The sequence below is a fragment of the Phacochoerus africanus genome, chromosome 1 (assembly GCF_016906955.1).
Source record: "Phacochoerus africanus isolate WHEZ1 chromosome 1, ROS_Pafr_v1, whole genome shotgun sequence".
In the NCBI taxonomy this organism is placed as follows: Eukaryota; Metazoa; Chordata; class Mammalia; order Artiodactyla; family Suidae; genus Phacochoerus; species Phacochoerus africanus.
The window spans coordinates 151036228-151176291 of record NC_062544.1 but is presented as its reverse complement, the minus strand read 5'-3'; the positions used below and the strand labels follow the sequence as shown (position 1 = coordinate 151176291).

The window sequence follows — 140064 nt, the reverse complement described above, 5'->3', positions numbered from 1 at the left end:
TGTTGTTGTTGTTGTTGTTGCTATTGCTATTTCTTGGGCCACTCCCGCAGCATATGGAGGTTCCCAGGCTAGGGGTCCAATCGGAGCTGTAGCCACCGGCCTACGCCAGAGCCACAGCAACAGCAACGCGGGATCCGAGCCGCGTCTGCAACCTACACCGCAGCTCACGGCAACGCCGGATCGTTAACCCACTGAGCCAGGGCAGGGACCAAACCCGCAACCTCATGGTTCCTAGTCGGATTCGTTAACCACTGCGCCACGACGGGAACTCCGCCTCTCTCTTTTTTTATTGTGGTAAAGTTCACATAACATAAAAGTAGCCATAAGAGTGTAAAATTCAGTGGCATTTAGTGCATTTAGTGATGAAGTGCGCCCATCACCTCTGTCCAGCTCCAAAACATCTCCGACTCTCCAAGGGGAAGCCCCAAGCCCACTGAGCTGTCATCCCCATTCCTCCCTCCCCGCCATGGTGACCAGTCTGTGCACTGTCTTTATAGATGTGTCTTTTCTGGGTGTTTCTGATCTGAGGCATCCTATGACATGTGACCTTTTGTGTCTGGCTTCTTGCACTGAGGACAGTGTTTCCAGGAATCACCCACCTTGTAGCAGGGGTCTGGGCCTCATTCCTTATTCTGACTGAGTAATGGTCTATCCTATGAAGGGACCACATGTGTTTGTCCCTTTATCAGTTGATGGACATTTGTGGTGTTTGTAGTTTGGGGCCTTTGTGCCTACTGTTGTTGTGAATATTTAAGTTCAAGTGTCTGTTTCCCTGTTTTCAATTATTTTGAATATATGTGTGTATACATAAATAAATATATATATATATATATATATATATATATATATTCCTATGGTAATTTTCTACAACTTTCTGAGAAACTGCAAATTGATTCCCATGGCAACTGCACATTTTACATTCCTGACAACTGAGCACGAGGGTTCCAGTGCCCCTATATCCTCACAATGCTTGTCGTGTTCTGTTTTGTCAACTGCTGCCAACTTAGTGCATGTGAAGTGGTATCTCCGAGCTAGTAATTTGCATTTCCCTGATGATTAATAACATTGAGCACCTTTTCCTGTGCTTCTTGGCCATTTCTGTATCTGCTTTGAAGATATATCTATTCAATTCGTTGGTCCATGTAAAGCATTGGGTTGTTTGTCATGTTGTTGAGTTGTAGTTCTTTATTCCGGATTTGTAGTATTTTATCCCATTCTGTGGGTTATGTTTTCACTCTCTTGATAGTGTGTCTGTGAGTGCACGAGATTTTTAAATTTTAGTTCAGTTCGATTCATGTATTCTTTTTTTCTTTTGTTGCTTATGTGCTTGTTATCATATCGGAGAATCCATTGCCAAATCCAAGGTCAAAAAGATTTGCCCTATGTTTTCTTCTGAGAGTTTTTATAGTTTTATAGTATATACTTAGGTCTTTGATCCATCTTAAGTTAGTTTTTGTCTATGGTGTGAGGTAAGGGTCCACGTTCATTTTCTTGCATGTGGAAATCCAGTTCCCTCAGCACCATTTGTTAAAGAGACTGTTCTCTGCACATTGACTAGTCTTTGGTGCCCTAGTAGAACATCATCTGGCCATAGATGTATGGATTAATTCTGGACTGTCAATTCTATTCAGTTGATCTTTATGTCTATCCTACAGCAATACCACTCTGTTTAGGTTACTGAAGCTTTGTGATATATTTTGAAATTGGGAATTGTGAGTCCTCCAACTTTGATCTTTTTTAAGATTGTTCTGGTTATTCAGGGTCCTTTAAGATTCCATATGGAATATAGGATCAGCTCCTCCATTCTGCAAAAATAGGCCAGTGACCCCTTGCTAGGGATTGTGTTGAATTTGTAGCTGAATTAGGAGAGTTTTGCCATCTTTACCATGTTAGGTCTTCCAACCCATGAATATGGGATGTCTTTCTACTTATTTAGATCTTTTTTATGTTCTTTCAGCAGTTTTGTATTTTTCAGCATACAAGTCTTACACCTGCTTGGTTAAATGTGTTCTTTTGATGTTGTAAATGAAATTGCTTTCTTAGTTTCCTTGTTGGGTATGGCTTCATTTTCTTTCATTTCCTGTCCCCTGCTGGCTTGCTCTCGGGGCTGGGGTAGGGTGGCGACTTAACGTTTTCCCTCAGGGGCTTGCTTGCTCACTTCTTCACAGAGAACACTGGTTCCAGGCCTCCTGTGCCAAGGTTTGTGCTGGATGGTGGGATTGCTATAAGGTGGAGCTGGCTGCCTTCCCTCTTTGGGTCTGCCGCCCCCAACACATGCACATGTGTACACACACGCATACACATGCCCCACACATACACGTGAATGATGTGGTCTCTGCATGTGGCTGGAAAAAGAACCTTCCATATTTAAACCAAGGTGTAGAAAAGACAAGTTTATTGAGGCGAGACACACTTAACAAAGTGGACCGACATCCTGATAATCAGGGAGAGCCGACTCTGGGGGCATGGTTGTATCTATTTTTATAGCCCAAAGACAAAGGAGTGTGAGGAGTGGTCTTGCCATACACCTTTTGACCTGCTGATTGGTTGGGGAAGAATGGGGTCTTCTGATACACTTACTGGTTGGTTGGGGAAGGATGGGGTCTTTGGATATACTTGCTGGTTGGTTGGGGGTCTATGTTGCCCCTATAAGGGCAGGGTAAGGAGTAGGCTACATACTTTTTCTAGTGGGGGGCAGGAAGGAGTAGGCCAGGTTGCTGGGGTGAGGAGGTCCTTAGGAACTTTGTAACAATTACACTGAGACAGGTGGCTGATAAGTGTCTGGCAATTCTTATCTCAGCCAAAGGATTTTTGAGTTTTATTTCCTTGGAGAAGCCTTGAAGTCCCCCAGTGAATGCAGGTGCAGATGCACACACTTGCACACATACATATGGGTCTTACAGCTGCCCGGCCTTGCTTTCCCAGCTCTAGTACCCCTGTGCTCTCCCCGGTCCCAGTGCCTCCATGTTATAGCCAGGAGGCCTACAGGCTCCTCTCCTTTCAAACTACTGAGCAGTCAGAGTCCCATGGGTTGCACTCACTGGCTGGTCCCCTGAGTGAGGGAGCAGGGCAGGCTCCCCCAGCCTTCAGCCTTGCCAGGCTGGGAGGGGTGCCACTCAGGTTGTTCAGTGGTGGTACGGGCAGCCTGGGTGCCCAGCACACATGGATCCTGACAAAATGTCTCCCCTGGTGGCCCCTCTGGGGACTGACATGGGTCCTGCCCTGCTCCAACCCCAAGTGCATGACACCGCCCCCACCTGAGGTACCTGCCTGCTGGGCCCCTCCCAGACAGTGCTCTTCCACTCCATCCTTCCCCCTCCCCCCCCATGGACCCCCTCCCTCAGTTGAATGTGCCCAGATCCCTCCAGTCATAAATCTCTGCCATTTCGTGTGCACAGGGCCACCTTCCCAGTTGTTGCACATGGGTGCCGGGCAGCCCCAGCGCCTCTCCTTCCGGAAACCTCTCTGCCTGGTCTTCTGTGCACCCCTGGACCCCCCCACCCCGCCACCCCTCCTGTCCCAGCCCTCAACCCCCACTCCGGTTCTGATTCTAGCCCTCAGCCTTGGATTCCCACTGGGCATCCCCCACTCCTCTGCCCACCAGTCTTCTGTGCATCCCCGTGCCTGCTGTGATCCTTCTCATCTCACCTCCCCTAGATTTCCTCTCTTCTTGCTGCCTCCAGGGGGCGCTGCTTTCATTGTTCCCCTAATTGGTTCTCCTGCTGCAGCACCAGCAGCTTGGGAAGCACCTCTGGTGGCCCCGCACTGCTCCAAGCGACCGGACCCTTGTGACAAACACAGCCCTGTCCCTACTGTGACAATTTTCCATGAAGGTGGACACACTTCCCTCCTAGCCATTACCTTCTTACCTTAACCCTTAGGTCTGCATAACTGCTGTGCACCTTCAGCCTCAGCTGGATGATACCACCTCTCAGAGCCTCTCCGCCCCTCCCCCACCGAAGCCATTCCCTTTCCCCCAAGGCTGTCACTTTACCACCACCACACTAGGCTGATAAGTGTCCCTGAAGACCAGACTGGCCCCCTCGCTGGCCTGGTGTGTTAGCAGGCTCTTAGTAAATATCCACCAAGTCTCCGGGCCCCTCCAGGGCTCTGCCCAGGGTCAGACGAGGGCAGGGGCCTGGACCTTGCATGCTGCCAGCCAGGCAGGAGAGGGTCCACACAGGGGTGCAGGGACGCTTGCCCAGGGCCCTGGAGGTAGTAGGGAAGGTTGTGTTCTGATCTTGGTGCAGATACCTTTTAGGTACCCCAGAACCTTTTACCTCAGCAGCCAGAGATGAGGGTGTCCAGCCCCCTTGAAGGGACATCTGGTTCCCAATGGATGAAGAGGCCATGCTGTGCTGGGGCAGCAGGAGCCCTGAGTGTCCAGTCCTGGGTTTGTCAGTGACTCACTGTGACCTTGGCCTCTCCCAAGGTCCCCAGGGCCCCTTCTGTACAGTGGGTGGGCTGGGCAGGTTCTGGGTGGGTTCTGCGGTGACCCGCAGTCCTCTATAGCTCTTGTTCTGGCCACAAGAGGGCAGCCGAGGGCCTTGGAGCTGCAGGACCTTGATGTGGGGGTTAGCTTCGGGGAAAGTGCGGGGTCAGCATGAGCACCTCTGTACTAAGCCCAGAGCTCAGCCACTTCTAGCTTGCTTGGAGCACCTCAGGCACCCTGAAGCTGGCCCAGAGAGAATCTGCTTCCCACCTGCTGACTATGGGCTCGCAGGGCAGAGGGAGGCCGACAGCCTGCATCTCTTTCCACAGTGGTCCTTTGCTGTGGCAACCATCACGGAAATCCCCCCTGTCATCTTCCTGCCCAACTTCCTGGTGCAAAGGAAGGTGCTGAAGCCCCTCAGGACCCAGACAGGAGGAACCATAATGGTAGGTGGGGAGCTGGCGGAGGGGGCAGTGGCTGGGATGGGACCCCCAACCCGGACTCCTTCCCACCCCGGGCCTTTGCCCACCCCGGCTCTCCATGGAATGCCCTCATCCCACTGAGTGACGGAGGAGAATCCTAAACAGGCCCCAAAGCGGCAACAAGAACTCTTTCTTCCAGAGCTGCTCCCATCTGGAATGCTAGAATTCACTCTTCCTCCCCCAAGACCACCCATTATCACTGTATTTGCTGGTGCGAAGATGTATCCTCACCCCCCAGAGAGCATGTCCTGAAACTGTGGCTCCGCAGATGGAGGAAAACCCCTGTGACCTCAGTGGTGGATGGCATCCCTCACCTTCACCCCCCGTCGTGGGTGTGACAGCCACGAACACTGGTGGCAAAATTGGGTTTCATCTCCTGTGTGTAATTTTCTCTAAAATGGTTGCCTACAGAATATCAGTATCAAATCTACAGTATTTCCATGAGCAAAGAATTTGTCTATTTTCCCTTTGAAAAACCACAGCAGAATCCTTGTCAGTTCACGTGCAGTCCTGAGGACTGAACTTTTCTTTCCTCTGGTTCCCTCACAGAATTGCAGAGGGGCTCAGGCAACCTGGAGTTTGCTGGGAGTGGGTGCTTCCTATACCCACCTCTCAGCTCCCCCCACCTTGGAGCGGGCTGCAAACCGTGTTTGTGGGGTGAGTGAGTCAGTGAATGAGTGAGTGAAGGAGTCAGCTGCCCACACCTCTCACTCTGTGCTTGTTTCCGAAGGCAGGGAAGCTGGCAGTGGAGCGAGGCTGGGCCATCAATGTAGGTGAGTGCAGGGACCTGGCCTGGGTCCGGGGTCATCAGCCGTGGTGCCTCCAGAGCCACCCTGAGGCTTCTTATTGATGGACTGGCAGCAGGGTTGAGATGCCTGGTGCCCAGGAGGGACCCCTAGTACCTTCATCTGATGTGGGAGCCCAGCCCTAGCTTTGCTCACTTCCAGTGACAGGGAGCTCACTCCTTTCCAGAGAGCCTGTGCCAGCCCCTGGGCAGCCCTGTGTGGGGCTCTTTCTGCTGAGGTTCAGATGCTCCCCTAAAAGACTCCATCAGGCTCCCGGGGTCAAGCCTGAATAGGGCTTAACCACCTCACAGTGGGAGGAGAGACCCAGGGCCAATGCCACCTTGTCTTGGGTCCTGAGAGCCTACACTCCCTGGTCCCCTGGACTCTGCAAGACTGGCTTGTGGGAGGGCTGCACACCTGGCCTTCCTTGTCCCTGCCGTTGTCTGGCATGGAGGCTCAACCCTTTGCAGTTGGCAAAGCCCTTTTCCATCCAGCCTCCTGTTTGAGCTGGGCACTGTTGTCATCAGTCACATTATATCGATGAGGAAATGGACCTAGAGAGAGGCCTGGGGGCTGGCTCAGTGCCCCAGAGCAGGGACCCCACCTTTGGCTGTGGGCTCTGAGAGGCTAGGTTCCCATGTGAGGTCAGGCTAACCCTGAGGTTCTAATATTCTGCTGAACAAGTAGATAGGTGACACCTGACTGTGTGTGACAGCAGGGCTCCCTGGAGGCTTGGGAAGCCGTCCCCATGGGAGATGTTATGGCCTCTGAATGGTTAAGAGCCCAGGACCTGACCCAGCCTGGGTCTTGTTTCTGCCGTTAGCTAGCTGTGTGACCCTGGGTGAGTTGCTGACCCTCTCTGTGCCTCAGTTTCCTCATCTCTAAAATGGAAATGATGATAATAGTGCCCCCTCCTGGGAGGCTTCAGCGAGGAGCTTGTTGCCCTGATGGAAGTTGATTGTTGGCTGCTATGTCTCATTGTGCTCTAGCAGTGGCCTCCTGGGTTGTGGAAGAGCCAGGCCCCTTGTACCTGTGGCCTGGTTCACACTGCTGGGAGGGGCAGTAGTTGCGTTCAGTTTCAGAGGCTCCTGCAGCTCAGGAGGATGGGGCTCTGAGGACACTCAGGCTGTGCTCTCGGGGTTGGGGAAAGAAGAGGCTGAACCCTGGACTCCAGGGCCTTCCCCATTGCCATGGGTGGCCATGACCAGCAGAGGAGTTCCTTCCTGACCATCTCCTTCGACAGCCCACAGAATGGCTGGTCCCAAGGGCACCAGGTCCTCCATGGCCCCCCTCCCCTTTCCTGGTATGGGGAGTCGCGTGGGGCAGACTCCAGCTTTCTGCCTCAGGAAGGATGCACTCCTATCCTGAGGGCTGTGACAGGCACTGGGAGTGATGTGTCAGGACATCTTGAGAGGTTTCTGGCTGTGGGGAGAGGCGACTGTGATGGTAAATCCGCCTCCTGACCCTGGGATGGGGACATGCCCAGGTGGTCAAGTGCACTTCGCCAACCTGGAGTCAGGGCCTTTGGGAACCAGGTGGGGAGGGGACGCTAGAGGAGAGAGGGAGGGAGTGCCTGGTCCCAGCCCTTGAGCCTGGCACTGCCCACATGTGTCTTTCCTGGCAGGTGGCGGCTTCCACCATTGCTCCAGTGACCGGGGTGGGGGCTTCTGCGCCTACGCGGACATCACGCTTGCCATCAAGGTGTGCCCCGGAACCTCCCTGGAACCCCCAGTTTGGTGGTCTCACCCCATGTGATAGAGAAGGTTGCTGAGGCTCAGGAGGGGAGGGAGCCTCTCCCAGTCCCTCAGTGGGGCTGGGACCCAAGCCCAAGTCGGACACTCTTTGCTGTGTCGCCTGTGACGAGTGGCAGGGGGGTGAGGGGAGCAGCTGATGTGCCAGCAAGAAATTATGAGACGGCAGGGCTCCAGAAGAGTGAGAAGGAGGTAACAATTGTGAGCGTGGTGAGCGCAGCCTGCATTCCCTATGGCCCTGCCAGCCTCCAGTCCCCATGAATTACAGAAGGATGGGAGCTCAGAGTGGTGAGGTCCTAGCCGGAAGGACAGACCCTCCATGTCTTTCCTAACCCAGCACCTGTGCCTGGCCTGGAGCTGGCAGTCAGAGTAGGCACATGTGATTCCTGTCTTCACGGGGCATAGAGACCTGGGAGGGGGTGGTGCAGGTTAGCAGACTGGCCATTAGGAGAGGAGATGGGAAGGGACCTTCCAGAGGGGTGGGGTAGGGGAAGGAGGGCTTCCTGGAGGAGGGGGCTCTGGGCTGGGCCTTGTAGGAAGCAGAGCTTACAAAATGAAGTCCCAGGCACTGTCTTGAAGGGAGGCTCCCTGTTCTGTGTCCCACGTTTCCCTGGTTATCCTGGGCTGTCCCTGTGGGCCAGCTGAAGGCTCCCACGTACTTCCTGAGCTCTGGCCCCTGGGGGCACAGCACGCACCCCCTCCTCCAGGGAGCCTTACCTGAACACGCACACAGGCTTCTCTGGAGCCACATGGCTCTCCTGGGCATGTGCTGGCTCTGCCTGGGGACCTCCCACAAGCCTCCAGTGTAGGTGTCCCCCCACCTCCACTCCCTGGGAGCCCCCGAGGGGCTGCATCCTCTGGCCTGTGTGGTCCTCACCTCTGCCCTTTCCTCCCGGGCAGTTTCTGTTTGAGCGAGTGGAAGGTATCTCCAGAGCCACCATCATCGATCTCGATGCCCACCAGGTGAGTGCCCTGTGGTGGCTGGGGTGCCGTGCCCCACCCCATTGCTCCCCCCTGCTCCACAGTTGATACAACCCCAGGAGCATCCCTGAGCCCCAAACCGGGCCTCTGTTGCCCCCACTTGGGCATGTGGGAGCGTTTCCTGGGGTGTGGTTGGGGGTCTTGGCCTTGCCCCAGGCACCTGCCTGTGAGTGGCTTCCGTGTGCTCCCCTCAGGGCAATGGACACGAGCGGGACTTCATGGGTGACAAGCGCGTGTACATCATGGATGTCTACAACCGCCACATCTACCCTGGGGACCGCTTTGCCAAGCGTAAGCTACCCCCGTCCTCGGCCTCAGGTGTACCCTTGCTTGCGTGGGGCTGTCTCCTGGGTATTTCCTACATGCTGGGCCCTGCAGAAGCCTCTTCATTTATTTTTATCCTCAGCATCTCTGTGAGGTGGAGACTGTCCCCATTTTACAGATGAGGAAACTGAGACCTAAAGAGGTCACTTGACCCCCCCCCCCCACCAAGACCACATAAACCTACCCAAAACACACACGCTTTAGACCTTATATTGGGGTAACAACTGGGGAAATAAAATAGACTCTCCTAGGAATGCAGCTCTCTGGTGGAAAACAGGGAAGGACAAAAAAGAAACAAGAAGGGAAAATATATAAATAGAAAATACAAAATAAGATGGCAGAGAACAGTTCAAATATAATAATTATAAAAAAATAAATGCAGGTGGCTTAAACTCATTTATGAAAAGGCAGAGACTCTCAGATGAGCCTCGAAAACACAGGGACCTGCCTACCTTGTGGGGAGGGGATATTTGTGCGGGAAGTGCCAGTGGGTCTGCCGGGGGTAACTCAGCCACTCTATGGCCCCAGGGAGCCATTTCTGAGCTGAATCTGTAATGTGCTGGATTGGACCTGAGGGCAGACAGATGTGTCCAGGTGTCCACGTGAAGGCTCATGGAGGCAGCAATCAGACACCAGCTGTGGGTCCCTGAATCCCCAGGGGGGTGTTTTATCTGTGAGCCCCTTCCTTCCTTCGGGTCCCCTCTGCAGCTCTTGTGCTCTCTGTAGCTCAGGTTGGGGTGAATGAGAGGTGGAGCAGTGCTGGAGTCGGGGGTGGGGAGGGGTTCCAGTCCTTGGGCCCCTATGGGAGCCAGGCAGCCCTTGCCTCCCGAGCCTCAGTTTCCCTTCTCTGCCTGTGGGGGCTGCCCCCGTGTCCTCGCAGAGGCCATCAGGCGCAAGGTGGAGCTGGAGTGGGCCACAGAAGATGATGAGTACCTGACGAAGGTGGAGAGGAACCTGGAGAAGGCGCTTCAGGAGCATCGGCCCGACGTGGTGGTGTACAACGCAGGCACCGATGTCTTGGAGGGAGACCGCCTCGGGGGGCTATCCATCAGCCCTCAGGTGCGTCCTGACCCTGGGGCTGCCAAGGGTCCAGGGACTCAGCAGAGCAGTGAAGGCAGCAGCACTGGTGCTCCTCCTGGTGCCAGGAGGGGGTGAGCAGGAACAGCAGCAGTCTGGAGCGGGGTTAGACCTGCAGCAGGACTTCCCAATACAGGGCGGACCCGGGCGTGCCTGAGCCAGCTTCCCCCACCCCCCACAGGGCATCGTGAAGCGGGATGAGCTGGTGTTCCGGATGGTCCGAAGCCTCCAGGTGCCCATCCTCATGGTGACCTCGGGTGGGTACCAGAAGCGTACGGCCCGCATCATTGCTGACTCCATCCTTAACTTATATGGCCTGGGCCTCATCGGGCCCGAGTCGGCCAGCGTCTCAGCACAGAACTCAGACTCGCCTCTGCTGCCCCCCGAGGTGCCCTGACCACACTGCCCTCTGAGCGGCTCCCTGCCTGCCGCCCACCTGCCCACTGTCCCCATCAGTGCTTCTTCTTTCCAACCGAGGGGTGGGGGCCTCACACAGCTCCACTCTCCCCACTGGGTGTTGGGGGTCTCCAGACCCCTCTGGGAGGGGGCAGACGGCAGGGCCCACGTCCCAGCAGGACCCCCACGGTCACGGCCAGGGCCAGATCAGGCCCCATGGAGGTACAGTTCTCTCAGGAGAACAGAGGGCAGGAGAGGCTCCCGGGCACAGGGAGGCCCCCAGGGTGGGGGGTTCTGGTTTCCAAAACCAGACCAAAGAGGCTTCAGTCTCTAGCATGGCAGGGGCTTCCTCCCCTCTCCTCACCCCAGGTGTGGGGGGCCCAGGGCGGGGCTGGGGCCAGGCCTCCAGGGGTCCTGGGTTGCCAGCCAGCAGGCAGGAGCCCTGGTCTTGGCTGCGAGGGGGTAGGAAAGGAGTGCTGGTGGGTTTTCCCATCTGACCATCTCTTTCAGTAAAGCACAGGCTGGACCTGCTTCCCCAGAGCCTGTCCTGGTGATGAGGGGAGGGGAGGCCTGAGGAGCCCAAGGCCCTCGCTGCCTTGCTGGGCCCAACCAGGGAGAGCGGGTTTTGGGGGAGGAATGCTTGGCTCAGGGACAGGCCTCAGCTCTGAGGCTTGAGGGGGCGGATGGGAGATGGGGAAGGGGCAGGTGGCAGCACCTGAGGCCCAGGTGGGGACAGAGACGCTGGTGAGGCCTGCTGGCATTGCTGGAGGGAGCAGAGGGTCTCCATCTTGGCCTGAGTCTGTGAGGAAGGGCCTGGGGCGGGGCCCTGGGTGGGGCTGCAGCCTCGACCCGCCTCACCCAAAATGCCAGGCCCTGGTTGTGCCTCCAGGACCCCAGGTGGGCCCTGACCTATTCTCAGTTTTACTCTGAAGCAGATGCTCAGCGCCCCCTCCCCTGGAAGCTGGGTTAGGGGGAGTGTCCACCGCTCCATTGTCTGGGGTGTTCTTAGTGCTCAGAGACGGTGGGGAGGGAAGGCTGCCTCTGTACAAGCCCCCCATGGGACTCACGCTCTTGCCCCTGGGGGTTTCCTGAATTCTTCTGCTTTCTCCCCACACCCCCTCGCTGCCCCCTCTGACTGGGGGGGGGGGATTGGGAAGGGTTCCAAGATCACCTGTGAAAAGCGCTGACCACCTGGACTAGACCTGGGGCACTAATCCTGGTACAGATACCTCCCCGCTGCCGCGCCACCCGTCCTGTCCTCGGTCTCTGCATCTGACTCCAGGCACCTCACACCCCTTGATCTCCAACCCGGGCCTGAGACCTCAGGGGCAGGTGGTGGATGGGCTTGTCCCCATGGGGCCTCTTCCAGAGAACCATAAAGGCTCATCCTGACCTGGCCTGGCTGCTGTGTGTTTTTGAAACCAGGAATCCGGACATCCTAAGAGTCAGAGCAGATAGAGATGGAACATTCGTGTGGCATGAGGCCTGGCATGGGGTGGCCGAGTCCTGTGAGGAAGGTCGTTATTCCCATTTTACAGATGAGGCAACTGGGGCTCTGAGGAATTTGCCCTAGGCCACACCTCTAGTGACCTTGGTAAAGCCAGGGTTGACCCCAGCTCTGCCAGACTCCAAAGTATGTGTTCCTGGCTGACTCGGATATGGGTGAAGGGGGGATCTCGGTCAGGTGGGAATGGGAGGACAGGCAGGGCTGGGCTATGACTGTGGCTCCACACAGAGTAGGATGCAGCTGGGGGTCCTGGCAGGGCAGCAGGTATAGAGGGGGATGCCTTCCAGTCCTGGGCTGGGGGCACATGTGGGGATGGGCTGGCTGGGGCCAGAAGGGTCCAGGCCGGTTGAGGGCAGGACCTGGCCCTCAGCCTGGCAGAGTGACCAGGGTACCGCCATGTTCATGGCACAGCCTGGGTGGGGAGTGGGCAGCCCCTCGAAGGTCAGTGCCAGGGAGAAGGGTATCAGGTGAAGATGTCAGGGTGGTGGGCAGGGTCCAGGTGGACCCTGTGCTGGGTGTGTGGAAGACAAAGGCCAACAAGGCCGTGTAACCTCTGTTCTCCATATGGGGACATGGGGTACAAGGTGAGTGGTTACTCCATCGGCTTGCAGGTGGAGGAGCAGGATTCCAAACCAGGTCTTGGCTCTGGAATCCACGACTTTCCTCCTCTGTGAGATGGGCCTTTAAGGAGACTGTCCTCACCTGCAGGGCAGGCCCGGGAATAAACCCCTAGGATGCCGTGTGGCCTTGGGTGAGTGCCCAGGGGATGCTAGTGACAGCAGTGATGCTCCTGTAGGGCAGGAAGAAGGGTCGGTTCCAGTGAAGTGTTGAAGTGTACAGGATGTGGTCGCCTGGAGGTGAGGCTTAGCTCAGGGCCTCCTTCCTTAGCCATCCTAGTGGATCACAGTCTCGAGCCTGGGAGGTGGAGAAGCTGTGTCAGGGGTGACACTTGTGGCAGGTCAGAGCCTGGCCCCAAGCGTGTGCTGCGTGAAGGCAGCTGTGACTCCTTCCCCAAGACTTGAGCATGGCGCTTGCTGGAGGGCCCGCCAAGGCCAGGATAAGGGGTCCTCTCCCCAAGTCCCAGCTCTGTTCTCTGCCAGGGGCCAGGGAAGGCTCTCAGCAGCACTGGTGCCGGTGCCCAGCTGTAACTCAGCCCCCCTGCAGGGACCACACCTGAGGCCTTTGGGGGGCAGAGGCAGGAAGGAAAGTACCAGCCTGCTGCCTGGGGCATAAACAAAGATGGGGGCACTGGCAGCCCCACCCCACCCCCAGCTAGCAGAACTCCTGGGGGCAGATCTGAAGACTTGTGACGCCTACTCTCCTCCTTAGCCAAATGCTTGGGGTTTAGGGCCAGAAACTCCTCCAGGCCTCCCTGCCCTGGACTTGGTCTCATTGAGTTCAGCCAGCCCTGGCTGGGGACGCTTCGCTCTGCCCAGGGCTGGTGCCACCCTGGGAGTGACGTCCCGTGATTGTTAACCAGGCTGCAGGGGACAGGGGTTAACCTGTGAGCTCCGGCTCTTGCTGGCCTGGCCTTGAGTCCCCTTCTCCCCCTGCCAGATGGGTGACTGCCTCTCTGCACTCTAGTGCACTCCTCTGTGAAGTGGGGATGATGCCTCAAGTGGGGGTGATTGTCATGATAATTAAATGAGTTAATATCTGCAAAGCGCTCATAGCCATGTCCAGCATGGAACAGACACTCAATACAAGTTACCATCATCATCACCATGTCACAGATGAGATCGAGACCCAGAGAGGTACAGGGACTTGCCTAAGGTCACATAGTCAAACAATGGAAAAGCCAAGGAATGGACACAAGGCCACCTGAGTCTGGGATGAGTGTCCTTTGCCCACAACCAGGCCCTCTGTCAGAGGTTTGGAATGAGAGAATATTGGGGGGCATAGCTTGCTGCAGCCCCCGAGGACCTCTTCTCTGCTCCCTGCCTCACACCCTGACCAACAATCCTGCGAGAGGCAGGCGTCCAGGTGAGACGGGACCCCCAAGGGGAAGGCAGTCCTCTGCCGGCCCTCAGTGTGACGTCAGGCTGCAGGACATGTGGCCGGGGTCGGTGGCTGTCTGCTCAGGCTAGGCCTGCGGAGGTGAGCCGCTTCCCTGTCCTGCCCCAGGGCCGCCTGCTCACCTCTCCTCATGCAGGTGTGACCAGAGGCTGCCTTGCACCATGGCAGCTGGATGCCCGATGAGCCGAGCTGTGGCACAGGAGGGGATGTTGCCCTCATGGGGCCCTGCTGGGGTCCCAGCTCGGTGCTGACGTCAGGGCCATCAGTTGTCGTTGGAGACAGTGTCGCCCGGAAAGGGCTAAGGAGCCCCCTGCAGGCCAACTGGGACTAGAGCCCGGCTTCTGCCACCACCCCATGCATTTCCCCTCCTTGCTACCAGGGTTGAGACACGGTTGACAGGGCAAGTGGGAGCCCTAAGCTTGCTTGGGGGGGGGTGTATCTGGAGAAAGGACATGGGCTTTGGGGTTGGACAGCCTTGGTTTGAATCTGCTCTGCCAATGGCCTGCCAGTGACCCTGGACAGCTGCATTCCCCTCCCCCGTCCCTTGGCTTTCCCTCTGCAGAGGCCTGTGAGTGGTGACTAAAGTGGGCTAGCCTGTACTCTCTGGGTCATTCGAGGGCAGAATTAGGGTCCAGAGGGTGGGGCGGGACACACCCTCCTGTCTGACTTCCCAACCTTGTACAGACAGGAGACCTGGAGAGGTGTGGGCCTTGCTGCTTGGGGGCACGGATCACCAGGAGACTGTGTGCACTGTGCTTAGAGCCTGGCTTTTCTGTAGGCTGTGCAGCCTTGAGTGAGCAGTCACTGCCCTCGCCCCCATCCCCCCATAAGGTGCCCTGGTGTAGGCAGGTGCTGTTAATATCAGGTGATGACGTCATTTAGGTGGGAGTGAGGCAGGATATTCTTGGAGCCAGAGCATCCAAGATCAGCACATGCAGACAGTGAAGCTTCTGGGTTCATGGTGTGGTTCACGTGTGGGCGTGTTAAATGGCCGAATTCATTCCCACACAACTGTGTCTACAGAGGAGGAAAGGGGCGCCCCATGTGACTGCCTCTCCCAGGAGGGGCGCTGGCGAGCAGGGTCAGGCATCCAGCTAGACGGCTTCTGGAACTCTCCACCCTTGGCAGGTACCCTGGCCTTGGCAGTCTGGGGAAGGGTCACAAGTAGGGCCAGGAGTGAGCATGACCTGGCCAGAGACCACTCCCTGCTGAGACCCTTGAGCCAATGCATCCAGCCCGCCAGTCGTCACAGTAACTGATACCCAGGCGGCCAGACGGAGTTATGGTGTGTGGCTGGGAGGCTATTTTGTCTAATACACTAAGAGGCCTTTGGAAATTCCTGGAGCCCATCTGGTCCTAGTTACACCACAATATTGCTGTCTCTTAAGATCGCAGACAAGGGAACTCTTTTATTTCTCCTTTCGGAGCTTAGGAATGTGCCGAAAATACAGGCCGGCAGACGCCCATCTGGTTCCCGAGGTCCCGGATCACGTGCGGGACCCATCATCTTTTTAAAGGCTACAGCTCCTTCCCCAGGAATTCTGAGGTGCCGTGCAGGGCTGAGGCCCTGGAGGGGGTGCCTGGCTTTGTGATGTGCCCCAGTCTCCATACAGCAGGAGCTCTTGCAACGGGCCCACTAGCCTGGATTGGAGTGGCACCTGGTTAGTGCGGGTTTCCCAATCAGACCAGGAACCTGAGAAAGTTCCTTGACCAATCCAAGTGCCCTCAGCCTCTGTCAGTGGGGTCGGCCGGTCTGAGAGGTGTCAGTTATCAGTCCTGACCCACTTGGCAGCTCTGCCTGCACACAGTCACCCCCAGAACCAGAGGTGAGAGAGATATGGAGGACCCACCTCTCCGCAGCCCCCTGGGGCCCAGGCTGGCCATTCCCCCTCTTCCCTGGGCTGGAGCCCATGTGTGTTTCTTCCTGGAGTTCCAGTCCCCATGGGTCCCTCCACGGCTCCTGCTGCCTCAGGGTTCATAGGCTGGTGTGACCACTCTGTGCACTTGCTCTCACACGCCCGGCTGGCTCACTCTTGGCTGCTGCCCCAGACAACTGTTTGGAGCCGCTGGTACCTTCCTGCCTTCCTGGAGGAGCTCCTGGCCTCAATCCTAGGCCATCACAGTCTCGGGCCCCTGTGCATCCCTGGCCCAGTCTCCCTGCCCCAGGGGTAGTGTGTGATTCAAGTTCAGATCATCCTAGTCCAGCCTGGCAAGGCTGTACCCCTGTGCCCTCGGAACTTGGATGTGTCCATGGACTTGCTTCATGGACTGTGTCTCCCGAGTGGAAGCTTTCTGAGCCTGTAGGCTATTCTCTGAGTGCCCTCTCCTTCGCTGCAGTGATGGCAGGAGCACATTCTGAGTCGTGGCATCTGTTAGTCTGGGTCCCTGAAAGATTGAGGTGAGCAGAGCCGCCAGGCAGACTGGGATGGATGTTCAGAGTGAGTGAGAAATTAACCATCACTGAGGTTTTACATGGCGTGATGCACAGTGTGACCTTGCCCATCCTGACCTACCCATCCCCTGTCCCTGACCATGGAGATGGTTTAGTGATGCAGTGTAACTCAAACTGCACCAGAGTCCTTACCTAGACTTTTATTTGGGATTGCAGGAGAAGGACCCTTGTCTCACATGTTACACAGCAGCTCTATTTTGATCACAAAGATAAAGCCTGTCTAAGGTACAAAAGAGTGAAATGGAGGGAGAACAACATAAAACATAATGGAGAAAGAGAGAATCCTAGTGACGTCAAGAGAGGCCATGGACAGCTGTACAAGTTGTGCATTACACAATTCTGAAGTGGTTGGTCACTGAGGAATCACTGGAGATTTGCGTATTTCTCAGGACAGTTTCCCAGCAGGTGGCAGTAAAGTGTCTTGAGGAAGTGGAGTCTTGCTCTGCTTGGCATAGAACTGCTGTCCAGGCTGGTGGCCTTGCTGTGTCAGGTCCCCAAGTGACCTCCCAAGCATCCAGAGCTCCAGCCGTACTTGGTGGCATTTATTCTCGTGGGGTGAATTCCCTTTGTTGCGCAGCTCTGCTCTCAGCAGAATCATCCAGTCCAACCATCCAGTCACCGACAAGATGCATTAGGCTCGTTTGCCGATTTCCAGAGCAGACCCTAGGTGCATCTCGAAAGAACAGTCCAACAATAAGAGACAGGACAACTGTTAAAAGCAGCAACAACAAAATATCAGTTTGGGGCCATTTGTGTAGACGTGCGTAACCCTTCCTCTCCCCATTATAAGCACCTGGATCCTTACTCGACCGTGCTGTGGCCTGAGCGTGCTTGGCAAGCTAGCTTTTCTTGAGGAAAACAGAGAAGACATTGTGTGGTTCACTTCCTCTCAACGGTTAAGTATAACTGGTGTTGCTGAAAAGGATAGACCAAAATTATCTAGCAAGGGCACATGTGTGGCTTAAGCTAGAGAAATAATGTATCATTGTAAAAGGATGATGTCGGCCGAGGTCCAGCCCCCAGCTGTCCCCAATCCAGGAGGGGCTGCCTGCCGGCTGGGGCTGTCACCCTCTTCTGCCTGGCTCAGGACTCTGGATGCCTAGGGCGTTTCTAGATGTCTAGGATATTTCCAGGAAGGTTGGGGGGAGGCCCTGTTCTCAGGCATTGCACGATCTGGGGTGGGGTCCTGGTGCAGCCTTTTCCAGCTAGATGACTCCAGACAGAAGCTCCCCCATTCTGGGCAAAACTGGGAAAGCTGACACCCACCTGCAGGGTCGTTGGGAGGGTCAGGTGTATGTTGCGGGTGCTTGATGCACAGAGGCTGGCACAGAGCAGGATGGTGGATGCAGGGCTGTGGTCATGAGGACTGGGCCCCCAGGTGCAGATCACTTCACCTCCTGGAGCCTCAGTTTCCTTGTGCATCACATGAAGGTTCCCAAGGTGCTGGGAACAGCCAGGCCCTTCTAGCTTCCATTGTCTGCTCCCCTGTCAGACAGTAGGGGGGCAGGGACTGGGTCTGCCCCCAGCACTACCCTCAGAGCAGGTCCTGCTGGCACACAGTAGGTGTTCCTTAAACACTGCATCTTTGTTCTGTTGGTGAGGAGACTGGCTGGTGCTGGTCAGAGTGGTCTGCAGCCTGCAGGCTGGGGGTGGGGGACAGGCCAGGAGTAGCCTTCACCTAGCCTAGAGATCACCTACCCATCCATGCCTGGAAGGGGCCCCCAAGTCCCCTCTGATCCTGAGCAAGTGCCCCACCTCCACCCTGGCCCGGCCCTTCAGGTCTCTCAGTCAGAGCTGCTTGGCCTCTGTAGGACAATGGGGGGCAGCCCTGCCCCTCCTATCCCCAGCAGCCCCGCGCCAACACCACAATTGTTTTTCCACCTGGAGCTTTCAAGGAGCTGCTGGCAGCCAAGCTGGGGGCTCGGGGTGAGATGCCCAGTGGGTGTGGGAAGAACCAAGCTTCACCCTCATCATCCAGGGCGGACGGCACCTGTCAGGGTCCATTTCACTTTGACCTTGGGTGAGTGGCTTCAGTTTCGCCTGTAAAATGGCGATAGTATCTGTACTCCTCCCTCTCAGGCTTGCCGTGAGGAGTAGGTAAGTCAGCCCATGCAGAGCACTCAGAACTCAGCACGTGCCTGGCGCGTCATGAATGCTCCACACGTGTTGCCACAGTTACCTTGATTATAAGTCATTCCTGCTGGGGTTCTAGTCGTAAAGCTGACGCTCGAGGCTGCAGTGAAGCGGATCTGTCACATTGTCTCCAAGCCCCGGTGGACTGATATGTACAAGAGGCCATGGGCCCATAGACACGGGGTAGGCGGAAGCCCTCTCTCCTGCCCTTCCCCCCCTTCTTTCTTCTTGCAGCCTGGGAGCTGCCCCAGAGGCAGGGGACAGGTCCCTCTCAGCTCCACTGGCCTCAGAAACGGTGGACCTACGGCCCCCGGATGTTGCCACATCCCAGCCCCCTTTGCACAGAATTAAAAGTTGAGACTGGGGTGGGGATAGGGTGGCTGCCAAGCAGATGTAGGTCGAGCAGAGCCGAGGTGTGGTCAGTCCGGTCCCTGGGGCCCGGTGGGGAGAATAAGCTGTCCCCACCCGGCTGGCTGCTGTCCCTCGTTGTTGTTCGGAAGAGAAAGCTGTCATCAGTCCCAGCGCCCGGGACCCCGCCCAGCCCTCCGCTCCCCTGGCTCCTTGGCCTGGGCCAGCCCTTGGCTGACCAAGTTGTGCCCTGGGTGATCCTCCACCCCAAACCAGGGGATGGAGCAGTGGGTCTCTGTGTACCCTTCCCACTCAAGGCACGGAGACGGAGGACATACACGGCAGTGAGGGGTGGGCAGGGCACCCAGTAGGCACCCGGGGCCACTCAGGACTATAGTCCTGCTGGCATCTGAGAGGCAGAAATGGACATTGCCTTTTTAGGGAAGAAGGCGTCCAGGTGAGTGCACACATCCAGCTGTGGGGTGCGGCCCCCCCGTCCCTGCCTCCCTGCCCCTCCACCTCTCTCGTCCCACCCTGACCCATTGCAGGTCTGGGCTGTGGATGGACCATGTTCCCCAGGATGGGATGGGGCCTCCGGAAGGGGAGGAGAGATTTACAACATTGGCCAGGAGAGCTGGTCCTGGGCCGGGTGGGTCCTGGAGGAGGATGGGTCCTGGTGGGACCTTGGTCCTATCTGCTGGAACCAGGAGGGGCAGCAAGGGAAATGGAGGCAGAGGCCCATGATGAGCTTGACGCAGCAGGGAGAGAGCTGCCTCATGGCACTTGAGCTCCAGGATCATTGTTAGTGCAAGACTCACAGCCTGTGACCTCTAGCCCTACCTGCTAATGGGAGGGAGGCTGCTGCCCCCTCCCCCCTCCACAATCCCTCTTCCCTGGTCAAGCAGGCCCAGGCCCCAGGCGGGAGAGGCCAGCTTGGGGAGCGTTGAGGAGACCAGGTCCTGGTTCAGATCCCGCTTGGCCTATGCCGCTTCCTGGCTCTGTGACCTGGGGCAGTGCCCTTCTCCTCTCTGAGTCCCCACCCCCCTGTTACAAAGCAGGGAAGCAATGCCCCCAGCATCTGAGACTCAGCCATCATGTGCCACAAGGCCCATGAGCAGTCAGGCTTGGTGCCTCTGGCCTCCGCCCTCCCCTCTCTGTCCAGGGGCCTGAGGATGAAGGTGTGGGCTGTGTTTACCCTGGCTTTGGTTTCCAAGTCCCTGGAAACCTCTCCCAGGCAATGCCAGCTAAAGGACAGATCCTCTGCCTGTGGGAACTTGGGTCTCTCTCAGGAATGGGAGGTCCGGGCTTTGCCAAGCTCTCTCGGGCCTGAGGCAGAGTGGGCACTGCCCGCTGAGTCCAGCGCCAGGGGCTGATGGCCAGGGTGTACAGCGAACAGTGTGCTCCCTACTGAGGGCTAGAAACAGGAGCCAGGGAAGCCTGCAGTCAGAGAACAAATACCTCCCCAAGGATGCCTGGACCTGAGCTGACTCGGGAGCTCCATGTGGTGACCGGATACGCAGAGTGCGGCAGGGGAGGGGCACCTGTTGGGTGTGAGGACAGGGTGTCCAGCTGGGCTGGCCAGGTGTCAGACCTGGGGCCAAGGCTCCAGTTGCCAGAGCTCCACCCCTGGGAGGCCCAGAAGGCTCCACAGGCCCAGACCTCAGTGTGCCTTTGAGGCACATGGGGGTGGCCCCTGGGCAGACAGCTGGCATACTTGGGCTTGGGGAGGGGGACACAGCTCCCTGAGCCCCAGCGTCCTGGTACCACTAGGCACAGTGGCCCTGGTTGGTCCTAAGAATTGGTGCAGGGGGGCTGCCTCCTGGGGCGGGGGGAGCTGGGTCATAGTACCCCCATTGATCTTGATACCAAGTCCCTTCCTCTCACTGCGGCTTCAAGTCTTGGGGTGGGATGGGGTGACGTCACTCTCTCTGATACCCTGGTCCCAGGGAGCTAGGGTCCTACCCGGTGTCCTGTAGCACCAGGGCTGCTCTGTTCAGGAAAACTCACTAGAGGTAAGTGAGCATGGAGCCACTGCAGTGAGACCATGGGGCCCACCTGGGTGACGAAAGCCATGCCTGGCTGCCCCCATGATGCATGTGGGCTCAGGCGGAGGCTGCCTCCTCACCTCCCCTCCCTCACTGGGCAGCTCCAGGCCAAGATGGGTGTTTTTTCCTCCTCGTTACATCAGGGATGTAGGTATGAATTCCTGGAACTCCTTACTGGGTGGAGGGGATTCCAAGGTCAGTAGCAGGGAAGGCTGAGCCCAGGAAGGGTGGCCAGCTGCCTAAGTGGGGACAGTGCTATGTCCTCTCAGAGTGGCCCCTGCCTTCCCAGCATTCCTTCCCACCCAGACGGCTCCAAAAGCAAGGTATCAGCCTAGAGACAGCGCAGTCTGGGCCCAGGCCAAAATCTTGAATGGGGTAGCTGAGGGCAGTGTGACCAGAAATACCTGGGCAGCCACCCAGGTGGACAGATACCCCAGCAGGCCCAGTGCCAACGCCCCTTCCTGACCCTGGGCTTTGGAGTCTTCAGGGTAAGGCAGACTCTTCCGGGGTCAGGAACTTAGGGGCCTGTGGTGGGCAGTTGGGGTCAGTGGTTATACCATGCTCTCTACTTCTGCTGGAAATTTGGGGTAGTAAAATGTGCTTTATTTGCTCATAAAGCAAATCCTAAATGAAAACAAAATGGAGTTATGGCTCAGGGGTTAAGGACCCGGTGTTGTTACTGCTGTGGCATGGGTTCAATCCCTGGCCTGGAAACTTCTACATGCTGCTAAGGAGGCCGAAAAAAAAAACCTTTTGTGGAGTTCATATTGTGGCTCAGTTGTAATGAACCTAACTAGTATCCATGAGGATGTGAGTTCGATCCCTGGCTCTGCTTAGTGGGGTAAGGATCTGGCGTTGCTGTGAGCTGTGGTGTAGGTCGCAGACTCTGCTTGGATCCTGCATTGCTGGGGCTGTGATGTAGGCCAGCAGCTGCAGCTCTGATTCAACCCCTAGCCTGGAAACTTCCATATCTATACCTCGCAGGTGTATAGGGCCTTAAAAAGCCTTTTGCGTTGTAAATTGTGAAGAAAACTCCTGGTTTTCAGTCAGTGGGCCTCTAGCACCAACTATGAGACATCTTCTCTGAGCCTCAGTTTCCTTGCCTATAAAATGGGGGTAATACGAGCACTTTGTCTCAGGTGCTCGAGGGCATTCAGAATGAGTGATCGGAAGCACAGGAGCTGTTGCTGAGCACTGCCTAGCCCTCCTGCAACCCCACCCTGAGCTCTGGGCCCTGCTGGCCTGAGGCAGCAAGAAGGGGCTTGGCTCTGAGTCCCTGCGGTCCCCTCCTGCCTCCATCCTGAACAGGTTGTGCCTCTGGAAGCTCAGTCTCCCCATCTGTGAAATGAAGTGAATGAAGTCAGCAAGGCTCCCCTCTTCTTCCTCTGTCACCTCCTCCGGGATGTCTTCCCTGGCCACTGTTTTAAAACCCTATCTGTCCTTTCCTTCTTCCCTGATAGGTTTTTCTCACCTACCACTTCCAGACGAGTCACCTTGTTTATTCCTATTTACCTCCTCTCTCCTCTCTGTATGTCTGGCACCATGAGGGTCTAGAACAGTGGCTGGAAGTCTGCTGAGTAAATATCTCAGGCGTGTTGAATGAATGCCATTGGCCAATACCGGAAGCCAGCACATTCCCACCTCAGAGTCTTTGCACGTGCTGTTCTTTCCCTAAACATGCATGTGGCTAATCCGTCATTTTATTCAGTTATTTGCTTAAATGTCACCTCCTCAGAGAAGCCTGGCTCCCTATTAAATACTTACCCTCCACCAAGTGCCAGTGCTTCCTGCTTTTCTCCTGCCCCCATCACTATCGGACACACTGTGTACTTGTCTGCAGGGGTCTCACCCATTGAGCCATCAGCCCTGTGATCGCAGAGAATCTGACTTGTCATCTGCTGGGTCCCTGGTGCTGGGCACAGAGTTGGTGCTCAGGATGTGTTGATTTAATATTATTCCCTAGGAGTTCCTGTCATGGCACAGTGGAAACGAATCCGACTAGGAACCATGAGGTTGTAGGTTCCATCCCTAACCCCACTCAGTGGCTTAGGGATCCGGTGTTGCCATGAACTGTGGTGTAGGCTACCAATGTGGCTTGGATCCTGTGTGGCTGTGGCTGTGGCTGTGGCCAGCCGCTCTAGCTCTGATTCCACCCCTAGTCTGGGAACCTCTATGTACTGTAGGTGAGGCCCTAAAAAGCAAAAAAAAAAAAAAAAAAAAAAAATCCTAGTTGTGTGTGAATATACACAGAAACCCACAGAAAAATGTCTGGAAGTACATACCCCAAAGTTGTGGCTGTGGGTCTCTCTGGGCAGTGAGGAGAAGCCTTAATGGTCAGCCCTGCGTCTTAAGAAGACACCAGCTTCCTCTGAGGTGTGTGAGTGAGGCTGCCTGTGTGCAGGGCCCTGGGGAGGGGCTAGCAGTTCATGCTGAGGTAGAGGTTTTCAAAGTGTGGCTCGCATACCCTGGCAATCCACAGGACTCTCTTAGAAGATCCACAAGATCAAAACTATCCTCCAAGTACACCTAAGATGTTATTTGTCCTTTTCTCTTGCTGACAGTTGCACTGATGATGCAAGAGATGGCAGGTGGAGCAGGGATCAGGGCCATAGCACAGCTGTAGCAGCAGTCATTGGATTCTTTGCCACCACACCCTTGTGTTCTGTCCTTGCTGAAGCAAGGACGGGACTAACTGTATTGCCCTGGAGTACACATCTTTTTTCCTCTTCCACTGATGACATGAGAAGTGCGTAGAGAGTGTCCCCAAGTACGATGGGCGTCTCAGAGAAAAGCACGTCTCACTCTTGGAGTTGCCAACTCAACTAGCCACATTTTCAAGGAAACAACGGACACTCAGGTTATTCAGACTTGGGCATTTGGATGACATTTCCTCCAAAACAAAGAAGTGAGCTGTCACTTCAAGAGAAGCAACTGGCAGTAGTTGTTGTCAGTGATTGGGCAATTGGAGCTAGAAAATTAGAATATTGGAAAACTTCCATGGGCATCAGGAGCCAAAACTTTTACCACTTTTCTGATGAGATAGGCAGTACTATCAACAAACACGAAATTTAGTAGCTTAATATTGAAATGTGTAAACATTAGGAAGGACAGTAAACCCATATTTCTCAAATGACCAATGCACATTATAAAATCTTGCATAGATGAAAGAGCAATTCAAATCTCAAGATTGACCAATGGATTTTCATGTAACCAAGTACGAAAAGTTCATTCATATGTTTTCAGATTCCATGTAGCAACTGAAATTTAAGAAATTACCATTTAAGATTTCCCTGGGGGCTCAGCATGTTAAGAATCTGGCATTGTCACTGTCGCAGCTTGGGTTGCTGTTGTGGCATGGGGTTCAGTCCTTGGCCTGGGAATTTTTGATGCTGCAGGCACAGCCAAAAGTTTGTTGAGTTTTGGCAGGATAGCAAAGACACTTATTCAAAATAATCTGAAAAGGCTATTAGAATGCTCCTCCCTTTATTGACTGCATTATCTGTGTGAGGTCAGATTTTCTTCATGGAGTCCAATTAGAATCACATGTCATAGTAAACTGAAGGCAGAAGCAGACAGGAGAACCCTGCTATTTTTACTTAAGCTGCACATTAAAGAGATTTGCAAAAGTGCAAAACAATGCCACTTTCCATCTCTTTTTTTTTTTGTTTTGAAAAATGGAGCTCTTTTTTTTAATAAAGATATTATTATTTTTCAAAATAAACAAATCTTTTTGACAGTTTTTCCATGTTAGTTTCTAATATGGTAAATATCAATATTTATAATCCCATAAACTAAAGCTCTCTCTTTTTTTTTGGCCTGCCCTGAAGCATATGGAGTTCCTGGGCCAGGAGTCAGATCCCAGCTGCAGTTGTGACCTGCGCCGCATCTGTGGCAATGCTGGATCCTTTACCCCACTGTACCAGGCCAGGGATGGAACCTGCATCCTGGCGCTGCAGAGATACCGCCGATCCTCTTGCGCCACAGTGGGAACTCAGAAAGCTCTCTGAGGTTCTCAGTAATTTTTAAGATGGTGAAGTGTAGGTAGGGTTGCCAGATAAAAGGCAAGTATGCATATGCAATATTTGAGACATACACTAAAAAAATTACTTGTCAGTTATCTGCAATTCAAACTGAACTGTACATTCTGTATTTTTATTTATGTACTAAATTTGGCAACCCTAGTAAGGGATCCTGAGAGAAAAATACTTGAGGCCTGCTGGGCAATACACCTGAATTGGGAAAGAATTCAGAGAGCAAGGGAGATGGATGCTTGTTCCACGTGATCAGGGACACAGTGACCGTGGGGCTCCAACAGCAAGCACCAGGGCCCAGGGTCCAGAAAAGGTGGGGCATTGGAGAGCCAGCCAGGAGCAGGGGACATGCAGTCTTCCTATTACCCCGGGATCTGTTCCAAAAGTTGGAACATCTCTTTATCCAAGAAGTGGGGCTCCGAGAGGTTCAGGAACAAACCCAGATTTGTGCAACTAGTGCATGGCCGTCAAGAGCAGACAGCCTTGGGTGTGACACCAAAGCCCACATTTGACCTTTCTAGCATTTTCTAGCACTTTCCCAGCTGCAGTACAAGGGCCGACCGTCTCAGGGCCTGGCGCTGGTACATGCTGGTCAGGAAGCCTCCTCCCTCCCTGGTTTCAGGGAAGGCCGAGATGGGGGGCTGGTTGTAAGGGCAGCAGAACAAAGGCCTTTTGTGCACGGGTACGTTTCTGGCTGGCCCTGTCTGCACAGGGGATTAGGGTCATCAGTCTGGCAGCACAGGCACGGGTTGATCCCGGTTGCCTGCCGGGCATGGCCTCCCCACTGGCCTAGGGGCTCGGCTCATGTCTCTGCAGCGGTGGGCTCACGGCTGTCTGGGCTGGGAAAATGAGAGAGAGCCTAACATCTTTCTGGGGTGACAGGGTGGAGCCAGAAGTGTCTCCATCCTTACAGACTTCCCTGTGGGCCACCCCTGCCGCTGCTCAGAGCAAAGTCCTGGTGGTCACCCCTAGTGGGTCATAGTCAGGACAAGGACGTGGTAGATTGATGCCCACCCAGTGGGCCTGGCAAACAAGACAAAGGCTCCAGCCACAGGGCCTGTGTGGTCCAAGTGTGGGAAGAGCACCCCCCAGGACCGCCAGCATGGGACGCCTCGCCTGGACATGATTTGACTCAATAATAAAGCCAGTTTCATATTTATCATCACCATGCTCCAGAAATTCTAAAAAAGATCGAACATAAAATATATCCCTGTGCTGAACCTCCGCTGTATATCCAATCTCCTAGAGTAGACCATAGTGGAAAATCATATAAAAAAAGAATGTATTTTTTTAAAAGTTTGCTGTGCATGCTGTTAAGTTTTAATAATATAGATGTGTGCTTCAGATGAGTGTTTTTTTTTTTTTTGGCTTTTTGGGGCCACACCCATGGCACATGGAGATTCCCAGGCTAGGAATCGAATCAAAGCTGTAGCCGCCAGCCTACACCACAGCCACAGCAACACCAGATCCGAGCTGCGTCTGTGAACTACACCACAGCTCACTGCAACACCAGATCCTTACTTAACCCACTGAGCAAAGCCATGGATCGAACCAGCAACCTCATGGTTCCTAATCAGATTTGTTTCCACTGTGCCATGACGGGAACTCCAGGATGAGTGTATTTTGACAGCATATCTTTGATGACATAGCTTTTTAAAATTTTATTTATTTATTTATTATTATTATTATTTATTATTTATTTATTTATTCATTTATTTATTATGGCCACACTTATGGAGGTTCCCAGGCTATGGGTCAAATTGGAGCTACAGCTGCAGGCCTACACCACAGCCATAGCAACGCCAGATCCGAACCACATCTGCGACCTTCCCTGTGGCTCAGGGGCAATGCCAGATCATTTACCCACTGAGTGAGGCCAGGGATCAAACACTCATCCTCATGGATACTAGTCATGTTCATAACCGGTTGAGCTACAAGGGTGCTCCCCCAATGTATCTTTTAATAAGCATTATCGTAGTTCCCCTTGTGGTTTTGTGGTTAACAAACCTGACTAGCATTCATGAAGACGTGGGTTTGATCCCTGGCCTCGCTCAGTGGGTTAAGGATCCGGTGTTGCCGTGAGCTGTGGCGTAGTTCGCAGACGTGGCTTGGATCCGGCGTTGCTGTGGCTGTGGTGTAGGCTGGTGGCTACAGCTCCGATTGGACCCCTAGCCTGGGAACCTCCACATGCCGAGGGTGTGGCCCTAAAAAGTAAAAAAACAAAAAACAAAAAACAAAAAAAACACATTATCTCGTCCGTAGAATCTAACTGAATTCCCCACAATACAACTGTCCTGGCGCATGTGAATTCCACTATAAGCGTGTTTGGAGAGCAAGTTGGGGACAGCTCAGAGCATGCAGTCAGTTTAAGCAGCATTTGGCATCTCTATTGCCCAAGGTGCCGCCTGCTGGTGTTTAGGTGGTGGATTCAAAATAATCACTGATTGCACAGCGATTCTAAAGAAAACTTGAGTAACTTCTGTTCTTTCTGCAGAGCCACATGGAGTTTTTATTTGGGTTTAAAAACAGAAAACGTGGGAAGGGAGTTCCCGTCGTGGCGCAGTGGTTAACGAATCCGACTAGGAGCCATGAGCTTGCGGGTTCGGTCCCTGCCCGACTAGGAGCCATGAGCTTGCGGGTTCGGTCCCTCGCTCAGTGGGTTAAGGATCCGGTGTTGCCCTTGTTCAGTGGGTTAACGATCCGGCGTTGCCGTGAGCTGTGGTGTAGGTTGCAGACGCGGCTCGGATCCCGAGTTGCTGTGGCTCTGGCGTAGGCCGGTGGCTACAGCTCCGATGAGACCCCTAGCCTGGGAACCTCCATATGCCGCGGGAGTGGCCCAAGAAATAGCAACAACAACAACAACAACAACAACAACAACAACAAAAAAGACAAAAGACAAAAAAAAAAGAAAAAGAAAAAGAAAATGTGGGAAGAAAAATACAAACTCCAAGAGAAATACATTCACTTGGTAGGTGCACATTTTTGTTCAAATATAAAATATTTCTATTCGGTGATTAAAAATCAAGTCTTAAACAGATATCTGAACAGTGTCCACACTAGTGTTCTTCACAATAACCAAAGGTGAATTGGCTTGGATGGCCCAGGCTGTATCCATTTGTATGGATAAATGGAAGAACAAAATGCAGTTTGTACATACAATGGAATATCATTTGGGCTTAAAAAGGAAGAAATTCTGACTTAGGCTGCAACATGGATGAACCTTGAGGACATGGTGCTCAGTGAAAGAAGCCAGTTACAAAAGGACAAACAGGTATGATTCCACTTACATGAAGTCCCTAGAGGAGTCCAATCCATAGAGACAGAAAGTAGGTGGTGGGGCCGGGGTTGGGGGAGGCGCTGGGGAGTTAATGAATAATGGAGACAGTTTCAGTTTGGAAGATGAGAAAGTTCTGGAGAAGGACGGTGGTGTCAGTTGCACAACAATGCGAATGTCCTTAATGCCACTGAACTGGACACTTAACAGTAGTTAAGATGGTAAATTCTATGTTATGTGTATTTTACCACAATTATGTGTTATGTGTAAATGACTACAATTTAAAGACAGTGGCTATGATGTTCCCGTGGGGAGGGGAAAGGCAGACTGGGGAGGCTGGCGTGGTGGCGCCAGGGCCAGTCCTGCCTGTTCCAGCACCCCCCAGGCGGCTACCTCTGCACCAAGATGAGGGCACTGCAGGGCCCACGGAGTGTTCAGGGATGTTCAGCCTGGCAGGGACCCCGAGCTGTCGTGTGATGTCGGCACAGCCATGGCCCGGCATGGGAGGTGCTGAGGGAGGCCCGCTGTCTGGAAAACCGATCGGGGTGGAGGTGAGCCTGGACACACATGGGCTGGTCCAGCTCTTCCTTTCACAGCAGTGGCACCAATGCACTTGCACGCTTTATCAGGTGACCAGAGCTCCTCTCTACCCCAGGCTGTGTGAAGCTGCTGACTTTACCAAGCACACACTTTTTCTGTGCCCCTGAAGACGACGGAGTGGCTTTTCCCATCTCCTTTGCTGCTGTGGTGACCCAGCCCACCTGCTGTCCAGGCTGAGCTGGGCATGCACATGAGGCCTCCTCTCTGTAGAGATGGCCAGACTTGATTTGTTCACCTTTGGTCGGGGTTTTTGTGTCCGTGTCCCTGGATGAGACTGGCCTGTGCTTGTCCCTCCTCTGACTTGGGGACTTTGGGAAAATCTTGTTTCTCAGCACCCACCCTCCACCCCCCCGCCCCGCCATCTAAGTTGGATGGGACCCCAAGACCTAGGGCCAGACCATCACTGGGGGTGCAGTTTCCTGGGTCTGGGTGGGCCTGAGCCCATCTCTGTAACCTGGGGGGGGTTCAGGAGGGGGTCTTGATGTGTGAGGTCGGTGGCTGCTGGCAAAGTCACCAAGGGGCCTGATGTGGTGGATGGAGGCCTTCTCAGCTGGGCCACATATACCCCTGTGCCCCCAGGAAGCCCCGTCCTTCCTTCATGAGGCCCAGCCTCTAATTCAAGGCCACTGGATTACTGAGCACCTGCACTGGCTGGGGGCACAAAACGGAAGGTTCTTTTCCTTCTGTCTGTGCTGTCCCAGGCTCTGCTGGCCTGCTGTCCCTGATCACCACCTCTGGCAGATCCCAGAGGGCTCTGCTAGGAAGAGTCGGGGTCAGCCCACTGCGAATCTCTCCCCCTTGTCCCCTCCTGGGTTGGATGTGGCCAGTGGCCTGGGACACGGGGAGCGTGTGTGGCCCACCCTTCCCTGCTTCCAGCGTGCGGGGGCAGGACATTGCCAGGAAGAGGCCACATCTGACTGCTGTGCTCTCTCTGCAGGTCTCTGTAGCCTCCTGGGCTGCACTGAGCGGCTATCGGAGTCCTCAATATGGCCTCCGTCCCCACCGCCACATTCATGAGCACATGTGATTTTTCTAAAAGTGCTATTAGGGAGAGACACCCCCACCCCCACCCCAACAGAGAGCCCTGACCTGGGGCGCTTGGGCACAGATGAACCCTTTCCCATCTGCTCAGTTCCTGTCCCTGGCAGGACCCCTGCTGTTGGGTCCCTCCATCGCCAGGTGACTCTCTAGGGCCGGGAACTGGCAGGACAGCCCACGACCCCTGGCCCCCTATTGTGGTGACCATCCGTGAACACCAGCAGACGGTCCCTGTGGCCACTCTCTCCCCTGTCCTCCTCTCCCCCGCATACCTGGGCCAGCACGCAGGCCATCCACCATAGCTGCAGACGGCATCTAAGTGAGAGTGAGGGGCCTGTGTCCTTGCAGACCCCCCAGTCTCCTGGAGGTTTGGCTGTGGGGGGCGGGGAGAGTGTCCCAGGCCCTGTAAAGAGCAGTGCACAGCCCTGATGACTGTTAAGGTTGCCCCCACCCCTCATCCCTCCTGGTGGTCTGCAGATTCAGCTGGGGGTCGGGGGGTGTGAGGGGTTCCTGGGGGTCTGGCTGACCTCTGGCACTCTTTAGGATGTGGGCTTTGGGGGCTTCTTTATCCTTAGCTTTGGTCCTGGCCACTAGTTCCTGCAAAAGCAGAAGTCTCTTTCAACACCCTGGGCTACTGACCGGCTCGGATGAGGTGATGACTCACCCCAGGCCACACAATGTGGCCAGATTAGGACTGAGGCTGCCTTCCCTCCTCCTGATTCCCAGAGAGGGGTAATTCCTCCGTCTCTTCTGCTGTTCTGTCATCTGAGGACATAAAAGATGACCTGGAGCAAGGATTTGGGTATGAGCAGTGATCCCAGAAAGGGTGCGAGGCAAAGGAGGGAGGAAAGTCTCCAATAGAGGGTGTGTTCACGAGTGAGTCACCACGGGGGCCTTGGGGCCAGAGCCAGCTGTGGGGATGGGGAAGAGCGCTCCTCAGAGCTGCCCGGCAGGGGCCCAGAGTTTTGGGCAGTTGTCCTGTCCCTCAGTGGCTGAGGTTAACTCCATAGCACTTGGTTGGCCCCACACACATGGGGCCAGGTGCACTCCTGCACCCAGGGGCCACGGTCAGGGCTGACCACGGAGGCTGTGGTGATCTCCCCCCTTTGCACGGGGTGAAGGCAGAGCCTCTCTCTGCTGTTCCTTGGAGACCTAATAAAAACACACATAAACAGACCTGGGGGCATATCCCAGGTCACCACAGTCCTGTCAGGGTACCTTCTTATGCCTCCAGCATAAGTGTGTGCCTGCTGAATTTTCATGAACCAAACAACTTATGAAACTGGCCCCCGGATCAAGAAGCAGAAAGCAGCAGCCCTAGAAAGTCCCCTTGGTGCCCCCTTCTAGTCACAACCATCCTGGGGCACCATCTGCCAACTTTTAATAGCATGGGTAAGTTTTGCCCGTTTCAGAGGTTCGTAAAAAGCAGGCTCTTCTGGGCTCGGTCTTTGGCGCCTGACCTCTCTGTCCACGTTGCTGTGTGTGGCTGTGAATGGTTTGTTTCTGCCGTGATGCCATCTCCAGCTGTGTGGACGAATCATATCTGCCCCCTCTGCCGGCTGGCGTTTGGGTGGCTTCTAGTTTGGGTCAATACGGGTAATGTTGCTGGGGGTCGCCTAGTCCATCCGCGGGCGGGCCTGCTTTCCTCCTCTGGAATAGAATTTCTGGGTCATCCAAGTTCATGTGTCAGCTTTAGCCAGTTCTACCAAATAGTTTTCTATGAGGATTGTAGTGTGGGAAGCACCCACCCGTGGTGGGTTAGAATTCCAGCTGCTGCTCTTCCCTCCCCACACCGATCCCTTCCATCTTCTTCCCTCCACAGATTCAGCGGGTGTGGGGCTCCTACGCACACACCCTGTCTTTCCATTCCCCCATGGGCCTCATGCATGCTTCTTAGAACAGAGGCCCAGAGAGGGAGTCAGGGGCCCCGCATCACACAGCTTGTGGGCTGCAGGATGGGGACTTGGGATTTGAGCCAGGATCTCCAGGGAGGCTTCTGCTGGCTGGCAGCCAGGCCAGGGAGGGAGCAGGGGTATGGGGGCACTTGGCAGATTTCCGGGTGTGAAGTGACGAGTTGGACTAGGCCTGCTCTTCCCTGTGAAGCTGTCCACTCTCTGATCTGCTGAGGGGGAGGAGGCCTCCCTGACTGGAGACGGCTGTGGAGGGCACTGTACTATGACCCCAGGCAGGGGCCTGCGGGCAGTGCAGCAGCCCATGGTCCAGCCTTTGCCTCTCCTGGCTGAGTCTGAGTGCCCATGATCATGACCCCCAAGCCCTTCGAGATCTTCATCTGTTACACGGGCCCGGTGGCAATGCTTGCCAAGGTAGGGACATGCTTGGACTGTCCCTCAGGCCCACGGGAGATCAGGTGGTGTGGCCTGGATGCTGAGAGGGTGCTGGGGTGCTGCCTGCTGCCTCCCCTCCTCCCACGTGTTGGCATGCAGTTTTGTTCGGCTGGAGCCAAGCTGTTGAAGGAGCCCAGAACACGGCCCCTTTGTTCGGTTCCAGGTCAACCAGCCCCCTGGGCTGAGATTGTGGGTCAGACCTAGGGCTGGCTATCCAGGGCAGGACCTGTGAAGGGAGAAAGGCCAGGGCCCCCCTCTGATGGACAGGGAAACAGAGAGGCCAAGAGACATGTCTGAAGAACTAAGTCTGGCAGGACCTGGACCCAGCTCCCTGAGTTCCAATTCAGCGTTCTCCCCTCTTCCACCCTAACGTTGGCTCCTCAAGGAGGAGGACACGTCCCCTCCCAGGGTCTGTGTCGCAGCAGCCACTTTTCTTAAACAGCCCCATGCTGTCCCTGTGCATCCCCATCCTCCACAGAGAGCTTTGGAGAGCTGGCTCTGCGCAGCCACATTTCCACTTGTGAGGAAAATGTGAGCAACACGTCATGCTCTTGACCTTCGGGGAGTTTGCTGTTCAGTAGCAAAGGCTGATGAGCTTGCTGACCATTATGGCCCAGAAGCAGTGCCCAGAGACAGAACTCATAGGCATGGTGGCTCCATAGTCTGGAGTTGGGGAGAAGCCAGGGGGGTTCTCTGGAGGAAGTGATGTTTTATTTTAGTTGAGACCTGAAGGCTGAGAAAGGAGCAGGCAGGCAAAGATGTGGAGCCAGTGGGGAGAGTGAGAGTGTTTCTGGCAGAGATGCCACAGCACAAACAGGAGCTGAAGGTTGCAGAGAGCAGGGTGTGGACAAGCAAGTGGAAGAAGCCCCATAGGTGCTGAGGGGAGGGGAGAGTGGTGAGATGAGAGTCAGAAATGGTCCTATCTTGGGTGGAGGGTGGACGCAGACCAGAGCCCAACAAATGTGAGGCCTTGCCGGCCTGACTGCGGGCGTGGGCTTTGCTCCAAGGGCCCTGGGGAGCCATGTCAGGGAATCATGGGGTCAGACTTGGCCACGTGCTTTAGTAACAAGTGATTGCCAAGAAGAAAATAGTCTTTTCAGGGGCAAAAGACACGAGCAGAAATTTCACAGAAAAGGAAATGCAGATAGCCGGCAAACACATGTCAAGATGCTCACCCTCATTAGTGACGAGGGACATGTAAATTAAAACCCTGCCGAGATACCGTTTCACACCTACTACATGGGCCAACATTCACAAGGGTTGCCCGGGAGGTGCAGTGCTTGGCAGCAGCTGGCAGGCGCACACTTGGTACCAAGGCTTGGAGACAGCAATTTGGCTTGATCTGGTGGAACTGAACACATGACCCTGCTGCCTCTCTTGAATGCTGGCCCTAGAGGACTAATACCAATGTCCTGGGAAGACTGGCCCAAGGACAGTCATAACAGCATCACTTGTGATGAGGAAAAACAGGCAACAGCCTAAATATCCATAGACAAGACATTCACCCAGGGTGTCAGAGGCAGGGGACTATTACACAGCACTGAAAGGAAATGCAAACCAGCCGAAGCCTGACCCAGGGGCTCTCATCAATGCAAATAGGGACATTTACCTGATGTCTGTTTAGATCAAGTTCAAAAACAGCCCAAACTCCATAACAGTTTAGGGATTCATTCAAAAGTGGTCATACTTTTAAAGAAACCTGGGGGAACCCTGCGATGGATTGGGGTCGGGGAGGAGTGCCCAGAGAGGATTTCTAGATCCTGAAGGCTCTGTCTTTCACAATCTCCCCTTCTGCTATTTTCACAAAACTGGACTCAACCATCGGCTCGTGTCACATTCTCTCCTGCTGGCTTAACATTTTTGCAATGGGTGTAACCCGCTTGCTTTATTATTAGTCACCAGCCACAGGCAACAGTGTTCCCATCAGGCTCACATTGCTCTCGTGGTGCTGCTGGGTCCTCTGGTACCCAGCTCAGCAGGAGTCAGTGACTGTGTGAGATCTGGGAATCTCCAGGATCTCATTGGCTGGACTGGCTCAGGGCTTTGTCGGCCAAGAGCCAATCACTGATGATCTGGACTGAGTCCCTTTGTATCTATTGGGACTTCTACACAGAACATGCCTTTTTTTTTTGTCTTTTTGCCTTTTCTAGGGCCGCTCCCTTGGCACATGGAGGTTCCCAGGCCAGGGGTCGAATCAGAGCTGTAGCTGCCGGCCTATACCAGAGCTACAGCAACGTGGGATCTGAGCCACGTCTGCAACCTACACCTCAGCTCACGGCAACACCGGATCCTTAACCCACTGAGCAAGGGCAGGGACCGAACCCACAACCTCATGGCTCCTAGTTGGATTCGTTGGCCACTGAGCCACGACAGGAACTCCCAGAGAACATGCTTTAAAAGTGTGCTGTTATCTGACAGTGTCTGAACCGAATGTAGAAGAAATCAACTTTAAACCCAAGAATGCAAATTCATCTGACCAGTTGGGGTTATTTACGGATTCTTCTCCATCATCTAGTAACAACACCCAGTTTTCATGTAGAGGTTCACCCCCAACTCAGGCTTTAGGGAGAGCATATGACCTGGGCTGTGCCAATCAACACAGCCTATTCCTCTGGCTGCAGTGATAAGTCCAGGCCTGGGCATCTGACTTAAGCCACTCCCACTGAAGAGAAACCTAAAGACCAGTGGAGTCATGCTTCATTTTGTCTGGACTTGGATCAGGAGGCTCTGGGCTCCTTCACTCTGGGTGGTCTTTTGGATCCTGTCTCCTGGCATTGCTTTGGTCGAGGGAACGAAGGGTCTCAGAGCTGGTTGAGGAAACACAGAGCCTGCCAGACCGGAGGCCTTGGGACTCTGGGGTCAGGGTGGGGATGGGAGGTAGGGCACGGGTCTCACAGGGGCTGCCTGATGGGACAGAGAGCCTGGATTTGGAGGCAAGCTCTGCTCTGAGTCTCAGCAGGGTGGTGGAGAGGGATGCAGGAGAGAAAGTGGTATCAGAGCTTCATAAACGGTATGACACCTTGACTGTTTTAGCTACGAATGTGTCTTTATTTCACAAAGCTTCAGCCAGGCAGAGGGAGCCTCAGCTGCTTTTCTACTGGGGAACCCTGGGTCTGGCTGCAATGATCCAGCCTCAGTAGCCACCGTGCTCTATGGTTGTGGGGCAGCTCCAAGGAGATGGTGCGCAGTCATCCAGGCCGCTTGGAGCAGGAGATTCTGAGTGACATCTTCATGGCCAGCATGAACATGACTACCCTAAATTTCTCCATCCTCCAGGCCCACACGAGTGGCGCCCTGACAGGTAACTGGAGGTTATTTGGAGACTCGGAGGCCAAAGTTCATTATTTAAATAGAGAATTGTTTTCCCTCCCCACATTCCTAGAAGGGGGAAGCTTCCAGGAATGACTGGAAATTCCTGTCTCTCGACAAGGCATTGTGCTAAGGACTCAGCCTCCAGCTGTGTGGACCAGGGGCAGAGGAGGCCTCGGGGTTGGACTCAAGGGTAACAGTGAATGAAGGATGGATGAATGAAGGAGAAAAGAGCTGGAAGGATATAGGTAACTTATTATGTCTATCTTAGATCAGGGAGAGACTTTTTAAGCACAGGGGAAAATACTGGAAAGTTTTTACATCAAATTTTACAAGTTCTACATTTAAAGAAAAAAATTATAGAAACAATGTTACAATAGAGGTGCCTGCAGCATGTACTTGGCAGACAAAGGCTATACAGAGAATTTTAAAAAATCAATATGGGAGTTCCCATCCTGGCTCAGCAGTAACAACCTGACAGGGATCTGTGAGGATGTGGGTTTGATCCCTGGCCTCGCTCAGTGGGTTAAGGATCTGGCGCTGTTATGGCTGTGGTGTAGGCCGGCAGCAGTAGCTCCAATTTGACCCCTAGCCTGGGAACTTCCATATGCCAAAAAAAAAAAATTATTAAGACAAACACTGCAGCAATGAAAATGGATGAGGAACACATATGCGAAGTTCTCAGAAGACTCAAAAAGGGCTGGTCAACAATGACAAAGACAATTAACCGCAAAGAATGGGATTCCACGTTCACCTGGCAAATTGACCAAAACATTGAATGACTGATGCCCAGTGATGGAGGCTCGGTGAGGAGCAAGCATCCTCACGGCATTGTTGGGAGGAAGTCTGTACAATTTCCAAGAACCCTTTGGCAGGATTTATCACAGGCATTTACAAATGTACATGCCCTTCACCCTTCAACTTCTAGGAGGTTGACAAGCACCCAAAATATAGATTCAAGGATATTCTTCAAGTCATTTCTCATGATAAAGAGAATTGGAAATGGGGTTCCTTGGTGGCTCAGTGGGTTAAGGACCTGGCATTATCACTGCTGCAGCTCAGGTTGCTGCTGTGGTGTGGGTTCGTTCCCTGGTCTGGGAACTTCCGTAGGGGTGGGTGTGACCAAAAAAAAATTGGAAATGAGCACTGGAGGATCAGATCAACATTGACAGTGGAATACCACACAGCTCTTTTTTTTTTTTTTTTTGCTTTTTAGGGCTGCACCCCTGGCATATGGAAGTTCCCAGGCTAGGGGTCAAATTGGAGCTACTGCTGCCGGCCTACACCACAGCCATAGCAACGCCAGATCCTTAACCCACTGAGCGAGGCCCCTCATGGATTCTAGTTGGGATCGTTAACTGCTGAGCCACGAAGGGAACTCCCCGCTACACAGCTCTTAACATTGACTGTGCAGTTACATGTTTTGTTGTAGAAAAATGGCACCAGTACATCACATAAAACTGTAGCATAAAAACTGTTTCTTAGAATTTGATTGTGGGTGTACATCCATACATTCATTTTTGCAGATACTCACATGTATAAAACAAAAGGGGTTGGAAGAGGTTCTCTTGTGAAGGTAGATTCGCTGGTGTTGAATGTTTTATTATGTGAATTTCCTGGATGATTTATTAAAATCAGAGCCAGCCTCTCTCATTTCACAGATGGGAAAATGGAGGTTTGGAATGGGCCAGAGGCTTGCTGGGACCTGGCCTCGCGTCTCTGGGCTGCTCCAGTAGGGAAGGGGCTCTGAGACCCTTCGGCTTGGTTTTCCAGCCCCATAGAGAGGTTCCAACCTCTGAGCTGAGTGCCCCCCACCTCCACACTCTCAGGAGAGCTAGCCCACTTGCAAGACTGGGCCAAGTCTTGTCTAGGGTGACCAGAACTTCTCAGAAGTGCCAGAAATTTCATCACACCGGGCGGAGGGATGGGCGGAGTGAGTCACGAATGAGCTAGGCCACATGAGGCAGGGGCTGCCCATTCCCAGATGGGAGGCGTCAGGCTGGGCAGCTTTCCTAGAACAAGTGGACAGCTTGCAGAAGAGTCGAGAAATCCTAGAGTAAGAGAAAAATGTTAATGGCGTCCCCTGCCTCCTCCCTCCACATGCCCCCCTCCCCGGACCTCAGGCCCTCCAGCCACCCTTCCAAGGGGCTGCTCAGTCCCTGTTCACACCCTGAGGATGGGGACCTACTGACTCACTACAAGGGGCTCCCCTCCTGCTTCTGGAAGGGCAGGGATATCGTGTAGACTCTGGAGTCAAGCTGCTCTGGGAAGGAGCCCAGGCTATACCACTGAGACTCAGTTTCTTTGTAGAAAGGAGGTAATAATATCTAGTGCCTTTAGAATGGTTTTGAGGATCAAATGAATTAATCAGCATAGGGTACCAATTAAAATGCTTGGCACCCAGCGTGTGATTAACAGATACGAGTTTCTCGTTCATGCCAATCGGTGTCCCCTATGTTTAAGAAAAGCTTCCTTGGGGAGAGCCTAGGCATCATAGAAAATGGATCCCTGATGGCTAAGCCAGCATCCAAAGTGGGGCCAGGGAGGGCGGTGCCGGAACCGGTAAGTAATGTCTCCGCAGTGAAACATGCTATTAGCCAAGGCTCTTGGGTGGGAGCAGTAAACCCCAATTTAAATGGGCTGAAACCCCAACGGGAATTTACTGACCCCTGGAACTGAAAGGGGTGGGCTGGCTTTGGGCCTAATGGACCACGGCTTAGCACGCCTGAGACTTAGTCCTCCTTCAGGTGAGGGTCCGGGCAGGTATGACGACTCCACGATGCTCAGGGATGCCTCCTGCCCAAGTGTGACTCCCACCTGGTATCCAGGTGGTGCTCAGGTCTGGGTCCATCCTCGGCAGCCTCGCTTCCATCCACAGGAAGGGGAGGGGGGTGGTCACACCACTCCGGCTCCCATTCAGTGACTTCACTGTCATGGTCCAACCTGGCTGCCAGGGAGGCCAGGATGTTGTCTTTAGTCAGGCAGCCCTGGGTCTGGGGACAGTCTCTCTAGGTACGTCTCTTACATGAAGCATGGGGGATGGCCTGATTGGGGGGCCGGGCATCCACGGGGATGGGATGTGGGGTGGTGGGGAAGTTCCCCGCATAACTAGCTGCTCACTGGGTTGAAGGGGTGCGGTATCGACAGTGGTGTGCCTGGGCAAAGAGACTGGAGAGGTGGGTGGGGACAGAGAGGGCCTGGATGGGGTTCCAAGGACTGGCTGTGCACCCACACACCTGAGTGCCATTTTGGCCACCTGCTGGCAGCTGCCATCAGCCATCCCTTGGGCCTGGGGCGTGTCCAATGGGGGTGCGGCCCACTCCTAGGGGCGGGGATGAGGGAAGAGGCAGCATAGTCCCTGGGACTCGGGGTCTGGCGCCAGGCTCCGTGGGCTCCAGGCAGGCCTGTCTCCAGTCCTGGGGAGGACGACGTTGGAAGGAGGCTGGAGAGAGGCTGTGTTTTCCAAACTCAGCAGCACCTTACAGGCAACTGGGACTTGGAAAAATACTGATGCCTGGCCATACCCTCCAGAGCCTTATGTTGAACTCTTCTGGACTAGGGTGTAGATGCCCCCAGTGATTCTAGATGATGGCCTTGTCCTAAAGCTCAGGTCTGAGTGGTGCTGCCCTGGGTCTTGGGCAGAAGGATGGCAGGCAGCACCACCTCCAGGGTGAGGGGGGAGGGCCTCTGTCTGCAAATCACTGCCCCTTCACTGTGAACATCTTTCTTGTATTTATGGAATATTCTGGAGTGTGGCTGGGCCCACACATAGTAGGCCACACACTGCCCAATCATCGGAGCTGTATCAGAGGCTGAGGGGGAGACAAGAGTGAGGCCATGACTGGTCCAGTGCAGAGCTCATCCTCGGGAAAAGCGGGTCCCATCGACTGAGGGACCCAGAGCAGGTGAAGCTCTGGCAGGGAGTCTGGGCCAAGCACTCGAGGGGCAGGCGGCCTCAGGCTGGCGGTACCCACATGCAGGGTGGCATGGCTGCCACCTGCTCTAAACACCTTCAAAGCAGTCTTATGAGGGAGGAACTATTTTACACATGAGGCCGCTGAGGCCAGAGGGCTAAAGCCACCTACTGACGTGGCACAGGGAGACGTGGCTTGAAACCAACCACTTGGCTCCTGAGCCTGTGCTTTTAAACTTTGCTATTGTGTGGAGTTATTATTACTGCTATTCGCATTTCTCAGGTGGCAGGAGAGACATGGTGACATCCTCGAGGCCAGCCAGAGAGGATACAGCCTGGGAAGCCGGTGGTCTTTCTCTGCGCACCCAGGCTGGCCTGGGGTGGGGGTGGGGTGAGTGGGCTCACGGGTACAGGTGAGCACTGGCGCCTCGGTGCCTGGGAGCCTTCTGAGATCACACCGATGCAGCTCCACTGCCTACTCTGAGTGTTCTGTCTCCGACTTATCAGCCTGGAACTTCCTCTAGCCTCATCTTGGCTGGGCCCCGGGCCCCAAATTCCTGGTGGGTGATGTGCACTTTGTCTGCGATAACAGGCCTGGCAGTGCTCCGAGGGGACGGCTGCCTTGGCGCAGTTCCAGCTCAGATAACAAGGAAGTCTTCACGTTATCGCCCAGAAAGCTGGCCAGGCCTTGGAGGGGGTGGGTGGGAAGGTGAGGCCAAATCACTGCTCACTGCCTCCCCTCCTGGCCCAGAGACCTGTGGTGGGAAGGGAGACCATCTGAGGGTAGAGCACTGCCCAGGCTCACGCGAGGCAAGGCCTGGTGGCTTCCATCTCTGCTGACGGAAGGAAGGATTTAATTTATCACTCACTTGATCATCAGATATTTACTGAGCACGCCCCTGGGACTAAGCCCTGTTCAAAGTACTTTTAGGTTTCAATTCCTTTAATCTTCCCAACAATCCCATGAGCTAGGCCCTGAGGTCATTCAGCTCTTGTTACAGTTGAGGCAATCTAGGTCCAGGGAGGTCAAGCAACTTTCCCAAGGTCACACAGCAGGCGGCTGGTGGAGTTCTTACCAGGCTATCTTACCTATAGTCACTTATAAATGAATTTTAAAAAGGCAGCTGGTGACAAGTACTCTGAGAGTGATGAGGGAGGGGAAGCTGCTGTCTCTGCTGGGCTCTCCGGGCAGTGACACTGCACTTGCATCTGATGGAGGATGAGCCCGCCATGGGGACCTGGGGGACGGACATTCCAGGCAGAGGGAACAGCAAGGGAAAACATGCTCCAGGGGGGCAAAGGACGAAGGGCCTGTGCTGTGTCACACAGAAATCGGGCAGGCCTGGGCTGCTCCACAGCCAGCCCTGTCTGAGATCCTGGGCACTTCCTGCTTCACCTCCTCCCAGCTGTGTGACCCCAGGCAGGTGACCGCCTTTGTTCTTGGCTTCCTCACTCCAGTCCTGGGCTCGGGCCGGGGATATGGGTGGGGCACACCCTGGGCCCATGGCTGCTGTTCAGAAGTGAGGTAGCCACTGCTGGGCCATGTTTCTGCTGGAAGGGATGGAAGGTAGCCCCAGAGGTCCTGGTCTAGGCCTCAGGTCCTAGAGAATATGACCCCGGACAGAGAGAGACACAGAACAGAGACCAAGGACAGAGGCAGAGGGACATGCAGAGACCAAGAAGGACAGGGTGAGACACAGAATGACGTCACAGCTGAGATGGAGACACAGAGGGAGATGCAGAGAGGGAGAGGCAGGGTAGATGAAGGGTGAGAGATGCCCTAAGAGAGCCAGGGAGATGCCCATTCGAAGGAGACACCGAGAGATACAGAGAGACGTTGGTGCACAGCAACAGAGAGAGTGGGCTGAGTGGCTAGGAGATAACAAGAGAGAAGCTGTGAATGCTTTAGATACTAGAATTACACACTTTAAATGGTGAATTTTACTACATTAAAAAGAGAGACAGAGATAGAAGGGCAGAGTTCTGGGATCTCTTTGAGCTCCGACTGTCTTTGAAGTTAGTGGTGCGGAAGGGTGTAGGCTGTGGGGTCCCTGCGCCAGAGTCCAGGCCCGCTGGGCCCAGGGGGTTTCACCAGGGCTGCCCTGGTGCTGAATGTTTGCCCCAGTCTGGCAGTGCCAGACGTTGCTTGTGTGGGTTCTCATCTGGGGTTTTGAGACCTTGACCAGGAGAAAGGACCTGGGAGGTCCTAAGGAAGTAAGCCTGCTCCCCGTGGGGCCTCTTACCAAGCACAGGCTCCATAGCTGCCAAACCCAGTGAGTGGGGACCCCCGGATGCCCCACCCTGCCTTCACTGTGGGGGTCCCCCTCACAGTACTTAACATGTTGAGCTGATGACTTGGGAGTGTTCACCACCTGTTGGGCCCTGTGCTGTGGGCAGAGAATATGGGGTTCTCCATGGTTCTCCACCAACAGCTCAGGGTTATCCTTGCTCAAGAGATGAACAGACTAGGCTCAGAGAGGTCAAGGGTCTTGCTTAAGGTCTCACAGTGGCCACAGGCAACTGCAAGGGGTGAGGAAAAGGACAGACCCAGGCTGAGGGCTGGGACGGGGTGCAAGCAGGCCAGAGCGAATGTGGAAGCCCCCAGGGCAGACAGTGAGGCGAGCGGAGGTGGGCCAGGCCTGTCTCCGGCCAGTGTCACTTCCAAGCCCCTCAGCTCTCCCAAAGCGTCCCAGATGGCCGGGTCTATCTTCTCGGAAGGGACGCTGAGGCCCATGCTGGCTGAGCACCGGGCCAAAGCCCCCAAAGGGCGGCAGGGCCGGGTCTGAGACTGAGCGTTTAAAGGGGGCGACAAGGTGGGCGGCGAGGGGGCGCGGGGTTCGGGGCGCACGCGCGGCGCGGCCACGTCCGGCCCCCGGTGCGCGGCTGGGCCCCCTCCCCGGCTGCAGCCGAGACCCCGCCCCGGAGGCGGAGGGGGGAGGGCGGCAGGGGGCCCGGCGCCGGCTCTGCCCGCCCCTCGGCCCGCCCTGCCCCGCCCCGCCCCGCCCCGCGACGCCGCCGGGCTCCGGAGCTCTCGACGCGCCGACGGCCAGGCGGGCAAACGGACGGGCAGACGCGCCAGCGGGCTGACGAGCGGAGCGCAGCGCGGTGAGTGCACACAGACCCCGGTCCGCCCCTGTGGGGTCGGCGCCCCGGCGGGGAGATGCGACACCTTGGCCGGCGCCTGGCGGGGTGCAGGGTCGCGGAGGGCCCCCTCCCGCCTGGGGCCCCATCACCCCTTCCCTTTGCCCCACTCCCACCCACCTCCACCAGGTCCCGAGCCCGGCCGCTGTCCCCGAGAGGGAAAACTGGGCCCTCGGTCGGCACCGCTGCCGTCGCGCTCCTCTCCTTTCCCAACCCGTCCCCGCGCTGCAGCCACGGAAGTTCCCCGCAGGCAATGTGGGACGCACCCCTGGTTTCACTGGTCCCTCACACGTCCCTTTCGCGCACACATGCTTAACACACACGTGCCCTGCACACGGGCGATTCCCAGACACGCGTGCCTGTATCAGACGGCTGTGTCTATTAAACGCGTGTGCCTCCCTAATAGGCACGCATGTCTGCTACACACGTGTGTCTATCACACACACCTCTCTCACATGTGTCACACACGTGTCTCTCACATGCCTGAAGTCACAGACACTCCCCCACACATCGTGAATCTTGCACACAGGGTCACATGCCAGCCACTTGGTAGTGCATCTGGGCCCCCCCCACCCTCCACAGGCACAGCCTTCAGTGGGTGCTGTCTTCTGACCAGTGGGGCCAGAGTCAGGCTAGGGGCAGCTTTTGGCTGAGGCTCTCTCATAATGGGGCCTGGGCAGCTATGGGGAGCACAGGGAGGGGGCTCAGGAGGCAGGAGTGGGCCTGACTCTGCCACCCTCCCCATCCCGAGGGTTCCCCCCCCCCCAGTCTCCCAGCAGGGGTGCCCTCCCTCCCTCTGCTGTCCCAGGTCTAGCCCCACACCTCAGTCTGTGACTGCCGCTTGGGTCGGTCCAAAGCTGGTCTGAGCCAGCAGGTGTCACCGTGATGGGCCGGAAAAAGAAAGTAATCTGGGTGCTGGTTATTGCCCAGAGTCCCTGGAATCAGGGTGCTGGTCCAGGGCCCTCCCAGAGCAAACCTCCTGCCTGGGCCTGGCACATGTGTGCCGCCAAATGGTCAGGGCTCTGAGCCTCACCTTCCCCACTTGCCAGTGGAAGTGAAATCCCCACCAGGAGGAAGGGAGGGCCCGGGAACTATGGCCCCCTGGACTTCCCACCCTCCCCTCCTGCGTCCGGAGCTGTGCTGAGGGGGAGGGACAGGGCATGGATGAAGTCAAAGGCTCTGACTCCGGAGGCGCGAACCTGCCAGCCCCCATGTTTTGCTTGGCTCGTACCATATTATTATTATTTTTAAAAGTTTAATTAGCTGCCAGCATTTACAAATTGGCAGGTTTCACATAAAAGTCCGGATTTCCGTCTTCTGAAAAATCACAAGGTCTGGAGGCTCAGGACCCTCATTCCCGCGGGGTGCCCTTGGCTAATGCTGCTTGCCTGCTGCCTTTGGGGTGGGGCAGGAGACCGCTTCACATTCTTGGCTCCTGCCAGGCCGGCGTGCACCTCTGCTTGGCTGCTCTTGTTGTGTGACCCAGGCTTTTTCTGCAGCACTGCTTGCCCCAAAGTGGGCCTGAGTTAGTCCCCTAATGGCTGGGGAAGCCTTGAGTGAGCCTGTACAGTTCAAGGCCTTAGTGTTGGGAGTGACAAGGGGCATATGCCATCTGCCTGGACTGTGGGGCATCCTTGTGATGGTGTCTGCTGGGCTGTAGAGGCCCCAAGGGAGCAAGGCAGTGATCTTGGAGCTGGGCCTTGTCCTTCTCCCCAGATCCCTATCCTTGATCCTGCAAGATGGGGAAGCTGGGACCCAGAAAGCTCTTTCAGCAGGCAAAGGGCAGAATTGGGATTTCCATGCAGGTTTTTCTGACCCTAAAACCAAACTCTTTGCCCTCCCTTCAGCAAGTCCATGAGAGGAGGTATTTGGTCGCATTGGCCCAGGGGAATTCCCCGAACCAGGGTCACACCTGACATGCAGTAGGTGCTTGTGGAACAGCACAGGGAAGTGAAGCTACCTTCTGGCCTGGGGTCCACGTAAAGCTAAATCCAGGGCCACTGGTGACCTAGACCACTGCGCTTCCTTCGGAACGGCCTGAAAGTCCAGCACACTTTTCTGCTCTGCTCTTGCTGTGACTGTGACCCCAGGACCACCAGGAGGAAGACCCTGGGTCCCTCAGGAGGATTGCCATGTGTCCTGTTGGGTGTCAGAGGCCTGTTTGCCCTGGACATGGGGTCTGGGGTGGGAGCAGTCCCCTCGCCAACCCCCCACCACCCCTACCAGCTGGCCCTGGTGGAGGGGCTGCTCTTCCAGGAGGGTCGCAGCCAGAGGGATGGGTGGCTTCCTCCTCTCACTCACGCTCCTTGGTGGTCTCTCTCTGGGTGGTGTGGGTGTGGCGGTTGCTGCGTTATTTTAAGTCCTTGTTCCTGGGACCCTCGGCTCTGTTTACCACATGTAGGCAGCTGGATTCATCTGCCCTGAATGTCCCTGTGATGAGTGGTGTTGTGGAAGTTTGTTGATGACCAGATGAGGACCAGTCCTGTCAGTGGCACAGGGGACTTGGAGGTGGTGGGCAGCCCCTGGCCTCCCCTTGTACCTCCTGGAGGTTTTCATTCTTGCTGGGGAGGCAAGTGTTGGGCTGGCCCCGCAGGTGGTGCAGAGGGCCTTCCCCTCCCTTCTGTGAAGTGGGTGCTGACTGAATGCTTTTAGAGCTCGTGGTCCTGAAGTGGGTGTGGAGATGGGGTCCTGGGGTGGTTGGGTGTACCCTCTTTCTGGCTCCTCGAACTCCGAGGGGCCTCCTCCAGCTGAAGGCCTTGCCCGGAGATGCAGCTCCCGCTCAGCCCACAGTGGGGTTCTGGGTTCTGTGCTCTCCAGCCCCACGGCCAATGTTAGGGTGGCAGGACCCGTCCTGTCAGGAGCCTGGCTGGCCCGGGCTGAGCGAGAGTCCCACCCTGGGCCCACCTCAGTCCCAGCCAAGGGCCCTTGATGGGCAACCCGGACACTGCCTTTGGCTCTAGGCACTTACATTCTAGTTGGAGGGGGCTGTGGGCTGAGTCAGGCAATGAAGAAACAAGTTGATTCCAGACAGGTGTAAGTGCCATAAAGGCATTTAGGTCAACAGGCAACCAAATCCAGGTGGCAGTGCAGGGCACTTTGAGGAGGGGTCTCTGAGCTGAGATGGGAAGGTGCTGGGGGGCGGTGAGGCAGAGGTGCAGCTGGTGCAAAGGGCCTTTGGTGGAACTGGGCTTGGTGTGTGTGAGGGACAGAAAAGGAGGAGGCTGGAGCAGGGAGGGGAGAGAGGAGGAGGAGAGGGGATGGGGGTGGGTGGGGTGGGGAGTCTGAACGTGAAGGAAGTTTCTACCCAGGGAGCAGTGAGACTTGATTCCCATTTTAAGACACCCTCGTCAGCTGCAAGATCTGGAGGCTTTGTAACTCTGCCGAGACAATGTTGGCAGGAGTGCTGAGGCCCTGTGCCAGAGGGCTGTTCTCTCACCCTGAGAATCTGCAGGTAATGGGGAAGACAGGGCCATCGACAGACATTTGAGATCCAGGATGATCCGTGGTTGGAGCAACCTTACAATGGAATATTATGCAGCTGTGAAAAATGAGGAGGCTCTGAGCTTCAAGATCAGTGGAGAGAGAAAAACAAGGTGCTGAATGGTGTGTAAAATATGCTGCTTCTTGTGTCACATGAGTCAAATAAATTCACTTGTGTTGTATGCTCACAGGCAAACACTGGGAGGAAGCACTGGGGCGAGGCGGTTCCCAGTGGTTACCAATCTGGCCGGTGTGTGCAGGTGAGGGGGACAGGGTACAAGATAAGGCGACACTCCCACTGTGGGCCTTCTTGAATTTTCTCAATTCTGAGCCATGCCACTGTATTGCCTGTTCAGACAGGCCATTTAATTCAGAAACAGTTGGGTGGTTGGTAGGTGACTTCATTTGTGAGTTCTGAGTACAACCTCTAAGCATGGTTTTAAGTTCTCTGCTTTATGGACCTTGTTGTTAAACAGACTGACTTCTTCCTGGCGTGGTATACAAAAGTTTCCACTGTGATTGAAGTTAGATGCTAACAAAGTCACTTTTTGCAGAGCTTGGCAAGTGGACAAAAGGAAAAATGCCCCCTTTCTCTCTTCCCCTTTTCCTGTGGGTGTTTCCTTCTGCTGATCTGACTGCTGGCTTTTCCTGGGGTGGGCACCACAGCACTTAGCATTCCATCCTCAGCCTGTTTGCACAGTCTGCCCGCCAGCCGCACTGCAGCTTAGTGACAGATCCAGGGGTCTGTGTAGAGGGCAGCCGCTTGAAGGAAAGGCCCTGCTTTTGCATCCTGCAAGACTCACATCCCACCTCTGCTGCTCATGGGTTGTGCTCCCTTTGGGCCGATGACCCCCTCTGAGCCTCAGTTTCCTCATCTGTCAAACAAGTGCCATAATCCCTCTAGCAGGGCTGTTGAAAGGAGGAAATGAGATCACTTACACCTTCACTGAACAGATATTTATCAAGCACCTACTGGGTGCTGGTCACTGTTCTGGGAGCAAAGCAGTGATTAGGATGACCTCCCCCACCCCTGCAGAGCTTGTGTTCTGCAGGGTGATGCAGATGGATGCCCACTGTAATGTCCCCAGCTGGCTGTGCACAGGATGAGGAGCAGACAAAGCTGGCGGGGACCGGAGTGGGGGTGGGCTGGGGCTGCCTATAGGTGGGGCGTCAGAGGAGGCCAGTGGCGCTCAGGCAGAGGACACAGCAGGTGCAAATGACCTGGGGCCGGTGGAGGACAGGACCCCTGTGAGCAGGGAGTGTGGTCACATCTGGGAGCTATAGGAGGGCTTTCTTTTAGCCTGGGCGTGATGAGCATTCAGTTTGGGGAAGGTGAGGCCTGATCGGGATTTTAAGTTGTCCGTCCCCTGCTGCTGTGAGGGGAGCAGGCCTGAGGGTGGCAGCAGCCCAGGGCCTCGTGGGGCAGTGGGGAGGATGGGGCTGCAGCCCCCCACCCCGGAATGGTTGGGAACCCTAGCCGGGCATTGTGTGGGAGGAACAGGGAGAGGCTGGCAGGACTCAGGTTCCTTCCATATCAGGAATAGGTACCTGGGGCCTTGGGTCCTCTGTTTGCTCAAAGCACCCACATTAGTCTCTGGCACGGGCCGGCCCGTGGTCCCTCCGTGGCCATCCTTAGACCCCGGGGACCCATGTCAGCAGTTCTGAAAGGCTTCAGTCAGGGCTATTCTGGAGGAGAGCAGAGAGGCTCTAGGAGCCTGGGCCTTGTCAGGGAGGGCTTCCTGGAGAAGGTGATACTGATACTATGAAGTGAAGCTTGAGGAGTGAACAGGAGAAAACCTGGCTTGAAGAGGGGTTGCACAGGAGGACAGAAATAAGGCTGGTTCTGTGTACTGGACCTAGACATGGAGGGCCTCCAGTCCTGGTCTGAGGATGGATGATGGGCAGTCTTGGGGCATTTCTGAGCAGGGGAGGGGCGTGACCAGAGCATTGGAGGGGCCCCCTGGCAGCCCTGGTGTTTGGGTGGGGCTGGAGGGGGCAAGATAGCAGGTGGGAGGCCTGAGAGGGTGACCGGGCAGGGAGATGGTCTCAGAGTGGGTGGGCCTGGCTGCAGTCACATAGCAAGTGAGGAGTAGGGAATGGGCGGGAGCCAGGTCTGGCTACCTCCAGGTCCTGCCTGGGCGGGCCGCCCTGGATTATGGGGTCCCATGGCACGCACGCACCACTAATTCCCCTCCTTGGGGCTGGTTCCTTCCCAGGGCCCCTCTGGGGTCAAGCCATGCGTCATTTTGCACCATTGTCCTCAGGGTTGTTGGAATTTGAAAGCATTGCAGAAATGTGTGTGACTTCTCATATATGGAGATGATTGCAAAGAAAGTGCTGCTTTGGGGAAAGGTTATTTCCTTCCTCCAGGGTGGGGAGCCTGGCTTTGGGGAGGGGGGTACTGTAATGTGGGCGGCTAGAGCGACCCCACCCGGGTCACAGTGTTGGTGAGGAAGTGGTGCTGCCTGCCTACCTGCCAGGGGCTGGTGAGGGCACATTGAGAGCCTCTCCTTGGCCCAGAGGGAGGGGGCCATGAACACCCGTGTGCCTGGGAGTGACTGGCCAACTTCGGGCATAGGAGGCTTTTGCCTTTGAGGGAACCATGCTTGCCTCAGGCCATTTCACCCCCTAGGGACTTAGTTTCCTCATCTGCAAATTGGGGATACCCCTTTTGGCTTTGCTGTCATTTGGTGCCCAGGAATGGCTGGAAGCGTGGGAAGAGGGTTTTGCAGTGCTGGGGGATGGTGGCTTGAGGACCTAGCCAGGCCAGGTCTCTCCTGTAAAATGGACCTGGTGGTGGTATTGGCATAGGTTGGGGTGAGGACTGAGGGGCGTGTGGAGAGCCCTGCAAACGACTTTGGCAAGCAGACACAAGTTATCTAGGTTCTTTGGAGTGTCACATCCCCCCACCCATTCTGCATCAGCCTCCCATTCTGCCACAGCCCGGGACTGTCATCCCACTGTGTGTGTAGTCACAAGTGAGCTTTGGGCGCTCCAGAGAATTCTGTTCTTAGAGTGCCCCTCCTTGCAATGAGGACGTTGGTCTTGATGCCTGTGCACAACTGCACAGTACCCTCCTGACCCCCAGTGTGTGCAGGGTGTGTACACACATCCTCTCTCTCTTCAATCTGGTTTTCATGTCAGCTTTCCAGGTCCTCAGGAGCTGGGATATGAGCCATCATCCTGGTGGGTTGGTGCTGGCTAAGTGTCTAGGGTCCCTTTTCTGATTCTGCATATCCTCGGAGCAGATTAATTTCAGGGTTGTCTCACTGTGGGCACTGCATAGGGGGTCCTGTGTCCTTTTTTGGGGAAAAGCCAGCATGTGTTGACTTCTCATAAAGTGACTGTTGGCACAGTGCCGTCATGTTTTCTGCCGGCTCGCCCCACCTCCTGTGCCTTTACATTATAGTTAATAGGTTTTGAAAAATCCCTCCCCTGTTTTCCTTATTCTGAAAGGAGGACCATTTTCAACAACTGTGGATAGAAACCAGAATCACTTGCTGTAAACCAGCAGGACCCATGAGAATAAGTTTGATAGCCTCAGCTCCTCCTGCTCCCTCCTCGGCCTCAAGCCCAGCAGTCCTGCCCCTGCAGAGAAGGAAGGATGGCACATGTGCTGCACGTGGGGGCTCCCTGCCACCCTGATTGCTAAGAGCATGAAGGGGTGGCTCCTCACCATGGGGCCTCTGGTACCTCTGCCCGCCCCCTGGGATCTGACCTAACCCTACCATGTCATCTCTAGCCTGGGTGGGAGAGGACCCTCTGGCTAATCATTGCTGTTTCCTGCCAGGCAGGGCTGGGAGATGAGGCTGTGGTGTGTCAGGTAGTGGCTGGTCCCTGTTCTCATGTGGGGGCTGGGGTGTCCCTGCCACCCTCAGGCCTGTGTCCTTCTGGCTGCCTGGGCAGAGCCCTTGGGCATGAAGGCAACTCCATTGGTGGCATCCTGCGGCCTGGGGTCAGTGCTGGGGAGGACAGGCTAGAGCTCAGGGCCAGGGCCCAAGTGCTGAGGGGTGGGGGCTGTGGGTGTCTGGCGAGGTGAGGCTGGGCCCAGTCCATGGAGGCCTGGCCAGTTGGGAGTGTGCCTTGGAGACTGTAAAATGTTGCATCCAGGTGAGCAGAGTCGTCAGTGTGTTGTTATTGTGGGTCAGACTACTGACACACAGCAATGGCCGGTCAGGCCCAATTGGACTCAGGGCCTGGTGTGAGGAAGAGTTTGCCCAACGTTATGCTCTCATGAGTGAGAGAGACTCGTTTAAGGGACTGCTGGGAACAGAAAAGATGTGGCAACACTGGCTGCCTCATCTGATGTGCTGGCTTCAGGCTTGGCTGTATCCAGGTTCTCTAAAGATGCCATGAGGGCTGTGTCTCTATTCTTCATATTGGTTATTCTTAGGCGGTCTCTGCCACCTGGCACTCAGGTGGCCCAGTAGCTCCAGGCTCCTTCTCTTCAGCCCAAGAGCTTTACTGTGGGCTTGGGCAACTGGGCTGTGTGACCATCCCAGGCCCATCATTGCAATTGGGGAAGGAGCCCTATAGTTTGCTGTCCTGTGGTCCACATGGCCTGAGAGTGGAAAAATGGGGTTCTCTTACCAGGAGGAGGGGCAGAGAGCCCTATATCACTACCAGCCTGCTCTCTATAAACGGCCTACACATTTCTTTCCATGTCCCCATCTCACATGGTGGACACAGCCTGAGGGGATGTGAGGATGTCCCCGTGCGAGTAAAGGCAGCTCTTCACCATTTGGGGTTGTTCCTGTTGAAACAGGGAGTTGGAGGTTGGGGGTGGGGCTATGGTGGCCTGACCTCCAATCCAGCCACACTTGCTCCAAGTCAGGATGTGGGCAGTGTCTATTACCCTCTGAGGGTTTGCGCTAAACCTCTTGTTTTTTTTTCATCCTTCTCCGTGAACTCTGGAGATTGAGGAATGCCATGTACAGAGTGCAGGGAGATCAAAAGAGGCAGCCGTAAACTCTGAGGAAAGATTTCCCTGAAGGGGAATGCTGAGCTGGGTCTTCAGGGATGAATGAGAGTTTGCTCAGGGGCACATGGGTGTACCTGGCAGAGGGAGCAAAGGAATAGGCAAATTTGAGGGGCAGGTCTTGTTTTATGTCGATCATGCTTCGAATGCGTGAATGTGTGTTGTTTGCCTGGCACAGTGTTGGGGTCTTTACATCCCCTCTTGAGTCCTCCCAGTGTTGCTAGGGGGCCAGTGTGACTGGGCCCACGAGCAGATGGAAGCATGCTTGTTCCAGGGTCATGTGTTCTGGGCCTCCCAGAAGCTTGGGTGGGGAGCGGGGTTCACGTTTGAACCTTGACCTCTTGGGTCCAGGGCTTGATCCTACTTGCTGCCTATCTCTGTTCCAACGGTGGTGGCTGACAGCCTTGGGGGCCCCATTGTTATGCCACAGCCTGGGCCAGACCCTCTTGTTGGCTGCATACGGCTGTCCTGCTCGCAGCTTGAGGAATTCCTAAATTTCAGGGCTGTGCAGATAAATAGGGGTGCCGGCCTGGCAAAGAGAAGCACAGAGCTTCCAGACGCTGATGCTCTGAGGGCAGCCGAGGAGTCTAGCTCCGCCCATCCCTGTCTGTCTGTCTCCTTGCTTGACTTTGCTTCCCTCTGGGTCTCTGTCTCCTTCTGCCTGTCCCTGTCCTACTCTTTTCCATGCCAGAATCACAGGCATGATTCTGTGCCCAATCTGTGAGATAGGGCATCGGTGTGGAGGGTGGGTAGGCACTGGTGGTTACTGTGGGAGCCTCCCAGTTTTGCCACTGACTTGCCAGGTGTCCACGGGCAAGTTTTTCTCCATCTCTGAAGGTTCTTCTGGAATGAGTGTGGGTGATGCATTTGTAGCTCGTCTCATGCCCTGTTTCAGCCCTGTGTCCGGCCATACAAATTAATCAGTCCCCCCCCATTTTCACCCTCCCAGACGCATCCGAGTGCCCACGTGGACCAGAGATGGGTCAGGGCTGAGCAGAGAGCAGGGTCCCTGCCTCAGAGACCCATCCAGTGTGAGCTGTCATCAGGGAAAGCCTGGAAACCTTGGCCCTGATGAGCACCCTGTCTAGTTAGAAGGGAGGTGGGATCAGAGCACACCCACCCAAGACACTGTGTGAGCCCCTAGCGCAGGGATGTCAGCCAGGAGACAAGATGCTGACAGCCTCCTGTGGAGCTGTGTAGCCAGTGGGGCCGGGGTGTGGCAGGAACAGGAAGCAAGTCCTCAGGGTTCCCAGAGGGAACATAGTGCAGTCCAGGCAGAGGGGCCATATTTGTGCTTTGGGTGCAGGGGCCCTAGGGCCCACCAGGTAAGGGTGCCCAGCACACGTGTGCATGCACAGGCTCAGTCTCTCACACACATACTCATACATGCCTAAACACCCCTCAAGTGCACAGACCCTCCACTTATTTCATATGCATACAGAGGCATTCACACACCCAGACTGTGTGCCCCTACCTCTCACGAAGGGACCCTGGGTCTTTTGGCTTCTCTTGAAAACACATCTTGTGTCAGGAGGAGGAAAAGAAGGGGTGGTCTGCCTGAGCCTGGAGGCAGAGTGAGGAGAGGGTCCTGACCTTGCTCCAGGGACCACCTCACCTCCCTGAGTGATTTTCAGGACAGATGGATCCTGTACTGGACTCCTGGACTTGACTCCAGGGGCTGCAGCAGATGAGGAGGGGCTGTGCCGTGGTTTGGGAGGCTCTGGAGGATGGGGGGACCCCAAACTTTATCTCCCACCTCTGTGTTCCTTTTTAGGGAGGGAATTAAACCTGCTGAAGGCCATTTTCTTCTGTGGGAGGGGGAGATGGTGAACCCTTTATCTGCGCCTGCCAGGGAGGGGCCCCTCCCATAGGGAACAATCCCCTTTGCCAGGAGACCCTTTCTTTTCTCAGAGCTTTTAACCACAAAATGTTGACGTTTACTAACTACTTCTTCCTAGCATCTGCTGAGCTGATCGTGTAGAATTTTTCTTTTAGTGAATTGTGTTGATTTTTTTTTTTTTTTTTTAGTATTGAACCACCCTTGCATTCCTGAGGTAAACCCTATTTGGACACACTATGTTATTATCCCTGTAATATGCTGCTGGATTCAATTTTCTGATATTTTATTTAGGGCTTGGCAGCTGGATTCATAAGTGAAGCTGGCCTGTACCTCCCTCTCCTTGAAATATTCACGTCTGCTTTTCATATCAGGACTTTCCTAGTCTCATAAAATGGGAGAAGGAGGCACCTTTCTTTTTCTAGGCCCTAGAACCATTTTTTAATAGGGTGGGGTTTATTGTCAGCTCTAACTGTACCATGTCTTGGGCTGGCCTCCAGAGATACTTTTAAATTTAATCCCACAGCACCCTTTGAGGGGAATAGGATGCTTCTTGTCGAACAGACGGGGAAAGTGAAGCCCAGAGAGCTGGAGCCTCTGTGCTGTGGTCAGACAGCAGGAGGTGGCTCCACTGGGCTGTGAATGCAGGCCATTCTGCTCCAGGGCCTGTGCTTTTCACTCTGTTCACCATGATGCAAAGATTTTGAGACACTGTTGGCCTAGTTCTGGATTTTCCGAGGAGGCTGGGAAGAGCACTGATTGAGTGTCAGAACTTTCTTCGCTCTGCTCAGCATCTGCTGGCCTACCATCATCCATGCATCTGTTAGTCCAGCCATTCTTTAGCCATTTGTCCCCAGGCCAATGCACCCACCACTAACCAGCCTTCCCATCTGTGCCTCCTCCACCTCCTCACCCATCTGTGCCCATCCACCCGCCTGCCCATCCATCAGATGTTTATCTACAGGCTAGTTTCTCATTCATCCACTGATCCACCTTCCTATCCATCTGTCCTCCAGTCCCTCACCCATTTATCCATGAGCTAACCATCATCCATCTGATCACCCATCCATCTCTTCATCAACTATCCATTCACCTGCCAGTTCTCTTAAACATTTGCGAATCTACCTTCTCACCCATCAGTCTTCCAGTCATACTCACCCACCCATTCATCCACTCATCTCTACATTCGTCTATGCATCCACTCTTTCACCAACCCATCCACCCACCCACCCATCCATCTATCTATCCATCCATTGTATCCAGTCACCAGTCTACCCATCTACTTGCCCTTAGTGCTTGGTCTTAAGGTAGGGGGTAGGATTTGGGTGTGGAGAGCTTCAAGAGGGAGGGCATCCTGCTTTGGGATAATGAAAGACAGCTTTGCTCACCACTATAGCACCAATGCCACTTGTTTGGGATAATGATGATGAGAGGAGAAGATGAGAAATTGGGAACCAGAGTCTTTGAGTTTGGCAGGAAGTGGATGTGTGGAGGGCAACCGAGGGAAATGGGTTAGGAGAGAAAGATGGGAGCTGGATGGTGAAGGACTTTGAATGCTACCCTTAGGAATTTACACTTTATTCTTAGGCGGGGGGTATTCACCCCAGGGTCCACGAGTAAGTTTCAGGGAGTCTGTAAGGCCCCCTAAAATGATAGGAAACAGTTTTTATATAAGCCCATATATCTGTGAAGACTCATGGTTGCAAGTGACAGAAAACCTAGTCCAAGTTAGCTTAAGCAAAATGGGTTCGTGTCATCGCACATTTCAGCTTTTCTGTTAACTTCAGGCATGGCTGGATCCAGGGGCTTAGTGACTATCACTGTGACTCTGTTTCTCTTTTTTCCATTTCTTGGCTTTTCCTTTTTTTTCTTTTCTTTTCTTTCTTTTTTTTTTAGCTGGTTGTAGCCTCAGACATTCTCTGCCTGACAACACGATGGCTTCATTGGCCCTCAGTGTTAAATCATCTCATGCCTCATACAGTGGGAATGAGAGAGGCTGTTTGCCCAACATCTCACCTGAATTGGGTCTCACAGGCTCGGGTTGGCTTGGTGTCCATCCCTGAGTTGAGCATTGTTGCGAGAGGAATGAGAAGCACTGTTTGGAGTGATGGTTGAGTGGTATGGACCCCAGAGTGACAGCCAGTAGCCATTCTTGGAAGGAGGGTGATTATACGTTGAGTGATCAGAAACCACCCCTTGTCCACTGCTAAGTTTTATTCACATTTTCCTTTTTTCAGTGGAGGTGGCTGGGTTATCAAAGGGGTCAGAGGTGCTAGGGAGCCATTCAGGACTGTGAATCGGGTGGGAGGAGATCAGACGAGAAGTCCTGGGTGAGCTGGATGCCTGTCTGTCTGGGGCTGGGTGGAGGGCAGGGGGACGCCAGGTGGGGAGGGGGGTGAGCTCAACCTTGGCCGAGGGCAGGACTGTTTCTCATTGCCCCGCCCGATGAGCGTTTCCTCTCTCCAGAGTCAGGGCTTGTGGGGAAGGAAAATATCAGCTCCTCCTGGTGCCAAAAGCAACATTTTCTTTTCTCAAAGGTTGATTATAAGTCATGGACATTCATCTTTGTAATTTTTCACCTGCTTGTGTTGCTAATGAGATTAGTGATTATATACGCAGGGTCAGCTCTTACCCAGGTTTAAGGAGTTTTTTATTCATTTTACTGTTTTTTTTTTTTTTCTTCATTAGCAAAGAGAGGGAAGGGAGGGGAAAAAACCCTGGCTGTTGTACTGGAAGGATGATTTTCCCAGTGTTTTCATGAGCTCACCCGTGGAAGGTCCCCAAGGGCCGTGTGAGTGTGCAGAGTCACAGGGCCCCCGACATCGTCTGTGCCTCCCACCTGGACCTGACTGCTGTCAGCACTTTGCACCCAGGGTTGGCCCTGGAGCCATGACTCCGTCACTCTGGACCCAGCCCCCTCCTCCTTGGGGGTCTTGGGCCAGCTCACTGTACCCTCAGCCTTGCCTGCCCTCCCTAGGCCGACTTGTATTTTTGCAAATGATGGCATCAATTATTGAGATTTTTGCCCATGAGGAAATGAAGGAAAATAGGCCTTTAAAGATGGAAGCCAAGTTTGATCACTTTTTTTTTTGGTAATTGGTGACTGTTTTTCCTCTCCCTCCCCTCCTCTCCGTTTCTCCTGCCAACACACCCTCTGGCCTCTGTTTCTTTTTTCTGGACTACTGTAATTGGCTCTTTTCTTGTAAAAGTCTCTTATATTGTGAACAACCACACACACAGAAAGTACATGAAAGTCAGCATACAGTTGAATAAATGCTGGTGTAACCTCCACTTCTGAACTTGAGGACTCCTTCCCCACCCCCCTCAGCCCCAGGTCCCTTGCTCCCTGCCCCCCCCCATCCCTCAGGTATGCTCCACCACTGGGTGTGACTTTCTAGCTCTGCCCCCTGCCTTTGTCTTCCCCCCAAGTGTTGTTGAGGTTTTACTTGGCTCTGTGCTTCCTGTCACTGGAATCTTCCTGAGCCTTCTGATGGCCTCTCAGTGTGCTATGATCCAGAGGTGGCCCGCCACCTTGTTGGAACATTGTCCACTAAGAGTGCATTTTGCCGTGTTCCCTGGGGCTCTGGGCATGAGTGACCTACTAACCTGTCTCCTCTTCCGACCTCTCCCCTGCGCCTTTTCCCTCCTGCTGCTCACCTCACCTCCTCCTACCCTCTTCTCTGTTCCCTGCATGCTGGCCACAGTGGCTCAGGCTGGTTCCTGCCTCAGGGCCTTTGCATGTGCTGTTAGTTACCACTGCCTGGGATGCTACTCTCAGATCTTTGCATGGCCACCACATTTGTGTTAGGCAAGTCTCAGCCAAAGTGCCACCTCCCAGGTGAGGCCTGTTCTGCCCACTCTTGCCGAGTCTCATAGTCCATTTACTGTCCTCTTAATTTATTTGTTGTGTGTCTCTTTCTTCTGCGGGGTGTTGGCTGCTTGGAGGTGGGGCGGGGGGAGGCTCTGGGTATTGTTCACGGCCACATCCCAGGACCTCTCGTAAAGGCTGGCAGGTCGCAGGTGCTCGATGAACATCTGCACGTGGAAGGTCTCTGGCTGGGCTCCCCTGGCCAGGCAGACTTGGGTTCAAATCCCTACACCAGCTTTTACGGCTGATAGTGACTGTGGGCAGATCATCCATCCTATCTGGGCCCGAGTTTTCTCCTCTGTAGAGTGTGGGCGAATACAACCAACATCCTAGAAACTCTCGGTCCACTTGCTGGCCCCACTGTCAGCACTGAGGAAGCCATACTAAGATGAACCTGATCAACAGCTAAAATCCCTCCTAACGTTTGGTGCCAAGAATGAGTTTATTTTTCCCAGAGAATTAAATGACTTCCTCTTATCAGACCGGGAGCACCAGGTCAGCCTCTAATTTCCCTTTTGGCCTTGGCTGCCAGGAAGCTTACCATGAGGGGAGGTCTTGGGGCAGCCCTTGTTTCCTGGTGGGTCTTCAGTGCAACATTGTTTTTCCTTTTCTCTTCCTGCTCTTTGATTATTCATGTTTGCCTCCACAGTTCATAGGTTTGCTTTCTTCTTACTCTTGTAAAATGCATGTAAAACTGACCATCTTAGCTGTTTTTGAGTGTATAGGTCAGAGGTGTGACATATATATACGTTATCGTGCAGCTGTCACCCCCAGAACTCTGTTCATCTTTCCAAACTGAAACTTGGTCCCCATTAAACACTAATGCCCCCTCCCTCCCCCAGCTCCTGTACCTACCATCCTACTTTGTGTCTCTGTTGACTCCTCTAGGGACCTCCTATAAGTGGAATCATATAGTATGTGTCCCTTTGTGACTGGCTTCTTCCACTGAGCGCAGTGTCCTCAAGATTCATCCATGTTGCAGCCTGAGTCAGAACGTCCTTTATGAGGCTGAATAATACTCCATTGTGTACATAGGCCACATTTTATTTTTTTTTGCACATCGTTGGTCACTTTTTCTTTCATTTTAAAAGTTTTTTTGGAGTTCCCGTCGTGGCTCAGTGGTTAATGAATCTGACTAGGAACCATGAGGTTGCAGGTTCGACCCCTGGCTTTGCGCAGTGGGTTAAGAATCCGGAGTTGCCGTGAGCTGTGGTGTAGGTCACAGATGTGGCTCAAATCTAGCGTTGCTGTGGCTGTGGCGTAGGCTGGCAGCAACAGCTCCGATTAGATCCCTAGTCTGGGAACCTCCATATGCCTCAGGTGTGGCCCTAGAAAAGATAAATAAATAAATAAAATAAAAATAAAAAGATTTTTTGAAGTATAGTTGATTTATAATACTGTGATAATTTCTGCTGCACAACTATATAGGCCAGATTTTGTTTTTCCATTCATTTGTTGATGGACACCTGGGTTGCTTCTGCCTTTTGGCTACTGTGAATAAAGCTGCTATGAACATAGGTATGCAAACACTATTTTTAATATGTTACTTTCTTACTGTTCTGAGCCTGGGGTGATCCCAGCCCAAATTAGAAATTAAAGGCAGGTTTGGGAATAGTTTCTAGGGCCAAAGGCTCTAGCTTGCTCTTGCATGGGTGTGTGTACGTGTGTACATGGGTGCCTGCGTATGTGTGTGGCAGAGCTGTACCCCTGCTGGTGCCCTGGCTGCTTCCTTCTCCTGGTGTACTTGTCCCCCAGCTGCTGCTAATGGCTCATACCTGTGCCCAGATGTTTGCCCTTGGCCTCCTCCATGGGCCTAGGAGGTAATTCCCTGTTTGTTCCACTGCCATCCTTGGCCAGTGACTCATGGATGTCCCTGATGAGGTGAGCCCCGCAGTACCAGTCACGCCGCAGAGCTCCCATGGATCAGGCTGGTGTTATACTCCAGCCAAGATGATGTCTTTGCCATTCATTTCCCTTCCCCTTTCCCTTCCCCCAAGGGTTCTCCCCCAATGAAACAGGCACAGAACCACATCTCAGGCTGGGCTTTCCTCCTGTGGTCGTGCGTCTGGCTGGGGGATGAGTGCTATTGGATTCTGATGCAGTTGATCTACCAGACTGCTCGAGAAGGAGTGGGCTCCTTGGAGGGGGCAAATTCCCCGTGTCTTTTGCATAGAGAAGAGACAAGTCCTAACCCTGAAAGGCGGCCATTCAGGCAGTGACCCTGGGCCAGTAGGAGCAGGACCTCCTGCCTCCTGGGCCTGTCTCCTTTGTGTGTAGACAGGAGAAGCCCAGGAGTGTTCTGGGTTCAGCGAGGAACCGGGGAGCCCAGTGCTACCGATGGAGAGTATGCCTGGATCCGCCGGCGAAGCCTGGCCGTCAGGTCTACCTTCTGATTTTCCTGGAGCAGTTGGGAATCCAGCTCTGCTGTGAAATGTTCTGTTTTCCAGTGTTAGTACAGTAAATGAATTATAAATTAATAAATTTCCATGTTATACTATCAGCAGCTAATTTCAGAAGCACCACATGGGCCCTCAAACATGGTTCACAGACAGATGGTGGGGTGCTGGTTTGTGACCAGCCTTCTGTGGACTTGGGGGTGGAGGGCGGCCATTTGAGTGGGCTTCAGAGAGAAGCTGGGGCGGCCAGTGGGCCAGGTGGTCCGATTACTCACGTGCTAGTAACCGGTATGTCTACAAGGGTCTCGGATGTTTATTTCCCTTCTGTCCCCTCAGCTGTTGGAAAGTCTCTGGGTTCTGTTCTAGTGGCCTCAAGTTTGAAAGAAAGTCACCTGCAGGTATTTTTGAGGTTTTGAAGCCACAGCAACACTAACCTGAGACTTTCTTCTTATCTGGGGTTGCCCAGTTCAATTGGAATTTCAGAGAAACGAGGAACAAGTATGTCCCAGATTCTGCAGAGGGCATATTTCATACTAAACAATGATCCATTGTTTACCCCAAATCCCACTGTGGCTGCATGTCTTGTATTTGTATCTGTGAGTGCTGCAGGCTTGTTCTTGTCAGAATCAGAAGGTTCAGAAAACTGGGAAAAGGAAGAATTTCCTAACTTTGTGATTTGGTGTCACTTAAGGCCAGACCCCGCTTCCAGTGCTGGTGGCACTGGTGAGGAATCTGTTCCCAGGGCCAGGTGGGGCCACCAGGGTGGCCTTGCCAGCTCACAGGTTTTCATCTGTGGCCTTCTGTGGGTGCTGCCGTAGTTCATTTATTGGGGATGGAGGGTCACCTTTCTGTAGGGATGTGTGCCTGTGCTTGGGACAGTGGCAGTGAGGGTGGCAGAGAGAGGTGCATGCATCAGGGCGAGTGAAGGCAGCTCTGGTATGCCATTCCCCCTGCCCAGGCCCCTGTGGTTGGGGGACAGTGGGCATGTCTCCCACCGCGGCCTCTGCCACTGTCTCTAGGGATACTCCCAGAAGAGACCCTTGCTGAGTGTGCCCCTGCCCTGTCCTGTGCACATCCCAGTGTGAGACCTTGACTCCGGCTACGTGAGACCCTAACAGGGATCAGATCAGCCAGGGACACCCCACCTCCTTGCTCCTGGCACCAAGAAGCCAGAAACCCCATACCCCAGGCACTGGTGTTTGGCTCCCACTTCCTTCCTATCTAAAGGCCTCTTCTCTCTGTCTTTTCATTTGAGGGCTGAACCCTGGGCCCCCACCTGCACTTTCCTGAGGCTTGGAGGTCCCTGCCTGCAGAGGGCCCAGACCTCAGCGGCTAAGAGCCGAGGTAACTGTACTCCTTGACTAATAGCACGCAGTCATCTTGTTCTCTGAGAGGTCCTGCTGTGACTTTATTGGTCTACTTTTCCCGCCATCCTTGCCCCCAGCCAGGGCTGATGCCCAGGTGTGTTTGTTGTGTCTTCCCTTGGTGAGTGCCTTTTTCCTGTGGGTGGTGGTGGGCTCTGCCTCGGTCTGTTCCTTGTCCACTTGGTGTTCAGTTTCCAAGGTCCATCGTCATTGCTCGGTGCACCCAGAGCACTGGCTTTGAGTCCTTCGGGGCCGTTGTGGAGTTGTGTCTGTCAGGTCCGACCTAGAACAGAGGGGTGGGTAGGGTGCCCTTGGGGTAGGGGCAGCTCTTGGAGCAGCTGTGGAGAGTGGGTAGGCAGGCACCTTGGTGCCCTGGGCCTGCAGGATGGGGGAAGGGCAGCTCTCAGGCTCCAGCAGGGTCACCCAACAGGAGCTGTGGCCTTGGGGGAGGGGAAAAGCCACTGCCAAACCCCTGCTGGGAAGGGAACATGCAGGGGAGGTGGGGAACAATACCTCGACCCCTCTCGCTCACCCTCTGTTCCCACCAGTGGTGGCCATTAGAGGATGCGGGAGCCTGGGGACGCTGGCTCAGGATGTCAAGCTCCCAGTGCAGAGTGGGGTGGAGAAGGCCAGAGAGTGGCTGCACCTGCCGAGTCCTGTGTCCTCTTCACCACTGGACGAGTACCCAGTGCCCAGGGGTGCAGATTTCTCTAGGAAGCATGCTGGCATGAGAGCTTGGCCCTGCATGTGTCCGGGCCACGGTCTCCAGTGTCTGCTCCAGAGCTCACACAGGCCAGGTGGCATTGCAGCAACTGTAGCTTTATTATTGTTAATGTGCATGTGCTACCCAGCTTTGCTCATCCACAGGGTAGGGTAAGCTTGGGGTTCTTCTCCGCATCTCTCCTGGGTACCCCATGAGCCCTGACCTCAGAGTGTGTGCCCCATACCCCATACAGGCACTGGGCAGCCTGGCTGCAGGGTCTTTGTATCACTGTGGTCTGGCTGCCAGGAGGTAAAGTCCACTTTCTTAATCCCCCCACCCCCCATGATTCTTCTTTTCAGATGGTGGGGGGGCATGTGCAGAAGCCAGCATTGGGAAGTCGCTTCTTGTAGGGGCTGTGGGAAAATAGCAGTTGGAGCCCCAGAATGGTGTGTTTGAGTCTGAACCAGTGCTGTGGAGTTTGTGCCCTCCTGCCTCTCACTTGTGTGTGAGTTCCCAGCCCTGCTTGCCTATCTCTAGGGGGAGCAGCTCCCCCCTCCCTGCAGCCTGGTCTGACTCTGACCTGGAGGAGGCTTTCCCCACGTGGAGCTGAGCTCTCTCATGGCCACACCTGTCAGCTGTGGGGATGTGTCAGGGCCCCTGAGGCTGCTCTGCCCCAGGTCAGCCACCCCAGGGGCCCTCTGAACACATCGCAGTCAGCCCCCTCCCCCTTGCAGGTGGGCACAGAGGAGGCTCTGTGTAGCACGCAGTGGGCCCCAGACTTGCATTCTCCCAGCTGGAGACGCAGTGGGGATGCCCAGGAATTCCTAGTTCAGAGGTAAGCCTGGGGGACCCTGACTCCAAGTATGCCCAAGTGTGAGCGAGCAGAGAGGCTGTGGTGTCTGCTTCTTGGGGAGCCTATACCCTTCGTGACATTGCAGGGTGGTCTGGGCTCAGTAGTTTTCAAAAAGAGAGAGAAACTTGAATTTTTCGTGTGAGCATTTTCAATTTGTAAATGCTGGTAACTCATTTAAAGCTAGAAACTCACTGTGTGGAACAAACAATGCATTTGTGGGCTAGGTGGTGCCCGTGGGCCCCCAGCTGTGACCCCCAGGTATGGTAGAGCCTCCCCATTGTGTGCAGATGCAGAGCTGAGGCTCAGAGAGGGCAAGGCCTTGCTCAGTGTTGTACAGCAGATGAAAACATTAAGCAGGAGCCTGATGTTCTTAACCTTTCCTCGGGGCCTGGAGTGGGGATGATGGGCAAACCCAAGATCTGGATGCACCTGGCAGTGTGCAGAACGTGAGTTGGGGGGTTCAAAGGCGAATCTGCCCTGGGGGCCGTCAGTGAGGTGTAGTGGGGCCAGCTGGGAATAGCGCCTCTGGGAAGCCTGCCAATCTGGGGTGGATGCAGGGTTCCTGTGTGTGATGAAGAGGCCGGGGGACTTCTTTCTTAATGACACAGTTGAGAGCTGACCGGAGGGGGTTCTCTGAATGCCCCATCTCTGTGCTTTTGTCATTGGGATCGTGGGCCCCCATTCCATGAAGCCCTTCCCACTCCTGTGATGGCTGCCCAGCTTGAGGGACATGCATGTCAGCCCTGGAGTCCAGAGACTCCCCAGCCCCTGTTCCCACCCAGCACAGGCTCCTCTCCCCTGTGGCATCCTTCCATCCTACGCTGGATGATCTCTGGGCTTCTCCCACCTGGTGTGGCCCAGACCAACCTGCATATCCCCCGCAGGTGCCTGGCCCTCCTCCTCAGGAAGCTTCAGTGCCGACCTTCCAGGTACTCTGCTGACTCCGGACTCTTCTCCTCGGCCCCCATCCAGGGTCAGCAAACCCTGCTCTTTCTACCTGCAGAATAATCCCTTCTCCACTGTCCTGCCTGCTGCCCGTCCACTCCAGCTCCCTGTTCCCTTTATGTAGAGTCCCGTTGGTCACTCCAGGCTCCAAGGATTCTGGCCATTACTGCCCTGACCCTCGCTTGTTGGGCTCAACTGTGGTAGCCCCTGCTGCGCCCCACGTCCCTCCCACAGTCCTGCCTCAGGACCTTTGCACTTGCTGGCCATGAATCCTGACATGCTTTGCCTCAGATACCCACGAGGCTTTGTCCAGTGATTGGCTCAAGTCTCAGCACAAATGCCATTTCCTTAGTGAGGCCTTGCTGGACCACCATGGCTAAAATAGACTCTCCCACCCCCCAGCCTCTTCCTGTTCCATTTCCTGGCTTTCATTCATTTATGGCTTCATTGTACTCGCAGCTGCCTGGTGGCCAATAATCTCCTGTGTTTCTGTGGGTCTGTTAAGCTGTCTCCCCACAGTTAGCACTGGCACAATGGCTGTGAGGCCTGCATTACTTGCTGATAAGCTGCAGTTCTGGAGGGTGTGGGTGTGGGGGGCCTGTGCTGTCAGTCCTGGGTGACTGGAGTAGAGGCAGACTGCCTGTCCTGCTGCGTGGGTGCCAAGTCACTCTGTCACCTCTGCCCTGGACAAGGTCTCTGTGCTGCCGTCACGTTCTCCTCTGCTCATTTAGGAGGCAGGCGACATGAGAGCTTCCTTTCTCCTTCTTGTTAAAAACTTTTAAGAAATTCCTATTACGATATTTTTTAGGTTTAAAATTTACAAACTTAAAATATTAGACATTACTTCATTGTCTTTTTTTTTTCCCTTAAATGGGGCAACTTTAGCAGTGATTGCAAATGATAGCACAGCTCTAGGCTGGACATGGGTGGAGAGGGAGCCCTTGCTGTGACCCAGGAACATGCAGCCAGGGGTGCAGGCCTGTCCCTGAGCCACAGTGGGTCCCAGGACTGTGGGACCAGTGACTATCCCAAGGGTGGGGGTGGGGAGAGGAGCGAGGGCTGGTGAGTAGGTGGCATTTTAGTGGCTTGTAGAGGGTGACAAAGGAGGGACTGCAGGAGTGTCATGTGAGACTGCTGGAGGGAGCTTTGGGGGCAGCTCCCATAGGGAATCCAGCCCTTCCTTGCTGGACGGGGAGCCATGTATGTTGGAGTCAGCTGCTCTCAGATGGCACTGGCTTTGTAAAGGAAGGGCAGGGATGGGGGCATGGCAGGGAGTGAGGTGGCGGGCGTGCCAGGGCAGGTGGGAAGTGCGGCTGGAGCTGGGGCTGGGCCTGGTGGGCGGAGAGAGGGGAGAACCATTCACAGGGGAGAGTGGATGAGACCTGGGGTGTGTGTGTGTGTGTGATCATGCATGTGTGCATACGCAGGACAGTGGGTGTCCAGGGTAATTCTGGAAATGGTGGTAGTGTTTGCTGAGGCAGCCAGGGAGGTTGGCAGGAGCCCCCCTGTGGCTAAACTTGCATCCCCAGGGGGTCTTTTGGGTAGTGGTCCTGAGTCTGGGGGTCTGAGGGCTGAGGAGGGGGCTTGGCTGCTGTGCGCAGTCCTGGAAAGGCCCTGTTCTTGTCTGACCATGTCCTCTGGCTGGTAGCTCTGGGCCTTTGGTTAGATGGCCGGATCAAGCTGGATTTAGGGGGGGGGATAAATGGTCTGGGTTCTGATGTGGGCACAGGCACAGGACTGTGTGTATGAGACTACCTATGGTGTCCCGGCACATGGATGGGGCTGTGTGTGGAGGGCCGTGGCCTGGTGTGCTTGTCACTGAGGGTGTGAGACCCCCAGCGCCCCAGATCTGTGGGTCGCATACCTAGTAAAAGCATGTGACAGTGTGTGTGAGACTGTGGCAGAGGGTCCTGCTCAGGGGCAGATGATGGTGAGGTCAATGGCCCTGAGCAGCGCCATACAGGCCACTCAGTCTGGCAGCACATGAATGCTGGTGGTGCCCCGTCTGCATCAGAACAGGTGAATGGGGACGTGAGGGTGAGTGAGTGAGGTGGCTGAGGCTGCCCCCTGTAAACACATGTGTCCTCACAGCCCCCTGCGTGGTGCTAACGGCTGTCTCCTCCCACTCCCCAGGCTCTCGAGGAGAGGACTGATCATCTGGAGGTGGTGTCCCTGCTGGCTCTGGGCATGGTGCTGCTCAGGGAGCCTGGAGGAACCTGGCTGGCCCTGGCCCTGGCCCTGGCTCTGGGCACAGGTTCTGGCATGGCGGCCCCGGGCCAGGACTGCACAGGCATTGAGTGCCCGCCGCTGGAGAACTGCATCGAGGAGGCACTGGAGCCTGGCGAGTGCTGCGCCACATGTGTGCAGCGGGGCTGCGCCTGCGAGGGCTACCAGTACTATGACTGCCTGCAGGGTGGCTTCGTGCGTGGCCGTGTACCTGCTGGCCAGTCCTACTTCGTGGATTTCGGCAGCACCGAGTGCTCCTGCCCGCCGGGCGGTGGCAAGATCAGCTGTCAGTTCATGCTGTGTCCGGAGCTGCCGCCCAACTGCATTGAGGCTGTGGTGGTGGCCGATAGCTGCCCACAGTGCGGCCAGGTGGGCTGCATCCACTCGGGCCGCAAGTATGCTGCTGGCCACACCGTCCACCTTTCGCCCTGCCGGGCCTGCCACTGTCCTGATGCTGGTGGCGAGCTCATCTGCTACCAGCTCCCTGATTGCGATGGAGATGCTGAGGCTGAGCTGGCCACTGCCACTGGCAACTTCTCAGACGCTGAGGAGGGTGACCCTGAGCGACACTATGAAGACCCCTACAGCTACGACCAGGAGGTGGCCGAGGCGGAGGCCGCAGAGGCCCTGGCGGGAGAGCTCCAGGCAGGCACTGGGGGCCCGGCTGCCCTGGGGGGCGGGAGGCAGCCACCTTCATCTATCCAGGCCACCCCCTGGCCGGTTGCCCTCCCCAGGCCCACAGCAGCCACTGCCCTTGGTCCCCCGGCCCCTGTGCAGGCCAAGGCCAGGAGAGTGACAGAGGACAGACAGGAGAGGGAGGAACTGACCCACAGGGAGCAGCCAGCAGCTGGCGGCCCCAGGGGCCTGGGTGGGCTGCCCACGGCAGGCCCAGCTGGGCCAGATCTCCCTGTCCAGGAAGAGGGGGCAGAGGCCAGGGCATGGCCTGAAGAGAACCTCATCCCGGATGCCCAGGCCACTCCCGGCAGCACTGGGCAGGAGGGAGCCGGGCCTGTTCCAGCGTCCAGCACGCCCAGTGTCCTCTCATCACAGGCCGCAAGTTCTCCTGAGGTCCCGACAGAACCCAGCACCCACACCAGCCTAACTATACCTCGCCAGGAGGCAGCCCAGGCCCCACCCACCCAGGAAGTGCCCAAGCAGCTGCCGGTTCTGCCCCGTTCTCAGCCAGAAGACCCAGACCCCAACTCTGTCCATTCTGTCCCAAGGGGTGACCCTGAAGGTAAGACTCTTTCCTGGTTCCTCCAGGGGCACTCAGCCCAGGGAAGGCAACCTTGGGCCCCGTGGCTGCCCCAGGTCTGTGCACAGCAGCCTGAGCAGGGGAAGCTGGGTCTGCAGGGCTGGCCTGGGCAGTGTCCCTGTAGCTTGGGGCAGGTACTCTTTCTCCTGGTTCTGTTCCATGGGATGGAATGGGGGGGGTCTGTGTCAGGGAGATACTGGGCTACCTGGTAGGGCTGTGGCCTAGGGCCTTTTCAGGGCTGGGGGTGGGGGGGCCTGAGGAGGGGTCCGGCAGGTCCAGGGGTGCCTGGTAGGAAGTGGCAGCTCACAACCAGTAGCCTGTGGGCATAGCTGCGCTCTTGGCCTCTGTGGTGGCAGCAGAAGGGATGTGGCCTCTTGTGAGGGCTCCTTGCAAGAGCACAATGTCACATCTGCCACCTCTTCCAGCTAGGGGTCCTGTTCACCCATGAGTGGTTTTCGTCCCTCCTCTGCTCAGCACTTTGCTGTTGGCTCCCATCTGCTCGGAGTAGACACTGAAGTCGTCTCAGGGGCATAGGCCCTGCACAGCCTGCCCCCAAGACCCCCTGGGCCTTCTCTCCATCACCCTTTCCTATCCACCCCAGCTGCTGTAACAGAAGAACAGGGACCAGGTGGCTGAAGAACAGACGTTATTTCCCACCAGCTCTGGAGGCTGGGAAGCCCAAGGTCAGGGTGCTGGCAGATCTGCTGTCTGGCCCAGCTCCTGTCTCTGCTCTGAGGGAGCCTGAGGGGAGGGGTCTTGTTCAGTCCTGTCTCATTGGCCCTGGAGACCTTGATTAGGTATCAGCTGGGAACAGGCCCTGGGGAGGCAGGGGTGGTTGGTGTGGTCTGCTCCACAGGCAGGGGCCGTGAGTGAGGGATGCCCGGGTGGTATCTGGGAAGGTTTCCCGGGGAAGGGGGCTCTGGGGTTTTTGCAGATTCCCACCTGCCCTTCTGTAGCCTCCTCCTGCCTGGGCCCCTTTTCCCATCTGCCCAGAGCTGTGGCCCTGGCCAGGTGTGGACCGTGTGCAGAGGCCAAAACTGAAGGTTCCCCTGGCCCCTGGGCTCCCCCACCCCTGCTTCCATCCTGCTCCTGGTGGACAGGGACAGGACTTGTGCTTGCTGAGAACCTCCTAGGTAGGTCAATTCCTCTGTACAAGCTGGGAGCTGGCCAGCTGAGGGTTGAGCCTAGAAAGAAGTGGTTTGAGGCAGCAGGTCACATGGTGGAAGGTGGTGGGCTGGGACCAGGGCAGTGGACTGCAGGGGGCTCCTCCCCACCCATCCTGAGCCTGCAGGAGGCAGGGCGAGTGTGTGGGGCGGGGCTGGCATTGTAAATGAAGTACATATGTGCCTGGGTGGGCTTGCAGGCCTGGCTCCAGAGCAGGGTGCATGCAGCCTCTGGGGTTTCCAAAATAGATGCAGCAGCCGCGCCCCCCCCCCCCCCATACTTGCTGCCTGAGGCCTCTGTGGTCGAGGGGCCTGGAATCCTGTAGAGTTGCTTTGTTCTCAGGAGCCCCAGGTTTTTTGTCTGCCCTGGGCTTTCTCATATGGGTTTTGGGGTGTGGGTGTGGACAAAGGCTGCTTGGGGGTAGGATCCCTGATCGAGTACCCCTTATCCCGCCTGAGGGCTATCCTGGTAGAGGCCCAGAGCAGGGCATGGTCGGGCGCAGGGGAAAGAAGGTGTGGGGGTTTGGGCATGGGGGCAGGGCGGGCTTCCGGAACAAGGCTGGCTGCCATCCACCACCCTACCCAGCTTCCTCCCTCTGCTGATCCACTGTCTGCCTGGCACCTACCATTCACAGGCTCTGCTCTACCACCCCGGTATCTCAGGCAAGTGGCCTGTCTCTAAGCGGCAGAGAAGGACGTGCTTCCTGGGGGTGTTTTGAGGATTAAATGAGCTAATTCATTCAAGCTCGGCATGGGGCTGAGCACTGCTGAGTAATTAAAAATCCTAACTGCTGTTATTCACCATCTGTTCCTCAATCCACCCACCTAATTTCTTCAGCAGATAAGTCAGCGCACCCTCTCTGTACCAGGGGTCTTGGGGGTGAGCCTGGCAGGCTCAGCTTCTGCCCACTGGGGTCCAAAGGGGAGGTGGGCATTAGTGGGTGGGCACACACTTGGGTGGGCGGTGGGAGGCCTGATGGGTGAGGGTCAGGGGCCCAGGTTGGGGTCGGCACAGTCGAGCATCCTTGGGGAAGTGAGGGCCTTAGAGCCTCTAGCTGCCACTGAGGGAGCCTGGGGGTCCTGAGGGATGGAGGAAACTGCAGAGGCGGCAGCTTTGTCCTGCTGGGCTGTGGGGCCTGCCGAGAGGCCGGCCAGGGCTGGAAGTTGCCCCCGGCATGTTGCCATGGCAGTACTGGGGCCTGGAGAAGGTTTCTAGCCATTGCCCCAGGCCTGGCTGGGGTGGGGGCCTGACTTTGAGGCAGAACTGTGCCAGGGATCCGGGCTGCCTCTGAGCGTGTCCAGATGAAGCCTAATGGAAGCCACATGCCTGGCTTCCTGCCAAGGAGAAGGGCTCTGACGTCTGCTGTCACTCAGGGGGCTTGTGAGGGCGCCGTCTGCCGCTGGGCTGGCAGGATGGAGGGAGCAGGGGCCACCCCCTGTCCTCCTGGACCACAAGGCAGCTGGGAATTCCCAGAGCTGTTGGAGGCAGCCCCCTCCTGGGACCAGCCTCTAGCAAGCCTGCAGGCCTCCGGACCCCAGGGCAGCAGAGGGTCCTTCCCTGGGGTCTCACGTCACCAGGTCCTGCAGGGTAGGGGTCTTTGGAGGGTTTGATGTTCTGGTTCACAGAGAAACTTTAAAATTCAAATAACTGTGTATTAACTGTAGACACCACATCACGCTTATGACTTGGTCCTGCACCGTTGTGAATGCTCTGAGAGCATCAGCCCCTTTAACTGTCACAGCTGTCCCCTTAGTGCACAGCTGAGGAATCAGGCCATTGCCAAGGGACACACGTGCAGGAAGCCATGGATCTAGCCCCTCCCCCTGCATTTTTTCATGTCTTCATCCCTGACAGTCACTGCTGTGTGCCTGGTGTGTGCATGGGCTGTGACAGATGCCAGACCTACAGTGTTGAGCAAAACCCAGCGCAGCCCCTGCCTACAGTTTCATGGGGGAGAAAACCCAGAGGTCACGAGGGTGTGGAATTCTGAGCTGTGATGAGAGCTGAGGAGAGAGGCCCATGTGCTCTGTTGAGTCTGTCTGCGGGATCTGATGACTTTGGGGACCAGGGAGGGCCTCCCAGGGGAGGTACTGTTTGAGCTCGAGGGGTTTTTGGGTAGCAGGTGGCAAGCAGAGAGAAGAGAGAGTGTCAGGTTGAGGACACAGCAGGTACAAAGGCCCTGCAGCTGGAGGGAGTTGTTGGATTGAGAGGAGGCTGGGAATGGCGGGGCCCAGGCCCAGGTGATGGCGTTTGTCCTCAGGATGAAGATGGGGACCTTTTCCCAGGGGCAGTGGGGAGCAACTGAAGATGTCAGGCAGCAGCTGGTTCCATCTTTTTTGTGCCAGGCAGCTCACCCCTGGGAGCAGGGCTCTCCTTGTCTTGCCCAGCAGTCCCGGGAGCCAGCCCTAGGGCTTCTCCAGGGTCCCCCAGAATGACCAGGTGGTGGCTCCAGGGAGCAGAGAGACCCACTCAGCCCCTGTTTCTCAGGGGGTCCCTACACACTCTCCCCTCCCTCTCCTCTCCAGCCTGGCTCGTGCGAGACTTAAACTTGTATGGGGTCTGAGTTGTGAGCACGGCCTGGGGCCCTGAGGGGACACTGGATCCCACATTCCGTGTGATAGAATGACCTGCAAGAGCTCCCGGCCCTCAGAGCAGCCTGAGGAGGGGACTCCCCAAGAGGAGAGCTTACAGGTGGGCCAGCTGGCCCCCCTCCTCACCCCCAGCTCACACGGATGTCTAACTCGTCCAGGGCTGTCTGTGTGTAGGGTCTGCTGAGAGCCTGATGGGCAAACAAGGGGCCTGGGCTTCCCCAGGCCCTGCTCATCCATGGTGAGTGTTGGGCTGCAGCCCACCCTTGCCTGTTGTGTGACTTGGGACGTCACCCCCTGTGCCCCAGTTTCCTCACTGACAAAATGGCACAGAGGGTGGGGCCTGCGTGGAGGGAGAGGACAGCCAGGGTTGGTCCTTATTACCTGCTGCTCTGCTCATGGTGCACACACCTGTCACCTGTCAGCCTCTTTCTGCAAAGCTTCTGTGTAAGCACTAGCACTTTGTTGCAAACATTTAGAACTTGGGAGGCCTCATATAGATTTCAGCTTTCCCGCTTTTTTTTGGGGGGGGGAAGGGTGCTGTGCACACAGCGTATGGAAGTTTTCAGGCCAGGGATTGAACCTGCTGTGACAATGCAATGACAATGCTGGATCTTTAACCCACTGAGCCACCAGGGAGCTCCTTAGCCTTCTGGGTTTTGTTGAAAATCAGCAGTTGCAGGCACACCAGGCCCCCGGGCCATGGGCCAGCCGCTGGGGGAGCTGAGAAGGGACTTCCTGCCTACACTTTCCAGGGCCAGGTTCCTTGGTTTCCTCACCAGCTGGGCCCTGGTGGGCAGCTGGGTTGTGTCCTCTGCTGGGGGTGCCTGTGGGAGCACCGGGTTTCACCCTGTGGCAACCTTCAGAGTCTGTGTGGGCACTCCCCTCCTGAGAGGGGAGGGGGCTTTTCTGGAGGTCACAGAAGAGCTGGGCAGGGGGCCCAATCTCTCAGTGGAGGGTGGGCTTGTGGCTCGCAGGGGTACCTGAGGAGGGGTGGGTCCAAATGGCCTAGAGCTGGACCTTCGCTGTGTTTGACTGCTCAGAGCTCCAGCACTTGGACGAAGCAGATGCATTTCACTCCCCACAGGGAGGGTCTGGGCCGACGCTAGGCCTGCAGTGGGTTTCTCTATTTTAATTTTTAAAAATTGTATCTCCTCCCTCCCTCCTTTGCATCTAAAACAGCTTTATTGAGACATATTCACATACCATAAAGTCCTCTCATTTAAAGTGTATGAGTCAGTAGTTTTTTTCAGGGTTGTGTGAACATCATTAGAATCTAATTTGAAAAGGTTTTCATCACCCCCAAGACACCTCACCCTCACTAGGGTTCCCGCCACCCAGCCCCGAGCGGCCTCCAGTCTGCAGCCTGTCTCCATGAATTTGCACATTCTGGGCATTCCTGGACGTGGAATCATACTCTGTGTGGTCCTCTGGGACAGTCTTCCATTACTGGGTGTAAGGCTTTCAGGGTTCGTCCATGTTGTAGCCTGAGTCAGTGCTTCACTCCTTTTCCTGGCTGAAGTTCCAGTGTGTAGATGGGCCACGTTTTGTGTATTCACTTGCCAGGAGGTGGACTGTCCACCCTTTAGCTGTTAGGAACACTGCTGGTAATATTTATTACGTATTTTGTGTGGACAGAGGTTCTCATTTCTCTTGAGAGTATATCAGGGAGTGAAATTGCTAGATCGCGTGGTCACTTGGTATATAGCCATCAGATGAAAGGCCAGACTTTTCAGTTTTGGCTGCACGTTTTACTTTCCCCTCAGTGGTACACAAGGGTTCCAGCTTCATCCCATCCTCACCAATGCTGGTTACCGGCTGACTTTGTGAATTTAGCCGCCCTGGTGTGTGAAGCAGGAGCTCACTGAAGTTTCATTTGCATTTCCCTGATGGCTCATGATGTTGACCATCTTTTCATGAGCTTACTTTAGAAAATTCTGGAAAACGCAACATACACAGGTACATTAGCATTGGAGTGATCACCATTCATATCGTCTCTGAAAGATTCCACTGTATATTCATGGGAGAAGCAGGCATGAAGGGGGCAGCCAGTGCCGCTATGTTGTTTTGAAAATCCCATCTACTCCCTGGTCCCTGATGGGGTCTCAGGGACCCTCCAGGGTCTAAGACCACACTTGGGAACCATGGTTCGCACAACAACAAGTGTATAGGCGTGTGTACTGTTTTTCACAAATACTGACATATGTGCACACCTCTCTGTCCTGGGCTTTTCTCTATCACCAGCCTACCATGGGGCTCTCCATTGGCACATGGAGAGTTCCCTTACTAGCCAGGGTCCTCGTCCTCACGACCCAGTTCTCACTTACTGTCCTTGCTGACAGAAGTTCATTTGTTTCTGTTGCTGTGGAAGCAGTGCTGTGGTGAACATCTTTATGCTGCGCGCTGGTGTGGGATCGCTGGGTCCATGTGCATTTTGTCTTCTCTTTGTGAGCTGCTTATCATGGTATAACCAGGAGAAGCTACCAGAAGCTTACAGCCCAGTAATACATTTCGCAAGTAAACACCCTGTGTGCCCAGCACACAGACCATGAAACACCCTGAGACCCCCAGTCCCCTTCTCTGTGCGCATCCCAGGGAACCTCTGCCCTGACTGTGAACAGCTTGGTGTTTTGTCATTGGGGCCACGCAGTGCTCTCCTGTGGGTTCTTGCGCTGGGCACAGTGTTCTTGGTTCATGTGTTGTGTGTGCTGGGGGGCGTCCTCATGGCTGAGAGCTGCTCCACCATTTGTTGGACCCTGGCATCCTTGGTGGTTCATCCTCCTTCCAAGGGCTGTGGGCTTGTTTCCAGCCTGGGACCCTTGGGAAAGAGTTGCTGTGCCCCTGCTGTTTCCAGCTCTTGAGGATCCTTCGCACACTCTTCTCTGGGGAGGTGCTGGCTTCTGGGTGCTCTGCTCTAGAAGCCACAGGACTTGTATTTACAACCCGGGCACTTTGATGGCATGCTCCTGTTGATGGTGTATAAGATTTTGCTAACACTTGCCCTGTCTGGAAATGATTGCTTCTCTAGGTTATTATTTTTTTTGCTTTAAAAAAATTGTATTCAAGTATAGATGATTTAGAATGTTATATTAATTTCTACTGTACAGCAAAATGATTGTTATATGCATATATTCTTTCTCATATCCTTTTCTTTTCCATTTTTTTTTTGTTTGTTTTTTAGGGCTGCACCTGGGGCATATGGAAGTTCCCAGGCTAGGGATTGAATCAGAGCTGTAGCTGCTGGCCTACACCACAGCCACAGCTACACAGGATTCGAACCTAGTCTGCGATCTATACCACAGCTCTCTTCAATGCCAGATCCATATCCTATTGAGCAGGGGCAGGGATCGAACCTGTGTCCTCATGGATACTAGTTGAGTTCATTAATGCTGAGCCACAGTGGGAACTCCTTCATATTCTTTTCCATTATGGTTGATTATCAGATATTGAATATAGTTCCCTGTGCGATACAGTAGGACTTTGTTGTTTATCCATCCAATATGTACTGCTTTGTATGTACTAACCTCGAACTCCCAGTCCATCCCTCCCCTCCCCTCTCTCCCTCTTGGTTACCACAAGTCTGTTCTCTATGTTGTGAATCTGTTTCTATTTTGTAGATAGGTTCATTTGTGTCATATTTTAGATTCCACATATAAGTAATGTCGTATGGTATTTGTCTTTCCCTTTCTGACTTACTTCATTTAGTGTAATAATTTCTAGGTCCAACCATGTTGCTGCAAATGGGATTATTTCATTCTTTTTCTGGCTGAGTAGTATTCCACTATGTATATGTACCATATCTTCTTAATCTAGTCATCTGTCCATAGATATTTAAGCTGCTTCCATGTCTTGGCTATTGTAAGTAGTGCTGCTGTGAACATTGGGGTGCATGCATCTTTTCAGATTATGGTTTTCTCTGGATAAATGCCCAGGAGCAGAGTTGCTGGATTCCCCTGGTTATTTAGCCAACACATGTTTACTGAGCACTGACTGCACAGCTCTAGGTGCTGGGAATATGGCCGTGATCAAGATCAATGAAGTTCCCCCATGGGATCAGGGGAGGGGGCACATGATTAGCCATGAATCTGGCAAATCTGTTGGACAGTGGAAAGCACTAAGGAGAAAACTCAGTGGGGGCTGTGAGATGTTCCTGCCTTGGGGAGAACGTCTGTGGAGGTATCTCACAAGGGTGCTCCTTTGTGTGTGTGCTGTCCTTTCCTCCTGCCCCCTGCCTTGGCCAAGGGATCCTCAACAAGTCTGACCATATCCCCAGCACCGTGGGGGTGCAGGGTGGTCTTTCTACCATCTCACCAAACTGGTGCCAGTCCTTCCTGCTGGGGACATGCCTCAGTCACAGAGTGAATGGTCACATGATGCTGTGAGTGGCAGGTAACCATGGAGCTTCTGTAGCACACGGTAAAGCATTTCTTGATCCCAGGCCCACTGGTCAGCCAGGCTTGCTGTCCCGGGCCGGGAATGGCTGCTGTTGGCCAGGCTCAGTCTTGTGTGTGGCGGTGGCCCACTGGCCTGGCCGCCTCTGCTCCCTGTGCTCGTTCCTGTCCCAGGAACAGGGTTCCAAGTGACAGATGAGACGCACACAGGGACTTGGACCCAGGCTCAAACTGGCTCAGCCACTGCTTTCACCATGTACTGCTGCCAACAAGTCAGGAGGCCGGCCTAGTCCTGAGGGCCCCTCTTGGTGGGTGTGGGGAAAGGAAGGCAGGAGGACTGGGATGTCAGTGAAGGGAATCTACCTGAGGCCCTGCCGGTGCTCTGCATGCCTCATCTTAATCCCCAAGTGACCTTATAATGAGTCCTTTCCCTCGGTGGAAACAGGCCTGGCCCACGGCCCAGCAGTGAGCAAGGTGTGCTTTAGGCATCTCTAGCCTAGGACCCGGCTCCCTGGTGTGAGGCTGCCGTGTAGTGCCAGCTGTTTGACCTTGGGCAGATTGCTTTCCTGCCTTGGCCTCAGCTTTCTCATCTGGAAAGTAGGCTGGCTGAGGGCTCCATCCTGGAGTGTGTTTTCTTTTGGGAGAAAGCTGGCATCAGGCACCAGGTGCCAGGGTCTGCCATATAGTAGGGCTCAGGTGCACTGGTCTTTTGGTGCTATGATTCCAGCCTGGGGGCTCTGCTGGGAGGGGGTGCTGGGCTTTGAGCTCTGGGATGTTTCCCATGCACATGTGGGCCCAAGGCAGTGGGTGGGGCCCTCCTGAGGCTGAGCAGAGGCCCTCAGCCTTCTGTGCCCTGAGCCTTCCAGAATCCTGGGTGCCTCTGTGAACTGGATTCAGGGGTCTGGGCTGTGGGCTTCCTTGGGGGAGAGTCCGCATTGCCACCTGCCAGTACCTCCTCCACTGGTTTGCGGAGGGGGCCAGGGTTGTGTGACCTCAGTCCTTTGTCCTACAGCCTCTGGAGCTTCCAGGAGGAGGCTTCCGTCTGCTTGGGGTCAACACTGTGTGGCTGGAGCTCTTCTGGGCTCTCCTTGGGTCTTCATACTGGGAAAGTGGGCGGTAGCCCAGTCGTGCTGGGGATGAGCCAGCTTGGTCCTCAGAGGGTGTGCACCTCACCTTTGTTGCCCTGGCTGTGTGACCTCAGGCAGTTGACACACCCTCTCTGAGGCTCAGTGTCTGTATCTGTAAGACTGGAGCATAATCTCTACCCTTCCACCCCTCACCCCCCCAACCCCACCCCCACCCTAGGACTGCTGAGAGGCATAGGGCAATAAGGGCTGCCAGCTCAGAGCAGCAGCTCTAAGTGTGAGCCCCTTCTCCCGTCTCTGGCAGGGAGTGTGGATTTGTTTTTGTGTAAGTGGACAGATGTGGGTCTTTTCTGGTGGTCAGGAGTTATCCTGTGGTGAAAAGGCAAAAGGGGCCAGGCCTCCAGGGGTTGGGTGGGGGTGTCCAGCTGCTCACTTCCTGCTCCCACCCGCCTGTCACTCCAGAGCCTCCAGATGTGCAGGGCCTGCTCCCCCCTCCCCATGACGTTCCCTCCCTGTCCTGTGCTTCTGTTTCAGTGCCTGCCAGCTAGTCAGCAGTCGCTGTCCTGAGGCCTGACCTTTTGCCTGGCTGCCGGGTTGCCATCCCAGAAGCGGGAAGGGTCCCTTCCTTCACCCTCCCAGGGGAGCCCTTTTTTTTTTTTTTTTTTTGTCTTTTTGCCTTTTTAGGGCTGCTCTTGGGGCATATGGAGGTTCCCAGGCTAGGGGTCTAATCAGAGCTGTAGCTGCCGGCCTACACCAGAGCCACAGCAACGCGGGATCTGAGCCACATCTGCAACCTACAGCACAGCTCATGGCAACGCCAGATCCTTAACCCACTGAGTGAGGCCAAGGATTGAACCCGCAACTTCATGGTTCCTAGTTGGATTCGTTAACCACTGAGCCACGACGGGAACTCCAGGGGAGCCTTTATTATGGGGCACACTCTGGGTCAACCCCAGACATCTGGGGATTGGTGCTAAAGCCTTGTGACAACCCATGGAGGGGGGATGGGCATTAGGCCCATTTTTGAGATGAGGTGACTGAGGTGCAGGGAGGTTCAGTGAATTGTTCAGGGTCCCTGAAAGCAACGAAGCAGATGTTTCTGACTGCTGACTCTAGACCTTTGCCCTGATGCCTCCCAGGGTTTGCCTGGCCACTTGGCACGAGTGGACCCCGTTGTCAGCAGATTGAGGTTCCAGGACCGCCCCACATCACTGGCCCATAAGGGACAAAGCAGGGCCCAGGGAAGGGCTGGCAGGCCCCTAGCCCCAGACTCTCTCCCTGGCATGGAGTCTGGGATTCTGCTGCTCTCTGGGGTGCCTGTGATGGAGAGTTGGGTGAATGAAAGAGAAAACTCTGGCCGCAGGGAGCCTGCCTGTCTGGGCACAGAGCTCTCAGAGGCTGATGGGGGTCGGGGCTGGGGAATGAGAGAAGCTGTCTTCCTTCCAGCCCCCCACCACCTGCCCCACCCACTCATTCATGATAGTTCATGGTCTCTGAGCTCTGGACCAGACCATGTTGGGGATGGAGGCCCCCCACAGCCCCCCACCGCTGCCGGGATGGATGCACCTGCTGTAAGGAGCAGGCCTGGGATGCAGTGATGTGGAGGCAGAGCCAGGTGCCCAAGGTGAGGCAGCTGGGGGGCGGGGTGGGGTTCGGGGCCCAGGGGGACCAGGATGTAGCTGTAGCCTCTCCCCGGCTCTGGTTGCTGCCCTGAAGCAGGGGTGCCCAGTGTGGCCCATAACTTCAGATTTTCCAAAAGAAGCCTGGGATCTGGAATTTTATATAAAAGTTTCCAATTTGTAAATGTTGGCAACTAATTCACGTATATCAAAGCCCCAATAAAGCAGGCAGTGGGCACAGGTTTGCTGCCATAGTTTAGACTCAGAGCACCAGCTGCCCCTATTTAGACATCTGGGATGCAGAGGCACAGAGGCAGAAAAGAGGCTGGCAGAGACACCTTAGAGGGTTGGGTCCCCAGATTCTGACCCAGGCCAGTGTGCTCCCCAGACCTCCCTCCCATGGAGCCAAAGCCCAGGAAGAACATCACAGAGGGGACAGCAGGCAGGGCACAGCAGTGGTGGAAACTATTACCCTCAGGCCTAGAGGGGAGCTGTGGCCCTAGAGGTAGCCTTGCTTGCGTGGGGACCCATGCAGCAGCCTCTCGGGTCAGGCCCTGTCAGCACTGGGCAAGGTGAAAGGTGACTGTGGGGCACCTGGGGACAGGCATCAGGATCTCTGCAGGATGTCACCTCTCAGGCCTGGGTGTTGGCTGTATGCTTCCTTGGATGGGTGACCCCTGGTCATTGGGTGAGGGTAGCATGAGGTCCCATCCTGGAGTTGTTGGAGCAGGTTGCTGACTCCCAGGTGAAGATGCGGCATTGACAGTGGGAGTCAGGATGGAGGACTGGGCTTCTGTTTCTTCCACACCCAGTTGGCTCTGCTTGGCAGGTGGGCAGCGCAGGAGTTAAGGGGTGATCCCCCAGGGAAGGTCTCATGATTCTTTGTCTGTTAGCACTTGGGCCCTGAGGCCTGGATGTGGGATCAGAGAGGACAAGGGTCTTGCCTGAGGTCGACCAGCCAGCAGAAGGCAGAGCAGGGGCCTGGCTCCTAGCTCTGCTGCCACCTACACCCAGTTTAGGGCCCTCAGTGTGGGTGGGGGTGTTACCCATCTCTCTTGGGCTCATTTCACCCCTTTGAACATTCACCAGTCACTCTGCAGGCTGCAGGGGAGCAGGACAGAGGATGAAGATATTTGCTGGTGAGATGGGGAGATCTGGTCATGGTCTAGGTGACATGGGCCTGGTGGGACCATGACCTAAGTGTGTGGGTTAAGAGGCAAGGAAGGTCCCTGGGAATTTGGTTCTAGAAGGGCACCTCTTAGAAAAGCATAGAGCCTGAGGTTTAGGCTCACAGCCCCCAGAACCTTGGCCAGTACAACCCCTCAGCCTCATGGGACAGCTGACCCTAGGATGCCCGCTGCCTCTTCTCCAGGCAGGATTTCCATGTCACCTGAACCAGGGCCAGCACTGCCACCTGGGGCTTCTCAGGAAGCCACACTGGTTTCCTCTTTGCCTCTAAGGGGAGAAGAAAGCATGCCCAGGTTTTTATGTGATATTTTTAATTTTTGTATTTCTTTTAAACCAGTTGCTTTTATTAAGGTGGGAAATAAAATTATGTTTACATTTCTCTTAGAGTAAATACTGGCCTGGGAAAACCAAAATTGTCTCAAACATCTGTGATTAAACTGTGCATATGTATAATGGACTGCTAATGAAATTATTTGGAAAGAAATAGAATTAAGTCATTTACAAGATTCATCTAGAAAACAAAACACTATCCCAAGATCTGAAATTCCCCATCCAACTACAGCTTGAGCCAAAGTGTAGTCTGGGGTGGCAGCAGTTTCTTGAAGTAATAATGAAAGAGAGAGAATTCACAAGTCTTTTTGAGCAGGAACAGGATGCATCCCAAGTTTCTTGGTGAAGTTCTGGAAGTCCGCATGTTTGGCTTGTTTCAAGTTTGAATTACATTGGAAGGCTGGTCTGGCAGGGACTGGGGGTTCACAGAGGTTTTGGGGAACACAGCAGGAGGAGCAAGCGCTCCCTCTGGATCTGGGGCCACTGGGAGTCTTGGCACATTGTGGGCATGGTTGATGGCTGGGGTGCAGCGAGGCACAGGCGGACGTCATGGGTATTCAGCTTTAGTCACACGCTCTGTGTTAGGATGCTTGCAGTGGTCTGATTCTAGAACGATCGTCTAGTGACTAGTTCATTCTTGGGTTGTGAGCTGTCCCCTCCTTTGTCCAAGTGTTTGGTTCTCTTTGTTCCGTCCTTGTTCTGGAAAACTTATTTTCTCAGAAAATGGGGCTGGTCCCACTTGGTTTTTCAGCGTTTGTCTCCAGGTTCCATTGCTTCCTGCGACTCTGGGTGGGTCGGTGGTGGGGGGCATCCTTGAGACATGATGCCTGGCCCACACATGTCTCTTGAGCAGAGCCGAGTTTGTCAGGAGCTTTTGCACTGCTCCATCATGGCCCAGTGCTCACTCTGTTTCTGGGTTGAGATACTGTGTGTGTGTATCTTGGAAACATTTCAGTCTGGACACTGTGTTGCAACTCTAAGAAATGAAGACATCTGTTAATATATCCTGTGATTCTAAACTCACCACAGTTACCAATCTCTGATGCCAGAATCATGTTATTTTTAGTTGTCCCCTGAGTGCAGCCTATAGTCTGTTTGGTAAAATAATATCTTATCAGAGGTGATGAGACTTTTTTTTTTTGGTTCATACTTGGTTGTTTTATCTTGAGTTTCATTCTTCTAAAAGTTTTATTAAAGTGTACTCTAGATATTCTTGAGTATCTTTTCATCCAGGTTAATATAACCATGCTCCCTTTGAAACTTCTTATTTTTATTCCATAGTTTTATAAAGTAGAATGTAGATAAAGCACACGGATCTTCATAGGACAGCTCAGTGGATTCCAGGCAGCCCCACCCAGATCAAGATAAAAAACATTTCCAGCACTCCAGAATTTTTCTGATGCCCCTTCTCAGCCAATTCTACCCTCCCTCCGCCGGCCCCCCACCCTGTGGAAACCACGAGGCTGACTTTTATCACCATCAATGACTCCTGCCTGCTCTTGAATTTATTTTGTGTAATGGGAACCATATGGTGTGATTTTGCTGCGTTGAACTTCTTTAGCTCATGTGTTTGAGGCTTATCCATGCTGCTGCATGTAGCAGTAACTCATTTTAAAAAGTTACTCTTTACTATTCTGTTGTAGCAGTAAATCCGGGTGTATTGATCTGTCCTGGTGTGGGTGGGTGTTTGGGGCCCGGGATGAGTGCAGTGGCGGTGAACTTTCCGTGAATTTCCGTCGTGTGTCTGCCTCGAGGTGGAATTGCTGCACCAGACGGTGTGGTAGCCTTAGCTGATACTGCCAAATAGTTTTCCCAAGTGTCACCAATTTCCATCCCCACCAGCTGTCCTCCGTCTTTGCCGACACTGGATGTTGTCTTTGTTTTTTTTCACTGTAGCCAGTCTGGTGGTTGTGTCCTGGGATCTCATTATGGTTTTAACTTACATCTCCTCGGAACGTGCAGTGCTGAGCATGCTTTCATGTTACTGTTGGCCATTTCTAAATTAGGTTTCTTTGTCTTGCCAGTGCATAGGAATTCTATTTTATTTTACCGAAGTATAGTTGATTTACAGTGTTGATGTATTCTGATGAGGCATCTCTTTTTGGGTCACAGGTAGCTATCTCATTCTGTGACTTTTCTTTTTTTATTTATTTTTTATTTTTTTGTCTTTTTGCTATTTCTTGGGCCGCTCCCGCGGCATATGGAGGTTCCCAGGCTAGGGGTCCAATCGGAGCTGTAGCCACCGGCCTACACCAGAGCCACAGCAACGCGGGATCCGAGCCGCGTCTGCAACCTACACCACAGCTCACGGCAACGCCAGATCGTTAACCCACTGAGCAAGGGCAGGGACCGAACCCGCAACCCCATGGTTCCTAGTTGGATTCGTTAACCACTGCGCCACGATGGGAACTCCTCATTCTGTGACTTTTCTTTCCACTTGCATGTAACATTTTCTGATGAGTACATTGCAAATGTACCTATGAAGAACATAGATTCCTAATTTTATATGAATCACAATTTATTGATCTTTACCTTTTTTTGGCCATGCACATGGCATGCAGAAGTTCCCGGGCCAGGGATCAAACTTATGCCACTGCAGTGACCTGAGCCATAGCACTGACAACCTGGGATCCTTAGCCCGCTGAGCCACCAGGGAACTCCTTTTGATCTTAACTTTTCTGTTCATGTATTTTGGGTCCTTTTTCAAGAAGTCTTTGTCTCCCCCAGAGCCATGAAGACATGGCTTCATGGCTTCATGGCTTCAGCAAAGAAATTTTCCCTTGTTCTGTTCTAGGCAAGTTAACTTGTTTTCCTTTTCACATCAGTCACGTTTAGGTTTGTGTCTGGGTGGTATGAATGGGAGTGAGAACTCATTCTTTTTTCTGATGGCTGTTCAGTTGCCTCACATCCAGTGTTTAAAGGCTATTTTCCCCATTGCACTGTTAACCTTAGTCAGGAGTAAATGACTGCATACGAGTAGGTCTTTCCTGGCCCCTTTTCTGCTCCGTTGTCAAGCTGTCTTTGCACACTGCCTCAGTTCACTGGTGTCCTCTGGGAATGTTGGATGTCTGGTAGTATGGCCCCCGTTGCCGAGGTGTGTGGGCTGGGCTGCTGCCTGCCCATCTGTAAAATGAGGGTGGGGACAGGACCTTCTTCGTAGAGCTGGAGAGGCAGCTTGGGGCCAAGCAGGTGGCTTGGCCAAGTCAGAGGTCCAGCTGGTCAGCCGGGTGGCCCAGGCTTCCCAGGCCAGGCTGGTGTGGTAAGTAGGTGGGCAGGGTGCTGACTTGAGCAGCAGGGAGGCTGACCATCAGCATGCACACAAGGAGCTAGGCAGGGGAGGTGCTTCAGAGGCCCTGGGGGCTGGGAGCTGTCCTGCCTGGTTGAGGGAGGCATCCATCTCCAAGGGATGGGTTGGGTGGGCCCAGCAGCTCCTGCTGGTTCTTGGCCATTGTGTCTGGGACCCAGGGCAGGAAGACCACCCTGAGGTCCCTTCTTATTTGTCTATCTTCCAGTTATTGTAAAAGAACCCCAAGCACCACCAGTGCCTCCGCACCCCCCCACCCCCCACCAGGAGTATAGAGCATTCTCTGGGCGGCTGTTTGCTCAGGCCCCGCAAACATCCTGCCCAAACAAGGTGTGGCGGTGGTGGCGCCCATCACCCCACCAGGTGTAGCATTTCTCTGCAGCACTTTTGAAGCCACCATTCTTTAGGGCTCTGATGTCCAGAGAGGGGGCAGACTAGAGGGGTCACGACCCCTAGGCTGGATTGTTCTGGGCATCCATTGTCCTGTGATCAAAGGAGGTTAGAATCCGCAGAATCTCGGGGTATTTTTATAATATCTTGTTTCTTGAATGGGCAATACCTGCCTCTGATAAGGAGAACACATAAAAAATACAAAGGAGGTAAACAGTGAGTGTCACTTGGCTTCGTTCCTCCTCAGAGCCTGGCCCCTCCCTGAGGCAACTGCTGTTACTAGTGTCTGGGGTCACCTTTCAGATACTCCACCTCTGTCCACATGTCCCTTTAGAGAGATCAGTGGCAGCTTATTAAACATACTGGTCAGCATTGAGCCTCCCTTCTTCATTCTTTTTTTTTTTTTTTTTTTTTTTCCATTTTAGGGCCACACCTGTGGCATATGGAGGTTCCCAGGCTAGGGGTCCAATCAGAGCTGCAGCTGCTGGCTTACGCCACAGCCACAGCAACATCAGATCTGAGCCATGTCTGCAACCTACACCATAGCTCATGGCAACGCCAGATCCCCTACCCACTGAGCAAGGCCAGGGATCGAACCTGCATCCTCAGGGATATTAGTCGGATTTGTTTCCGCTGTGCTACAATAGGAACTCCCTTCTTCAATCTTTGTAGAATATTCAGAAGTTGTTCCATGTAGGCACGTGAAGATGTAACACATTCTTAGCACTTGCATGAGATTGGGTGGATATAGCCCCAATTATTGAATCATTGCTCTGTTGCTAGAGGTTGGTTGTTTCTGGATCTTTGCTGTCACAAATTCTGGTGCAGCTAGTATCTGTGACTTGCGTGTTTGTGCCTGTGGTACATATGGCAGCTATTAGATTTCTAGAAGGGGAAATGCTAGGTCATTTTTTTTTTCATACTGCAATGAGTTATTTTCTTTTTATTGTGGTAAAATACACATGACATATAGTTGGCCATTTTAACTATAAGTGTATAGTCAGTGGCAAAAAGTACATTCACATTGTTATACAACCATCACCACCCTCCATCTCTAGAACTTTCTTTCTTTCTTTTTATTTTTTAATTTTTTTCATCATTTGAGGGAAGCACCTGTGGCATATGGAAGCTCCCCAGCTAGGGGTCTAATCGGAGCTGTAGCTGCTGGTCTATACCACAGCCAGACCCTTTAACTCACTGAGCGAGGCCAGGGATTGAACTCGTGTCCTCATGAATACTAGTCTGGTTTGTTACCACTGAGCCATAGTGGGAACCCCCTTTTTTCCCCCAAAACTTTCTCATCTTCCCAACTGAAGCTGTTCCCTTTAAACACTATACTGTCCCCTCCACCTCCGCCCCTGGCATCCAACATTCTGCTTCCTGTCTCTGAATTTGCCTATTCTGAGACCTCATATGGTAGAATCATATAGTACTTGTCTTTTTATGTCTGGCTTGTGCCACTTTGGGGTCACATTTTTAGAAGACTCTTTGAGTCTTTGGTCTTAGAATTTTCTAATCATAATACCTTTTCCAGTAATGTTTCTGTTATGGACTATCAGTGAATAGAAAGGCATATGGGACCTTCAGACAGTTAAAGAAGGGCTTAAGGAGTTCCCATCGTGGCTCAGCGGAAACGAATCTGACTAGTAACCATGAGGATGCAGGTTCGATCCCTGGCCTTGTTCAGCGGGTTAAGGTTCTGGCGTTGCCGTGAGCTGTGGCGTAGGCCAGCAGCTACAGCTCCCATTCGACCCCTGGCCTAGGAAGCTCCATACGCCGCAGATACAGCCCTAAAAAAGAAAAAAAAAAAAAAAAAGAAGGGCTTAAGGTGGGCACCCACAAAGGCACCACCCCTGGAAGAAGCTGTGGCTGCCTCGACCCCCCACTGCCTCCCCTGTTTCCACTGTCCTGTCTTCTGTGAGCCCAAGTCCTTTCTTTGCTTAGGTTTTACCACCTCGACAGGTATTTCCTTTTCCCCTGGGTTTGAACTTCACAGGAAAGGCAGCCTGCGGTGTCCTGTGACTGCCTCCCCCCTCCCCCCCCAAGGCCATGTCCTTGTGATTCACCCTGTGGTCATAAAGTGTGATTGCCATGCGTCCATTCTCACTGCGTGGTCACACACAAGTACCCAGCTTCTGTCCACAGGTGCTTGGTTTGTTTCCGGTTTGCAGCTACTGTTTGTTAACCCCCCAGGGAGATTATGGCCATGGACTGGGGAAGGAGTCACTGTGTTGTTGGGTGTGCGCATCTCTGATTTACTAGGTGGTGATGGATTGTTTTCTACCATCAGAGTAGATTTATCCCCCTCTGCTGCTCAGGGATGGCAGAGGTAGGTTCCTGCCACACTCAAGGTCATGCTCTCAAGCAGTCGTGATTCTGCGGGGTAGCCTGTGGCAGAGCATCCGGAAGCCGGCTGATCCCAGCCTGTGTCACTGTTGAACCTGCTGGGCAGGCTGCAGCTATTGCAGCAGGACATGGCCTTCGCCTCTCTGTCATGGTGCTTGTCAGTGACCAGCAGGCAAGGAAGGCTGTTTTCCCCCAGACCCAGCTCTGGCGGACTGGACGGCAGTGGGGAGCCCGCAAAGAACCATTGGAGAGCGGGGAGAGCTCGGTGGGAGCTCCCAGCCTCTTCTGCTGCAGGGGTCGCTGTCCTGTCCACCCTCCTCCCACTCATCCATGGGGTCCTCTGTGACTAAGGAACTAATTGGAAAGTAGTCCCCAGGGTGGGGCAGTGCTGTGTGCTGAGCTGTCCTCTGCCAGACACTGTGTTTCCTCACCTCCCCACCTTGTGAAATGCAGGTGGCGAGAGGCTCTTCACCCATTTTACAGGCACGGAAATGGAGGCTCAGAGGATGAGTGGCTTGGCCAATGTCCCCCAGCAGTGAGGGGTGGACTCACTCGGGGTCCCAGCACAGACACACCCGGGCTTGTCTCTGAGACTCGTGGTAGGCATGGCCCCGTGGAGGGGATGTGAGTAAATGTAAAATTCTTCCCCCCCATTTTTCCTAAGCCTGTGCCCTAGGGCTTGTCTCAGACTCTTAGATCTGTACCTAGACACCTGGGAGGTGAAGGTCATCTTCTGACTTCACCTCGTTGGTGTAAGCTTTGTCTGAGTTGTTAAACACCGAGGGCCTGGAATACACCGTCCAAGTTTTATCAAGCCCCAAGTTTTATCAAGCACCACATCTCTGCTGTGCACTGGAGACCCTGAAATGCCTCTGACCTGTCCTAGTCCCTGAGACCCTCTCCATTTGGTGGCTGAGGCTGGTGTCTTGGGCTGTGATGGTGTAGTGAAGGTCTGTATCTAGTGCTGCCTGAATGAGGCCGAGGCTGGGCTGTTCATTCTGCCCAGGATGGAGGTGGGCACTGGCAGGAGTGCAGGGGCCAGAGACGCTGGGAGTCAGTCGTGTGCAGATTGGCTCATTAAGGATGGGGAGATGGACAAGGTAGAGGAAGGGCATTCCCAGCATGGAACAGCATGTGCAGAGACACAGCAGCAGGGAAAGCCTGTATGGCTAGTGGAGTAGGACCTGAGAGGTGAGTCTGGGCTGTGTTGTGAAGGCCTTGACTGTCACATGGGGGCGAGGTTGCTTTATCCTGTAGGGCAGTGGCTTTTCTGTGGGGTCTGTGGACCATAGGGCTGCTGGAGATGCCTGGGGCTGTGAAGGCCAGGGTGTTAGGAGGAAAACTAAATAGGGTGATGTGATGAGGATGGGGGTGTGGTTAGTATAGATTGAGAGGTCAGGACGCTCTCCCTAAAAGCCCCAAAGGACAGCCCTGCAGAGAGTGGGGATGGGGCAGGGCACATGGAAAGTGTTCTGGGCAGAAAGTATAGTGTGTGCAAAGGCCCTGGGGCAGGAAGAGCCTGAGGAGTTCAGTTAGATAGAGTGAGTGAGAAAGGAGGTAGAGAAAGGAGATGCAGTGGAGAGGTCACAAGATAATGGGGGGCTCTAGGGGACTGGAGGCTGAGGAGAGATGCAGTCTGGTTTATACCTGTAAGCAGTAATTCTGACACCACCTGAGGATGGACTGGAAGAGGACACAGGAGCTGGGAGCCTGTTGGGCCAAGAGATGGTGGTGGAGTGAGGGGCGAGGCGGGTGACAGGGGTGCTTTGGAGGTGTCCATGAGGGTGGTTGGTTGGAGGAGGGAGGTGAGCAAGGAGGTGAGGGTCCTAAGTTGGCATGGGGGCATGGGGTGCAGGGGGAGGTGGTTCTGGGAAGATGGGCTGCTGCACAGATTCTGGCTGTGGGAGCGCCAGGGAGATGCCCACTGTGGGGGTTGCTCAGGCGGCTGCGTGTGCAGGAGATGGTCGTGCAGGAAGGGCGAGGTGAGGAAGGAGGCCAGGCGAGATTAGCTAGGCCAGGGCGTAGATGGAGAGGAGAGGAGGCCCTGAGGTTGATGCTATGAGAGACAGAAGAGGGGGCCTGGGGGGTGGGGCCATGCACCAGGAGCTGGGGGCACATATCCTGTCCATGCCTTGGATGGTACCAGGCAGTGCCAGGCATGGCCCCGAGCTCATTCCCACTTCTGATCCAAGTGGGTGGCCCTTCCCCTCGTAAGGGGTCCTGGCCCTGAGTTCTTTGTCTGCAAAGGGATAAGAGCCAGGAGAGAATGGTGGGAGGGTTGCCAGGCGCAGGCTGTGACCTGGCATCTGCTCAGGAGGGGCAGGGAGGGAGCCCTGTTCAGACCACAGGGAAATAGTGCCTCCTCTCAGGCTGATGTGGAGATGCATGGAGGGGCCCTCCAGGATCAGCTGCATCAAGGCACAGACGTGGGGCAGCTGAGGCTGGAGGGGGACAGGAGCAGGGGGACTGAGGCTTGGGGCTTCTAACTCCCCACCTGATCTAGAGTGAGACTGGTAACACCGGCAGGTGAAAGTACATGGCCTCACGCCTGCTCGAGGCTGGCACTCCATGCATTCCAGTGGTTATTGTTACCCTCATAGGCACCCACCTGTGTCATCTGGTTGAGACCCAGGGGTCTGGGACAGTGTCCTCAACTCTGTAAGGCAATCCTGGGGAAGGTATAGGGAGAAAAAGTGCAGTTCAGTAGAAGAAAGGATGTTGTGAAATGAGCTATGCAGAAAGGGACAAGCTCCATGGGTGGAGTGAGTTCCCCATCACCAGAGGTATTCATGGTGGGACTCCCACTTGCCAGAGTGTAATAAGAGAGACTAGGTATGGATTGGTGGCATCACTCTCAGGGGCCACAGACTCAAGTCCTGGCTTGGACATTGTAGAGGAAGAAACAGACACTCATATGTAAGCAGGAGGGTTTCCCATAGTGATAAATGATGTGATTTGAGAAGACTGGGCCTGGGCCTGTCTTTGCCATATAGATGTTTTACACTGTTACGCCATTGGTTGTATTAAGGTTGGCTTTTTTTTTTTTTTTTTGGTCTTTTTAAGGGCTACACCTACGGCATATGGAAGTTCCCAGGCCAGGGGTCCAATCAGAGCTACAGCTGCTGGCCTACACTAGAGCCACAGCAATGCAGGATCCAGGCCGAGTCTGCATCCTACACCACAGCTCACAGCAATGCTAGATCCTTAACCCACTGAGTGGGGCTAGGGATCGAACCTGCGTCTTCATGGATACTAGTTGGGTTCATTACTGCTGAGCCACAGTGTGAACTCCCTCAGGTTGGCCTTTTTGCTTGTAGATTTCTCTTTTTCCCCCAGCTTTACTGAGGTGTAATCGATGAGATGACATTAATATTCTAAGTTTAAGGCATAAGAAGTGATGCTTTGGAACACATGTGTAGTGAAATGATTATTGCAATAATGTTGGTTAATACATTCACATCACTTCATACAGCATTTTTTATTGCTCATGTTTGTGGTGGGAACACTTCAGATCTACTCTCACAGGAATGTGTGAGTATGTAATCTGTCATTGTTCACTGTAGATGCCAAGCTATGTGCCAGATCCTGGAACTTAGTCATCTTATAACTGGAAGTTTGCACCCTTTGACCACCGTCTCTCCTTTCCTCCTGCCCCCTCTCCCCCACCCAGTTCTTGGCAACCATTCTACTCTGTATCTATGAGTTTGGCTTTTTCACATTCCCTGTATAAGTGATATCACAGTATTTGTCTCTCTGTTTGGCTTCTTTCACTTCAAATGCCCTTGGGGCCCATCCATATTGTTGCAAATGGCAGAAATCCCTTCCTTTTAATGGCTGAATAATATTCCTCTGTGTGTGTGTGTGTGTGTGTGTGTGTGTGTGTGCGCGCGTGCGTGCGCGCATGTGCACACATGCGTGCACATGCATGCACACATTTTCCTTATCCATTCCTCCATTGATGGACACTTAGCTTGTTTCCATGTCTTAGCCATTGTGGGTAGTGCCATGAACGTGGGGTGCAGATATCTTGAGTTATTAGTGTTTTAATTTTCTTTGGATAAATACTCAGAAGGGGATTGCTGGATCATATGGCAGCTCTATTTTTAATTTTTTTTTTTTTGGCTTTTTGCTATTTCTTGGGCCGCTCCCGCGGCATATGGAGGTTCCCAGGCTAGGGGTCCAATCGGAGCTGCAGCCACCGGCCTACGCCAGAGCCCAGCAATGCGGGGTCTGAGCTGTGTCTGCAACCTACACCACAGCTCACGGCAACGCCGGATCGTTAACCCACTGAACAAGGGCAGGGACTGAACCCGCAACCTCATGGTTCCTAGTTGGATTTGTTAACCACTGCGCCACGACGGGAACTCCTTTTTTTTTTTTTTGGCTGTGCTTGTGGCATGTGAAAGTTCCTAGGACAGAGATTGAACCTTCGCCACAGAAGTGGCTTGAACCACTACAGTGACAATGTTGGACCCTTAACCCAATAGACCACCAGGATCTCCTATTTTTAATTTTTTGAGTCTCCTCCATACTATTTTCTGTAGTAGCTGCACCAATTTGCATTTCTGCTAACAGTGCATGAGGGTTCCCTTTTCTCCACATCTTCACCAACATTTATTATTTCTTGTCTTTTTTGATCATAGCTGCCCTAACAGGTGTGAAGTGATACCTTGTAGTTTTCATTTCTCTGATGGTGAGTGATGTTGAGCACCTTTGCCCACACCTATTGCCTATTTATATGTCTTCGAAACATGTCTCTTTTGGTCTTTTCCCCATTTTAAAATAATTTTTAAAATTATTGAGTTACTGAGTTGTATGAGTTCCATATGTATATGGATGTTAACCCCCTTAACATTATATGGTTTGCAAATATTTTCTCCCATTGTCTAGATTGCCTTTTCATTTTATTGATTGTTTCTTTTGCTGTATAGAAACTTTTTAATTTGATATAGTCCCACCTGTTGATATTTGCTTTTGTTGCTTGTGCTTTTGTTGTCATTACCAAAAAGTTGTTACCAAGACCAGGGTTAAGAATCTATTCCTGTGCCCATTGTGGCACAGCAGAAACGAATCTGACTAGGAACCGTGAGATTGCAGGTTCAGTTTCTGGCCTCGCTCAGTGGATTAAGGATCCAGCACTGCTGTGAGCTGTGGTGTAGGTCGCAGACATGGCTTGGATCCTGTGTTGCTGTGGCTGTTGTGTAGGCCGGCAGCTATAGCTCCGATTAGATCCCTAGCCTGGGAACCTCCATATGCTGCAGGTGTGGGCCTAAAAAGCCAAAAGCCAAAAGCCAAAAAAAAAAAAAAAAAGAATCTATTCCTCTCTCATTTCTTCTAGGAGTTATGCATTTGCAGTAATTTATTTTTAGTTGATTTTTTTGTATGTGGTCTGAGGTAAGGGTCCAGTTTCAATCTTTTGTGGCTTTCATTTCTGAAGAAGGCTCTCTTTGTCTAAAGTTACTTCCTAGATTTTCCTCTGATACTGCCTTTATAGATTTGGAATTTATTTTTGTTTGTGGTTGAGGTAGATGCCAAGATTAGAGACTCAATCCTTTCCCCGCTGAGTGTGAATGCCACCTCTGTCATATCCTAAATTCCCATATTCACGTCATTCAGTTTCTCAATTTTATTCTGTTCCATTGATCTCCTTGTCTTTTTAATTATTAAAACTTTGAAGTATGCTCCTCATGTTTTCAGAAAATTTCTGGGGTATTTTTAGAGACTTCCTATTTTGAATGAATTTTAGAATCAGCTTGACAAATTTCATGACAAATTATTTTGGGACTTCGGGATTCCAAATAGAGGACAACCTACATCTTTAAGGTATTGAATCCTCCTGTCTAGACATATAGTATATATTTCTAACAAAGTATACTGTTATATATATTAGGAAATTTTTTTTTCTTTGCGTGTTTATTATAGATTTATTTAAAGGTTTCTTTCTCTTTTGAATGGGATTTTTTTCTCTTCCTATTTGATCAAGGCTGGTATATAGGAAAGCCACTAACTTGTGTATGTGTATGTTGATTTTGTTTTTGGCTATCATATAATAATAAGAACAAGACTAGTATTTACTTCTGTTAACAGTACTCTGTTAATATTGATTCCTTTGGATTTTCTAGAAAGAGGAAATCATAACACCTGCAAATAATGACCATTATCTCTTTCTAGTATTTCTACTGCTTCTTTTTTTCTTGTTCTATTGCATCTGCTAGCATCTCTAGGACAGTGCTAAACAATAATGTATGTAAGCATTTGCATCATATTTCTGACCTCAGTGGGACATGTGTCTAATGTTTCAGCATTGGATGTGATGTTTGCTACATGTTTCTGGTAGACACTGGTTATCAAGAGTTTAGAGGTCCTTGTAGGCTGCAGCAGCTGTGTAGCTGTAGGGCCTCAGAGCAGGAATTGAGTCTTTAGGGAGGAGAAATGGCTATACATGGTAGCACTAAGATGTTGACCCAGTTGAAAAGTTATTTTGTGATACCTTGCTGCTCCTCAGCTTGTATGAAAATGTTTGAGATGAGCTTTATCTTTGAATATCACTTATTTTCAGACCTCAGAGGCAGATGGTTGGGTTCATTACATTCCTCAGTTCCTGGCTCCTTCTACCCTTATCATCTTTGCAAGACTTTCTCTTGTTTAATTTCATATTTATTCCCTTTCACCTCCTTTCCCCATAGCCATCCCTCTACCCCACCCTAGGCTATAGTTCTCTTCAATCTGTGTGGGTTTTTTTTTTTATGTCTTCATTCAAAATGTGTATTGTAATTTTTGTGTGCAGTCTTTTCAGTTTCTGTGACAGATCTCACTTGGTTTCTTCTTGTTACCCTCAGCAGTCTATTGCCTGCTGCTCTGTGTTGCTGTGTGTACTCGTGTCCAGCTTCACGTTGTGTGTATGTCTAGTCTGTAGTTTCTGACAGCTCTGCAATCCTCCGAGCTCTGTGGAGGATGTCCCCACATTCTACTCATGACCCCTTTGGTGATGAACACCCAGGCTACCCCCACCCCACTTCCTCAATAACACTGAAGTGAGTGATCATACTTGGTGTTGAATGTGGGTCCAGGTGAAGACTTCCCTGGAATAAACTCCCAGAAGCAGAACCACTGGGTCCTTGACAATGCCTGTGTTTGCGTAAATGGTGCCTGTTCTCCCTCCAGGCTGGCCGTGCCCGTCACCACTCCCACCCCCAAGGCATAAGGGTTCCCACCTGGGCCTGGCATTTATCACTCTAATTTTTCCAGTTGAACAGGTGTTTCACTTTTTTTTTTCATGTTAATTTTCAGGAGGCTACGGTATTTTCTTGTTAGCAAGTCTTTGTCAGTTTAAGGCATTCCAGAAACATCTCCTGACCTGTTGGCACTCTCTTGTATTTGTCCACAGACTTCTTTGTTATAGAGAATTTAAATTTTTTTTTTGTCTTTTTGCCATTTCTTGGGCTGCTCCCATGGCATATGGAGGTTCCCAGGCTAGGGGTCGAATTGGAGCTGTAGCCAATGGCCTATGCCAGAGCCACAGCAACGCGGGATCTGAGCCGCATCTGCCACCTACACCACAGCTCATGGCAATGCCAGGTCGTCAACCCACTGAGCAAGGGCAGGGATCAAACCCGCAACCTCATGGTTCCTAGTTGGATTTGTTAACCACTGTGCCATGACGGGAACTCCGAGACTTTTAATTTTGAGGTGGGCAAATTCATCCTCTCTCTCTCTCTCTCTCTTTTTTTGGTTGTGCCTGTGGCATGTGGAAGTACTGGGGCCAGGGATCGAATCCACGCCACAGCAGTGACCACTCCAGATCCTGAATCCCTGAGCCACCAGGAGATTGAAATTCATCCTTTTTTTAACTTGTGGTCCTTTCGTTTGAATTTTAAGACATCCTCCCACCCTGACTCCTCCCGCCCTTCCTTATCACAGATATTTTCCCTCTGGACTTTCGTAGATGGGTTTTGAACTTACCTTGCTGCTGCTGCTCTTTTCTTATGTCTCGTCCTGTCTTGGTGACTTGTCTGGTACCTTGGGAGCAGAGCCTGAGTTGGGGTTTCTTGTCCACATGGTGGTTCTTTTGGAGAACTGCCCAGGGAAGGTGCCAGATGACACGGGGGCCCCCCAGGGCTGTCCCCTTGGAAGTGGGGCTGGGTCAGTGATTGGCCATACTCCTTCCTGCCCGCCTCCTGGGTGGACGCAACCCTCCCAGGCAGTCTGCAGGGAAGGTGCACTTGTGAGCTGCTGGCAGCCACCTGCATGGGCAGCAGGCTATTTCCTGCCCAGTGGCGGGGATCCAGCCTGGCCCCAGCAGCATCTACTAAACCTGCTGACCCCAGACACCTGGAAACCGCACACTCCCTCCATGTGGTGACTCTGCCTGTGTTGCCACCCACAGTGTCCACCAAGGACCTGATTGAGACATGTTGTGCTGCTGGACAGCAGTGGGCCATCGACAATGACGAGTGCCTGGACATCCCCGAGAGTGGTGCCGAGGGCGACGTGTGCAGGTAGGGCAGGCACCCTGAGCAGGTGGAGTACCCGGCTGCTGGACCCACTTTCCTGTGCCCTTGCCCCCAGGCTCCCAGCACCAGGTGAGCACTGAGCCGCCTGTGTCCAGGTGCATGTGGGCCATTGGATGCCACTGCTTGGGGCCGACTGGCTGGGCTCCAGGGTGGGGGGCCCAGGACCAGCCCCAGGAGCAGACTAACCAGCAGGCTTGTCACCGGCCTAGGGAGCATGTTCGGAAGAACACACACTTGGGTGCCGGCGTTGAGGGACCACTAGCACTTGGGAGCAATTAGGTACTTCTCTCACCAGGTGCTGCACTGCTGAGCCGTGCTCAGCCCACATGGGCTTTCCCTTCTCAGCTTTGAGCCAGACCTTCAGCCCCCCTTCCTTTCTCCACTTTGCTCCTCTGGGGTCTCCAAAAGGCCAGCTTCTCGTTGTCCTCTGCTGCCTCTTCCAATTGCTTCTGACAGTAGTGTTCTCAACAAAGGAAGCCTTTATACCCACGTTCTCCCTGTGCCAGGCTCAGGAGACATCCTGGCCAGCCATTCACCCCTTCTTTTTTTTTCCAGGAATGCTGTCTTTTCCAGCCTATTCTTCTCTCCAGATAAGGAAGATAAGGTTCAGAGAGGTGGTGTTGTTCACCCAAAGCCACACAGCTCATTGGGAGCATGGCCAGTATTAGACCCCGTGTTACCTAATGTCTGGCCCACAGTGCCTCCTTTAGAAACATGTAAATTCGAGCCTTGGCCCTTTCCTTTCTCCTCAGTTGTCCTAGCAATGTGGGTGGCCTGGGAATTAGAGCATGGATTTTTTAGGAGTTTGGAGCTAAGTTATCTAGTGTGTGCTTGTATCCCTCTTGTGACGGGACGCTCACTACTTCATAGACAGTCAGCTCATCACTGGATGGGCCTTCTGGGACATGCCCTTCCTCAAGTGGGACTAAATCTCACCTTTTCATGCACCACCCCCCAGCATTTTGTGTGCTGGCTCATCAGCTGTCTCTGCCTGGCAGCCCTAGGCATTGGAGGCATGACCAGGGATCCCGGAGGCTGTTTTCCTCTAGGCTAATCGCACTTCCTGAGATCCTTTCCTTTCCTTTTCAGTCCTGGGGGACTTGGAGTACTGACCTGCTCCATCATGGATCAGGGATACAGAGCCCAGAGGGCTCTGGAGGTGGGAACAGGGCCCATGTCACTCAGTGGGGATGTGCTGGCTTGGCTGCTGTCCCTGACACCAGTCTGGGCCCTGCCTGCAGTAGACCTCAGCAGGCTCCCCCTCCTGAGCCACAGCTTCCGCCCCTGTGAAGCGGGGCCTGTGATCCCTTCCTAGGGGTCCCCAGGGGTCCAGGGGAGCTTGGTGGGGCTGAAGTGTGCATCTCTTTGCAGGACAGCCCAGAAGCACTGCTGTGTGTCCTACTTGAAGGAGAAGAGCTGCGTGGCCGGTGTCATGGGGGCCAAGGAGGGCGAGGCCTGCGGGGACGAGGACAATGACACCTGCAGTGTCTCCCTGTACAAGGCAAGCATGACTTGGGGCATTGTGGCCTGAGCCTGAAGGTCCTTGAGAGCCACAGGGCTGCTCCAGGGGAAGGAAATTTACTCCAGAGTTTGCGGGGTGGGGAAGCTAATCATCTGCACAGAAAACATCACTCGTCTCCAGGAGATAGTGATTGAGCACCAGTGTGTGCTGGCCACTGTTTTAGGCAGTAAGAATGCAGAAATGAATAACAGGCAAAAATCGCTGCCCTCAGGGGGCTTTCTTTTTCTTTTCTGGTTCTTTTGTGACTGGCATTTCATTGAACATAATGTCCCCAGGGTTTATCTGTGTTCTCTCATGTGTCACAACTTCCCTCCTTTTCAAGACTGAATCACATTCTCTGGTATGGATCGACCACATTTTGTTTATCCGTCCTCTGTTGATGGAACTTGGGTTGCTTCTGCCTCTTGGCTGCTGTGAGTAATGCTGAGTTAGCATGGATGTAAAAACAGCCTCTCTCTTGAGGGCAGAAAGTACATCCCTTTATATCACATTGGCTAGAACTTAAGCTGGTGGCTGGCTGCTAGCTGCAAGGAGGGCTGGGAAATGTAGTCCTGATTCTGGAGAGGACATGTGCCCAATGCAAATTGAGACGGAGGGAAAACAGACAGCTGGCTGCCTGTGCAGTAGAAGATGTGGGCAAATACGGCAGTCGAGCACTTTCAGGGAATATCACAGAAGGAGGGAGTTCCCGTCGTGGCGCAGTGGTTAACGAATCCGACTAGGAACCATGAGGTTGTGGGTTCGGTCCCTGCCCTTGCTCAGTGGGTTAACGATCCAGCGTTGCCGTGAGCTGTGGTGTAGGTTGCAGACGCGGCTCGGATCCCGCGTTGCTGTGGCTCTGGTGTAGGCTGGTGGCTACAGCTCCGATTGGACCCCTAGCCTGGGAACCTCCATATGCTGCGGGAGCGGCCCAAGAAATAGCAAAAAAAGACAAAAAAAATCACAGAAGGAGGTGTTTGTGGGGGAGAAGGGGACAGAGTTGAGGAAACCACAATGTCACGAGCCTAGATGACTGTCATAGGGACCTCTGGAGGAGGGCACCATTTGGCAGAGGATTTTGACTTTGATCTTTATCACATTGGGGTCAATTTTTTCGAATAAAACAGCTGATAATAGGGAATGGGCCTTGGTGATGGGAATGTTTAGAATTGCATTTTTGGAGTTCCTGTTGTGGCAAAGTGACAATGAACCTGACTAGAATCCATGATGATGCTGGTTCAATCCCTGGCCTTGTTCAGTGCATTAAGGATCCAGCGTTGCCCTGAGATGTGGTGTAGGTCAAAGACGCAGCTTGGATCTGGTATTACTGTGACTGGGTGTGGGCCAGCAGCTGTAGCTCTGATTTGACCCCTAGCCTGGGAACCTCCATATATTGCTAGTGCAGCCCTAAAAAGTCCAAAAAAAAAAAAAAAAGGCATTTATGTTTATAGGCTTGGCCCTGGACAAGTCCCTATGTGGTGGGTCGTCCCTATGTGGATATGTTTACCATTGGGGGGTACAACCTGGAGTAAGTGAGCTTCTGCTGTGTAATGATTATGATTCATGAGTCAGGGTCACTTTGCTGACCTTGCCCATGCCCTGCTGACCTTGGCTGGGCTCACTTACATGTCTGCCACCAGCTAATGGCTCTGCTGGCACTAGAGCTAGGATGGCCATAGCTGTGACCATGTTTCTCTGCTCCATGTGGTCTCAATCTCCAGGAGGGTTGCCTGGGCTTGTTCAGGTGGTGGCTAGGCAGGGTTCCAACATGGGGATAGATGTGTGCAAGGTTTTTTGTGGCCAGGGCTCAAAATGGGCACACTGTCACTTCTGTCTCATCCTGTTGGCCAAGGTAAGTCATGAGGCACTGTCACGAGGCTGTGAAATGTCCCCTCTCTTTCAACAGGAGAAACTGCACTGTCACAGTAGACCCAGTGAACACCTGGGGCTGTTATTGCAATCCATCCACCACAGTAGTTTAGACAAATTAAAGACTATTTTTGGAGGCAGGCAGTCTGGGACAGGGGTGAATCCACACAATATCTTCAGGCTTCTGTATTTCTGCTCAGTCATCTTTAGCTTGTAATTTCCATCTTCAAGATCACCTGATGAGGAGTTCCCATCGTGGCTCAGCAGTTAGCGAACCCAGCTAGCATCCATGAGGACACGGGTTTAATCCCTGGCCTTGCTCAGTGGGTTAAGGATCCAGTGTTGCCCTGAGCTATAGTATAGGTCGCGTTGCTGTGGCTGTGGTATAGGCCAGCGGCTACAGTTCTGGTAGGACCCTAACCTGGGACCCTCCATATGCCACAAGTGTGGCCCTGAAAGACAAAAAAAAAAAAAAATCACCTCATGACCCAAAATAGTTGCTACAGCTCCAGCCATCACATCTGTTCCAAAAAGGAGGACGAGGGAGAGCAAAAAGATGTACTTTTGGAGTTCCCTTGTGGTACAGCAGGTTAAGGATCTGGCTTTGTCACTGCAGCAGCTTGGGTCATTGCTGTGGTGCAGTTTTGATTCCTGACCCAGAAACTTCCATATGCCACAAGTGTGGCCAAAAAAAAAAGTTCTTTCAAGCTGATTCAACCCCAGTGAAAAGCTGTCCTGAAAGCTTCACCCAGTGACCCTGTCTGTAACTTTAAGGGACCCTGAGCAAGGGTGCCTTTTAGGTCACCTGAATAGAATTGGAGTCTGTTAGTAAATATGCGGGCAGTTAGTGGGTGTGGCTGGGTGTTAACCTGTAGTTTTCACAAGAGGCCATTTGTGAATTATTGCAAAAAACTTGCATTATCTAAGCCAGACGTGGGAAATGGGGACAGATGACACCTCTGCCCCAGAGAGCACATCCTGGGCAGAAGAAACAAGACAGGGGTGAATTTGCTTCCATTTATCAGGCCCTCCCCTGAGCCCAGGGGTCCTGAGGGAGTCCCATGGGCTCACAGGCCATAGGGAAGGCCAAAGGAGCTGGGCGGTGACCACAGGTCTCTCTATAGCAATGCTGTGACTGCTGTGGTCTGGGACTCCGTGTGCGGGCCGAGGGCCAGGCATGCGAGTCCAACCCCAACCTGGGCTACCCCTGCAACCACGTCATGCTGTCCTGCTGTGAGGGCGAGGACCCCCTCATTGTGCCTGAGGTCCGTCGGCCTCCGGAGCCCGAGGCTGCACCACAGAGAGGTGGGTGCTGTTCCCCAGCCAGGTGGTGGTCGGGGATAGCTGCCAGGGCTTCTGGGCAAGGCTGCATGCTCTCTTGCCTTCTGTGGGGACCCTGGTCCTCCTTTGTCTATGGTTTGAGGCACAAATTCTCTAATGATGGACAGAGTTCTTCTGTGGCCTCTGATGATGGACTGTCCTCTTATTTCCAAGATGGTGATCTCATTCAATTTTCCACTTACCAACACCTTCACTCACTGCCTACCACCCATCTCTCCCCACTCTCCACCCACCTACCCACCCACACTCCTATTTCTTTGTTCACCTACACATCCGTAGTTTTCCTCCCCATCTACCCACTTATTTTACCCATCCTCTGGTCTGTCTCTCCAACAGTCACTCCCCCTTCCTCTCATCCAGCCATATACCATCCATCCACCCACCCACCCACCCATCCAGGTATCCCTCCATCCTTCATCCACACTGCCATCCATCCTTCCTTCATCTTTCACCTACCCACCCATCCACTTATCTTCCCACCCCTCCATCTACCCCTCCATCCACCCACCCATTCATCCATCCACCCACCCACCCCTCCATCCAGTCATCCATTCACCCAACCCTCCATCCTTTATCATGCTGTCTCAGCTGAGCACACAGAAAGTTCTAGTGAGGACCTGATCTGATTTCCTGAGGGCTTGTGGTCTCTGCCACTTGCTGCGACTAACCTGGCTCCCGTCATGAGCACAGACCACTACCCCAGTTTCAGAGGCAGAGCTGGCGAGCCGGGAGGCCCTGTCGCTGGGCACGGAGACCGAGCTGCCCAACAGTCTGCCAGGCGACGACCAGGATGAGTGCCTGCTCCTCCCAGGGGAGCTGTGCCAGCATCTCTGCATCAACACCGTGGGCTCCTACCGCTGTGCCTGTTTTCCTGGCTTCTCACTGCAGGATGATCGCCGTACCTGCCGTCCAGGTGAGGGCCTGGACAGTCAGGGCCAGCGCTGATCTTGCCAGCAGAGCAGGTGTTCCTGGGCTGAGGACCATGGGGTCTTTCCCCTCCCGCAGCCCCACACATTGGAACCTGCAGGTGCTGGAGTCCCCAGCGATGGGTTTGAGGCCAGGTGAACTGGCATCCTTCTGGAGTTCTATCTGCAGGGCAGCCCCAGTGCCCTGCCCTGAATTCAAGTGCAGCACCAGGACCTGGGCTACAGAGGCCCCACCAACCAGAACTGTGTCCCCTAACAGTGGCCTGCAGAGGTCAAGCCCTGGAGGGCAGCCCAGGAGTCTACCCCAGCACCTGGGCCAGAAGGACTTGTCCCTGCCAGCTTCCAGGGATAGAGTCCTTTGAGTCCAAAAACTTTCCCCTCCATCTCCCTCTGGCTGGATTAGTTGTGAGATGGGCCTTGCCTGAGCCCCATGCCTCCCTGGGCCTCAGCTTCCTCTCCTGTGGGGGTGTGGGGGTGGGGGTGTGAGGCCAGGCCCCCTTTGTTGAGTGCCCCTTGGCGCATGATGCCTTTTCAGGCCTGAGGCCTGGCTTAAAGACATGAGGCCCCTCCTGTCTGCTTGCCCTGACAGATGGTGGCCGCCCCCAGCCAGAGACCACAGAGGAGTCCGCGCTGAGGCCTGAATCCTCCCAGGTGGCCCCCAACACCATCGCACTGCCAGTGCCGCAGCCCAACACCTGCAAAGGTAACCCAGCCACAGGCAGGCAGTGAGACTCCCCCCAACTCCCACCCCAGGCTGGGTGGGTGCAAGGTGGCCCCTTCCAAGGGCTGCTTCTGGGGGTGTCACTTAGTGTCTCAGTCAGAGGTCAGGTGAGGAGCTGCAAGAGGTGAGAATGGGGGAGGTGCAGCCTGGGGCAAGTGCCTGTGACCCAGGATGGCCAATCAGCTGCTTTTAGTCTCAGTTACCAGAAAGTGGAGAGCACGAAACCCTCACCCAGGAGTCCTGGAGCTTGCGTTCAGTGACAGAAGTCCTCTGCCTCCCGCCTCCTCTCCTCCGCCGTCTTCCTCTCCGTCACCTCCCTCCTCTCCCCCACGTCCTCTCCTCCACCTTCTGCCCCTGCGCCATGTTCCTCTGTGTTCCTCCCTGTCGTCTTTCTCTGTCTCCTCTCTCTCATCCCTGTTACCAGAGCGAGGGATTTGTCCCAGTGGTGGTGGAGGACCCAGGTCATCATCCCAGACCCCAGCCGATGTAGAAGTGGATTGAAGGGTTGACCTTGTAAAAGGGTCAGGAGTGGGGTCAGCCTGTAGGTTGAAGCTGGGCAGAGGGCAGGGAAGCAGGAACCAGCCTGCTCGTCTCTGATTTCTGTGTGGTTCCTTGCAGACAACGGGCCCTGCAAGCAGGTGTGCACTGTCATCAGGGACACCGTCATGTGCTCCTGCTTCCCTGGCTACGCCATCATGGCAGATGGCGTGTCCTGCGAAGGTGAGTGTCACCTGGGGACCACCACGCAACTGTGCACACCTGAGCTGGCCTGCAGTGGTGTGGAGCGGGACAGACAAGCCGAATGCGGTGGGGTGGTTTTGGCCTAAAACTCTGTGGGCACAGGTTCAGCTGCCCTAACAGCAAGCTGCAAGTCAGCAGCTAAAGCAGCTGCCTCCTCTCATATCCTGCACACAAGTTGTGCGTTTAGCTCAGCTGGGCATGCGGGCTGGCCACAGCCCTGCCACTCCCATCATGCTGCCCTGCCCTCCCTGGAGCTGGTCTTCTCAAACTACAGGGTATGGCAGGGTCACCTGGGCCTGGGACCCCACAGATCCTGAGATATCCACATCGCCCTGGACCTCCAACCCAGCAGGTCTGGGGAAGAGCCCCAGAATCCCTGGAGCTCACTCCATCTAGCGCTTTCCTCGAGGGTGGTCCTATCTGAGTGGCCTGAATTTGTTTGTGACCACCATACCGCTGTTCCAGCCATGGAAGGAGCCAGGACAGAGGGCAGTGCCTGCCGATGGTCCTCAGGCAGGACATCCCTCCCACTGGCCAATGGGGAGCCAGGCAGCTGGATGGCAAATTCTCTGTGCTGTTCTGAAACCAAGGAGGGGGCAGTGAATGTTTGTGACTCTGCCTTCACAGAAGGGTCTAAAAGTATATCCGTTGTCACCTGCGCCCTGCTCTGTCTGGGTCTTGTCCTGGTGGGACCTCTGTGGGCTGGGACCTCCCACTGTGAAATGGGGCCATGGGGTTCGGCATGTGCTGAGATGATCATCACAGTGAGTGATGCCTGGGGAGCCGCCAAGAGGCCTTGAGCTCCTTGGGTCTGGAGGTAGGACAGGCATAGGGCCAGCAGATGGTCCAGAAAATGCTTTGGTTCAGGTCCAGGGGATGTGACGCTGGTGGAGGTCCAGGGTTAACAGGATTAAGTCTGAGAAAAGACCCATATCCTTGCCAGAAGCTGAGACCCCCACCTCTAGCCCCTTGGCTGAGCCAGTTCTGGTGTGGACAAAAACCATCCTTCTGCCCAGAGAGGGCTGCAGATTTGCCTAGGGCACACAGCATTTCTCAGATGGTGGGGGCAGATTTGGCTTTCCTACTGTCTCCCAGGGCCCTGAAGATGTGAGGACTGCACCTGTCCTGGTTGGGACCCCTTCAGGCCATGGGCCTGTGTTGCTGTCCCTCTAGGCCTCCCTCTCTGCAGGACACCCAGCAGTAAAGGCCATGGGGTCCAGGACACAGGGTACAGAGGATGCCTGAGGGTGCATCCTGCCCTGCAGGGGAGTCCTGCTGGGCTCTAGCCAACATGTTACCATCAATGACAGCTCAAGTTTGTCTTTAAAGGTGCGGATTGCAGGCCTCATCTTGCCACCTGTTCTTGCTAGGGCTCCTGCTCCAAATGGATAAACTCAGAAGGGGCCCAAAGCCCAGAGGGACCGCTGAGGGGCTAGGAGGCCCTGGAAAGGCCCCTGCCCCCTTTCAGGTCTCAGTTTTCCCACCTGTCACTGGAGGCCACGCCCCTCTAACAGCCCTTTGTTTTTCCTCCCGCGGCTGTCACTAGACCAAGACGAGTGCCTGCTGGGTGCTCATGATTGTAGCCGGCGACAGTTCTGTGTGAACACCCTGGGATCCTTCTACTGTGTCAACCACACAGTGCTGTGTGCTGAGGGCTTTCTCCTCAACCCGCACAGGAAGTGCGTGGGTAAGCCAGGGCCCCTGCCTGCCGCCACCGTGGCCTCTGCTCTGCTCCACGCCCATCGCCCTGCATCACAGCCACATGCTGAAGGGTCTGCCCTTAACATGTGAGCTCTCAGCATAGCACCATGCTCCACGTCTTACCCTTTGTGTCCTGGTGTCCTGTCCTGCTTGTCCACCGTCACCACCGGGAAGCCGCCTTCCCCGGGGACGTGCCTGAGTCAGAACTCCAGCCAGGTGGGACCTGGCTGGTCATTGACATGAGGTCACAGAGACACGAGGGCGGCAGGGTCAGGTGTTTGGGTCTGGAGACAGGGAGGCCTGGTTCCAAGCAGGGCCCCTGATATTTCTGTGGTATTGAACTCCCTCCTAAGACCCTGTTTTATCATTTGTAAAATGGGGGCACTGAGGGCACGGCTCTGCCCTGGATGTTATATATGTGTCTGTGGTATAGCCAGAGCCCGGGACACAGTGAGCATATGGCATCAGCTGCTAGAATTGTCCCTAGATGTGTCCACAGTCCCTTCCCAGGCAACTGGGTGGAGCCAGGGTTGGACAGAGGTGGCTTTGCACCCCAGCGAGGCGTTCATTTGTGGTGTGACCCTGTGCAGGGGCGTCTCTGTCTCTGTTTCCTCACCTCTAACCCAGGGGTTTGGGGACTGGCAGGAGCTATGCCTGGGTGGGCTGGTGCCCAGGGACGGGTCCACCCTCCTCCCTCTCAGTGCCCCTGTGAGCTGGGCCAGGCCGGGCCCTGAGCATGCTCTGTGGGCAGTAAGGACTTGGTGCTCTCCCATGGCTGAGGGGGATCTGATGTTTTTGCAAGGGAAAAAACATCGTGGACCTGAACAGGGACCTACAGTAGCAGGGGCTCAGGGCAGGAAATGTGATGGCAGGGACACGGGCCAAGGGAGTGGTCATTCCAGCCAGCAGCATCTAGGCACACTTCCTGGAGCAGGGGGCTTGTACACTGTCTCCAAGGATGGCTGGGACTTGGGAATCGGGAAGGGCCTGAGGGAGGGAGGAATGCACAGTGCGTTCAGGGCACGTGCCCGACCCCCATCTGTCATCTTTGTGCTTGGGGACCATGCCCAGTCTGGACATGTCCTCTTCCTCACCCTCCACTGCTGGGCACCCAGGCCTGTGGTGCCGGGCTGAGTGGCCACTGCAGACATGTTTGCCCCTGGCCTCCAGCCACTGGCATAACATGTGCCCTGCAGAGCCGCCTTGTCGGCAGCGGGACAGCTTCTCCTGTGTGGGTTGTGTCTCTCTGTGTGTCTGCGAAGACAGCCCTCTGGGGCCTGGGAGTACCCCTTCCGGGACGTGGGTGTGCAGGCCTCCCTGGTGGCCTGGAGAGAAGACCTTGTCCTGAAAGGGGTCCATGGGCAGTTGGAAATGTGTGCTGGGATCAAAGGGCAAACGTACATCCTATTCAGCAAAGTTTATGGTCCTTCTTACAGTCTTTCCCTTCTTACTTACCCTGCACAGACCTCAGGTCTCCTCTCTGCCATTGTGTTCCACTTACGTGTTCGTTTCACCTGCGAGCACCTGTTCTGTCCATCACCTATTCATCTCCAGACGTGTCTTCTGCGGTGCCTTGGTGAGCTACAGGCATGGTCCATTAACCCTGCCTGCTGAGATGGGAGACAGGCACCCGGATGAAGACTAGGCCTCTGCAGCCATGCTGGAGGGCTCCGCCACTTTGTAGTTGTAAGACCTGAGATCGGTTATTTAACCTCTCTGAGCCTCAGTTTCCTCACCTGCGAAATGAGAGGGATGGCGCCCACCTAAAAGGATCCCTGTGTCAATTAAATGAGTCAGTCCATGTGAAGAACTTGCTAGTATTTGATGTCATTGTTGTGACTGAGCAAGTATCTTATATTCAGGCAGCCTGGAGAGGTAGTGAGCTCCCCATCACTGGAGGTAGATAAGCTGAAGTGGGACAGTATTGGGTGGTACCAAGTCCAGAGGGTTTCTAATAGACTTGTGGGGAATCTCCTGTGCTTTGCTGTTTGCCTTTTGTGCCCTGTTCTCCTAGGACTATCTTGGGCCCTGGGAAAAGTGTTCTTGGTGGGCTGGGCTTTGAGAGGATAGGAGCCCCTGGCTGTGGGCCCACTCTGCAGCCACGGGGAAAGGGCTGGACCTGGTTCTGTTATTACTGTTGCCACATCCAGGCTGGTCCAGTCCCATCCCCTTATCTCAGGCCAATGGAGAGGCGGTTCCTGTAGGCTCTCCAATCCCTAGTGAGCCTCAGCCAGTGGTGTCTGCTGTTATCACCATGGTTCCTCCCAAGCTGTGGGGCCTCCTGGCCTGTGATGTTTCTGGGGTCCTGGGAACATGTCTCCCTCTGTCAATCCGGCCTATAAATCAGAGGGCTGGGCTGAGCCAAGCCTTCCTTGGAAAGCGCGGGCCAAGAACTCCCCCTTTTCCTCCCCTCACCCCTACCCAAAACAGGGTTGGCCAGGCTTGTATGCCAGTTGGCTCACCTGTGAGCTTGGGAGGCTCTCTCACCCCGCAGCCCTGGCCCCCTCATCTCGCCCTGGTTCCCTTATCCTTGTAGGCTCAGGTCAGCCGTCACTGCTCCCTGACAAAAGCTCTGACAGCATAGGACCCAGAGTGGCCAGTGTTCTGGCTTGGGCCAGGCACTGTGCAGCTTTTTTCCTGCCTCCCCCCACTTGTCCTGCCTCCCCTGCTGGCAGGCAGTTCCCTGACGGCAGAGGCTGTGGCCAACACACCACTGGGCCACCTGGGCCTAGCATAGAATAGGTGCTGGTTAAGCTGTGTCCAGGGAATGAACAAATCAGCAGGCTGTGTGTCTCCTGTGCCAGGTGAAGCTTGGAGGAGGCAGGTGGGTGTCATCTATGCATCCTTTGCACCTGGCCTGCAGGGACGTCCGAGTTGGCTACCTCTCTGGGTCTCGACTGCCCTCCCTGATGCTGCCTCTCCTTTGTTGGCTTCTCCCCTCCCCAGCTGCTCATCCCTGGAGTCAGTCCTTGGCCTCTGTGTCCTGTCCTCCAGGTGACCTCAATAGTGACCACTCCCAATATCTCCACACAGACCCCTTCTGTGACTCTCAAACTCAATGTGACCACAAGAGTCCCCCCGCCACTTCCGGCCTGCTCCTCCTAGACCCGGGAGCCCTCACCTCAAGAGGTCTGCGTGGAAGCTCTGCAGACCTCTTGGCTTCCCTTTTTCTCTCTGTCCTCTCCATCACAGATCTTGTCAGCTTGACCTTCAGAGTACTTTCAGAACCCAGCTGCTTCTCCTTGCCTGCTCAGATGGCAGCCTAGGACCCAGCATCTCCTATTCTAATAACCCCTTACCTCTGGAGTACTGGCACTCAGCCAGGAGACAAGGTCACAGCTCACTTCCTCCTCTGCTGGAACCCTCTGTGCTCCCACCTTTCCCTACATCTCCTAGCACCCTGCAATCCCCGCAGCCACACCCCTGGGGGCATCCCCTGATCCTGGCAGGCTGTCCCCTCTGTCTGAGATACCTGCAGGGCTCATCCTGTCAACTCTTCAAATGCTACCTCGTGTCCTCTGCTCTGAGGATCCTTCCTCGACCTCCTACTTAAGTGGCGCCCACCCCCTCCACCTCAGCATCCTTGTCTCCTTCACCCCCTGCATCATCCACAAGGCTTATGATCTCCCTCCCTGTTAGGTGTGTTTACCTGTTGGGCCTCCTCCGAGAGTCCCCACTACAGCAGGGTTTCTGTCAGTCCTGTTCACGACATACACGTGGGGTCAAGCGTAGTGCTGTTGGCACCTGGCAGGTGCTCCATAAATCTTTGTTGAATGAGTGGTTGCACAGACAGAGTCGGGGGGTGCATCAGCCTCAACTGTGCTGCCCTGTGGGAGACCAGCACCTTGAGGGCAGGGCTGGCTGGCTCCATGCCTTCTGGGGGCATCTCCCAGCCCCTGACGGCCTTGCCCTTCCTGCAGACATCAACGAGTGCGTGACGGATATGCACACATGCAGCCGGAGCGAGCACTGCGTGAACACGGTGGGTTCCTTCCGCTGCTACAAGGCTCTTACCTGTGAGCCTGGCTATATGCTCAAGGATGGCGAATGTACAGGTGAGGAAGGCCAGCTGGAGACCCCGCCCCCACCCACCTCACCCTGCCCCTGACCTTCCCCACCCAGCCTCCTGACCCGCCCTCCCTCCTGACTGGCAGCTGGGCTCCTGGCACAGGGGAGGAGGGCTGGCTGGAGGCCCCGCCCATCTTGCCCCGCCCTGGACCATACCTGCCCCTGGCCTGCCCAGAGTCTTGCTTCTGGCGAGCTCCCAGCACTTGGGTTTTTTGCCTGTAGGAAGACCCCAGGTGATGGTGTTTAGGGCAGAGGTGGGCATCCACGGCTGGGGGCTGGTGGGGGCAAGGTGAGTGTATAGGTCAGTTATTCCTCTCCCTATGCCCTGGTTTCCCTGTTTATACGCTGAGGTGGAGCTCCATAGAAGGGTCACTTCTGTCCTTCTTCCAGAGAATTCTAACCTCCTAAGAGGAGAGAATTTCCATTAATCTGTTTCAACAGATGCTTCTCCAGCTCTATTTAGGGGCCTGGCAGGATTCTAGGTGGTAGGGGTGCCTGTGGGGGCGTGTCCTTGTTGCCGACCTCTTGATGAGGGGGCGGGGGTGCAGGGATATGCCAGGATGGTGGGTGGCTGGGGCTGGTGTGCTATAGGTGCAAGTCCAAAGAGGCCAGCCCCCTGGAGGTGATGTCCAGGTAGAAACCTGCAGGATGAGAAACCCTGGGAAGGGTTTTCCAGGCAGAGGGAACAGCAAGTGCCAGGCCCTTAGGCAGGGGAGGGGTCTTTGCGCAAAGACAGAAAGATCTGGTGGGATACACTGCTGGTGGAAGGGGGGTGCAGGGCTTGCAGGCCCAGTTGGGCAGGGAGTTGGGAGTCTCCTTCACACGTGATAGGAAGTGTTTCATTTTTTTTTGTCTTTTTTTTTTGTCTTTGTTGTTGTTGTTGTTGTTGTTGCTATTTCTTGGGCCGCTCCCGCGGCATATGGAGGTTCCCAGGCTAGGGGTCGAATCGGAGCTGTAGCTGCCGGCCTACGCCAGAGCCACAGCAACGTGGGATCCGAGCCGCGTCTGCAACCTACACCACAGCTCACGGCAATGCCGGATCGTTAACCCACTGAGCAAGGGCAGGGACCAAACCCGCAACCTCATGGTTCCTAGTCGGATTCGTTAACCACTGCGCCACGACGGGAACTCCGGAAGTGTTTCATTTTTAACTAAAAGCGTTCAGAAGAATCACCCAGGAGGTGATACCCATAGACATGTTCCCTTGCTGCAAGGAATATAGAGATGGGAAGTGGCCCTGAGGTCTGGCTTGAGCTCAGGGGGTGGATAGACACACCCACTCTGAGGCCCTGAGCTGGGCACTGAGCAGAGGTGGGATGAGCTGGGAGATGAGCCCAGGCCTTTGGCTCACACCTGTGGCTGGGCTGCTGTGGGAAAGTGGTAGAAACCTTGGAAACCAAAGTGGGTGGATGGATGGACTGCAGACAGATGCACATCATTGGTCTGCCATCAATGAGACCGAGGGAGTCTCAGCTGCCCCATGAGCAGACTTCTTGTTCTGTATGTCAGTTTGCTCTGTGAAGGAGGAGGCTCATTAGAGTCCCTGCTTCTGGATTAATGTGAGTAAATAAGTAGTCTCAGAGTGCTTGGTACTGTGCCTGGCACTGGGCGGAGCTCAGTCAAAGGGGTGACATCATTGCTCCTGGCATGGGCCATGGCAGCATCCCAGGATGCAGAAGACCATGGATGACCATTGAAGTCATGGCAGGGGTGTGTGGGCAGGGGCCTGGGGGCCCACCGGCACCTGACACCCAGCCTGGTCTGTGTGACAGATGTGGATGAGTGTGAGCTGGGCACGCACAGCTGCCAGGTGGGCTTCACGTGCCAGAACACCAAGGGCTCCTTCTACTGCCAGCCAAGGCAGCGCTGCATGGACGGCTTCCTGCAGGACCCTGAGGGCAACTGCGTGGGTGAGGGGGCCGGAAGGGCTGTGTCTGCCCTGCCTGGGGGTCTTTGGGAGGGCTGGTTGGGGGGTGGGCCCTGAGGGCTTTAGAGATTGGGGAGGCCTGGCTTGCTCTTTCCTTCTCGTGGCCACAGTGTCAGTGCCTGGGCCCAGAACGCACTTGTAGAATGGAAGCTCTTAATTTCCTGAGCTGTCAGATCTTCACTGAGTTACTTCTCTTGTGGCCTCAGTTTACCCATCTGTGAGCCTGGACTAGGTGAAAGTGTATTCTATTTTTTTAACCTCACCAGCAGTGCCTGAGTTCTGGGAGGGAAAGCTCCTTGGGCCCTGGGACACCCAGGCTGGACAGTCTGACCACACAGCCCTGACCTGGGCTGGTCTGGGGCCTAGGACTGGCCACTTCCTGGTGCAGCCCTGGACTCTGATGCTGGGACCTGGGGAGGCGCTGCACTGGGCTCCCTGTCACCTGCATGTGCTTCCGCAGACATCAATGAGTGCACATCACTCTCTGAGCCCTGCCAGCCTGGCTTCAGCTGCGTCAACACGGTGGGCTCCTACACGTGCCAGAGAAACCCGCTCATCTGTGGGCGTGGCTACCATGCCAGCCAGGACGGGACCAAGTGTGTGGGTAAGGCCCACCTCCTGCTGGCCCTGGCCTTCCTGGCTTCTTGGGAGTGGGGGACCCGTGCAGGGGAGAGCCTAGGCCTCAGGGTGCATGCTTACCTGCCCCACAGATGTGAATGAGTGTGAGACAGGCGTGCACCACTGCAGCGAGACCCAGGTGTGCCACAACCTCCCTGGCTCCTACCGATGCGACTGCAAGGCTGGCTTCCAGCGGGACGCCTTCGGCCGGACCTGCATTGGTAGGTGGGGACTGGTGGTTAGGACTCGCCAGTTCCCCTGAGAGGTGTCCAGGCCCTTCCCCCAGACCAGCCTTTCTCTGACCTTTCTCTGGGCCTGACTGCCTTCCTGCTGTCCTGTCCACCTGGGACTCTGTCCTCATCACTCTCTTTTCTCACCCTTTTTCTGTGTCTCTCTGTTCCATGTCTCTGCCTCTGGTCTCCTTCCAGTACCTCTGTGGCATTCCTCTTCTGCTCCCTCTTCCTGTCTCAGTCCCTCCCCATTGCCTTCTGGGTTCCTGGGTCCCTCTCTTTCTCCAGGGCTGAGGGAGCTGGTGTCCAGTCCACCCCTGCCCCCACTGAAGCCCACCCTGTACCTGCCACCCTCCCAGACGTGAACGAGTGCTGGGCCTCGCCCAGCCGCCTGTGCCAGCACACCTGTGAGAACACACTTGGCTCCTACCGCTGTTCCTGTGCCTCTGGCTTTGTGCTGGCTGCCGATGGAAAGCACTGTGAAGGTACTGGACTCTGTACTGCTCTCTGCAGAGCCCTAAGCCCTGCCCTCAGCCCTTGCCATCCGTCCAGACCTGCCCTGGCCTCAGCTGCCTGGCTGTTCTCTTCCAGAGCTCCCCTCCCCAGCTGGGACCTGCCAGCCATCTCAGACTGGGGGCTGGGTGTCTGTTGTCAGCGCCCAGTTCGGGGGCGGGGAGCTCCTCGTGGGCAGGTGTGGCAGCCCAGCCCCTGCCTCTTGGACGGTTCTGATTCTGGTCATTGATTGCAGTGCCCTGGGGTATAGGCAGGGAGCAGAGTGAGACAGGAGTTAGGCCTATGGCCACTTGGATGGCCTGGCAGTACCCCTGATGATGCCACCGGGCAGTGACATCCAGAGTGACCTGACTTGGTTCTCCAGATGCCAGAAATGTAGATATTTACATAACATCTGCTGGTTTTATTACGTTGTATTACATTGCTGATGGAACTAAACTTAAACAACACACTGAGTTAAACCATGCACGTGAAGGGGTGGGACCTGAGGCTGAGTCCTCACTACGTGGGATGAGCCTGTGGTTGATGGAGGAGTGTGGGAGGGGCTGTCACATTATTCCCCCTTGTGTTCATGGTGTGGTTGGACCAGGTCTGGTGGGACTGGTGTGGAGGGGGCTCCCAGGCTGCTTGGTGAAGGGGTGGGGGTCGAGTGAGGGAAGGGGATGTAGGGTTTCCACCCTGTGTGGCTGGCCCCATCTTTCCCAGCTCTTTGCAACCTGGAGGTGCTTTCTTCCTTTCTCTCCTGGGGAGGTGAGTCTGCTGAGAGGCCTGGGGAGGCTGCGCCCCTCCCTCTGCCTCCTGTGGGCCAGGACCTGCCCGGGGCAGGGGAGCGTGCAGGCTTGCTATGTGGGACGGCACATGGACAGGCCCCTAAACAGACCTGTTGCCCCCATTTGCTCATTTGTGTCACAGTCCCTTGAGAGCCCCTCCCCCGCCAGGCTGGGCCCAGAGAGCTGAGGGAGGGTTCATTTATTCACTTCTTGGCCATCATCCTCTTGACACTTTATGTGAACACTGAGTATGTTGTGAGGTCCTGGGGTTCGTGGCTCAGACAGCGACCTGCACATCCCCTTCCCTCACTCGACCCCCACCCCTTCACCAAGCAGCCTGGGAGCCCCCTCCACACCAGTCCTAGCGACCTGCAAGGCCCTATACCCCTTCCGCACTCACTCTGCTCCGACCACACCAGCCTCCTGGCTCTTCTCTGTGTGCACCGGGCACACTCCCAGCTCAAGGCCTTTGCTCTCACTGTGCCTTCTGCCTGGAAGGCTTCCCCAGATCCCACAGGACTCCAGCCCCTGACACTGCTCCTGATCCAAAGTGCATGCCACCTTCTGACATACTAGTTATTCCATTTGTTTAATTATTGCCCCCAGCTCTCCCCCAGTGTACACGCGAATGCCAGCTCCACAAAGTGCATCTTGTTCATGGCTGCGTCCCCAAGCTCAGCTCAGGACTATAGCTTGCAGAGCTCAGCAAGTCTGGGTTAGATGAGTGAGAGACACACCCCTCCCTGCAGGGAACTCACGGCCCTGGGATCCATCTTCCCTCCCTTGACTCTCACCCTCACCCAGCTCTCTCGTGCCAGCTCTTGCCCTTTACCCACGCCCATTTAGGGCCAGTCCTGAATGTGAGCCCTGTGGCTGTCTCCTCTAGGCATCAGGCCGGGACTCCACCAGCAAGCCGCATTGCTGGCCCTGCCTCAGCTGCATGCCACGGGCAGGCTTCTTGTCCTTTTCTGGGCCTCCAAGCCCCCAGTGACCCAAAGGGGAGGCTGAAACTAAAAGTCCCTCAAGATAGGCTCCTGATGAGGTGGGACCTTGGCCCCCATCTCTGGGCTTGGGAGGACCCCCCCCCCCCCCGCCACATCCCTTGGCTGGTCTCTTTGCAGATGTGAACGAGTGTGAGGCACAGCGCTGCAGCCAAGAGTGCGCCAACATCTACGGCTCCTACCAGTGCTACTGCCGCCAGGGCTACCAGCTGGCTGAAGACGGGCACACCTGCATAGGTGCGGCTGCTCTGCCCAGGGCCCCTCCCAAGAGGCACTGCTTCCCATGTGCTGGGTCCTAGAGTCCTGCTGGGCAGGGACACTCAGGGCACACAGAAGCCTAGTGTCATATTGGAGGTCATATCCTGGCAGGGCTACCCTAGGCAAATGCTTCCCCATTCTGACCTCAGGCTCTTCCCTTGCAGAGTGGAGATGATGGTCCTGACCTCAGCGGGATAAACTATTGAGTTAAATACAGCTGACCCACGAACGACGTGGGGGTTAGGGTTCCCTCCCACCCCCAGTCGAAAACCCCTACCTTTACAATTGACCCTCTGTATCCAAGGTTCCCAAGGGTGGACCACACAGCACTGCAGTATTTATTGAGAAAACCCCTTGCGTACGCAGAGCCGTGCAGTCCAAACCTGTGTTCTGCGGGAGTCTGCTGGTTCTTGTTCGGGCCCTGCTCCTACATGGTCGTAGCAGTGATGGAGCAGCCCCAGGGAGAAGGCCTTGTGGTGGCTTCCTGTGTGCTGTGTAGCTCTGGGCAATTCTCTTCCTCTTTGCCCTGCTGTCCTCATCTGTAAAATGGGCCCTCAGGCACCACAGCTGTGGCAGGGATAGGCTGACCGCCAGCGGTTGGTCCCAGGGGTTCAAGAGGGGCTGAAATTCTTTCTGGCAGACATTGATGAGTGTGCTCAGGGTGCCGGCGTCCTCTGCACCTTCCGCTGCATCAACGTGCCGGGGAGCTACCAGTGTGCATGCCCGGAGCGTGGCTACACCATGACAGCCAACGGGAGGTCCTGCAAGGGTGAGTGACTGGTCTGCCCCCCCACCCACCACCTCACCCCTGGGGCTTCAGGCAGCCTCCGAGCAGCCGTAGAAAGCCTCCCACAGCTTGCCATGTGGTTGTGGCTCTGACACCAAGTACATGAGCACAGAATGGCCGGTGCCACTGGAGGCCACATTAAGTGAGGTCTATGCTTGGGATGAGGGAGGTGGCAGTCTTTGTGCTGCTTGAGCCAGCCTAGAGTCTTCAAGGCTTGGACTCCGCTCTGGGTCCTGCCCCGGGAGCAGGATGGGGGTCCTGGCTGGTTCTGAAAGGCAGGAGACCTGTCCATTGAAGAGTCTGGAGAAGAGGAGCCTCAGGGGTCCCAGAGGTTGGCCAGAGCTTCCTAGCTACAGAGCTCTCTGCTTTTTAACCTGAAAAATAATCAGTATGGATTCTGTAAACGATGAGGATTTTGCCCTCTGTAAACAGCTTTATGTTACTAGAGCATGATTTCATTTTTGAGACCGAGGCCATGTTCTGCCTGATGGCAGAACAGTGTGGGCTTCTCAGAGCTCAGACACCACAGTGACTTTTGCTCTTGAAAGCTGAAAACCTGTTGGTTCAGAAGCTTCTCCCTAACCCCTCATCCCTGGCTGTGAGGGTCTGGGAATGGCTGGATGTCACATGTGCCTGCATCGGCACCACACGGGGCTCCCAGGGCCTTGGCTGCTGTCTGGAGGGGACGAGATGGGGTGTGTGGCATGTGAACCAAGGGTCCACAGGATGAGCTACTCAGAGACCGAGTGCCAGGGTGGGTAAGGGTGGCTCGGATGAGGGTCTCCAGCTCTGGGGGACCCTCCCATCGCCCTCCTATGCTCCCTCCAGACCTGGACGAGTGTGCACTGGGCACCCACAACTGCTCCGAGGCCGAGACCTGCCATAACATCCAGGGCAGCTTCCGCTGCCTGCGCTTTGATTGCCCTCCCAACTATGTCCGCGTCTCTGAAACGTGAGTACCCCATCCTGCCTGGCCTTGGGCCTGGGGACCTTGCTCTGAACCTGTGCTGCCCAGGGCAGAGGCCAAGTGACCGGTGGCCCCTGCCTTCGCCACCTTCTGCTCTTCACAGGCCCCACTGCCAGGTTTGTGGTCTGATTAGCCATATATGGCTCAAAAAAAAAAAAAAAAACCAAAACCAAAACAAAACAAAACAAAAAAACACCTTGCAGAAAGTTTGGAGAATGAATGAAAGGAAGAAGAGTTACAAAAACTTTGGTCCCCCCTACCCCCCCTCCAACACACACATACACACACACCACGTTAGTTGTCTCTTGTCTCATTCCAACACTTTGCACCTTAATGTGACAAGTAGTCACTATCTCACGCAGTTTTGGAGGGTCACAATCCAAGAAGGAGCTTAGCTGGGTGGTTTTGGCCCAGGGTCTCATGGGGCTGTGTCATCTGAAGGCTTGACGGGCTGCAGATCCCACTGCCCACTCGTGGCTCTGGGCGGGAAAACTCAGCGTCTCACTATGTGGGCCTTTGCCTGGGCTGGGGCTTCTCCAGCAGGGGTCGTCGAAAAGGCAAATGATGGTCCTTTGTAACCTAACCTAAAGTGACATATCATCACTTCTGCCACTGGCCACGCAGTCCATCACTGCGGGGGTGGGGGTACCCTGGGAAGGGACAAACAGGGTATGACTGCCAAGAGGTGAAACACCAAGGGCCATCTTGCTGCATGCTGGGGACCACACTGCCCATTGACGCCTCCTGGTGTTTGGCCATGTTTCCTGTCCTTTGCTTGCTAAATGTGCATTTCTGTAAAGTACTTGGCATGTCCATCCTCTCATCTGGGCTCTGCTGTCGTGTGATATGCTTGGTTGTTCGACACCTGCTTTCTCTGCCTCGCCGCCCTCTTTCGAGTCTGTGTATGCAGCCCGCCTTAGGTGGCACTTCTTAGCATATTTGCACCTGTGATTTACCTCCCGGTTGTCCTGTTGGCACTGTGCCTTGTTCGCCAGTACACACACTGCCCACTGCTGGGGGGTGGCCATGTACAGGTGTGTTGGGACACTTAGGTGAGTGTGTCTTGGTGACCATGGGCAGGTGATCTCCCTTCTTTGGGTCTCAGCTGCCCCGTCAGCAACATGGGGTGATGGTAAAGCCACCCCCAGGGTGGGTGTGCTCACTCGATGAGTGAGAACCCGTCCTGAGTTTACCCAGTGTGTGGCATGGCCTGGTGCTGCATCAGTTCCATGTGTTGGCGACCTTGTACCCAGGCCCTGCGTGGCTGTGCACTGTGGTCCTCCAGTCAGGGAACTCAGATGGTGCTCTAGAGAGGCTGAACCCTGGAGCCCTAGCATTGTCCCGTTTTGGAAGCACCGAGCTTTGAGATAGGGATGTAGTGATGGAGGTCACAGTATCTTATTGCACCATGAAGAGACCAAATTGTTGCTGTGCTTAGAAATTGAAGCCTGGGGCTCCACAGGGTTTGGTGCAGGTTCTGTAGTCATTGTCCTTTATTGTGGCCGGGTTCCCAGGCTTCCCCTGGCGCAGGTGTGCCTTGAGCTCTCTGATACTGGGAGAGGGAGAGAGTGGGCCATCCCACGTCAGAAGGGGAAATGGCTCTGAAGGAGAGTCTGTTATGGAAGAAAAAATCTGAAAAATGATTAGAACAACACAAACACCCTGGCCAAGGAACCCATGCAGATGGGCAGTGTGCAGGGCAAAAATGGAGGGAGGAACATCAGAATGAAAATAGGAAGGAGAGGACCAGTGCAAGCTGCCAATAGTCCCTGCCTGCACGTGCTGAGCACTGCCTGTTTACGCACTCTCCCTTTCCCCACCCTTAAACCGCAAGGCTACCAACGGGTTTTAGGAGGAAGCTGAGGTCCTGAGATCTGGTGGCCTGCAGAGGATGCATGCTTGCCTGCGGAGGGTGGACTGGGGATGTCCGGGTGGGTGGATCCCCACCCCCACCACCGCTGACGCCCAGCACGGCCCTGCCCCACAGGAAGTGTGAGCGCACCCTGTGCCAGGACTTCGTGGAGTGCCAGAACGCTCCTGCGCGGATTACGCACTACCGTCTCAACTTCCAGACTGGGTTGCTGGTGCCCGCGCACATCTTCCGCATCAGCCCGGTGCCTGCCTTCGCTGGTGATACCATTGCGCTGACCATCACCAAGGGCAACGAGGAGGGGTACTTTGGCACGCGTCGCCTCAACGCTTACACGGGCGTCGTCTTCCTGCAGCGGTCGGTGCGCGAGCCGCGGGACTTTGCCCTGGACGTGGAGATGAAGCTCTGGCGGCAGGGCTCCGTCACCACCTTTCTGGCCAAGATGCACATCTTCTTCACCACCTTTGCCCTGTGAAGCAAGGCTGGCCATGTGCGCAGAGCCCGGATTCCCCCTCCCCCGACAGTCTGCGTTGGGTGGGGGCGGGTGCTGCAGTGGGTTTGCTCCCACCCTGTAAAGTAACTTAATTTTGCTGACTCACTCCTCACTTTTGGTCTCTCCCCGGCCAGAGGGAGCCTTGGAGGGCAGTTCCAGGGGCCCTGTGGGTGGGGTGGGAGGATCAGAGTCTATATGTGACCAAGACTGGAAATGGCGACCACGTGGGAGCTTTTGGACTCAACTGGGTGACCTGTCCCCAAAGATGATGCTCTGATGTTCCACTGTGATTAGCTCTTCACTTTTTTTTTTAAGAAAATCATTTTTAAGTGTTTTTGTTTAATTATAAAAGTAGTACATGTACATTGCAAATATATATATATTCAAATAGTACAAAAGGGTTTTAAAGTAAAAAAGTGAAAAAGATAATTGGCTTCCTATTGTGAAGTGTTTGCACATGACCATGGTGGCTGGGTGTCAAGTGGCCCTGGCCTGGACCTCACTTGGGGTTGTTGAAAGGACTGTGGGAGAACATGGTGGCTTCCATCCTCTCCCTCTGCCTCCCCCACCCACTTCCCTCCTTTCCTCCAAATGTGGGCCTCAGCTGGCTTGTTCGCATGTTGTCCAGGAACCGGACGCCCCGGACGCCTACATTTTGTATTACTATGTCACCTCCCGACCTACTGCTGTCCGCACCTTGTGATGAGCTTGTGCAGAACTCTTTAGCATAGCGATGAGCTAAATCCAGTTCTTTCTCAGGCCAGCTGTTTTCTATTGGTGTATGTCCTTCAGGGGTTGTAACTCAGTTTCATTGTATTTGGCCATCGTCAAAGGTATTATGACCTCACCAATGATGCCAGGGCTATGTAAGCAGCGAGGAGTTAGTCATTAGCAATCCATCCAGCTCATCATCTATCCTATGACTCTGTGTCCCCAGGACAAGGCCACTCGGGGTCACAGCTTCTGTTCCACCTTGTCAGTCTCCAAAGGCAAGAGTGAGCTAGACTTTACCTTTCAGGCATCTGGTGTGATGGAGCTGGGAAACAGCATCGCCACTCTCTCCAAGCCACATGAGATGCTAAAGCAGCACTGGACAGACATGGTGCTGCCTTTCCCTTTCCCCGACTGCATGACCCATTTGCCCTTCACCCTCAGCTATGATTTCCTCTCTCTCCATTGTTACCCTAATTCTTCCATCTTGGGGATGAATGTTTGCTTTGGCCGTTGTCCTAGTCTAGAGCAAAGGCCGCATTGCCCATCCACACTATTCCTATAGGTAGACTGCCAGGTCCAGGACCAGGGGCCATTTCAGCCAGCAAGTAACACAGTTACAGTCATTGTCAGCCCTGATTTTGCCAGACGGGGTGAAGGCCTTTAGGAATTTCGGCATCAACGTTTAAAAGTGTGGTTAGAATTTCTTGCGTAGGAATCAGCCCTGCTTCCTGCACCCACCGTTGCAGCCTTGCTCCTGGGACAACTAAATCATGTACGAAAGTTGAGATGTTGTGGCAGAGGGGAGAGTAAAGCGTAGTCATGCCTACATCCTCCTCCTGTGGGGAGAATTGTGTAGTCTTCACAGCATCCCCCTCCCCAGATCACCTGGAAGAGCAGAAGAATCTGCCTGGTGGGCTCTGCCTGGGACCCCTGCTGTGGAGTGTGTGCACACACTCAGGAGGGCTTGAAGGCTGCCTGTCATGCCTTCATCTCCCCTCCCCAGTACCCCCTACGGTAAACAACAGTGTCTCAGATGCTGTTCTTATCCTCTACCTGAACGTGACTCCCGGGGGACAGCTCTCTGCCCATTGTTGGGCACCGTGAGCTGTGACATGCATTCCTTGGTGTGAAGAAATATGATTCAGTGGTCCAGATTGCGGCTGCCTCCTGTGCCCACACTCTGAGCGTATCTTGAGCATTTGCATCTCCCCTGGGCTGGATTTGCAAGGCCCCTTCCAGGGTAGATGTCTCCTCCTGTCAGGACTCACTTGTAGCCTCCTGGGGCTCCCAGAGTCAGCCCGTCTGGATGGCTAGAGGCAGGCCTTACCCCCACCCCCAGTCATTCTACCTCATAGGCATCTAGAGCTTCTGCCTCTCTAGTTGATACAATTCCGTAGACATATTTGCCTCAGGGGGTGTGATAGGAGTCTGTCTAGACTCATCCCATCCCTGTGGTGCTGAAGCCCCCACATGGCTACTCACTCCATGGACCCACCTCAAAAGAGCCAGCAGGGCACCTACTTACTGATCCCAGTCACTTTCTGATCCTGGAAGGGTTCTTCTGAAGGGCTTTGGCCTGGCCTATTTTAAGGCATCCCTCCAATCCCCATAAGGATTTCTATAGTGCTCCTTGAAAAGGCCAGATTTTATTGCCCTCTGCCTGCCTCTTTGGCCATGCCATTGGCCACCACCCATAAGTCAGGGAAAAACTAAGAATAGGGGCAAGTGGCATGCAGGTGAGCCCGCCGAGCTGATGTCTTGTTACCTTTTTCCATCGGAGGGGCAGCCTCTGAACAGGACGTTGTCCTTATACCTTGAAATTACCATCCATTAACCAAGCGGTTCTTTGTTGGTTAATCAGAAACTTTCATAGGGCAGCATCCAGGGGACTGTGGGATCTGCCAGCTCCTGGGGTAGAACAGCAGGTGATTGTAGGGTCAGCTGTGGGGTGGGGGAAACCTACCTGCTTCTGATTCTTCTGAGGACCTCATTGCATTGCCCTTGTAGCACCTTCCTGCACAAACCATTTCCGTGTTACTACGGAACTCTTATGGGCACTGCCCTCCCCACTAGTGTTTCACCAATGTCACCCACCCAAGACCTTGTGGGTATTTCAGGTCTCAAGATTATTATATGGCCTTCAGTCATAAGTTGCAGCCTATTCACAATATCCAGCCAGTAATTGTCTCTCAGGTGGGAAACTGGTCCCAAACCCCAGCTCTTGAGTGGAGCTCACAGGCTTTTGTCTTAAGCCCCAGTCTGTGTCAGGATTTCTTGGCGGCTTTTGAACTGTTTTACAGATAGGAGCTGGCAGTGTTCCCGGGTATGGATACATGTTCTTCAAAATCAAAAGAAATTGGATGTGGTCTTGTAACATCTTTTGTCCACCGGGTATTTCTTCAGCGTCCAATCCAGATTGCCTGAAGGCCTGAAGTCATAGCTTCTGTGTTATAGCTAGGGGCCGTGTTCCCCAGTGAGACACTGTCCATCCTCACAGTAAATTCAGGTGAAGCAGATGCGACCACTTCACATAGGGTCTGTTCAGACATCCTCATTTTCATCTGAACGTTCACCTTAATCTCATCAGCATCTCTGTATCCTCCTAATCAACTGTAGCCCCATGGGATTTCACCACCACAGGGTTCTCAGGGCTTTTGCGCTCCCTTAAACAGTGTCCCAGAAAACGCTCTTCCATTTGATCCAGTAACATGTGTACAGCTTTGAGTTTCCAGCTGTAGTTCAGCCTTGATCACCTTTGAAGACCATCACCTCTGGCAATTTGAGGTCAGATTTTCTCTTTGTCACTGCAGTCCATTTTCAAGTCTTACAAACTAAAGTGAATAAAGCAGATTTCCCCCTTTTTTTTTTTTTGGTCTTTTTGCCTTTTCTAGGGCCGCTCCTGTGGCATATGGAGGATCTGTCCAAACATGTTCCTTTGGTTGGGCTCTAAGGCCAGTGACTGTACTTCAGACCAACCAGCATCTTGGTCCAGCATCAGAATCTGTTCTGATACTCCTAGGCTAGGGGTCTAATCAGAGCTGTAGCCACCAGCCTACACCAGAGCCACAGCAATGCGGGATCTGAGCTGCGTCTGTGACCTATGCCAACAATGCCAGATCCTTAACCCACTGAACAAGGCCAGGGCTTGAACCCACAACCTCATGGTTCCTAGTCAGATTTTTTTTTTTACAGGGCTTTCCGTGTCGGGAGACCAGCAGGGGCTCCCATCATTCCACCAGCTTCTGAGAATGCTGCATTAAGACCTTGATTTTGACCCATTTGATGTCCAACTTATTTATCGCTTTTCTCAATTACCATTTAATAATTTCCACCCTGCAGGGATGTGTCCTTGACACTCTGTCTTCCCTCTTTGTTTGCCTCTTCTTTCATTCTAATCCTCCCTGTTATCTGAACACAACTTTTCTTTAAGAAGGAGGCTCTGAGGCCAATAGCTGTCCCTCAGGCCAATTAGCATCTACCCCAGCCGAGCATCAGGATCTGTCCAAACAGGTTCCTTTGGTTGGGCTCTAAGTCCAGTGACTGTTCTTCAGACCAACCAGAATCTTGGACCAGCATCAGGATCTGTTCTAATACTCGCCCTTACTTTCATTTTAGCTGTTACAGATAACAGTACCCAAGGTAAGTAACCTGAGAAGTTGGAGTCATTATTTCTAAATTCCATTGGTTACTTTTACCTCTAGTAACTACTTGTAGCACAGCTATCATTTCATGTCACATGTGGCCCCCTGGCCACCTGGGAAAAAAGGATTCCCCTCCTCCAATCTTTCATCCTTTCTCTTCCCAAACTGCATGTTTCAGTGAGTCTAGGTCAGTTGGTGAATCCCACTTGTGACACCAAGGTTGGTGAATTGCACAGTTTGAGGAGGTAACCCTCTTATAGCTGCCCTTATGTGTCAGGGTTCTCTCGGGAATCAGAATCAGTGTGCGTGTACACTGGCAGCTGTCACAGAGGCCCCTGCCTCTTGCAGTGGAAGGGGAGACTGAAGTGGAGTGGTAGGCTGAAGGCCTGGTGGTGAGAGTCATGGAGACGCAGGGGCTTTTGATTGCTCAGCCAAGGTCGACCATGGGAAGTTCAGGGCTGGTGTGGAAATTCTGGAGTCCAGAAATGAAGAGGCCCCTCTGGAGGTGCAGAGGAGGCTGGCCTTCTCCAGGAAGGGCTGGCACTAGTGTGCCTGAAGGGGCTGCTATAGCTGTCCCCCATCACACCCTCCCACCTCAACCTCCCCACTCCCCTGCAGGAGCCACCCTCACTTCCTCTCCTGGCTGCTTGGCTGATGGCAGGTTAAATCCCAGCCTGGGTCTGATGAGGAAAGAAGGAGACTGTATCCCAAGTGTAGCAGGGGTTTGCTGGCTGGTACTGCCAAGAGAGCTTTCAGGGCTGGGGTGTGAGGTGCCTGATCAGCAGAGCCAGGATGAGAGGCAGGATAGACCTGACTCCAGTGACTTGGGGGCACTCTCTTGGGACACAGGATTTAACACCCGAGCAAGGAACCCAGGGTATATGGCCAGCTCACTCCTGGGGTGGTTTTTTGTGGTCTGGATGAAAAAGATGGCCAACTCCAAGGTTGTCAGAAGGCTGCCAGCTATGAGTGGGGCTGGAACAGGGAGGGCCCTGCTGCTTGGGCCAGATAGATGCAGACCTGATGGTGTGGGGTGTCAGTGGTGAGGTAAGGTGTAGCTGGAAGGCGTGGCAGACCCTGGGGGATCCTGGCACTGGACCCAGAGTCCAAGAGCCATGCCACCCCATCTGCCTTTTGAGAAACAGTGCATGGCCTGTTACATGCCCTTGACTACGGGGGCCAAGTCGCCTTGCCTCTGGAATTGTCCACCAGGAGCTGGGTCTGTCAAGGCCCCCGGCTCGGGAAGTTGGGTGGGCCTGTCGCAGGCCATGGTGAGATGGGAGTCATCTGTCTGGGTCAGGCCTCAGCAGGCCTGGGAGGAGGTGCCGTGCACAGGGCTCCCTCTTGGGGTCAGTTTTGGGGTGGGTCGTCTGCTGTGTGGAGAGAGTGGCTGCAGGTAGGAAATGTGTGCAGGTTCCCGGGTCACAGCCATTGACCTGCCATCTGGGTAGAGGCCTGGAAAGAAGAGGGCGGAATGATTGGAGACAAGGCTTCTGGGTGGAGGGGGCGTGGGCACGTGTGGAAATTGTTGTTTTGCATGTGGATGCCCACATGTGAGCAGCTACCAGGGGAGGGCGCTGATCTGCCTAGAGGACAGAATGGCTCAGACGTTAGCTTACCTTCATGGCCGGCCCCCACAATGGGCCCCTGCATGAAAGGCAGGGTGCCCAGATAGCCCCTGTGTTGCAGCAAGTGAAAGCCGAGACCAAAGGCTGCATGGGGCCCTGAGTGGCTGTGCTGACAGCAGACCCTGAGACCTGAGCCTGCCAGGCCTGGGGTCACCTGATCTTTGAATTTTCTGCCTTGACTTTCTTTCCTGTATAAGCTAGTTTGGTTGTTTTCTGTCAAATGATACAGGCAGAGTCCAGCAGAGTGCAGTAACAAGTGGGGAAAGGTGTGTCAGGCAAAGGGAATAGCATGTGCAAAGCTTCTGAGCTGAGAAAGAAGGCTGATGTGCTGGCAACTTGAGGAGTGTGGTTGTGGGGATGGGTGGGGTGGGGTCAGATCCGTGTGGCAGGCCTTGGATGGGGCCCTGATCTGGTCCTCAGGGCAGTGGAGAGCTGCTGAGGGATTGGGGGTGGGGGTGACCAGCAGTTCACAAACGCTTCTCTGGCTGCAGTCTGGAGGGTGGCTGTGGTGTGAGGGCAGCCTGGTAGGAGCTGATTCCTGTGGGGCTGTCACTGCCTTGTCTTTGAACCTGTGTCTCATCACTGCAGCCCTGTCTCACATCCAGGCTCCTGTCTTCCTTATCTTGGGGATAAGCCAAGGACTCCCTCGTCACTCTGGACAAGTCCACTGGACCCCGCTTAACCAGAACCATGACATTCAAGGACACATTCTTGCTTTCTGCTCCCCTGCACGCACTCTGCTTTCCACGCCCTGGGAGGAGACAAGGCTGCCCCCAACACATGCACACGCACACACACCCCCGCCTCAGCCCACCTGCTGGCCTCCCGTGCTGAGGCCTTGCTGGTGCCCGCGGGGCCCAGCCTTCATCGGCCTGCTTGCCCTCTCCAAGCCGAGCCAACCTGGGACAGCTGAGATGGGTCCCCTGGCCGCAGAAGGGTCTGAGCCTCCCGTCTGGGACCCACGAGGGATGGCCCGTGTGCCCACATTCAGGGCCCTGCAGGGAGTGCCCAGCTGCTGGCCTTTCTGTTGGGTTGGTTTTAGCTCTGGGCAGAGTGCTGGCCCTTCCCCACATGACTGTCCCTGGGGTCTGTGTCCCCACCCCCCTCCCCCTCCCCTCAGGCCCCATCCTGATGTTTTTGTCACATATCTCTGTCCTTGTAGAGATTTAGATAGTGAGGCCTTGCCCTGGTGTGTGTGCAGTTTTAAAAATAAGACTTTTTGCTTTAAATCTTATTTTAAATCTGTAGAAAATGTGCAAAGATCACACAGCATTCCCACCCCCCATTGCTCCAGCTTTCCCTGTTGTTAGCATCTCACATTTTACATCTTATATAGATATTTGTCACAATGAACAAACTAATACTGATTCATTATTAATGAAAGTCACTGGCTCATTCATTTTCCTTAGTTTTTAACCTAGTGTCCTTTTCCTATTCCGTGGTGACATCCAGGACATTTATTAGTCCTGACTCTGGGCTGTGACAGTCTCTCAGATTATCTTGTTTTTGTTTGTTTTTTTTTTTTAAATAGCCTTATTCAGATATCATTCAGATACCATAAAATTCACCCATTTTAAGTATACAGTCCAATTTTTTTTAGCTCATTTGCAGAGTCGTGCAGTCACCACAATCTAATTTTAAATCTCTCTCCTTTCACAGTGTTTACATGTATCAATCATCATGTCATACACCTTAAATATATAGACTTTTTATTTGTCACCTATACTTCATTAAAGTTGGGGGCAGAGGGAGGAACATTTTCACCCCCCCACCACAAAGATGCCTAAACAGATTAGCATTTATTTACCTTCAACTCTAGGCAACTTTTTTTTCTTTTGTTTTATTTATTTTTTTCCCCCCCTGTACAGCATGGGGACCAAGTTACACTTACATGCATACATTTTTTTTCCTCCCTTTGTTCTATTGCAATATAGGTATCTAGACAGTTATCAATGCTACACAGCAGGAACTCATTGTAAATCCATTCCAAGAGCAATAGTTTGCATCCGATAACCCCACGCTCCCGATCCCTCCCACTCCCTCCCTCTCCCCCCACCCCGGGCAGCCATAAGTCTATTCTCCAAGTCCATGATTTTCTTTTCTGTGGAAATGTTCATTTGTGCTGTATATTAGATTCCAGTTATGAGTGATATCATATGGTATTTGTCTTTGTCTTTCTGATTTATTTCACTCAGTATGAGAGTCTCTAGTTCCATCCATGTTGCTGCAAATGGCATTTGTTGTTCTTTTTTATGTCTGAATAGTATTCCATTGTGTATATATACCATATCTTCCTAATCCAGTCATCTGTCGATGGACATTTGGGTTGTTTCCATGTCTTGGCTATTGTGAATAGTGCTGCAATGAACATGCGGGTGCAAGTATCTTTGTTAAAGAAACTTTTGTCCTGATATATGCCCAAGAGTGGGATTGCAGGGTCGTATGGTAGTTCTATATATAGATTTCTAAGGTATCTCCAAACTGTTTTCCATAGTGGCTGTATCAGCTTACATTCCTACCAACACTGGAGGAGGGTTCCCTTTTCTCCACAACCCCTCCAGCACTTGTTATTTGTGGATTTATTAATGATGGCCGTTCTGACTGGTGTGAGGTGGTATCTCATGATAGTTTTGATTTGCATTTCTCTTATAATCAGGGATGTTCAGCATTTTTTCATGTGTTTGCTGGCCATCTGTATATCTTCTTTGGAGAAATGTCTATTCAGGTCTTTTGCTCATTTTTCCATTGATTGATTGGCTTTTTTGCTGTTGGGTTGTATAAGTTGTTTATATATTCTAGAGATTAAGCCCTTGTCAGTTGCATCATTTGAAACTATTTTCTCCCATTCTGTAAGTTGTCTTTTTGTTTTCTTTTGGTTTTCCTTTGCTGTGCAAAAGCTTTTCAGTTTGATTAGGTCCCATGGGTTTATTTTTGCTCTAATTTCTATTGCTTTGGGAGACTGACCTGAGAAAATATTCATGATGTTGCTGTCAGAGAGTGTTTTGCCTATGTTTTCTTCTAGGAGTTTGATGGTGTCCTGTCGTATATTTAAGTCGTTCAGCCATTTTGAGTTTATTTTTGTGCATGGTGTGAGGGTGTGTTCTAATTTCATTGCTTTGCATGCAGCTGTCCAGCTTTCCCAGCAATGCTTGCTGAATAGACTTTCTTTTTCCCATATTATGCTCTTGCCTCCCTTGTCAAAGATTAATTGACCATAGGTGTCAGGGTTTATTTCCGGGTTCTCTCTTCTGTTCCATTGGTCTGTCTGTCTGTTTTGATACCAGTACCACACTGTTTTGATGACTGTGGCTTTGTAGTATTTCTTGAAGTCTGGGAGAGTTATGCCTCCTGCTTGGTTTTTGTTTCTCATGATTGCTTTGGTGATTCTGGGTCTTTTGTGGTTCCATATAAATGTTTGGATTGTTTGTTCTAGTTCTGTGAAAACTGTCATGGGTCATTTGATAAGGATTGCATTGAATCTGTAGATTGCTTTGGGTAGTATGGCCATTTTTACAATATTGATTTTTCCAATCCAGGAACCTGGAATATCTTTCCATTTCTTTACATCTTCTTTGATTTCTTTGATTAAAGTTTTATAGTTCTCGGCATATAGTTTATAGTTCTCGTGCCTTTACCTCTTTGGTCAGGTGTATTCCGAGGTATTTGATTTTGTGAGGTGCAATTTTAAAAGGTATCGTATTTTTGTATTCCTTTTCTAATATTTCATTGCTGGTATACAGAAATGCAACTGACTTCTGAATGTTAATCTTATATCCTGCTACTTTGCTGAATTCATTAATCAGTTCAAGTAGTTTTGGGGTTGAGTCCTTAGGGTTTTCTATGTATAGTATCTTTTTTTTTTTTTGGCTTTTTGCCTTTTCTTGGGCCACTCCGCGGCATATGGAGGTTCCCAGGCTAGGGGTCTAATCGGAGCTGTAGCTGCCGGCCTATGCCAGAGCCACAGCAACGCGGGATCTGAGCCACGTCTGCAACCTACACCACAGCTCACGGCAACGCCAGATTGTTAACCCACTGAGCAAGGGCAGGGACCGAACCCGCAACCTCATGGTTCCTAGTTGGATTCGTTAACCACTGCACCACGACGGGAACTCCTCTATGTATAGTATCTTGTCGTCTGCATACAGTGAGAGTTATCTCTTCTCTTCCTCTTTGGATGCCTTTTATTTCTTTTGTTTGTCTAATTGCTGTGGCTAGGACTTCCAAAACTATGTTGAATAGCAGTGGTGAGAGTGGGCATCCCTGTCTTGTTCCAGATTTGAGTGAGAAGGCTTTCAATTTTTCTCCATTGAGTATTGTATTTGCTGTGGGTTTGTCATAAATGGTTTGGATTATGTTCAGGAATGTTCCCTCTATACCCACTTTGGCGAGAGTTTTGATCATGAATGGATGTTGGACTTTGTCAAGTGCTTTTTCTGCATCTATTGAGATGATCATATGGTTTTTTGACTTTTCTTTGGTTAATGTGGTGTATGACGTTGATTGATTTGCGTATGTTGAACCATCCTTGTGAACCTGGGTCATGGTGTATCTTTTTGATACGTTGTTAGATTCAGTTGGCTAAGATTTTGTTGAGAATTTTTGCATCTATATTCATCAAAGATATGGGCTGATATTTTTCTTTTTTGGTGGTATCTTTGTCTGGTTTTGGAGTTAGGGTGATGGTGGCATCATAGAATGTCTTTGGGAGTGTTCCTTCTTTTTCAACCTTTTGAAAAAGTTTAAGGAGGGTGAGCACCAGATCCTCTTTGTATGTTTGGTAGAATTTGCCTGTGAAGCCATCTGGTCCTGGGCTTTTATTTGTAGGGAGTGTTTTTATGACATATTCAATTTCATTTCTAGTGATTGATCTGTTCAGTTGGTCTGTTTCTTCTTAGTTCAGTTTTGGCAGGCTGTAAGATTCTAGAAAGTTGTCCATTTCTTCCAGATTGTCAAATTTTTTTGGCATATAGTTGTTCATAGTATTCTCTTTGTTTTTTTTTGTATTTCTACACTATCCATTGTGATTTCTCCTTTTTCATTTCTAATTTTGTTTATTTGGCTTAGTGAGTCTAGCCAGGGGTTTGTCAATTTTGTTTACGTTTTCAAAGAGCCAGCTCTTGGTTTTATAAATTTTCTCTATTTTTTTTGAATCTCTATTTTATTTATTTCCTCTTTGATCTTTATAATTTTCTTCCTTCTGCTGACTTTAGGTCTTTTTTGTTCTTCTTTTTCTAATTCGTTTAGGTGGAGGGTTGTCAATTTGAGATCTTTCTTCTTTTTTGAGGACAACTCTAGGCAACTATTAATCTGCTTTCCGTCGCTGCAGGTTTGCTTATTCTGGACATTTCATATCGATGGAATCAGACAATACATGGCCTTTTAAATGAGTTTTTAAAAAATTAGAGTTGATTTACAAGGCTTACCTGTTTTTGACAACTGTGGCAGTTTGAGGAAGATTGGTCAGGCATGTTACAAGATGCCCCCTAGTGGAATTTTTCTGCTGTTTTTCTCATGATTAGACTGGGAACATGGGTTGGGATGGGGGAAGGAGAGAAAAATGACACCAAGGGAGCCTGGTGTCAACTTGGCATGTCACTGTGGTGTTGACTTTGATTACCTGCCTGAGTCGTATTTTTCAATTTCTCTACAGTCAAGTTACTTTTCTTCCTCTTTGCACATTGTACTTTCTCTGCATTCTTTTTTTTTTTTTTAAGGCCATACCTGTGGCATAAGAAATCTCCTGGGCCAGGGGTCAAATTGAAGCTGCAGCTTCTGGCCTACACCACAGCCATAGCAATGCCAGATCCTTAACCCACTGAGTGAGGCCAGGGCTTGAACCCCCATCCTCACAGAGACTATGTCTGGTTCTTAACCTGCTGAGCCACAATGGGAACACTCCTGCATGTGTTTTTAATTTTTTCTTCTTTAATCTTTTTAGCTCTTTAATAGCCTTGTCATAGACGTTATTTGGTTTCTTAATCTTCATTTGATTGCTTTGCACTCAGCACCGTTGTAAACTTGTGTTGTTGTTGCTGACACCAGGCTGCCCCCTCTCCATACTGACCCCGTGGAGTCCCCCACAGTGTCCCCTGTCCTTGGGAGCCGAATCATGACTTCTCTGTACACAACCAGGGGTGAACTGCTGGTCACTGGGTGTCTGCACTCCTGTTTTGGCCACATTTTTCTGGCTGCCCTCCAGAACGGCAGTACCAGTCAGCTTCCTATACCTTCTCTCCCCACTGATGGTCACTTCCTGACGCGTGCCAAGCAGAGGGGTGAGCAGCGCCATTGGCCTGAGCAGGAAGGGGTGTCGGAGGGCTGCATGTGGGTGTCCACAGCTTGCTTCATCTGAGTCATTGAGCTCCCCTCACACCCTTCTGGGTGAGCCAAGGGCCCTGGTGCCCTATTGCTTGGCTGGCACAATATTTAGAAAAGTTTTGAGCCAATATGGAAACACTGAGAATTTCACCTAAACTTGTAAGTTTTGAGCTCTTCTGGAAACCCCAGGCTTCCTCCTTCTCATGTTTCCCAAGGTAAAGCTGTTCTCCTAAAGTACTTTGACTTGGCCCTTGTGTCCTCTCAGAACCTTGTGGCTCCTACAGAACAGACCACAGCCAAGTTATTTTCTCATGGGAATTGCTGTCTAGTGTTGACTGTGCAGTGTGGTGGGAGGTGGTGAGTGCTCTGTCACAGGAGGTGTGCAAGCCGGGCCCAGAAGGCCCAGCCATACATGGGGGACATAGGATGGGGCCTTTGAGGTTGTGTCTTGTCCAGGTCCCAGTAAGGCAGCATTCTCTCTTCCTTCTGCCCTGTAAGCCAGTGGCATGGAGGCAGCTTCTAACAGCCTGGAAGTTTCCACACCTGCTGGGCAATGCTGCCCCCTTGTGGCTGAAGCTCAGCCCAGCAGCTCTGCCCACGGCCAATGGAGAGGGATGGATCTGCACTGGTGGAATGGGGGAAGGTGCTTCTGGCGGCAGGGAGGGCTGCACTACCTCATGGGTGCATGAGAGACCTTGACCATGGCCTGGCTGGACGGAAGGGCATGGTGGGAGCAGAGTCTGGAGGTCTGGGGAGGCCAGGTGGGGAGGGCACTGGCTGCTGAGTGAGGAGTGGTCCTTAACAGGACGTGGGCCTGGGTGGCATCCTGGCATCCTGACTGGCAAAGTGGCCACTCTCCTTTGAATAGCAGGTGAGGTCTCTGGGGGGGACCAAGAATTCCCACCCACAAGAATCTTCCTGGGAGTTCCTGCTGTGGCACAATGGGTTAAGAACCTGACTGTAGCGGCTTGGGTCTCTGCAGAGGTGTGGGTTCGATTCCTGGCCCATCGCAGTGGGTTAAAGATCTGGTGTTGCTATAGGACTCATATTTGACTTCCGGCTCAGGAACTTCCATATGCTATAGGTGTGGCCATAAGAAAAAAGAAAAAAAGAATCTGCCTGGCCTGGCCTCTCGTGGATGGGACCACCATTGATGGCCAGGTGCTTTATTGCTGGGACTGTAGGCAAAGGCAGTGCCCAGAGAATGGACATGCCTGGGCTCCACCAGCATCCACCTGGCAGCACTGCAGGGGCTCAGCCACTGTGCTCGAGGCTCTGCATCCCTGAGGTGGCTTTCTACCCCACTGTGCCCTGGGCAGGGGGAGGGAGCTTCTGTTCACATTCTACAAAAGTGACTTGCCTTGGGTCATACAGAGTCCAGACCAGGTGTGCCTGACTGCAAAAGCTCATGGCTCGAGAATGAGAAAACAAAGGACAAGACACTTGCAAAAGACATAGCTGAGAAAGGACAGTTACCTAAAATAATACAAAGAACTCTTAAAATACAATAGTAAGAAAATGAATAATCTAATTTAAAAATGGGCAAAAGATCTGAACATACATGTCACCAGAAAAGACCGACAGATGGCATACAAGCATGTGCAAAGATGCTCCACACTCATGTCATTAGAGAATTAGAGATGAAAACAGGGAACTCTCACCACACATCTATTAGAATGGCCACAGCCTCAAACACTGATAAGACCAAATTCTGGTGAGGATATGGATTAACAGGCCTTCTCATTCACTGCTGGTGAGGACACAAAATTGTACAGCCACTCTGGAAGGTACTTGGTAGTTTCTTACAAAATTAATAATATTCTTTAATTTACAATTGAGCCATTGCCTACTTTGGTATTTACCCAGAAGAGTTGAAAACTTCTGTGCATGCAAAAACCCAAACATGGATTTTTTAGTAGCATTATTCATAATTGCTAAAACTTGGAAGCAATCAAGTCGCCCTTCAGGAGGTGAATGGATAATGACGAGCTGTAGTCCATCCAGACAATGGAGTGTTATTCAGCACTGAAAAATGAACTATCATGAAAACACATGGAGGAAACTTCAAGGCATATTACTAAGTGTAAGCCAACCTGAAAAGGCTGTATACGTATGATTCTGAAGTTGTGGAAAAGGCGAAACTGTGGCGATAGTAAAAAGATTAGGGTTCCAGGGGTTAGCAGGGAGGGAGGGTTGAATAGGTGGAGCCCAGAGGATATTTAAGGCAGTAAAACCATTCTTTTTGATACTATAATGGTGGACACAGGTCATGATACATTTTTCTAAACCACGCGATGTACACCACCAAGAGTGAACCCTCCTATAAACAGTGGACTTTTGTTACTGCTAGTGTGGCCATGTTGGCTCATCAATTCTAGCAAATGCACCACTCTGGTGGATGATGCTGATGGTTTGGGAGACAGTACATATGTGGAAATGGGGTATACAGAAACTCTGCATTTCCCACACAACATTGCTGTGAGCCTAATACTGTTCTGAAAAATAGTCTTAACATCACTGCATTGCCCTCCTCAGCATCTGGGAGCTCCCAGTCTGGTGGGGTTTGGACACAGAAACAGGCACAACCGTTTGGACAGTCACTGCAATGAGGAGGAAGCCACGAGGGCAATGGACGCTCAGAGGAGCTATCACACAGGCATCAGGGAAGGCTTCCTGGAGGAAGTGTTGCCTCCAGTGGGCTTTCACAGCCCAGCAAGAGTTACCCAGGTGTAATTACCTAGCAGGGGAGGACATTACAGGCAGAAGAACCACCACGCAGAAAGGCACGGAGGTGCAAAGTGTTGGCGCAATAGCAGAAGTCCGAGGTGCAGAGTTAGGGTGCGCCTGCAGAGATGAGCTGCAGGAGACCTGCCAGGCTCCCAGTGAGGTCCTCGGTTTGCGGCGGTGGGCGACGCCACCCCGGGCCAGCGAGTTGACGCGACGACACCTGGCAGTAGCGCGCGAAATTGCGGACGACTGCGCAGGCGCAGACAGGGAACATCTGGGCTGGCCTGTGCCAGTGGGGCTGGGGCAGGGCGCGGGGCGGTCCTAGGGCAGAAATCAGGGGGTCTGTGAATACATACATGTAAAAAACGACATCTTTTGTTTGTCACTAACCTCTAATGGAAATGTGGCGTTTCCTTTCATTAGGAACGCAGACAGCAAACCCCAGTCACAGCTCAGATTTCTCAAAATAGTGCTTGTGTTCATCAGTGCTTTGAAATTACCACCTGCCGTTGGACCGTGCGTGTTCTTCATTGTGTTAGGAAGCAACCCACGTTATGCCGTATTATAGATTTCTTTTTAGCGTTTCGATAACTATAATTTCCAACTAATTGACATTTAAAAACCTATAGGCTCCTCCAGACTGCCAAAGGTGTCTCTGGCACACACATGCACACCCGTGCACACACAGACATACATGCACACGTGGACATGCACATGCGCAGGCAGAGTGTTTGAGACCACCCACCCCACCCCCAGCCAGGAGGAAAGGCAAAACCAGCGAGTGCCCATTATGAGGCAGTGGCCATATGATTTATGGTCTAGATGTGCACACTTGAGTGGGAAGGGGGTGGGAGTGTGAACAGACTCTCTGAGCACTGCCTGTGTCTGGGGCCCATGGGGGTCAGTGGTTATGTCTGTGGGTGAGGAACCTGTGTGTGGTGGAGCCGTTGGAGTGCATCTGAATGGGGGTGCTGTGTGTGTGTACGTGTGTGTAGGAGCCTTGTCTCTGATGACTGGGTTCTAGCAGTCTAACTTCCAGCCCTGGCCATTCTGGTCCTCAGAGACTTTGCCCAGGGGTGGCACGTGATCATGGGGGGCATAGGGGGTGTTCTGCTTTAGGGAAGGAGATAGATGGGCTGTGTGTGTCATCTTTTTGTGTCCCCGAACTCATTATCCCTCCCATGATCACCCCATTTTATAGACACAGAAACTGAGGCCTGGAGAGGTTGAGTATTTTCCCTGGGGTCATGCAGGGGGTCTAGCCATGGCTGATGAGGGGCAGGATTCCTGGTCATCCTGCCCCTCAGCGTCCTTGCCTGACCTTTCAGGAGAGGAGGGTGTCTGAGGCTGAGCTAGAAGGGCACTCAGCCTTGGCCCCTCTCCTGGGCACATCCCATCACAACTCCTTACGCTCCCAGCTTTAGGTCGAAGTCTTATTCCTAGCCCATCCCTGGCGCTCCAGCCAGCCCAGCCACTAGCTCTTCCTGGCTCCACACCTCTGCCCATTCTTTTCCCTGTGCTGGGGGTGCCTGGTGGGCTCACTCATCCTGAGAGGTTCTTATCTGTCCCACCCCCCCCAGAGGTGAAGGCATCCCACCGCCTTCACACAGCCTTTTTCAGGATTTATCTTTGTTTCCCCAGCACTAGGCAGCACCAGGCACAGTATAGTGTAGTCCCCAATAAACATTTATTGAATGAATAAACAAACATGTTTGTGTACAGATCTGCTGCAGAGAAAGGCTGGGTCCTTTCCAGTGATTCAGTTGTAGTGTCTGTCCAGCTGTCCAGGCTGGGCCAGGGCTGAAGGAGGAGCAGGGCTCGCTGGTGGTGATGGCAGCAGTGGGGGCGGAGTCCCAGCTGGGGCCTGTCTGTGGGCTGCAGGCCCCCACTCCCATCCCAGAAATGTCTGCTTCCACTTCCCTCTGCATGCTCCATTGGGGGAGGGGGGGGTCCCTCTGTGGCTTCCTCACTCTTGGCCCTAAAAGGTCAGTGCTGGGCCATGTCTCGTCCTCTTCTCAGTCCATTTATCAGGTCGGAAGCTTAAGGCTGGTCCGGCCCAGCTGGGGCCAGGGTTTATGTGCTTGTCCTTCCCGCCCCAGCCACTCTGACCCTGTGGAACACTCCAGGAAGGGCGGGGACAGGAAGAGGACAGTGGGTCTCTGTGCCTGCCCTGGGGTACTGTCAGCCGTGTCAGGATTTATGCCTCGATGTCCCCACCCTGAGAGCTGATCACCAGGCCGACGCCCTTGGGCTGATGCCAGACCACCCCAGCAGGGGGCCGAGCAGGGCCTGAGGACCAGGAGCTGGCCAGGAGGTGGCAGGGAGAGCAGAGGCGTTCTGAGACCCCAGCCCCCATGTAGCCTGGACCCAGAGTGAGCATATGTCACCCTGTCCCTCCTGTGAGACAGGAACTCCCTGGGGAAGCCTACCCACCACACTTGGTGAGGGGGCGTCTGACTGATGGAGCCTGAGCTGAGCCCAGCCTTGTTCAGCTGAGACATTGGTTAGGATGCTCTGCCTCCCTGGGGTCTTGGTTTCTTGACGTGAATGGGCATAAATCTTAATAGCCACCCCATGGGCCCCTTGGACAATGTGTCCACTGGACATGGGTTACCATGGGTGCCTTCAGGGGTCTGGCTGGCTGTGTCTGCTTAGGGAGCCCTTCCCTATTTGCACCAGCCACCCCTGGCCCATGTTATTGTGGGGAGCTCCCCTCCCCCATCCATATGGTCCTAGCTGGATGTCATGAACACCTTTGCACCCATCCCTCTGGGTGGGAGTTGAAGAGGAGGCATCCTCATCAGGGGTCTTCAGGCACCAGCACCCCAGATGGGCAGGAAGTGAGAGGAGAGGTAGTTTGGGGTGGTTGCTGGCTACAAGCTGAGTTCCAGAAGTCACAATGGACAGGACGGGGTTGGGAGGAGGGGCAGACCATGGAGATGGTGCCAAGGTCACCCAGGTTGCTCAGTTGGAAATCTAGAGTAGGGAGTTCCCTTTGGGACTAGTATCCACGAGGACGTGGGTTCAATCCCTGGCCCTGCCCAGTGGGTTAAGGATCCAGTGTAGCCGTGAGCTGTGGTGTAGGTCACAGATGTGGCTTGGATCCTGTGTTGGTATGGCTGTGGCGTAGCTGTGGCTGTGGCTTGAGCCAGCAGCTGCAGCTCCGATTTGACCCCTAGCCTGGGAACCTCCATATGCCTGGGAACTTTTTAGGGTGCGGCTCTAAAAATACCAAAAAAAAAAAAAAAAAAGGAAAAGATAAGAAAGAAACCTGGAGTAGCCCCTCATCCAAGCCATCAGTAAGCCCTGCCTACTAACATTCCAGAACCTGGCCTCTACTCCTTCCAAACCCTCCACCTCCAACGCTCAGAACACTTCAGATCCAGCCATGTCCTCTGTCTCTCCTGCTGGCAGCGTGGCTCCAGCTGCTAGTCTCTGTCACCTGGACCCTGGCAGTGGCCTCCCGGTGGTTTCAGCCTGCTTCCTCATCCACGGTCCTCCTGACGATACAACTCTTTCTCCTCCTAGCTGCCCAAGCAGTTATGCTAAATTGCTTGCCTGTTCCCAATTCCTCCCACCCTCACCAGTTTGCCATCACACCCAGGATGAATTTCAGTTCCTTACTGTGGGCTGTAGGACCCTTTGAGTTACGACCCTTCCCCACCCCCACCGCCACCCCCTTCCACACGCATGGACAGCTCCTCGCCCAGGATGCCTCAGGGCCTTTGTGCTGCTCTTCCCTCTGCCTGGAACACTCAATTCCCAGGTACTCCTAAGACTCCTGCCCTCCCTTCATGCAGGTCTTTGCTCACTTGTCACCTTCCCACAGATGTCTCACTGACCCCACATATATAATCCCCTGACCCAATGTCTAGCATTCCTTGTCTTCTTAGCCTTTCAAATTTTCCTTCAAGGCATGTTCACTGATACTATTTTCTACATTTAGTTGTGTGATTACTGTCTAGGATCCCTGGTAGACAGACCCTGTGTTGGGATTACTGCTATGATGGGGGAGACGAGGGGGATTGTGGGGGACTCCAAGCGTGACTCTGCCCCTGTCTCGGCCTCGGTTTCTCCTCTGGACCTAAGGCCTGGGCCCTCCCTCTGGCACTGCCTGCTAAGATGATGAGGGTAATTTTGAGTCTTGCTTTGTCCTAGAAGAGGGGTTGCCATGGAAACAGAGGCTGAGGCTGGTGCAGAGGGAGCATCCACCTCCCTTTGTTAGATCAGGGAAGGCTGCGTCCTGGGGCCCCGCTGCCTGTTTCGGGGAAGAATGCTGACTGAGGTCTGTGCTTGCTGAGGGCCGGGCCGGCCACCCTCCTCACCCTCTAGCCTGCCATTCGCTCCACCAGTTTGTGAGACACGTCATGAAAGGGCAGAGGTCACCAGGTGGGGGTAGAAGATCAGGGCATTGGGACCCAACCCTGGGTTTAGCCATCCTTCTCTGCACCCCCAGCCTGGGCATCTCCATCTGTGCATGGCTCTGCTTTGAGGAAGTCACTGCTGAGCCCCTCCCCACTCCCAGGCCCATGGGCCGAATGTGGCTCTGAGGGTGGGAGATCGGGCTATGGCTCCCTCGCTCCAGGTGTCCTCCAGCGCCAACCCTGCAGGAAGCCCTGCCCTGCCTCTGGCCAGCGCAGCCGGAAGGTCCGTGACCCTGGGCTGGGGTGTGGCCACGCTCTTCCCATCCGGCTTCTGCCAGGGCCCTCTCCCTGCCCTGCTCTTGGCTCCTGGCTCCCGAGGCTCCCCCAGGAGGGCGGGGCTATGGGGACCGGCGCCGCTAGGGGGCGCTGCGGCACCGCATCTCCCGACTGCTCCTGGCCGGTGGGCCCCCCATCTGTCCCTGGTCTGGCAGTTCATCGCTGCTGTGCCCAGAGGTTAGTACACACGCCGGTACCGCTGTGGTCTCACGAGTGCCCCCCGAAGAAGCTGCCCATGGGGCACCTTTCAGGGGAGGCAGCCCCTGGGGCTGGTGAGAGACCTCGAGGCCATCCTGGGCCACTTCTCTGAAGGGCACGGGGTGGTGCCGGTGTTTTCCTGGACAGCTGCAGGCCATGTCTCCAGAACGTTCCATGAAGGAGATCACCCTCTCCTAGGTCTCCATAATAGTGCATTTTTTGAATCGCAGGGCCAGAATTCTGGACTCTGTGCTCTGAATTTTAGGTCAGAGGCTGGAGCCAGATGTCCTGTATTGGAATCCTGACTCTGCCACTTAGCAGCTAGTGACAGTGGGCAAGCCTATAACTTCTGTGCCCGGGTTTCCTGACCTGGGAGATGAGTGCGCATGGCCATCTCTGTGAGGTGGGGATTATTATCACTAATCAGAGCGCATTAGATACCCGGGCTCAGAAACCCAGAGACACAGCTGGAGATGCAGAGAATTGGGAAGTCCAGAAACATTGGTGGGTGAACCTGGATGGCTGGGGGTGTCCAGGACACATTTGGCTTCAGTTTTTCTCTTTCTTGGAAGAAAAAGACAATGAGAATCCCCAGCAGCTTGAACCGTAGAAGGTGAGGTCTGTGTGGGGCCAAGACCGTGGCCTGGGAGACACTGACCAGCTGGGTGCTATGAGCCCCAGTCCCCCCAGTTGTCAAGACGCCTCTCACGCAGGGCTGAGGAGGAGGTACATCAGGATGCGGTGTGGCACACAGTAGGTGCTCCGTAAATGTGGCTGACTACCTCCTGTAATGTTGTCACACAGCAGAGAGAGGCTTGTGTGGCGAGGCCTAAGACAGGCCATCCTGTTCACTCAGAAGAGGGTGATGACAGCTCCTGTCAGGCCGTCTCAGAAGGATGTGGGTGAGTGGATGGCAGCCCTCGATGGTACCGGTAGTCCCCCTGGCCTAGGTGCCACCCCATGGTCTGGTGCGTCCCCGAGCAGCAGGGCACAATGGCAGTCTTTGCAGGAACAGGAAGGCACACTAGGAAGGGCTACTTATGAAAGGCACAAATTCAGAGCAGGGACAGGCTCAGTGGCAATGAGATGGGGGATCCCAGGGTTCTGGGGAATTTTGTGACTATCACACCAGCCCACATTGTACTCAAGAAGAACTGAAGCCAAAGAGGCTGAGAGACTCGCCCAGGGGCACATGGCCAGAGGTGGGTAGAATGAAAGGGGCTGAGCCTGTTTGCTTCTCCTGCCAACCATATCCATGGCAGACAGACTTCTGCAGATTTTTCAGCATGGAGATATGATTGTGGAGTGAATGACTGTGTCCGTCAGGCAACATTACCAAAGATCTGTGTTTGTAATGAGGGAGGGGATGTTCAGTTCTGTTTTGCTCTTCTCTGCACTCCCTGATTCCCCTGCTCAGCTCCAGATCCTTCAGTGGACTCAGAGGGACAGCAACTCCTGGCACCGCCTTCCTATGAACAGACAGGTGGCTTAGTCGGGAGAAGCACAGCCTCAGTGGTTCCAACTGCTGACCTCAGTTCTCTGCAGGGTTGTCCTGGGGCAGGAGGGCCTGTTAGGCCTATGGATTGGCACCCTTGGGCTGGGACCCTTGGGAAGTTAGGGCCCAGGCTTGCGAAGAAGTGCCCCCATTTTAGCCATAGCTGCCCCATAATGAGAGTTAGCAAGTTCGGATGGCCATTTGCTGGGAAGGCTCATACAGCTACTTGTTCAAAAGTCATTACTGAGCACCTACTGTATGCCAGACACTGGAGCTGGCATTATTTTGCTGGAGAAACAGACAGTCAACAAATAAATGTAGACTGTGATGGCAGGTGGTGATGAATATGAAAGTGAGCAGTAGAGCAGAGTTGGGGGCAGAGAGAACTTTGGGAGCCTGTTTTGGAGAGAGGAGGTATCATAGGACTAGACCCTTGCATGATGGGAAGGTGGCTGCCATGTGAAAGGCTGGACTTGTCTCATGCAGAGGGACCTGTGAAGGCACAGCTGGAAGTAAGAATGTGCTGGTGGGCTGGGGGTGGGGCTGGAGAGACCTGAGAGCAGGACTGTGCCCTGTGCCCCAGGGCCCCTTTACCTTCTGCCCAGTCCAGTCACCCCTTCCTCACTCAAGCAGGCTCCAGGACCCCAAAACTGCCTCAAGAGGCTGTATCAACTCATTCAGCCACATGGGGGCAGCAGAGAACAGCACTGGGAAGGACTGGTGGCTCCTAGGACCCTGGTTGGGAACCAGGGCTGGCTCTGGCTCCCTCTCAGCTTCTTTTCACCCATCCTGTGGCTCCTCCCTTCTCACCTCCAGGGACACATGCTAAAATCCCCGCTCCAGCACTTCAGGGAAGGTGGGTCTCCCTGGAGGCTGGAGGATACATCTGTGAGGTGGGAACAGAGTAGGGGGAGTAGGTCTCAGTGACATTGTCTGTTTGCAGTCACATGTGCTTCAGCCACTTAGTTGTGTGGCCTTGGGCAACTTGCTTACACTCTCTGAGCCTCAGTTTTCGGTCTGTAAAATGGGGCGAAGGCAGGACTCTAGCGCGGGGATCTTGTGCAAGAAAAATGGCAGAATGCAGATCATGTGCCATGTACTCAGTCTGGCTCTTGGTAAATGCTCAGTGGTCAAAATGAATGATGGTGCAGAGCGAGAGAGTGAGCTGTGGTTCACATGAGAGCTTGTGAAGAGGAGGGGTTTGTCCAGCATGTCCTGGAGGCCAAGAGGCCCCCCAAGGTTGCCGGTCCATCTGACAGATGGGAACCTGTGAGGCTTCTTAGTTGGGGAGCCATCCTTCAGCTGACACAGGACTGGAATTGGGGTTTCCCTTTGTGGCCACAGCCTGTCCTGCCAGTCAATGGGCCTCCCTCTTCAGCACCCCTGTCCCTAGTCTGTCACCCAGCGATGGACACTTTCCTGCAGTGGCCAGCCAGGCACTGTGCTCCCTCCAGGGAGTCACCTCCCTCCCTGACTCCAGGGGGAGCTTGCCAGGCAGGAAGTTTTCAGGCTGTGGCCCTGGGTTCCTCTTTCTTCCCCAACATCCCTTGTGCCAGACTCAGGACCTGAAAATCCTGGAATCCTGGAACACCGCCTTCTTGGAAACCAGGTCCCTTCCAGCCTCTGAGGTCTTAGAGCTTTCTTTGGTAGCTGGGGCCCCTGGTTTCTGATGGAGTCTGTGGGGCGCCCCTTGATTTTGATGTGCTTTGGGGTGAAGGAGGTGTTTTGCAGGGTAGGCAGTAGGGGGAGGCAGCTGGAGGTGATGGCAAGTTGGAGGTGGGGCAGGAAGAGGGCTTGGGGAGCAGCGTGAGGAGCCCTGTGGCGTCCAGCCCTTTCTCTCACGGCCTTGTGCCCCACCACAGCCCTCTTGGAGTAATTCCTCTGAAACCTCGAATACCTCCAGCGTCTCCCAGGGTATTTTTCTTGTGGTTAAGGTGGTATTTACAGTGAAAACAGCTATTGAAGTGAATCGCAAAAATAATGTCAGTGTTTCCACTTTTGACAAAAATGGGAAGGCAGGTGGTTTCTTGTCTGTGATAAGCGCATCTGCTCCTGCAGTAATTACTATTTGAGATAATTATGAAAAAGAATTTAAATACTTAAGGCATGCACATGGGCCAGGACAACTTTCTTTCGCCTTATTCATAATTTCTCCTGCAAGTCTTGTCCCGACGTGGACCAAGGGAGGGGCCCTGGGAGGCCGGGGGGCCAGTGCCCAGACCCCACTGGGGCCCGTTCCAGGCTCCAGGGGCAAGCTTGGGTCAGAAGGAACACGGGTTGTGGAGTAGGACACACTTGGGTTGCATCTGTATTTGCTGGTAGAGTGACTGGGGACCACTTTCTCTGAGCCTCAGTTTCCTTATCTGTGAAATGGGATTCATATTTGGGTGTGCCTTTGAGGGCTGATGAACATTAAAGCAGCACTCTGTGCTGCATAGCAGGCCTCAGCGTGGGCTGGGTCCTGCCCTGTGCCAGCTCCCTTACCCACAGAGATAAGAACCCAGCCCTCGGCAAGCCCAGTGAGTTTGCATTCCCTCTGTCCACTCTCCTCCCTGACTTCTTCTGGCATGCAGGCCTCAGAAGAGGCCCAGGCAGTGAAGGCCCATGAGCTTGGAGAGGAGTGACCTCAGGAAGTATTGGTTCCTGTCCCTGGGTGAGCCCAGAGGGCCTGGCCAAGTCCAGCTCCGCTGGTGGCCCAGGTGTCCAGTTGGAGCTCAGAGGGCTGGGCTGTTGGGGAAGAAGTGTTCTCTGTCATCTGAGATGGGCCTGCAGGTCCTGAGTGACCATCAACCAGGGATGCCAGGGGAGGGACAGGGCTTGGGCCAGAAGACCCCTGAGAACTGCTGCTCTTAAGATTTAAGGACAAATCAGAAGGCAGGAGACCTGTGTCCTGGGGAGTCAGGGAAAGGGGGTATGGAGGATGGTGACCAAGGCTGACAGAATACATGTGGCCTGGGCGGGGGAGTGAGGGAGGGCCTTGTTCAGGCCCACACAGATGCCCTGGCAGAGCCCAGGCCACCTAGTGCCACCACCTAGGGCTGCCTCTGGGGCCTTGGGGTCATGTGGTTGAGAATGAGGCAGTGGGCTGGGCTGGGTGACCTCGGGGAAGAAGGTCCGGTGACTCACTGGAGCAGAAAT

The 140064-nt window shown here is 53.9% G+C and overlaps 2 protein-coding genes across 6 annotated transcripts in view; both read left to right on the top strand.

Annotated features, from left to right (window-relative positions):
* HDAC11 (histone deacetylase 11) overlaps positions 1-11620 on the top strand; it is a 19054-nt gene extending 7434 nt beyond the window's left edge. Inside the window, exons 4-11 of one of the 3 annotated variants that reach the window (XM_047781916.1) lie at positions 4762-4878; positions 5464-5571; positions 5645-5687; positions 7324-7400; positions 8351-8413; positions 8626-8722; positions 9636-9814; positions 10014-11620. In XM_047781916.1, coding sequence (XP_047637872.1) covers positions 4762-4878; positions 5464-5571; positions 5645-5687; positions 7324-7400; positions 8351-8413; positions 8626-8722; positions 9636-9814; positions 10014-10229 — 900 coding nt within the window. In that variant the 3' untranslated portion in view covers positions 10230-11620. The remainder of the gene's footprint in view (positions 1-4761; positions 4879-5463; positions 5572-5644; positions 5688-7323; positions 7401-8350; positions 8414-8625; positions 8723-9635; positions 9815-10013) is intronic. The other 2 variants (XM_047781924.1, XM_047781931.1) reach the window with 2 other exon arrangements.
* Positions 11621-42245: 30625 nt separating this feature from the next.
* FBLN2 (fibulin 2) lies at positions 42246-115931 on the top strand. 3 transcript variants are annotated; one of them, XM_047781903.1, is made up of 19 exons: positions 42247-42344; positions 64938-65675; positions 66081-66267; positions 93077-93188; positions 94575-94704; positions 97698-97878; positions 98618-98827; positions 99430-99543; positions 100180-100281; positions 101849-101989; positions 105924-106058; positions 107844-107981; positions 108459-108602; positions 108709-108837; positions 109206-109331; positions 111251-111367; positions 112029-112157; positions 113004-113127; positions 115130-115931. In XM_047781903.1, the coding sequence occupies exons 2-19, from the start codon at positions 64992-64994 to the stop codon at positions 115485-115487; spliced, it is 3261 nt and encodes a 1086-aa protein (XP_047637859.1). In that variant the 5' UTR covers positions 42247-42344; positions 64938-64991; the 3' UTR covers positions 115488-115931. The 3 variants fall into 3 exon arrangements, with proteins under 3 accessions (XP_047637841.1, XP_047637859.1, XP_047637850.1); XM_047781885.1 differs by having other exon boundaries at positions 42246-42344; positions 64938-66267; XM_047781894.1 differs by lacking the exon at positions 101849-101989 and having other exon boundaries at positions 64938-66267.
* The last annotated feature ends 24133 nt before the right edge of the window (positions 115932-140064 follow it).

Bases quoted from the DNA above. Each gene is read 5' to 3' on its own strand.
- FBLN2 (XM_047781885.1), top strand. From the start codon at position 64,992: ATGGTGCTGCTCAGGGAGCCTGGAGGAACCTGGCTGGCCCTGGCCCTG. The intron at 101,990-105,923 runs GTAAGCCAGGGC...CCCTTCCTGCAG, and splicing joins CCCGCACAGGAAGTGCGTGG to ACATCAACGAGTGCGTGACG. The intron at 108,603-108,708 runs GTAAGGCCCACC...CCTGCCCCACAG, and splicing joins GGACGGGACCAAGTGTGTGG to ATGTGAATGAGTGTGAGACA.